Consider the following 130114-nt stretch of genomic DNA (forward strand, 5'->3'; position numbering starts at 1 on the left):
CAGAGCATTATATGGAGGTAATTTTCTTTGGACAGACACTGTTTGTGGTCAGCATTGGTTATAGAAATATTTTTTGATTGTAGTGTGTCCTGCTGAATGTAGAGTTTGATTGATCATCCCAATTAATAATATAATAGTATTATATAATATAAAATGATAATATTATTGCAAGTACTGAAGTTAATTTACTGTTACAAATATTGGTGTGTGTTTTTTTTTTTTCTCTTGATTAAAATTGTGTCTTTAACTATTTGAAAACGTTATATTGGTAATGTAATTAGTAGTTATAATTTATTTGTTGTCATTATATTATTCTTATTCTTAACCACTTAGTACAATTTCATTTTTAATTAGGCATTGATCAGCCGAAAGAAGTTTTAGTGAGTTCTCTGTTCAGATCCATGATCAGGGCCATGCTGAAAAAAGTTCTTTACAGTTTCACTCTATGCTGATTTTAAGGAAAATGAATTTTCCCGAAGAGCTCACCCTTCAACTGCTTCTGCATATTTTCTCCTCCTTGGTCCTGAGGAGTGTGTTTGGTCATCTGAAAGTTGGATCATCAATTGCTTTATCGAGTATGACTGAAATTCAACAGAATCACTCACATAACTTTTACATTGAAGAGGGTGCTTGTTTCACATCTAGAAACCTCAGGATTGGTATTTGATAGAAGAACTCAAACCAGGAGAGTCTTAGTAGCATCTTGGGAGAGAATTTGGCTCTTATACCTGCAATCCTGTGTTGACCATTTTGGCCACTTTGTATGTTGAGCTCCGAGGAAAATGCAAACATGATGAATGTCCTTGGCAACACGTGAAGGACTTCTCAAATGGAAAATATATAAGCATCAGCATGGCGATTTGATGGTGTGGTATGATTATTCCAATAAACATTCTGTTGTTTTTACTTTCGCTTTCATATAAGCTATTGCTTGTGCAGATGGTCAGGCTGGGTTAACAATACATCAACAGGATTCTTTTGGTGCTTCCAAGTGTTGCGATAATTTGACTCCACCAATATATATAGTTGGTTTAGATATATTGAAAGCGGATTCCACATATGAGTCTGTTATAGCTAGAAGACACGGACAATGCTGGCAGAAATGTTTCAGTATACCCTAGTGTTATCAACTATGTTTCAGAAGGACTTATGCAGTTCTTGCATTCCAGTGAGGACGTATTGAAGTGTGTGGGGGTTGGATAGACAATTCTCTTATTTTCAGAGTAGAGATGGCGTAATGGTTTGTGTATAACATTGTAATTAAATTCTTCATTGTTATTGCACTGTTTTTGGTTTCATTGCATTGGACATACATATTAAATAGGTTTTAATGATTTAAAAATTTCTGACATGTATATGATAATTGTTTGTATTCATTTACTCTGACTCCTCCTACATCACAAATGATAGCTGTTTTTTAGTTGTTTGGTTCACACTCTCATATGGTTTCCTTCTTGCAGGTATACCTAGAATCAACTGAAACAAGCTTGCCTATTGTCCAATCTGTGGAATGGCTCTTCTTTTCTCAATCAAGAGGCTGGCAGATTAGAGAGAGATAAGAAAGGTAACCTTGCCTGATTACATCATAACCTTTAGTATTCTAATCATGATATAATTTTTTCCTGCAATAGTCTCAAATTCTTGTATTGCAGGCCCTCATGCGTTGTCACGAGCTCTTGAGGCAGATCGATATTGAATTCTTTGGATTGTTTATCTGCTTATATCACAGCAATGCAGTGCCATATGGGAAGGAAGACATGGTCTTTCATGCGGTATGCTATCATATGAAATCTACTTTTACAAGGACAATACTAGGAAGAGTGAATCAGTTCCTGCATGCTTTTGGTGAATGCCTATAGTTGCTGTTGATATTTTGGCTACTCACTGTTTGTATACCGGTTGTGGTTGCTCCTGTAAACATGTTATATATAAACAATACAACCTCTGTGAAGTTTCCTGATTTCCCCTTGCTATGCTTTTGGCCCACATTTTGGCCAGTTAATATGGAGGGAATTTCTATATAGGTGGTTTATTTATGTTGTATCTGGTGTGAATTTCTAATGTGGCTTTCTCTCTCACACTTTTTGGAATATTATGTAAAAGTTTGGTATCAAATTTTAAATTGAAATACAAATTCTTCTATGGATACTCTTCTCCTTGGTCTTCAGGTCAACACAATGAAGGATCTTATGGACTTTGGCTTAGTACATCAACAGTAGGATACAGCTTGATGATCGGTTGGATGCGTATGATGCTGCTCTTCAGCGCTCTGCCGCCATGCATCTGCCTCTGATGGAGATGAAAGGCATGCTAGTGCATGCATCTTAGACCTATTTTTGCAGATGGTGGAGTGTTTGTGCATGTCCGGGAATATTGAGAAGGCCATCCAGAGAATCTCTGGACTCTCCCTTGCTGAAACAAGTTCTAAAGAACCTCATAGCCTGTTGCTCTCTGATATCCTCACATGTTTGACCATTTCTGACAAACTTATATTCTGGGTTCTTGTGTGTATTTAGTTATTACAGGAAACTGCCCGATGCGTGTTGTACAGCGGTTTGAATGTGAGAAAGAAAATCCTTGAATGAATGGCCTTCCATTCACTTAGTAAATGATGAGAAGCAGAGGGCTGTGAAGCTGGTTGAAATAGCAGTGGATTCTGTTGAAGCTTATTTCAATAATGAATCACCTAAGAGTGAAGCCAATCTCAGATCAGGACAACTTTTTGCTGTTTGCCATGTTAGGTGTATGGTAGCGCTTGATGACTTAGAATGCAGTTGGAATTTGCTGGACAAATACATTAAGTTACCCGTCTGCTTAGAACTTGTTCGACATCAGTGCGCTTGCAGAAACGTGATTTTGGTGATTCAAGTTTTATGGGTTTGAGGGAGCTCTTATGAAGTGGCCTAAAGAAGTCCCTGGAATCAGTGATATGGAATCAATATGCTGAGTATGCCTCCTGAATGGAAGACTGGCTTTGCAAAAGAACTTATGGACCTGGGTTTCACTCTGTTTGGAAGGTTCAATACTCTGAAGTTGACAATTGGATGCCATGGATAATGAGATCTCTATGGCTCGCCAGAATCCATTCAGCATCAAATCTAGACTTTTCAGTGTTAGTAAAAACCAAATGGATGTAATTTTTGGTTGCTCAATCTCTCTCTCCATAGGTTATTGCAGAACCATTTCAATGATGCCTGGTTAGCTATTGATAGGGCATTAAGCTTGCAGCTCCTGAGAATTTTAATCATTGTGTTAGAGAGCATGCCATGTTTTGCTTACTGATAAGTCAGGACAAAAGGAGATGCAGTTTGGCAGCTGAACCTTTTGAAGCGTTATGGACAGTGCCGCTCTTTTCCTTGCCCCAAACTGTTGCTAGAAACTTTATTAACAACATTGATAAGCAAGAGTCCGGCAGCTAGTTATAACCTGCTAAGTCCAATTCCGACTGATTCTTCTTTGGTGAATTTGGTTCTTGAGTGTGTGTATGGTCCATCTCTTTACCCCAAACGTTTTGTAAGCTAAGGATCTAGTTGCATTTGTTGAAGCCATTATGGAGATTTTACCATCCAACTACCCATTGGCGTTTTCTGTTTGTAAGTGCTCAGTGGAGGTGACAACCCTGGTGATGTTACACGGCCAGTGTTTGTTCTGGGCCTCCTCACATTGGTCAGGCGCTTTTTCAAGCCATGCCCATTGCTCCAGAGTATGTATGGGTAGAAGCTGCATATATTTTGGGCAATGTAAGCAGTATTGAGGGCATCTCGAAAGATTTTACAAGCGAGCTTTATCTGTAATCCATTCTCCATCAAGTTGTGGAAATGCTATTATAACCAACTAACACTAAAGGAGACATGCACACATTGTTGAAGCAGCAAGAGCAAAGGGTATAGAACTTGTTTTGAAGTCTTTTATTTAATATTGCACAGTTGTTAGAAAAAGCATACCAGGGGACTTAGTTCAGATCTGATGATTACTGGTTGGGGAGGCCATAGATGTAGTGATAGCATGTTACGACACGGATGTATGTATTGTGACAAGACACCGTACGGTGGATACATTTTGCTATTAGTTGTGAAACTAGGAAATAAATGAAGATAGTAATAGTTTAATAGGTTTTAGCGTTGATCAGTTAGTACTGCTTTTGTGAGGTTAGCTGAGGTTTACTCCCTCCTCTTTTAGTCTTTTGTCTTCTTTTGGTTCAGTTTGCTTATTCTTTTGGATTTTTTCCCAGTTCCCCTTATACTAAAGGATAAGCTAGTACTGTTTTCTCATGTTTCGCGTAATGTAACTACCCAGATACTTGTTCATGTAGTTGAGATGAAAAGAGTCGGAAAATTTCGCTTCACATACCCTGTCTTTTGTAATGTTACGACTTTTTGAAGGAAACAAAGACATTAATGCTTGTTTAATCTGATCTGTTAAGAAAGAATGTCACCTTCTTACTTCGTTTATCATAGACTCACCAGAAGTATGGCGCTACAGAAAATCTGCTGTTTCCAGGAAAGTGCTAAACAATGGTTTATGCATGAAATTGAATCCTCTTAAGTTCACTGGTATGATTTTTAGAAATTTGCTGCTGTCTACTCTTTAACATGGAGGTGGCTAAAGGGTTTAAATTCGTATTTTGGTTAATTTTAAAGTTGTGTCGTGAATAACAAAATGACCTTTTTTATATTACATATAAATACATATACATTCCCTTCACTTAATGATTAATTTAGGGGTTGGACATAATGAATCCCCTTTCCCACTCTGGACTTATTTAATATTAGCAAATTACAGCGATTAAAGAAAATTTCTACAACCAGGGGATTTAAAGATAGACTCACCATAATATTAAACAACAGCATCAGGAGTAAATGATATTGTTGCCAAATGTTTGTTATTTTAAAGGCATAAACACATGGTCCACCAAGGTTTAGCGCCATTGCAAATTTTCAACCTGGTTTTCTTCATTCCATTCCCACCATTAAAATAATATCGTTTCCTTAAATTTTAACTGTTCAATCTTGAGGCTCATGTTAGCACGCTAGGGGTTGGTGCTCTTTTAAGTAAAAAATGGGCTCATGTTAGCAAGAAACGACTCACGTTAACATCACCCAAGCGTCGGATTTTTGCTTTTTATGACTGATCCCAAACTATAAAAAACTTCTAAAACCACGTTTAGACTCTCCCACGATCTCCTTACAAAAACCCATACCTCATTGCCGTCATCACTCACATTTTCACAATCCCACACTTGCCACTTGTGATTTTGGGCATCTTCTCGGTCGTTGTTTTTTGATCGAGAGCAATCAACGTCATCAGACTACACCAAAATGCTCTTCTGTGTGTAGTTTGTGTGGGTAGTGTTGGCCCTTTTTACTTCTGTTCGTCGAAAATTGAAGCTCGAAGTCGCGTCTATCACCTGCTCAATAAAAGGGTAAGTCAGTTTTTCAGATCCCACCCTTAGTTGAACAGTCATTGATGGTGTTAACTAAGGGTGGGAATCTGGAATAAATGAAACTGGGGTGGGACCTTGTAGCTTTGCAAACTTGGGTGGGAACATGTCGTTTACTCGTTTTAAGTATTTACAATGGTTTATATTGAAGGGTTTCTCTAAAGGTTGACATGTGGTCACTTTTACAAATTTCACCTAGGTTACCCACTGGACGTACTCTTATCAACTTCTGATCCTTGTTTCAAAGCTTTCCTTTGGAAGCTTAAACCCTCCAAACCTAATTTTAATTATTATTACTTGGAATATTTGATAATTCATCATGAAAAATCTGAAACTCTACTCAGAGGTTTCTCTGAATCGGAGTTACACCAAAGGAAGAAACTTACTGGTCTCAGCTTTTGACATCGAGCGGAACCGATTGTTCTTCGCTTCTTCAGCCAATAACATTTACACTGCTCAGTTTCTTCTTTTCAAGTAAGCTAAGCTCTCACTTCTCTGTTTCTTCTTGTTTCAAATTATTATAGATTGTCTACGCCAAAGAGTTACTCGAAAGAAAGGTTTTTCATTATCGAAAAAACATTCATTGGATATTAATATTATGCTTCAGGAGATTAAATTAGTGCTTTTAGTGAGGCTCAAACTGTCCAGTTCCAGTAACATACCGTTTTGAATTTTGGTTACAAATGAAGATATTCGGTTTTATTTGATATATGCTTTTTGAACAGTTGTTATAAAAATTGTGACATGAACTTTCATGTTGTCTCTGGCTTGGCACTTTTACCAAATTACAGTGGTACTATACTTAAGTTAGATATAGAGTTATATCAGCTATGTTTTGGGAAGTTTATGTGTTTGTAACTTGAGGCGCTGGAGCTGTAGGACTAAAGTTCATGGCAGGTACTATTCGTCTAGGAAAATATTCCTTTTTGATTATTGGAGTTGATGTAGTACAGAATGAAAGAGGGCCGGTAAGACTTCAATTTCTGCAGAAGTTGATCAAGTTGGTTGGAGGCTGGGGACTTTACGTCTTTTGATTATCTTATGGAGAAAGAAGCGCGATAGTGGGAACTTCTGATGGACTTCTACGCTGCATGGTGTGGATGGTAATTCAACAGAAGTTGTGGTAAGGTTGAGGGTGGTGTTAGGGGCATATCACCTAGTCCAGATGGAGAGATGCTTGCTGTAATCTCTGGTTTGGGCAGTTACTAGTGATGACTATGATTGGGATTTTTATATGAGAATCCACTGGAGGATCTTCCTGAAGGTGTTGACGTACGTAAGGACCTTTTTCCATTCTTCTCTGGTATTTATTTTCTTTTTCCGTACAAATGTTGAAGCATGGTGCCATTATAGGTTTTTGGAATGTACTATCTGGCTAGTGAGGATAAGGAATCACAATTTACATTGTGTGTATATGTGATGTTCTGACAAGAAATATCTTTAACTAATTAGCTACTATGTATCCATTCTGAAACGCTCATAATTGTGTGATTGCATTTGATTGCCTATATCATCTCACCATTGGAGGCATTTGTGCGCCAAATGTCCCTTTAATACTTTCTCATAGGACAATGCATTATGCATCTTTGTGATACTTAGAAGATTAGGACAAGGCCTTGGCTTTATTTCAGGTGAACCAGATTTTCATCCACATATACGTCTGAGAGGCCCATTTCTTGGCGAGGGTGATGGGAAAACTTTGCCACTCTAAATGAGTCGAGTGATTCTACTTCCTTGCATAAGAGGCTTAAGGTCTGGAACGAGATTCTGGGACATTGCAAGGCTTCAGAACCAAAGGTATTCATGGAGCAGTTTGAAGAGATGCCCAGTGGAGCAAAAATGCAGTTGTCTATGATCGAACAGTGGAGAATAAGTGTCCTTCAATAGCTTTCTTTGAGAGGAAGGGTTAGAAGAAGTTCCTCAGCATTAATGAGCAAATAGATGCAACAGTAGAAATTTTGAAGTGGAACAGCGGCTCAGATCTTCTTGCAGCTGTTGTCAGGTGTGGGAATTATGACTTTGTTAAGATCTGGTTTTTCAGCAACAATCACTGGTACTTAAAGCATGAAATTAGATACTTGAGGCAGGATGGCATGAGGTTGATGTGGATCCAACAAAGCCATTGCAGTTGATATGTTGGACCTTGATGGGCAAATTACAATTTGTGATCATTTGGACAACAGCTGTCATGGAGAACTCAACTGCATTAGTCATTGATGGCTCCAAGATTCTTGTAACCCCCTTTCTTTATCCTTAATTCCACCTCCTATGTATTTGTTTAGCCTGAAATTTCCAGCTGCTGTCGAGAGAGGGCTTTCTATACCAGTAGTTCTAAGAATCTTGGCTGCATCTTTGTCTGATGGTGTTTGTGTGTCGCGGAGCTTCTGCTACTGGATGTGGGAAGATGGGGCAAAGAATTTTGTTGAAGCTTCCATTTCTGATATAGCATTTGGATCATTCATACATTGATATGGCTGGACTCACATGTTCTCCTTCTGTTTCTCATTATGGTTTCAGCCATAGCAATTGCTCTTCTCGAGCACAATCAAGTGAGTGCTGCACTTCTTGGTTTTATATGCAGGAGATCACAGGACAGAAACGGAAACGGAAACTTTTCCGCTAGAATTACGTTCGTGTCCTCCGGATCTCTTGTTTTTACGGATGATTTCATCCAGAGACAGGTCCAAAGAGCTGGACATTTTCGGTAAAAAAAAAAAAAAAGAAAAAAAAAAGAGAGAGAGAATATTTTCGACAGTAGGAGCTGCTAAGTTGGTAGTAGAGTTTGCAGAGGTTTTGAAGAGGGTGGTTTTTGCAGTGTGAGGAGAAACGGAAGGTTGGGGGCCTGGGGCACTGAAATTTCGTTCTACGTGACCCGACTCTTGACACGTAGAGTAATAATATGGAATGTCTCTTTTTTATAAATTATTTTTAATATTTAGAAATAGAGTAAACGACCTTTTCCCACCCAAGGTTTGCCTTAATCCCATTTTCCACTCAAAAAAGTTTCAAAACACTTATTTTCCACCCAAATACCAATTTTCATCCTAAAATTTCAAATACCACTTTTTCTTGTCAAACGGTTCTAACATCTTTGCGACTCTAAAACACCACAATTCTCTTTTCCGATCATCACTCACTAAAACTTGTCAAACTTTGCTCTCACCTATCTTGCCAATCATTGGCAATCGAGCGATTTGTGAAACGCGCAACCACCTCTCACAAGTTAGATTCCGACCAATCCCGACCACTAAAATCCAATCTGCCACCACCAAAAAACTCACCGGCATCCCCTCTTTAAAAGCTTCAATAGTCTAGACTGAGTTTGCTCTCCGTTGGTCGTCAAATCGAAAAGTCTATTCTGGATAGTAAACGGAATATAAACTTTGGGTAAGAAAGTATTCTTTTGAAACTTTTTGGGTGAGAGAGGTGATTAAGGCAAACCTTGAGTGGGTTAAAGTCGTTTACTCTTAGAAATATGATATTTTATATTGTTCTTTGACTCACTTTTCTTTATGTTTATTGATTATTATCTAATTAGTTGATTTTACAAATAAGATTGTGTAACCTTTTACCATTTATTTCTTCAATCGAATAATAATTTTTCATATTTGTCAAAATTTATTGTGGAAAAAAAATTAAAAATCATTCGTAAATAAACTAAGGAAATCATTGAACGTGGCTTATATTCTTGTCCGGGGCATCAAGCAATGAAACCTTCATGCAAAACCAACCTTTGTTGGTTCAGGATTACACATGCGCGTTTGGTGGCACTTTTAATATCAAGGATCCTGACAATTTCCTCCTCAAGGTTATAAAAACTATCAAACGCATCCAAAAATTTTACAAAGTAATAAATACGCCCACAAGATTGACAAAATTAGGTAAAATAAGTTACTTTACTATTTATGGATTTGTTTAATCATAATAGTCTTCAGCTTTTATTTCCTCATTTTTTATTTAATTATATAAATCGTAATATTTATTAACCAAGTTGATATAACAAAATATAATTAATATAGATATATGAATATTTAAATTATTATTTTATTTTATACAATAAACTAAAATCTTCATTTAGTGACTAGCGATGACGCTTGTGTATGGTCTTTTAGAGCCATAGCTATAGTGCACTGGTTGTTTTTACTTGTTAAGACAGGCCTAATGTAAGCCATTTGTGATTGTGTCCAACTCTTTCTCGTCCAAAATTAGCTTCCATAACTCTCTTTTTTTTTTTTTTTTTTTTTTTTTTGGGTAACTGGGGTGTCCGGCCAGTTTGTGCACACCTCAACTAATCATCGAGGTCTATTGAACATCCTACAAACCCAAAGGACTAAGTAAGTTATAATGTTATTGTGGTAGGTGGTTCCAAGATTTGAACCTAGTGTAACCAATCCCTCTTTGAAAGCGCATTGGGGAGGTTCGGGGCTTATAAATGGGGAAAGTCCCTCCACTTAATAGATTAGCTTTTTGGATGTAAAACTCCTAGCCCAGACAAGTGGTATCATAGTAGACCTGATCCGTCTTTTGATGTCCTGGCAAGGGCCTATGCAGAGGCATCCACGTGTGATTGTGGGTTCACACGAGAGTGAGGTGGATGGGTAGGCAAGGGGCCCCACCTATAACAAGGGTGTCATTGGATTGAGTGGGGAAGAATGTAACCAATTCCACATCAAAAGTGTATTGGAAAGGTCCTAGGCTTATAAATGGGGGGAGTCCCTCCACCTAATAAGTTAGTCTTTTGGGTATGAAACTCCCAGCTCCTGACACTAGGAACTCAAGTAAGAGAATAAACCTTCTTGATCACTAGACCAACCCCTTGGGGTTACCGTCACAATTAGTAAATACGGGTACAGCAAAAAAAGGATACAAGAATTTTACAAGTATGATACAACAAATGGTGAAACATACGTTTATAAGAATTCGGTCATAAAATTCGGATACGGGAAAAATACGGTACAGATATATACGGGTTTAATACAACACATAATCAATAATACGTTTTGAAAAATACGGCAATATCAATCATGGTTTTAACAATTTTCATGGACCATATAGTTAAAATCAATATAACATTTCAAATGCAAAGTATTCAATTAATCAATAATCATTAGAGCTAATAATATAACATAAATAGACAATATATAACTGAGATTCAAATTATAATCTCAAGACTCAAACACCAAACACCAAACACATAACAAAACCAAAATTCAAAGTCAAATTAGAACTCCAAACAAATAAAATACACAAATAATACAACCAAGATTGAAAGAGAAGAAAAGATCAAGACTCAAGAGTCAAGAGATGAAGAAAAGAGAGTTAAAGAGATGAAGAGTTGTTGAAGATTTGAAGAAGAGATGAAGAACTGTCGAAGAGAACCGGGGAGAAAATCTTTTAATTTTTTAGTCAAATCCCATCCAAAGCAATGTCGTTTTGGCTTTTCCCTTAATGATTTTTTTGCCTACAATAATTCGCAAATTATACGGTAATCTTGATAAAATACGTAAATTCGAGTTTTATACATAAATTATATGACCAGCCGTATAATTCACGTATAAAACGCGAATTTACTAACTAGGGTTACCATAACTCAATTTTCTTCATCAAACCATTTCATATAGGTTGGAAAATGAGAAGATTATTGGATATTTTATGTTTTATTTTAATTATAATTTATTATATAAAAACTAAATTAACAATTAACCCTAAAAAATAAATAACATGGGAGAGAGAAACATATAAGACAAAGGATAGTTTTTTCACGAAACAAAGTTATTCCATCATAGTTTTGGGTGTGTTTGTGACTTTCCAAAACTTTAGGATGCATTAAAGTTTTCTCAAACCATAAGGAGGAAATTGTTGTAAAAAAAAACCTTTAATATCATCATATCACACTCGTTGCTTATTGCTTGTGTGATTTGGGACCTTTTGGTCCTCGCCAATGGGTTTGCAAATTGTTTTAGTAACATTATTAAAATTAATTAACAATTATATTTCTAGCATTATTAAATTTAACATATGCTCCAAAGATACTTATAAACAGTAAATTTAATTTAACTTATAGTAATCTAGGAGATTATAATATAAGTTATAATAGCAGGTAAAATTATAGTAATAAAGTTATAGCGTGAGAGTATTTTCCAAGATAAAAAGGGTATGATTGTACTTTCCCTTTTCAACAGCAATTAGTCTCGGTCTTCTCCTCTCATCTGTAATTTTTTTTTCCTTTGGTCTCATATTCAGATTTCAGACTTTAGAGGGAGAAAACAATTTTTTTTTCTTAAAAAAAGTAATAAATATCTAGAGAGAGAAAGAAAAATAAAATATAAAAGAATTAAATGGAGGAGATGGGTGAGGGTAGAGTCAAAGCTATGGCCTCAGCTTCTGCGAATGCGAAGCCCATCAAGGAGCTCACAACTAAGACCAGAGAAGAAGGCGAGCTCTCTTCATCAGACGACGACGTATTCTTGCTTCCAAAATTCCTAATATATTTTGCTTCCGCTTCTTGATTTTGATCTTCCATTCATCCAATTTCATCCTGTACACTTTTTTTTTTTTTTTTGATTTCTTTCTTTTGTTTTTAATTACTTGTTTGCTGTTTCCTTGATGGGAAAAGAAAATAATATCATTTTGCTTCTTGAAAACTTCAACTCTGTTTGGTCAGCGAAGTATTTTTTTTTTCCATCTTTAAGTTTCAAAATCTTTGACCTAGAATTGTATTTTTGGAACTAGATTTTTGTTCTTATTTATGGAAACATTTGCATTTTTCTTTATTTGGACTTATCTAGCATCAGATCAATGCACTTTGAATGCTAGTTAGCTATTGTTAGCACTTTGATTGATCTTAGTTGATTTCGCATGATATTATTTTTTGAAAGTCTGAATTTGTGCTGTTAGTTTAATTCGGGTCAGTTGGATTTTAGTTTACTGCTTAAGAATTGTTTTAGTAAAATTGGTGTTATTTACATGTTCATAATTGAATATTTCTGAGTAAGCTATTTGTGTCCCATAGGAAAATCCTGCTAGCTCAGTTGCACCATCTATTGGTACTGTCGCCCCTCCTGGAGGGACTCTTTTTACAACTCTGACAAACAAACACACTCAAGGTACTCGGACCGGTAAGCCTTACCAGCTATAGTATGTGAGAATCAGGATTTTTTTGGATTGGGTTCTCTGATTGTATATCTTTATTTTGGGTCCAATTTCTGTAACTTTTTACGTTAGTATTGGTGTTTTTATATATATATTTGGCTTCCATTTAAACTCTTAGAATCTTATAATTATTTGTAATCTAGTCTATGGGTTTAGTAAAGTATTTGCATATGATTTTTGTACATATTGAAATGGTAATGTGTCAATATATTATAAGTGAAATTAATAACAACCATGATGGTTTTGGAAACATATAAAGTGCTTATATTCACTCTCTAGAGATGTAGTCTTTTGCTCTGTAATGATGAAGTTGGAGTTGAACCCATCGTGGTACATATGTTTTCTTTTTTAACCGCTTGTGTATTGTTTATCATTTTCATAGTTTTGCTGTGTGACCGTCTTGTTGGTTGAGATTGTGTTTTCTTGTAAACAACAAAGTGCTTGTCCTGAAATATCTTTTGATGGATTTATATCTACTTTCCAGTGAAGAATGTTTCTACCAATAATCTTTCAAGCTCCATTGATATTCAGTCCCGAACTTCCATTCAGCCAACCAATCAAAAGAGTTTTGAGAAGAATCGAGTGAAATTTAAATCAGGTAATCCTGTATGGTTTCCTACTTCAGGGTCGAACAATAACCTTGTGATAAGCTTCTCAGATGGTGACAGTGGCAGTGACTCTGATGACTACCAGCAAGAAAAAACAACTGCGACTAAATCCATCACAACTGGGTTGGATAGCTATGGACAACCACCTGCTGTGTCAGTGGTGAAAACCAGCAAACTACATCAAAATGCCAAAAATGTAAACAAAATAATACCCAAGAAGTTATCCTCAAACCGTATATTTGTCTCGTCAATGACAAAAATTCATGGAGGAGCCAATTCCAGGGCTGCTGAGCAAGGATCTCGAGTTAGGAATATTAATAACCCTAACAAAAAATTAGGAAGCCAAGAGCGTGGTTTTGACCCAGGAGTGGGTTTGAAAAACAGTAAGCTTCAGGACTTGAGGCAGCAGATAGCACTTCGGGAAAGTGAACTAAAGCTTAAGGCTGCCCAGCAAAATAAAGATTTGGCTGTTGTGCAATGCAGGGATTATCATGCTATGAATCTAGGCAAGGAAGCAGCAAGGAAATATCAATTGCCTTCTGCAGATGTTGGACAGTTGGAACGAAAAGTACCAGACAAGAAACGCTTGAAAGTAAGTGGATCTTATTCTCACCGGATAACTTCAGATAGCCATCAAGAAATTCCTGCTGCAATATCTATTATGCCAGTGAAAGAGCCTACATTGGAGAACAGTATGCGTGACAGAAATAAAGTTGATCATATACAGAAAGACATTCCTGTAAGCAGAATAGAGTCAAGCATTGTTAAGCAACACAAGCAGGATGATAAACGTATTGATGTTCTGCCAGAAAATAGACCTAGATCGGTGAAAGATGGTAACCATTTTGTTATTTCTCTATAATTGGAGTGTTATACTATAGAACATTTGAGATGCAATAACGAATAGGACTGACCTTTTCTGCAGTTGCTGATATCAATTCTAGTGGCAATCAATCTGATAGGGATAGAAGGCTGGATCCTGTTGTGTTAAACCAAATCGCAGCACCGGCAAATAAAATGTCCAGTTCTTTGCCAAAGAATTTAGTAAGTTAATGTTTGAGGAATAAATTGCTTAAGGTTTGTTAAGTTGCATTTTGTGATTGTATGGTTGACCTATAAGGATCCTGCTTCTTGTGTATCATTTTTACTGCAATTGCTCTACATTTATGTATTCAGTGACCTTTGCTTGGCCTTGCTTATATTATAGGTTTGTTACAGTCATGCTTGGTATTGTCCAGTCTATGTAATAGTAGAAATTTGGTGGCAAGGATCATGTGCATTTGCACTTTTTACAAGATAGATATGAAGCTTCATGAAGTATTGTACATTTTTTTTTTTTTTATACTAGGAGAGGAATGTTGTCTCCTACTTGTAAATGGACTTTTGTTGTTGAACTATATTGTATGGTTGTAATACCAATTTTTACTGTATAAATCTTTGTCTACCAGGAGGTTAAATTTCTCTGTTCCCAGCTTTGGAAGTTGTGGTACTAGTGTTTCAAATAGATAACTGTAGTCATTTTTTTCTTAAATTTAGTATTAAGTTCAAACAGTCACCATTGCTTGAATGGTTGCTATATCAGGATTGGTTTTGGCTTAATTATTGATATTATGTAACTTTACAGGATAAAATGTTGGTAAATCATCCAAGTAAAACTGGTGGACATCCTACACCAAATTCTTTTCCAAACAAAGCAATTGGAGAACAGAATGTAATGAAAAGCAGTGACCATTGTAAAGCTATTTCTGGTGATAAGACTGTTGATTCTTCGTTCCATGATTTATGCCAGGTGTGTTTCTAGGATTCATATAGCTGATTGGAGGTCTACAATGTCTATGGTATATCTTTCAATGATTCTTTATTTTCATTCTAAACGTGTTGAAACCTTCTACCAGGTGAATAATGCAAGTTTGTGGAACTGTCTGGGTGATGCCAATGTCTCAGGACATGGCAATATGGATGTACAATCAATACTTGACATGGAGGAATTGACGGACAAAGAGCTGGAGGAAGCACAAGAGCATCGGCGCATGTGTGAAATTGAAGAAAGAAATGCTCTTAAAGCTTATCGTAAAGCCCAAAGGGCTTTGATTGAGGCTAATATGAGATGTACTAAACTTTATCGTCAGAGAGAACTGTGTTCAGCTCGCTTTCGTTCTTTTATGATGGATGAATCCAACTTACTATGGTCTTCTGGACTGCATGAACCTGTTGGGAATGGGTTGGATTTGTCAAATCACGTATCTGAAAATATGGACTTAATCCCGACATCAAGCCATCAGGTGCAGTCTGCCTATGATGGATTTAATCGACTAGGTTATGATTCGAATATCCAATGTGTCAATGGTGCTCCCCTCATTACGTCTTATCAGCATGCAAGTGGTCAAAATTTGGGGTCTGAACCTTGCAGTGAGCCAGATGCTAGTACATCAGAGCCATTGCCACGTAAAACTAAGAATGTTGTTCATGGATTAAGCTCTCCGTCCAATGAATTAAATGTTTCAGCTGATGAAAATGAAGAGACATTCCCCTTGGACCATGAATCTGTTCAACACAACTTTGAAGATAATCAAAAGGAACAAATTTCTGAAGGAAGGCAAATGGACAAAAATAGCAATGTCAACAAAAGTTCATCTATTGATGGCTCCAAGGATTCTTTACTTCTTGAAGCTACATTAAGGTCTGAACTGTTTGCACGGCTAGGAGTGAGAACTTTGTCAAAGAATAGTGGTCCATGTTACAATGTGGAGCCTTCGGTTGAACGAGGGCCTGAAAATGACATTGGAAGTGACAAAATGCAGACAAGTAATGGCAGTGTTCCATCTTCAGAAGGAGGACAAAGCCAGCAGCATTATATTGGAGGTAATTTTCTTTGGACAGACACTGTTTGTGGTCAGCATTTGGTTTATAGAAATATTTTTTGATTGTTAGTGTGTCCTGCTGAATGTAGAGTTTGATTGATCATCCCAATTAATAATATAATAGTATTTATTAATATAAAATGATAATATTATTGCAAGTACTGAAGTTAATTTACTGTTACTATAAATATTGGCGTGTTTTTTTTTTTTTTTTTTTTCTCTTGATTAAAATTATGTGTCTTAAACTATTGGAAAACAGTTATTATTATTGGTACTGTAATTAGTAGTTATAATTATATTTGTTGTTTTTGTTGTCATTACTATTATTCTTATTCTTAACCACTTAGTACAATTTCATTTTTAATTTTAGGCATTGATCAGCCAGAAAGAAGTTTTAGTGAGTCTCCTGTTCAGATCCATGATCAGGGCCATGCTGAAAAAAGTTCTTTACAGTTTCACTCTACTGCTGATTTTAAGGAAAATGAATTTTCCCGAAGAGCTCACCCTTCAACTGCTTCTGCATTATTTTCTCCTCCTTTGGTCCTGAGGAGTGTGTTTGGTCATCTGAAAGTTGGATCATCAATTGCTTTATCGAATATGACTAAAATTCAACGGAATCACTCACATAACTTTTACATTGAAGAGGGTGCTTGTTTCAACTCTAATGAACCTCAGGATTGGTATTTGATAGAAGACTCAAACCAGGAGAGTCTTAGTAGCATCTTTGGGAGAGAATTTGGCTCTTATACCTGCAATCTTGCTGTTGACCCATTTTGGCCACTTTGTATGTATGAGCTCCGAGGAAAATGCAACAATGATGAATGTCCTTGGCAACACGTGAAGGACTTCTCAAATGGAAAAATATATAAGCATCAGCATGGCGATTCTGATGGTGCTGGTATGATTATTCCAATAAACATTTCTGTTGTTTTTTACTTTTTGCTTTCATATTTAAGCTATTGCTTGTGCAGATGGTCAGGCTGGGTTAACAATACATCAACAGGATTCTTTTGGTGCTTCCAAGTGTTGCGATAATTTGACTCCACCAATATATATAGTTGGTTTAGATATATTGAAAGCTGATTCACAATATGAGTCTGTTATAGCTAGAAGACACGGACAATGCTGGCAGAAATGTTTCAGTATTACCCTAGTGTTATCAAATATGTTTCAGAAGGACTTACCTGCAGAATTCTTGCATTCCAGTGATGGACGTATTGAAGTGTGTGGGGGTTGGAATAGACAATTCTCTTATTTTCAGAGTAGAGATGGCGTAATGGTTTGTGTATAACATTGTAATTAAATTCTTCATTGTTATTGCACTGTTTTTGGTTTCATTGCATTGGACATACATATTTAAATCAGGTTTTAATGATATTAAAAATTTCTTTGACATGTATATGATAATTGTTTGTATTCATTTACTCTGAAACTCCTCCTACATCACAAATGATAGCTGTTTTTTTTAAGTTGTTTGGTTCACACTCTCATTCATGGTTTCCTTCTTGCATGGTATACCTAGAAGCAACTGAAACAAGCTATGCCTAATAATGTCCAATCTGTGGAAATGGCTCTTCTTTTTCTCAATCAAGAGGCTGGCAGATTAGAGAGTATAAGAAAGGTAACCTTGCCTGATTACATCATTAACCTTTAGTATTCTAATCATGATTATAATCTTTTATTCCTGCAATAGTCTCAAATTCTTATGTATTGCAGGCCCTCTATGCGTTGTCACGAGCTCTTGAGGCAGATCGATCATCTGAAATTCTTTGGATTGTTTATCTGCTTATATATCACAGCAATGCAGTGCCATATGGGAAGGAAGACATGTTCTTTCATGCGGTATGCTATCATATGAAATCTACTTTTACAAGGACTAATACTAGGAAGAGTGAATCAGTTCCTGCATGCTTTTTGGTGAATGCCTATAGTTGCTGTTGATATTTTGGCTACTCACTGTTTGTATACTGCTGTTGTTGGTTGCTCCTGATAACAAATGTTGTATATATAACAATACATACACCTCTGTGAAGTTTCCTGATTTCCCCTTGCTATGCTTTTGGCCCACATTTTGGCCAGTTAATAATTGGAGGGAATTTCTACTGGCTATGCTTTTTGCCCACATTTTGGCCAGTTAATAATTGGAGGGAATTTCTATATAGGTGGTTTATTTATGTTGTATCTGTGTTGAATTTCATAATGTGGCTTTCTCTCTCACACTTTTTGTGAATATTATTATAAAAGTTTGGTATTAAAATTTAAAATTGAAATACAAATTCTTCTATGGATACTCTTCTCCTCTTGGTCTTCAGGTCAAACACAATGAAGGATCTTATGGACTTTGGCTTATGTACATCAACAGTAGGATACAGCTTGATGATCGGTTGGATGCGTATGATGCTGCTCTTTCAGCGCTCTGCCGCCATGCATCTGCCTCTGATGGAGATGAAAGGCATGCTAGTGCATGCATCTTAGACCTATTTTTGCAGATGGTGGAGTGTTTGTGCATGTCCGGGAATATTGAGAAGGCCATCCAGAGAATCTCTGGACTCTCCCTTGCTGAAACAAGTTCTAAAGAACCTCATAGCCTGTTGCTCTCTGATATCCTCACATGTTTGACCATTTCTGACAAACTTATATTCTGGGTTTCTTGTGTGTATTTAGTTATTTACAGGAAACTGCCCGATGCTGTTGTACAGCGGTTTGAATGTGAGAAAGAACTCCTTGCAATTGAATGGCCTTCCATTCACTTAGTAAATGATGAGAAGCAGAGGGCTGTGAAGCTGGCTGAAATAGCAGTGGATTCTGTTGAAGCTTATTTCAATAATGAATCACCTAAGAGTGAAGCCAATCTCAGATCAGGACAACTTTTTGCTGTTTGCCATGTTAGGTGTATGGTAGCGCTTGATGACTTAGAATGCAGTTGGAATTTGCTGGACAAATACATTAAGTTATACCCGTCTTGCTTAGAACTTGTTCTGACATCAGTGCGCTTGCAGAAACGTGATTTTGGTGATTCAAGTTTTATGGGTTTTGAGGGAGCTCTTATGAAGTGGCCTAAAGAAGTCCCTGGAATTCAGTGTATATGGAATCAATATGCTGAGTATGCCCTCCTGAATGGAAGACCTGGCTTTGCAAAAGAACTTATGGACCGTTGGTTTCACTCTGTTTGGAAGGTTCAATACTCTGAAGTTGACAATTTGGATGCCATGGATAATGAGATCTCTCATGGCTCGCCAGAATCCACTTCAGCATCAAATCTAGACTTTTCAGTGTCTAGTAAAAACCAAATGGATGTAATGTTTGGATTGCTCAATCTCTCTCTCCATAGGTTATTGCAGAACCATTTCAATGATGCCTGGTTAGCTATTGATAGGGCATTGAAGCTTGCAGCTCCTGAGAATTTTAATCATTGTGTTAGAGAGCATGCCATGTTTTTGCTTACTGATAAGTCAGGACCAAAAGGAGATGCAGTTTGGCTGCTGAACCTTTTGAAGCGTTATTTGGACACTGCCCGCTCTTTTCCTTGCCCCAAACCGTTGCCTAGACACTTTATTAACAACATTGATAAGCCAAGAGTCCGGCAGCTAGTTACTAACCTGCTAAGTCCAATTCCGACTGATTCTTCTCTGGTGAATTTGGTTCTTGAAGTGTGGTATGGTCCATCTCTTTTACCCCAAACGTTTTGTAAGCTAAAGGATCTAGTTGACTTTGTTGAAGCCATTATGGAGATTGTACCATCCAACTACCCATTGGCGTTTTCTGTTTGTAAGCTGCTCAGTGGAGGTGACAACCCTGGTGATGTTACACCGGCCAGTGTTTTGTTCTGGGCCTCCTCAACATTGGTCAGTGCGCTTTTTCAAGCCATGCCCATTGCTCCAGAGTATGTATGGGTAGAAGCTGCATATATTTTGGGCAATGTAAGCGGTATTGAGGGCATCTCTGAAAGGTTTTACAAGCGAGCTTTATCTGTATATCCATTCTCCATCAAGTTGTGGAAATGCTATTATAACCAATCTAACACTAAAGGAGACATGAACAACATTGTTGAAGCAGCAAGAGCAAAGGGTATAGAACTTTTTTGAAGTCTTTTATTTAATATTGCACAATTGTTAGAAACAGCATTTACCGGGGGAACTTTTAGTTCAGATCTGATGATTACTGGTTGGGGAGGCCATAGATGTAGATGATAGCATGTTACGACACTGGATGTATGTATTGCTGACAAGACACCCGTAGGGTGGATACAATTTTTGCTATTAGTTGTGAAACTAGGAAATAAATGAAGATAGTAGTATAGTTTAATAGGTTTTAGCGTTGATCAGTTAGGTTACTGCTTTTGTGAAGGTTAGCTGAGGTTTACTCCCTCCCTCTTTTAGTCTGTTGTTTTTTTTGGTTCAGTTTGCTTCATTTCTTTTGTATTTTTCCCAGTTCCCCTTATACTAAAGGATAAGCTTAGTACTGTTTTCTCATGTTTCGCGTAATTGTAACTACCCAGATACTTGTTCATGTAGTTGAGATGAAAAGAGTCGGAAAATTTCGCTTCACTATACCCTGTCTTTTTGATAATGTTACTGACTTTTTGAAGGAAACAAAGACATCTAATGCTTGTTTAATCTGATCTGTTAAGAAAGAATGTCACCTCTTCTTACTTCGTTTATCATAGACTCACCAGAAGTATGGCGCTACAGAAAATCTGCTTGGTTTCCAGGATAAGTGCTAAAACAATGGTTTATGCATGAAATTGAATCCTCTTAAGTTCACTGGTATGATTTTTTAGAAAATTTTGCTGCTGTCTACTCTTTTAACATGGAGGTGGCTAAAGGGTTTAAATTTCGTATTTTGGTTAATTTTAAAGTTGTGTCGTGAATAACAAAATGACCTTTTTATATATACATATACATATACATATACATATCCCTTCACTTAATGATTCTAATTTAGGGGTTGGACATAATGAATCTCCCTTCTCCACTCTGGACTTATTTAATATTAGCAAATTACAGCGATTAAATGAAAATTTCTACAACCAGGGGATTTAAATGATAGACTCACCATAATATTAAACAACAGCATCAGGAGTTTAAATGATATGTTGCCAAATGTTTGGTTATTTTTAAAGGCATAAACCACATGGTCCCACCCAAGGTTTAGCGCCATTGCAAATTTTCACCCCTGGTTTTCTTCATTCCAATTCCCACCATTAAATTAATATCGTTTCCTTAAATTTTAACTGTTCACTCTATTGAGGCTCATGTTAGCACGCTAACGGGAGTTGGTGCTCTTTTAAGTAAAAAATGGGCTCATGTTAGCAAGAAACGACTCACGTTAACATCACCCAAGCCGTCGGATTTTTGCTTTTTATGACTGATCCCAAACTATAAAATAACTTCTAAAACCACCGTTAGACTCTCCCACGATCTCCTCTACAAAACCCATACCTCCACTTGCCGTCATCACTCACATTTTCAACCACTCCCACACTTGCCACTTGTGATTTTGGGCATCTTCTCGGTCGTGTTTTGTTTGATCAGAGAGCAATCAACGTCATCAGACTACACCAAAATGCTCTTCTTGTGTTGTAGTTTGTGTGGGTAGTTGTTTGGCCCTTTTTTACTTTCTGTTCGTCGAAAATTGAAGCTCGAAGTCGCGTCTATCACCTGCTCAATAAAAGGTGTAAGTCAGTTTTTCAGATTCCCACCCTTAGTTGAACAGTCATTGATGGTGTTTAACTAAGGGTGGGAATCTGGAATAAATGAAATCTGGGGTGGGACCTTGTAGCTTTGCTAAACCTTGGGTGGGAACATGTCGTTTACTCGTTTTAAAGTATTTACAATGGTTTTATATTGAAGGGTTTCTCTAAAAGGTTGACATGTGGTCACTTTTACAAATTTCACCTAGGTTACCCACTGGACGTACTCTTTATCAACTTCTGATCCTTGTTTCAAAGCTTTCCTTTGGAAGCTTAAACCCTCCAAACCCTAATTTTAATTTATATTACTTGGAATATTTGATAATTCATCATGAAAAATCTGAAACTCTACTCAGAGGTTTCTCTGAATCTGGAGTTACCACCAAAGGAAGAAACTCTACTGTTCTCAGCTTTGGACATCGAGCGGAACCGATTGTTCTTCGCTTCTTCAGCCAATAACATTTACACTGTTCAGCTTTCTTCTTTTCAAGTAAGCTAAGCTCTCACTTTCTCTGTTTCTTCTTGTTTCAAATATATTATATGATTGTCTACGCAAAGAGTTACTCGAAAGAAAAGGTTTTTCATTATCGAAAACACATTCATTGGATATTAATATTATGCTTCAGGAGATTAAATTAGTGCTTTTAGTGAGGCTCAAACTCCGTCCAGTTCCAGTAACATTACCGTTTTGAATTTTGGTTACAAATGAAGATATTTCGGTTTTATTTGATAATGCTTTTGTAACAGTTGTTATAAAAATTGTGATCATGAACTTTCATGTTGTCTCTGGCCTGGCACCTTTACCAAATTAGTACAGTGGCACTATACTTAAGTTAGATATAGAGTTATATCAGCTTATGTTTTGGGAAGTTTTATGTGTTGTAACTTTGAGGCATGCTGGAGCTGTAGGACTAAAGTTCATGGCAGGTACTATTCGTCTTATGGAAAAATATCCTTTTTTGATTATTGGAGTTGATGTATGTACAGAATGAAAGAGTGCCGGCTAAGACTTCAATTTCTGCAGAAGTTGATCAAGTTGAGTTGGAGGCTGGGGACTTTATTACGTCTTTTGATTATCTTATGGAGAAAGAAGCGCTGATAGTGGGAACTTCTGATGGACTTCTACAGCTGCATGGTGTGGATGGTAATTCAACAGAAGTTGTTGGTAAGGTTGAGGGTGGTGTTAGGTGCATATCACCTAGTCCAGATGGAGATCTGCTTGCTGTAATCTCTGGTTTTGGGCAGTTACTAGTGATGACTCATGATTGGGATTTGTTATATGAGAATCCACTGGAGGATCTTCCTGAAGGTGTTGACGTACGTAAGGACCTTTTTCCATTCTTCTCTGGTTATTTATTTTCTTTTTCCGTACAACTGTTGAAGCATGGTGCCATTATAGGTTTTTGGAATGTACTATCTGGCTAGTGAGGATAAGGAATCACAAATTTACATTGTGTGTATATGTGATGCTTCTTAACAAGAAAATATCTTTAACTAATTAGCTACTATGTATCCATTCTGAAAAGCTCATAATTGGTTGATTGCATTTGATTGCCTATATCATCTCCACCATTGGAGGCATTTGTGTGCTCAAATGTCCCTTTATATACTTTCTCATAGGACATTGCATTATGCATCTTTGTGATACTTAGAAGATTTATGGACAAGGCCTTGGCTTTATTTCAGGTGAACCAGATTTTTCATCCACATATACATCTGAGAGTCCCATTTCTTGGCGAGGTGATGGGAAATACTTTGCCACTCTAAATGAGTCGAGTGATTCTACTTCCTTGCATAAGAGGCTTAAGGTCTGGGAACGAGATTCTGGGACATTGCAAGGTTCTTCAGAACCAAAGGTATTCATGGGAGCAGTTTTAGAATGGATGCCCAGTGGAGCAAAAATTGCAGTTGTCTATGATCGAACAGTGGAGAATAAGTGTCCTTCAATAGCTTTCTTTGAGAGGAATGGGTTAGAAAGAAGTTCCTTCAGCATTAATGAGCAAATAGATGCAACAGTAGAAATTTTGAAGTGGAACAGCGGCTCAGATCTTCTTGCAGCTGTTGTCAGGTGTGGGAATTATGACTTTGTTAAGATCTGGTTTTTCAGCAACAATCACTGGTACTTAAAGCATGAAATTAGATACTTGAGGCAGGATGGCATGAGGTTGATGTGGCATCCAACAAAGCCATTGCAGTTGATATGTTGGACTCTTGATGGGCAAATTACAATTTGTGACTTCATTTGGACAACAGCTGTCATGGAGAACTCAACTGCATTAGTCATTGATGGCTCCAAGATTCTTGTAACCCCCCTTTCTTTATCCTTAATTCCACCTCCTATGTATTTGTTTAGCCTGAAATTTCCAGCTGCTGTCCAAGAGATGGCTTTCTATACCAATAGTTCTAAGAATTGTCTGGCTGCATCTTTGTCTGATGGTTGTTTGTGTGTCGCGGAGCTTCCTGCTTCTGATATGTGGGAAGAAATGGATGGCAAAGAATTTTTTGTTGAAGCTTCCATTTCTGATATAGCATTTGGATCATTCATACATCTGATATGGCTGGACTCACATGTTCTCCTTTCTGTTTCTCATTATGGTTTCAGCCATAGCAATTGCTCTTCTCGAGCCACATCAAGTGAGGCTGCACTTCTTGGTTTCTATATGCAGGAGATCACACTTGAATGTTCTGAGGATCAAGCCCCAGGTTTAACTACGTGTTCTGGATGGCATGCTAAAATTTCCAACCAAAATTCCCTAGAAGGGTTTGTGATTGGCATTGCTCCAAATCCTGCTAAAAGATGTTCAGCATTTCTTCAGTTTGGTGGTGGAAAAATTGTTGAGTACACTTCAAAACTGGGCATAAGTAGAGATGCTGTAAAACATGATGATATAAGCTTTTCATCATCTTGCCCTTGGATGAGTGTGGTTCCGGTTGGTACCGATGGGCCATTGAGGCCTTTGCTCTTTGGACTTGATGATGTTGGTCGGCTGCAAGTTAGTGGGAAAATCATATGCAACAACTGCAGCAGTTTCTCATTTTACTCAAAGTTGGATGACAAAGTGATCTCACATTTGATCCTTGCAACTAAACAAGATTTACTCTTTATTGTTGACATTAGTCATATATTGCGCGGAGAATTAGAGTTGAAGTATGAAAACTTCATACATGTTGCTAGTAGAAGAAAAGAAGAAGAAAGCATTAGCTTTATAAATATTTGGGAAAGAGGTGCGAAAATTGTTGGTGTCCTGCATGGAGATGAAGCTGCGGTCATATTACAAACAACCCGGGGAAACCTAGAATGCATCTACCCTAGAAAATTGGTACTGTCTTCAATTGTCAATGCGTTGATCCAGCAACGCTTCGGAGATGCATTAGTTATGGTGAGGCGGCATAGGATTGACTTTAATGTTATTGTTGACTATTGTGGTTGGCAAGAATTTCTCCAATCAGCTTTGGAGTTTGTTAAGCAGGTTAAGAATTTGAGCCACATAACTGAGTTTGTTTGTGCCATAAAGAATGAAAATATTACAGAAACTTTATACAAAAAATTTGAATTTCTCTCTCTGCCTTGCCATAAGGAGTCTAAAGATGTGCAAGCCAAAGATTTCAGGGATTCTGAAGCTAACAAGGTATCTTCAGTCTTGCTGGCCATAAGGAAGGCCCTCGAGGATCAGGTACCAGAAAGTTCAGCCAGGGAACTTTGCATTTTGACTACCCTAGCTCGTAGTGATCCCCCAGCTCTTGAAGAAGCTTTAGAACGAATAAAAGTTATTCGTGAAACTGAATTATTAGGTTCTGATCACCCAAGGAGCATGTTTTACCCTTCTGCTGAAGAGGCATTGAAGCATCTTCTGTGGTTATCAGATCCTGAGGCCGTTTATGAAGCTGCTCTAGGCCTTTATGATTTGAACCTTGCAGCTATTGTGGCCTTAAATTCCCAAAGGGACCCAAAGGAGTTTCTTCCTTTTCTTCAAGAATTGGAACGCATGCCAGCTCTCTTGATGCGCTATAATATTGACCTTAGGCTGCATAAGTTTGAGAATGCTCTCAAACACCTTGTTTCCTTGGGTGATGCTTACTATGCAGATTGTTTGGACCTCATGCAAAAATATCCTCAACTCTTCCCCCTGGGGCTTCAACTGATTACAGATCCTGTCAAGAGGGGACAAGTCCTCGAGGCTTGGGCAGATCATCTTAGTGATGAGAAATGCTTTGAGGATGCTGCTACAACTTATTTATGTTGTACTAGTTTGGAAAAGGCTATGAAGGCATATCATGCTTGTGGTAACTGGAGAGGAGTACTGACAGTTGCTGGGCTTCTCAAATTGGGAAAAGAGGAGGTAGTACAACTGGCTCATGAGCTCTGTGAAGAACTCCAAGCCCTAGGTAAACCAGGGGAAGCTGCCAAAATTGCTTTGGAATATTGTCAGGATGTTAACAGTGGGATAAATTTGTTAATTAGTGCAAGAGACTGGGAGGAAGCTTTGAGGGTTGCTTTCATGCACATGAGAGAGGATTTAATCTCAGAAGTGAAGAATGCATCTCTGGAATGTGCAAACTATGTGATTGGTGAATACAAGGAAGGTTTGGAGAAAGTAGGAAAGTACTTGGCCCGCTACCTAGCTGTTCGACAAAGAAGATTACTGCTTGCAGCAAAGCTCCAAGCAGAGGATCGAACAATGAATGATCTTGATGATGATACTGTTTCAGAATCTAGTAGTACTTTCAGTGGAATGAGTGTGTACACAACAGGGTATGCCTTTTATACATTTATGTCACATGCTTCGCCTCCTTAGTTCATCTTTCTTTACTAGGCTCTTGGTTTTTGTGGCTTCTCGTTTAGCTTGATTGCAGTTTATATTGACATACACTCATACATACCCAGTTTACTCAGTGTGAGGGCCCTGTAGTAAGAAGCTTGCTGCAACATTAATGGCAACACATACCTCGAGATTTATAATTTGCAAATGATAAGTTGTGCTTACTTTAATAATAAAAAAAATGTAACTATATAATTGGTGATACAGTTTGTTAATTGATCAACTGATTTCTGATCTGGTTGTTCTGTAACTGAACCGAATTCTTGCAACTCCTTATTTTGTTCTCTTTCCTTTTAATAAACTTTTATTATCATTTACAAATCCTTGTTTCTTATATCAATTTGAGTTGCTTCAAGTGGGTTGTATTGTTTCCTTGAACAGGACAAGGAAGGTTCTGCTGCTCCACCGCCACAATTGCAGCTAGCAGGGCAAGAGATGCAAAGCGCCAGAGAATAGAGGGAAAATCCGTCCTGGCAGGTAATTTTGCCTTTGAGGCCTTCTGACATCGTATTCTTTATTGGTTGCTATATATCATCTCCAGTCACAATCTTTTGGTGAACTTGTACTTGATTCATTTTGTAGTCCTGGGGAGGAGTTGGCTCTGGTAGACCATTTGAAGGGCATGTCTCTAACGGATGGAGCAAAGATGAGCTTAGATCGTTGTTAGAATCTCTTGTGATTGTTGGGGAAGAAGAAACTGCGAGGAAGCTGCAATACACAGCGGAGAACTTTCAACTGTCTCAAACGGCAGTCAAACTAGCTGAAGATACAGTGTCTAGTGATATCGTGAATGAACATGCACATAATTTGGAGCGTTACATAAAAATATAAAAGTGACTGAAAAATTCAGAGGCCTTTTCTTGGCGAGCTAAATTATTCGTTAATCCCGAGAAGTTTAGAGAACTGGGGCATGTACGCTTCTGTGCTTATTATATGGATAGAAGTGTTGTGGTCGACGTTATATCATGCTTAATTTTGTGCTTCATTCAAATTCAAAATTGTTATGCATCGATTACTCACTTGGAGAAGCTTTTTTTGGCTCGTTCTGTAGCAGCATAAATATTTTTCTGTATTCTGGCATGATGAGAGCGAAGACTGTGTTATGGAGAGATGAAATGAGGGCAGTTTTGTCACAGAAGCAGTTGACTTAAACCTTTTTTTTTTTTTTTCTTAAAGAGTATCATTCTAGATTTTGTGTCAGATTTATGTGGTTTATTTTATTTTTCTAGTAACTTTGCTTAAATTGTTAGTTCCTGTTGAAATTGGCCAGGGCGCCGCTATAGCTCTCATGTTCACTGCTCACTGCTATGAACCTTGGCAGAGTATTATTTAACTATTAAAATAATAATTGAATATGTTTTAGGAGTGTTGTCTCAACTTATATTTTAAAATTAGTTATTTGCTTGTTTATAATTTTTTTGAGTTTATAAGTAAATTTTTTTTTTATTTTTTTTTTTTATGAACACTCGTTTTATAAGTTAGTTTGATCAAGTATATAATTACATTATCTTTATTTAATTTTAAAATTTTATAGTATACTCTTATTTAATGTATACCATTTTTAGTCATTTTATAATAAAATGTACTTATAAATTATATTTTGTCAACACGTCGATTACTTAGCAATAACTTATAAATACTTTAATTAAATACGTAATTATTTAAAATTTTAAATGCTTATAAGCTAATTTTGTAAGTTAAACAAACACCCCCTTAACCAAGAGTTGACCAAACTAGCTGAAATTGTTTTCAGGAAGAGGTCACCGATTAAAAAAAAAAAAAAAAAGACCTTGATCTGCAGTCAAATGCTCTACCACTTAGCTATGGACCCGATGATCTACAGTCAATTACAATATCTTTTTATTAAAATAACTTTTATCAAATAATATATAATACTTAAATTTATAATATTTTTATCAAATAATATCACGGTCATAATTTTGTCAAATAATTGCAGATGAAAATTTTAATAAACTTTCGAATAATACCACACTACGTAGATTTATCATAAATTTTATCAAATATACTATAGATAAAAATTTATAATAAATCTTATTGAATAATACAATTGCACGTAATTTGAAAATTGTACCAAAAATATATAAATTTATAATAAATTTCATCAAATAATATCATGTATGTAAATTTATAATAGGTTTTAATATTTTCTAAATAATACCACGAACAGTACTATAATAAATTTCATCAAATAATATCACAAATCACACAATATATAAATTATATCAAACAATACCACGGATCACACAATATGTAAATCTATAACAAATCATATCGAATAATAACACTAAAACATTAAATTTACAAAAAGATATAAAATTTTAAAAAATTATCTTTTTTAAAATTTAAATGCTATCTTGTATTATTTGAATAAATCTATTATAATTTTTTTTTAAAAGATGAACTTTTAAATTTTTGAAAGATATAAATTTTTTTTTAAATATATATATATTTTTTAATTTAAACGCTATCGTTAATTATTTGATGAAATCTATTATAATTTACAAAAAGAAAAGAGTATGAAAATATTTTTTAAAAACAAAAAGGGCCCAACCGGGTTCGAACCGGTGACCTCTTGATCTGCAGTCAAATGCTCTACCACTGAGCTATGGACCCCTTGCTGAAAGGAGGGTTATCACAAATCTTAATATATAAAGAATTTCTACAGAGCAAAATAAAAGATTACTGTATTCAACCTTGAGAGAGAATTGAAATATAAACCATACTGACAATCTTTGAATAGTATTATATACCCTCTAGATTAAAATTTACTCCAAATAAAATACACTTAATACTTTATTGATAATCATGAGTGTGTTTTAATTTTTATCTCTCAAGCACTTTTACTGAAAAGGATTAATTTAGTGTTAATATTTGGGTGAACTGATTGAAAGTTTAGATCAATTTGATGGTGTCATTTTACCAGGGCCATCATGCCAAAGCAAGTCTTCTCAGGTATGATGCTGTTAGCTTTTAAGCTATACAATGATGGTACATTTCCATTTCCAACTCTAAACAAGTACAAGATCACCAGTAATCGTTGCATGAGCAGATTCCATCCTCAAATTGATGAAAACGAGTTGTATCTCTAACAATGATTTTGCATCCAGTGATTTTCGTAATGAACTTTGTGGTTGTATGGCAATCTCTGCAAGCTCGGAGATTCTTTACTATCTGGATGGTTGATCCAGGTTCTGCATTTAGTAGAGCAAAAGTTATGGCTAGCCTCTCACTGTGATTGTAAAGGAACAATTCTTTGTCCTCTTCCTCCACATTTTGCAAAACACAGCTTGTATCAGGAACATATCCGATTTTCTCCATCTTCTCAAGTAATATGCTCCATAAAAGGCGCATTTTTTCAAACTGTGGGTGGCTCTGGTCGCCTGCGCAGAAAGCATGAATTTGATTTTTTATCTCCACCCAACTACAACCTGGAGTTTTTGTCAGCCCTCTTTCAATCATCTTTGATTTTGTGTTGCTTGCATCATCCCACCTTCCAGATTGAGCATACATACTTGTTAAGACGACATAATGAGTAGGATTTTCAGGTTCAAGCTGAACAAGATGATTCAATACAATTTCTCCCAACTGCACATTAGTATGCATTCTACATGCACTAAGTAAGGCTCCCCAAACTCCAGCATCTGTTTTTATTGGCATTTTGCTTATAAAATCCAAAGCTTCATCGAATAAACCAGCACGACCTAAGAGATCCACCATGCAAGCATAGTGTTCCAAATCAGGTGCAATGTGATGGGTTTTGCACATGGAATCAAATAATTGACGCCCTTCTTCTACTAATCCTGAATGTCTACAAGCAGACAAAACATTGAGAAATGACACAGAATCAACCTTGAAATGTCTCTCTTGCATTCGTGAAAAAAGAGCAATGGCATGACTCCCTTGCCCATGTACTGCATACCCTGCAAGCATTGCATTCCATGAAACAGTGTCTTTATTTCCCATCTCATTAAAACATTTCTCTGCATAGTTGAGCCTCCCACATTTTGCATACATATCAATGAGACTATTTCCAACAAGTGTATTAGATTGAAATCCCATTCGGATTATACAGGCATGAATTGCCATTCCTTCTTTTAGGGCTGCCAAATACGCTGTTGCAGGGAGGACACTCACAATTGTTACCACATTAGGCTGCCAGTTCTCTGATCTCATGTGATTAAAAGCAGAAATCGATTCTTTGGCATTTCCATTTTGCAAGTATCCNTCCAACAAGTGTATTAGATTGAAATCCCATTCGGATTATACAGGCATGAATTGCCATTCCTTCTCTTAGGGCTGCCAAATACGCTGTTGCAGGGAGGACACTCACAATTGTTACCACATTAGGCTGCCAGTTCTCTGATCTCATGTGATTAAAAGCAGAAATCGATTCTTTGGCATTTCCATTTTGCAAGTATCCGGCGATTATTATATTCCATGATACTTCACCCTTTGGAAAATCAGCTCTATAAAACAAGATCTTGGCTGAGGAAAGGTTTCCACATTTAGCATACATGTCTAGGAGAGCATTCATGGCATGACTGTCGGATCCAATTCCATACTTCATGATTTTCCCGTGGATGCTGGAGCCTAGGCCCTGGTCATTTAAGAGGACACAAGCTGAAAGCAAACCCACCATGGTTCCTGGGTCTGGATTTATATCAGATAATTCTAATTCATGGAATATCTCAATTGCATAGCAAGGGTCACCAATATGTGTATATCCATTTATCAAAGCATTCCACGTAACAACATCTTTAAATGGCATTCTGTTGAATATAATCAATGCTGGCCTCATAAATCCACACTTAGCATACATAGAAACAAGGGAAGTTCCTGTTGAAATGTGGGAATCAAAATTAGCCTTGACAGCATAGCAGTGTAAGCTCTTTCCTAATCTCAGATGAAATACTTCTCCACAAGCTGGAAGAATACTCATCAAAGTTATACTATTCGGTCTCACACTATTGTTTTGCATATCTCGGAATAGAGATAGTGCCTCTTCAGGATAGCCTGATTGGACAAAAGCAGCTATAATAGCAGACCAAGCAACTAAATCTCTTTCTTGAAGTTCCTCAAACAATTTCTTAGCCTCCTCCAGTTCTCCACACTTTGCATACATGCTCATTATGGAAGTAGCAACATCAATGTCAAACTTCTGCTTCATAACACAATCATGAATCTGCTTCCCTTTCTCTAAATCTCTCATCTCCCCAGCAGCCAAAAGAGCAGCTGCAGCAGAGGCCTTATTCATTATAAGATTATCTATTTTCATGCGATCAAACACTTCCATAACATCAACAAAGTATCCATTATGGGCATACCCTGCCATCATTGTTCCCCAAGAAACACTATCCTTAACCTGCATTTGATTAAAAATACATCTAGCAGCATTTGCATCTCCACATTTACTATACATATCAATCAAACCATTAGAAAAAATCTTATCCGAACCTCTCCTAATAACATAACCATGAATAGACCAACAAGAACAAAGATCACCCAACTTCGAAACAGCGGGAACTAAGTTCAACAAACTCACTAGATCAAGCTCCACACCACTAAACTGCATACTTCTAAAGAACCCCAATGCCTCATAAGGATCAGAACTTTGTGACAAGCCAGCAATTATTGCATTCCAAGCCACAACATCTCTCTCAGGCATTTTATCAAACACTTCTCTCGACAACCTTAAATTACCCATTTTACTATACATATCAACAAGACCAGTAGCTACAAACACATCATGTTCTAGTCCCTTATTAACAATCTCATTATGAAGAGAAACACCCTCTTGTAAATCTAAAAGACCAGTACAAGCTTTTAAAACAAAAATGAAAGTATATTTATTAGGCTCTAGTCCTTGTTGTATCATCAAACGGTACATTTTTAAAGCTTCTTTGTGTTGGTTTGCTCTTGTGTAAGCTCTTATAATAGAATTGAATAAAACAACACATGGGTTTGGTGTAGAATCGAAAACTAAACGAGCAAAATGGGATTTTTGAAAGAAAGAGTAAGAATTTATGAGATGGGTACTCATGGAAGTGTGTTGTAAGAGAGCTGAAACTATTAAATGGGCATGAATTTGAAGAAGAGACTTGAAGTCCTTGCATGATGAAAGTAACCGAACGTAATCTTGTGGTTTTTTGGAGGGTAAATCGCAAACGTTGTAAGTTGTTGAAAGAGCATCCAACTCTCTGCGTAGTAATTGTTTCCTAGTCATGGTTTTGACTTTTGAGGATGAGTTGATGAGAAAAACTTTGATATACAAAGTTGAAATTTGTGGACTTTATTGCAGACTCAACTGTAATTTCTGGTTTTATTAGACTCTAATGTTTCAACTTTCAATTGCAATATGTTAAAGTTAATATATCGAACAGCAAGTTATGGATGAGCTTCAAAGAACACCAAAGTTAAGATGTGAAATATGGATGTGTACTTTAGCATGTAATTTGTTTATAAAATATCCACAATTTTTAAGTCAAAATTTTTATAGGATGATGTGAAATTGTAAATTGCACCATCATAGTCTTGGAGCTGCACATTATAATATTACATCTCTGCATGCCCATTCATTTGATATGGTATCAGTCATTTCTTATTTTTATTTTTAACTTGTTTAGACTTTAGATCCCATTGAATATCAGCAATAAAAATATTTGACTTTGACACCCTAAAGCTCGGAAGTAATTGTTCTCGAGAGTCGAGTCCATTATGCACCGTTCCACAGGCCAAAATGGGATAAATTTCCCATTGAAAAAGGTCTTTTTTAACACACCAATCATCTGTATTTGATAATATACAGTCCTACAAAGGCTTTCCTATTTGCTAAGTAGGAGGGAACATTCCAAAATGGCTGATATCAAAGACGGTACAAGAGGTACTTATTTATTCAATAGAAAAATGATGAAATAGATTGCTATGATTTGTGATTTACTCACTTCATAACATCTGCCTATTTGAATTCTTCAACAAACGCTTCTTCACCTTCTTTCATTTTGAAAACATCACCTTTATTATGGCTCCTGTCTTATCACCCTACTTAATCATATAATTGTAAAAACACAACGTATGTCCATAAGACTACTAAACTACTTCTGGAAATGAAAATGGTACAAATTGGTGAATGACGATGCTTATTTAGTAAAGGGAAATATGCATAAATAACCAAGCATATAATTTATGTACAGTATAGCACACAATAGAACACCAAGACAGAGGCAAGCAATAAAAGCTAAATTGAGATCTGTACCCCCACAAAACATCGTATATTAGTCTGTAAATATCACACCAATGGGGATACCCACCCCATTAATCCACAGATTTAACAAATGAAGAAAAGACTTCAAAATTATAACTCCAACAACCACCCAATATTAAACCTTTTTTTAAAAGTCTCCAAAGATATAGACATTACATTAACTGAACCATGTAGTATTGGCGTTTCCCATTGCACCACCTCACGCAATTAATCTACATTCAATTAGAACGGCTTCTAATGACATCAAGACCCATCTCAGTAGGATCAGTAGCCTGCAGCTCTATCTGAATACCATCCAATTCTCTCTTGAACCTGTCCTTGGAGCTTGCATAAATCATCTTGCTTCTCACTTTTGATGTGTCAGGGGACCTTAATATGTTTAATAATTGCGAATGAGTGCGATGATGAAGCACAAATTTAGAATGAACTCAATTAAGAAAAATTAAAATGGAAGATGAACTGTATCACATAATTATTACCATGCAATGAAAACAATCTTGCTCTTCTGGCAGTTTTCTTCTGTGACAAAATCAAAGTCATAGACAGCATATCGACACTCATCAGCAGGAAGGCTGGCAGTAAAATTTTCATAACTATCAGTGGGTTCACCAAGCTTCTCCACAATAACTTGCTTCTGCTTCTCCTCAATCTTGTACACTATGAAGCGGTAAGTCCTTTTCGCCTTCAATTCTAAGAATTTCAGCTTGCAATCATCATGCACAGCCATCCCTGATGCTGCGTTTGCCTGACAATATGACAAAAAAAGACTTTATCAAACAAGAACTCAAATATTCATACCACTAACAGGTAGAAAATTACAAATTCTCCCAAACCCAATTAAAACCCCTTGCTTAATCATGGAACTAGTCCAAGAAATACAAATAACAATTAATTGAACGTTGCTGCATATCCACAGGTATCACATAAAGATAGTAATATTACAAAGTATTTGATAAAATGAACTGATTGTACTAGATAAATTTACCATGCAAAATGGAAGAAAAAATTCTCACCCACCTTACATCCAAATTTGCATACAGATAACTCATATCACTAAACAATTCACCAAGCATACCAAACAAAAATATAAAAACCTAGAATCACCATGTAATCCCAAACAGAATGAAACTTTTATTCCCATTTCCCTATCTACGCCACGAGACCATCAAATCTCATGCAAAAAATTTCTATATTATTTATCCTGAATGCCCTACAGTGAAATCATCCCTAACTATTTCAACACACATTTCTTTCCACTGCCAAATTATCCTTCAACTTCCACAATGCACCTAGTTGCTTAACACAAACTCAACCAAAAAGACCTAATCTCTTAATTCGGCAAACAACTCTAACCATCTTTACCACTAAGGCAACCAAAAACAAAGAAAACCCTAATACCAAATCACTCACGGCAGACCCTAAAATTAACCATCTGCCTAAAATTTATATCAGAATAGAGATGCTTGTTTCAAGGAACAAAAAAGACTACCGCTAAACCCAGCATCACACCAACACATGCACACACTAACAAATATTCTCCAAATAATAACTTAAAGAAAAATTCAGAAAACTTACAAGTTCATCACATTATATATATACCAAAATCAGCAAGAATTTTTTTATCAAATCACACACAAGAGTAAAGTATCAAACGATCACAAAAAATCAAGCTTCATTATCAAGATATCGAAGCAAAAAACCATCCAGATCGACGAAACGACACGTCACACAAAACCTAAACAATATTCGGACCATTATTTAACAACAGATACAAATATCAAATTTACAATAAATCAAAAATCGATTCCACAGATCAAGCACCAAAGCAAAATAATTTTTACAACAGACTTGAACAGAAAAAAAATAATCATTAAAAACAAACTGTGATAAACATCAAACAGTAGAGTGAAGTGGTGGACTTAGCAGAAGGGCTTACCATTTTTTCCAGGAAATAAAGGAAGACAAAATGAGGGAAAGTGAGAGAAAATTTAGGGCTCAATCGAGAGATGTGGTTGATAAAGATAGACTTTTTTTTTTTAATTTTAATTCCTTTTTTCCTTTTTTCTTTGCGCTTGTTTGTGCTCTGTGGTGGCTTGCTTGCGTGGTGTGAATGTACTATTGTTAATGTGACGGTAACGGTCACAGGGGATCTCAGTGAACGAAGAGGATTTTCCAATGATGTTTCGCCACGTAACTTGTATGGCGAAAAGTACCGCCACGTCATGGCGGTGGGGAAGTAATATGAATCACGCAATGACTAACAAATAATGAAATTGATACGACGCCGTAGGAGTAATTATCTTCTCCCTTTTAAAAAAAAAAAAAAAAAAAAAAAAATTAAGGTGTCATTATTCAATTATAATTTATATATCTCAACTTGTCTTAATTAATATTTACTTTTAAGATTATAAATTGATTATTAAAGAAGTCACTTTGACAGAAGAAAAGGTGAATGTTTTGATCTAAATTGATTTTAATTGACAAAAATTTCCAATTGGTCGGGTAAAAACTCCAATGGTCATCTTTATTAGCAACTAAAAAGGGATTTGAACTCAAGACCTCTTGAGTGATAACTTAAAAGTAACCACTCGACCACTCAGGAGCTGGTTAATTTAATTAATCATGTTGAGATAATTAAATCAGTCTTATATGGGTTTTGTTTTAATAATATATAATTTTTCTGGATGCACAGAAAATATAAATAAATAGCAATATACAACAGAATAAAAAACTATGAACCATCATAGTATCAATTGAACATATCATTTTGTTATAAAGAAGACAGATTATCTTCAATGGCTACTTTGCTGTCATAAGATATAAAAATTGAGCAGAAACAAAATGGTATTTGGGTTATGCGGTCAAGGTGGGTGTAAATGGTGCTAAAAGTTTTTAATTTCTTGATATATTGTGAGGATCAACCAGATCTTCCTTTGTTACTTTCTGTGTATATGATGTTGGAACCAAACAAAGCCCTCTGCTTCTCAGGTCTATCTCTTCCTCTGTTATTTCCTGTTAAACAATTATCAAATTATGCACAAAAGAAATTAGAGACTCCATAGTCAATGCAGTAAATCCTGCATGTAAAGCTTTATATGCAAAATAATACCTGTGAATGAAGAACTCTGGCACTGCTGTATGAGCTACTGAGCATCTGAAACAAATTCTGTTAATTAAACAAGAGGGCCAAAAGAATTCTTAAGAATATGAATAACTATTTTTAAAGCTGAGGAAGGTTGATTAATTTGTTTTGTAAATTTACAAACCTGAATTTGCTCTTGCAAGAGTTTGATGTAAAGAGAAGCCTCTTGGAGAACTGAAGCTGTATCAGTCTGCAAAAAGTTAAGAACTCAAATTAATGTCACACCAAAAATTTATGTATTCCTTAAGATCAAATGTACTGACCTTGCCATATGGGGAAACCAGTTTTTGAAGAGCTGTGATTTTGTCACTTAGTTTTTGGCTTCTCCTTACTGGCACCTGCAACTGCAGGAAAAGAAGAAGAGCTGTAAACCTGTAAACCTGAAGACCAACAATTTAACTGTTACGAATTATATATATATATATATATATACCTTTTGCTCAGTTGATGCGTTGATGACTTGATGATGATGCCATTGTTCTTCACAGGATGTGTTCCCTTTCTTCTTCTTATTAATCTTCTTGCACACGTTTAAAGATGTGTTGTCGCTAACAAGATCACTGATTCCTTCTTGTGGCAGTAGGCCATTTTGCAGGGACTGAAAATCCTGAGGAAAAGTACCACATTCGATCATTGAAGCCTTCATTTTATTAGTGTTTAATTTCAGAAGTCTAAATTTGGAGCAATATAACCAGTATCTACACACCACTTCAAATTGTGGAAGTGAACGCTTTCGAGTAAGCATCGGTGAGTGCTGAGAAATGTTGTCAAAGCTGGCGGAAATAGACTGAAAACCTGCAACCAAAAATGGTCATTCATAAGCCCATAACATAATGAGCAGATGAACCAAATTAGGCAAGAGTGAGAAGAAGAAACCTTGTTGATAGTCTATGAGGGGTTGACAAGAAACAGAAAAACCGCCATCTCTCAGCTGGTTGTCATCTTTGTATGATCTGGAATCCACGGAAAAGCCATTTCTGTGGATATTTGTTCTGAGACAGTGCAGAAAACGAGCTTTAGTTTAAAATCAATACTTTTTTGACGCTTTAATTTGCATCCATTAATTTTTTTTCCCATCAAGTGGAAACATTTGACTCATTAACACAGATTATACCAATTCAAGATTCCTCCCAACAGGGCATCTGGTGCTAAATTGTTAATGAAATATCAGGACAAAAAAAGAGGTCGCATTCAAATACTTTTTAAGTCTTGAGTGACTCTTGACCTTAATTGATTAATTGAATTTGAACCAAATATTGATTCCTTGAACGCTGCGACAAAATTTATATGCCAAACCTTTCTATACACTGAATCTGTAAAGTACTTTTATCTAAAGTTTTAAAGGCAGTGTCCAGAGCCGCCCAAATATGACCCCGCGTGATACATATTACCGACAAATGTAGTTTGTAAGTGCTTTTATGAAAAGCTGCTTTTCTCATTATCCCTTTTGATAAAAAAACACTTTGTTATCTGGAAGTGCTTTGAACATTAACAAGGCTATAAATAAAGCATGGCTGTCTTAGAGATTTCTGTAGTTATTTGATGTAAAATATGAAAGGAGAGCAAGAAGACATACACGATACTATCAACCTGCAACATGGAGACGTCCCAATTTGGCATCTGAACTTCGTTGTTTCCTGAAGTTTAAGTTTAACCAGCATACTGTTAAATTACATAAAAGCAATAACAATATTTTTTGGCTTTACAGAAACCATTACAATGTTCAAATAAAGAGTAAAAAGTTTACCAAAGTTGTAAGGCTGTGAAGAGACGGTTGAATAAAGGGCGTTCCTCATTTTATTCAACTATCAATTCTCCAGAAAATTTCTGCAATAACATTACAGAAACAAAGATAACTCGTGAATCTTAACTGAGATGAAAAGAGGCAGTTTTGTTAAAAGAAATGAAGAAAGAAAAGACCAATCGATCATATTGCATGACTTGCCTGCAATAATTGAAGTAAACCCTTTAGTTTTCCAGTAAATAAAGAACTGAAAAGGATTCGAGTTTGATAATTAATGAGATAGGACCTTGAAGGGTTTCTTGCAGGTTATTACAAAGAAAGATTGTGATCATAGTAGAGGTTATTTATTGCATGAAAAGAATACGAAACGTCCAGGTGAGTCATCATCAGAAGATATATAAAACCACCTTTATAAAAATGGTAGGATGGGCGGCTCTCTCTCTCTTTCTCTAACAGGTTATCTGTTTGATTTCGCTTTCATTTAGCTTTGACTTGATTTGATTAGTGAATAGTAATTAATTATATCAGAGATTAATTAATACATATCCAGCTAGTCAAAACTTAAACGTGTGGTAACCACCATCTGACTCCATTTTTGCGATGACTCAGACGGCAATCAAACTCAGTATGTTACAACTCATGATACACCAAGATGGTAAAGTTAAACAAATTAATTTAAAATTTCTGCAAATTAGTAAGTTCTTAAATCTTTCATTAGCGAAGGCACAACTCTTCATTGCTTCATAAACTGGGTTAATCATAGGTTTATATTTGGTATTTAGATCATTCTGAAGCTTATGATGGGACAACTTCTGCAGCTATAAGTGTAAATGAAATGCTATAATTGGCTACAAACAAAAGGGTTAATTGACACCTAACTGATGGGATTTTATATTCAAATTTGCATTACTTCAATTAAGAAGGTAGAGTAGTAATAAAGGTTTTGGTACGTACGTATCAACATTTATCAGCAAGAGCTGTTGAAAATTTTGATAAAACAAGAAGAAAATGTCCAGAAAAGAGATTGTAAACCAAACAGATATAGCATAGAATTTTTTTTTTTTTTTTTTTCTGTTGTATAGAAAATGATTTCGATAATTTGTATAAATCTGGTAAAGTCGGCCATGCCACAGATATGTGAATTTGATATACTCTTAAATGGTGATATATTTACTCTTAAATTTGTCTTTCCTTGCTGGGTTCTTGTGGCTTGTCCTCGTTTGTGCCATGACTCCTGTTTCTTAAACAAATATAATTGTTGACCTCTTCTCTTTGCGTTGTTTTTACCATATCCATTTTGCATTAGTTTTAGAAAGAGTTAATTATATGGCTACCTCTGAGGTGTGGTAAAAAACTTTTCTCTCTCAAATTTTGGGAAAATTAATGCTGACACCCCCCGAATAGTGTTTTTTCATTTAAATGTAACAGTGTAAGAGGTATAAAAGATATTTTAATTAAATAGTTGACGGTTTTAGTAAAAGGATTAACCATTTTTATATTTGAGAATCGTAATAGTACTAAAATGGCCAATCGTTTAGCCAAAACTTTTAACCTTTTTGTCAAAAACTATTAGTTGTTGACAAAAAAATCAACGATTTATTGAAAATATTATTTTTACCCTCTTGAACCGTTACATTTAACTAAAAAAAATATAGATTCGAGAGTGTCAATATTAGCTTTACAAAATTGGGGTTAATGTTTTTTTCAATGTTCTGAAACCCGACCTATGGTGTCACCCAACCAAGGGGTCGGGTCTCAGGTTGACCAATCCAACTAACAATCTTACCGGTGATCCAACAAGTTTGAAATCTAACAAGCATACCCCTAATAAGTCCCGATAGGTTTAAAATTCAGTAAACACACCCCTATGATTTGGCCAAATGCAAATTGACGGTCGACTGGTTGGGCAACAGTGACACACCAGAGAGAGCGGGGTTGAGACATTGGGCTTGGGCTGGGAGGGTGTGCGGCTGGCATCGTGCAACTGCGATTGCTCGGTTGTTATCACGACTGCGATCACGCGACACTACCTGTTGTTGCGCAATCATGCGATGGAGGTTCAAGTGAGGGTGGGCAATGAACAGGTTGGAGATTTTTAAACAATGGACAGGGGTAACCCAACTCGGAGAGTGCCTCGGGTGCCAGTCCGATTGGGTTTTAGAAAAATGGTTTTTTTATCATACCTCAAGTAGGACACCGTAATAAATCATTTCTAAAAATATTGATTGGTATTGTTAAAATCCCTAAAAGGGTATATTGAGTTTAAGAGTTTTTTATTAACTTCGACAGTAACACAATGGAATAAAACCTGTTTGCATATACTATATAGTACATAAGTTTGTAAAATAATGCTGGTATCATATGGTATTTTATTGAATGAAATATAATATAATATAGTTTGACTAAGCTAAGACTTAAAAAGGTAAATGAGCAAGTTTTCTCTTTGTCTGCTATCTGAATATTCTACTACATGTTAATTGTTTTATGCAGAAATCTCCGAAGATGAACACATGTAACAATACCGATTAAACCATGACTTAATTATGTGATTATCAAACTAATTTCATACAAATTAGAACTGTTGTTATCCTAAAATCACTATTACGTCGTCTTAAATTCTTATGTAATCATCTCCTAATTTAATAATTTCTATTAAAAGTCAGCGATCATTCTGTCTTATGTTTTAGTTAGCATTAATCCTAAATGTTCCATTGCGACGACACGTGGAATTCGTACAATATGGGACTTTCCTACCAAACCGCCATGCTAATTATCAAATGGACCCTCAAAGTTTCAAAATTATATCATGTATACTGCTTTGCCCTAACTTTGTTATGTTATCATTTGTAATAGATGAGTGAAATGGTAACGTTGATCTTATAAGATAGTGTTCGGGTAAAATGATAACTTTGATATTTTGAGAAAGTGATTTGCAAATGTAACAACGATGTGACGGGGTTAGGGCAAAGGAGTATCTATTATAAAGTTTTTAAATTCTAACTACTATTGAGTGGCTGAGTAGTCAATTAGGACTCTTAGGTGTATTACTTAAGAAGTTTTGAGTTAGATTTACCTCGATTGATAATAAGGATGGCCATTACAACTTTTATTAGGCCGATAGTTTCAGAGTCCTAAGAGATTAATTGAGGTGCACGCGAGTTCGTCTGGACACCCTTGATCATATAAAAAATAAATAAATAAATAAATAAGAGTTTTTAAATTTTGAGCAGTGTTCTGAAAACCAGACTGGACCGTTTGGTCGGACCGGTTCGACCAGTAACCGGTGGCGTGTCCGGTCTGGAATTATGTAAAAACCGCTATTTACGTTTAAACCGGATTGGGCAGCCGAAATAGTGCCGAATCGCGGCTAAATCCCACCGGATTCTGGCACCGATCGAGGGAGAAAACACTGCCATTAGACTTGACGGCATCTCTACGACGAAATCCAACCATTTTCAGTGGCTGTCGTCCAGCCTTCGTTGCTCGCCGTCCACCCGAACTTCACGCGACCGTTGGACTTCTTTTGTTGATTCCGACGATTTCCGGCGCCGATGGAACTCTCTAACACCACCATCAGATTCGTCAGCATGTATAAATCAAAAGCCCCATGATTCCAAACCTTGATTGGTCGTCAATCATCGTTGCCGCCACCATCAGCAGTCTCTTCGTGCGATAAGGGTGTTTTGGATAGATTTCAAACTTTAAGAGAGTATTATATGGGTGTTTTTGATAAATTTCAAACATTCGGAGACTAAAAATTTTTTACAGAATACGGTCCAACCGATCGATCCAAACCGATCAAACCAAAAACTGGACCCTTAAACGGGTCATGGTCCGGTCTGGTTTTTGGAACATTAATTTTGAGGGTTCGTTTGATAATGCAAAGGGGTATCCATGAAACGGTTTTTTTTAACTTTGAGGGTTCATGATAAAGTGCGAAAAAGAATTTGGAAACCTTAAGGATAGACTTAATACTCTCCCATTTATTTAACGATTTTTTTCAATTTAAATTTTGTATATTAAATAAAAAAAATTGATCTAATCATTAAATCATACATTTTAAATATCAAAATTAAACAGGCCCAGTCAACTTTTTCTTCATTTAATCTTGGAAATAACATAGAGATTAAATATGATCCATGATCTATTGAAATAAAATTCTAAATTGAATTCAAACAACAGCAAAACGACTTCGTTCAAATGATATTGTATAAATCAAATCAATAACTATAAAACTTGGGAATAAATAGGGAGAAAAGCAAAGACCGGCCACGCAATCATATTATTACTCCAGTTATAATAAAAAAATATAAATAATTATCGGTTATATGTTTGTAATTAGGAAACAAACCACAAGTTTTTGGATCTATTAAGGAACACAATCCTAATCAGCTAGCAACAGCTGTTGTGGATTAACGTTGGATTTTTTTAATTTAAGATTATGTTTCAGTAATGCGTGGTTGACGAATTTGATAAACATTAAAATGTCAATGGAGTTTGTCAATTAGGTCTTGTTTATATTCTGCTAAATTCAAGTTAAATTTATTGTTACTTATTAATTATTATATTCCCATGCAAAAAAATGTTTAATTAATTATTTGCAGGCCAATTTAGTGATTTACATGGTTATAGTCAACTTAATAACTTATCCATTGATTTTTTATTATGAATATTCACTTGTCTTTTTTTTGTTAACGATACTATTAATATTAAGATTTTTTTTGTTCAAATTACATAATAAAAATTAGGGGTGTTTAAAAGCGGTTAACCGAACCGGTTAACCGCTTTTTCAAACCGAACCGGTTGTTCGGTTTGGGAAAATTTTCGAACCGGTTTGGGGGAAAACTAGTTTTCCTCTTTTTTATTGGATAAAACTTTTTATTTTTTTATTTTTTCCTAAATTAAATTGTAAACATAAACAATACATATCCAAATAAAAATTAAACATTCATACATATCCATTGACACGTACTAACAATTTTTTTAGGAATTTGTTTAAATTATTATTATTTTATTAATATAAATATATAATTTTTATTTTTATTTTATTTATATATAATAAACCGGTTCAAAAAACCGTTTTGATTTTTCCCGACCGAAATTTGGTTTTTTGAATTTCTGAATCGTAACCAACTTTTTTTTGGCTCGATTATCGGTTCAGTTTGGTTTTTTGCATTTTTTTGAACACCTCTATAAAAATTTTAATGTGGTACAGCTGAGCTAGCTGTGATACTCTGTGAGTGAGCAGTGTGCAGCAATTCAATTTAGGACTGCATATTTCAATCAAGCCATAAATGTGAAGCCATAGAGGAAGATTATAAATTTATAATATGCTTAACATGCAACAATTAGAGAGACATAGGAACAAGGTTATTGTTATTATTTTTTTAAATGATTAGGGCTGTCCACACTAGTTTACGCGTACTTCAAATCCTCAACTAATCTCCATAACTCTAGAATTATCGGCCTGATAAGAGCTCTAGTGACTACCCTTATTAGCACCCGAAAGATTATTGTCTTGTTGATATATTTCCACTAACTTATAATTAATCACATCATCATATCAAACAATGGTCTAATTAGCATGATTCTTTAAGACAGTTTTTTTTATCTTTAACATACGATGAGATTTAAGAAAATATTAGAAAGAACCCTAAGGTACGAGAAATTGTCTAACTTCTCCTTAGGTTTGAAAAAAATCATGACTTACCTCCCTTTGACGGAGAATTCTAACGGTCAAAATCATTATGATCATCAAGGGAGGTAAGTGATGAGTTTATCAAACCTCAGGGGAGGTAGTAATAGTTCAAAAATCTAGATCAAACTTAAAAGCGGGCCTTATTTGACCTAGTTTTGACCGGTCAGGCCCGAATGACAATCATTCTTATTTGGAGTACAATCAAGCCCACATAAGCCCAATAACATAACAACTTACAAACCCAAGAACAAGGGCATTACAGTAATTCCGCGTGTTCCTTCACTAACCAGATATATAAACAATATGGTTTCGCGTTTTCTTCTTTCACTCTCCCAAAAACCCTAGTTTTTGTGCTTACACACTCTTTCAGAGGCGGCTCTCCCTGCTCTGATTTGCGAACGGTACGTACAGTTCTATCCTGAGGTCCACGTTTAGGAATACGAGTCTTACTTTTCCTTCGTTGCCTGATATATCGGATTCGATCTTCGCAGTTTACAAAAATCTGTTTGTTTTCATTAATTTTTCTACTCATGATTTTAAAGACGATTTAGTGTCATCTTGTATTGTTATTTTCTTAATATCTGATTGGTTGATAGTAATTTTAAAATGAGATCGTTAGCTCTTCAGTTTAGCATTCTGTTCTTAAAATTATTGTAAATGTTATGCGTTGCAAGATTATAAAGTTTGTGATGGTTGTATCGTTTGTCCAGTACCATTACTGGGATTAAGCTTTTCGGTAACCCACAACCTACTGGAACGTAAGATCAATGAAATATAAACTGTATGTTTTATTAATAACCGTTTATGCTTTGCAACTTGCCTGATAATGTTACTGGAATGTTACATGGCTTGGAGCAAACTAGATTCATAGGGAGTGTAGGGAAAATCAATAGTTTTTTTGTTTTTTTTTTTTAGTTTCCTCGTTAATTTTAATTGTTGTTTGGTGAGAACTATAATCTATATGTGGGCAATGTGGTTCTCATTTTGAGGCCGAGCAAATATTTTAGGAGCTTCTTTTTCTGTCCTTTTCCCTTTGTTTCTGCAAGATGTTTTACTTGTGGGCTAAAGTTTTGTTGTGGGCTCTGAGATCTTTTCTTTTATAATGTGCAGCAATAATGGTGAGAGTTAGTGTTCTGAATGATGCTCTCAAGAGCATGTATAATGCTGAGAAAAGGGGAAAGCGTCAGGTCATGATCAGACCATCCTCCAAAGTTATCATTAAGTTTCTTCTGGTTATGCAGAAGCATGGTATGAAACCAAGATTTACACTAGAGGATTGTCTTAAAATTTTGCTTCTTTTATGAATTCTTGAAATTTGTATAATTATTTTTATTTCCTGTTCTGTATAGGTTACATTGGAGAATTTGAGTATGTTGATGACCATAGATCTGGCAAGATTGTTGTTGAACTGAACGGAAGGCTGAACAAGTGTGGCGTTATCAGTCCTCGTTTTGATGTTGGTGTCAAAGAGATTGAAGGTTGGACTGCCAGGTTGCTTCCATCAAGACAGGTTAGTTCAAGAAGTGTTAAACTTGTCTGTTTTGATACTATGAATACAGTACTGTGCATTTGTACGGTTTCAATTTGGCACTCTATCATTATCTCCTTCCTGGAATTTCAGGGGTATGAAAACTTGTGCACAGTTTGTATATCACAATCTTCACTTTTTAGGGTGCATCTAGAATCCAATTTTAGTTGCCAAAACCTTTACTGCTCATTGCTCATCTGTGGGGGAAGAATTAGGCAACCTTCATATCTCTGCTTATGTGTATTATTGTTTATTTCTCTTAGCCTCATGGTAATGGTTTTTGTGCAGTTTGGTTACATTGTGCTGACAACTTCTGCTGGCATCATGGACCATGAAGAGGCAAGAAGGAAGAATGTTGGTGGTAAAGTGCTTGGTTTCTTTTACTAGGCTGAGTTTACATCAAGGATGGGATTGGAGTTTTGCTTTTGAGATTTTGATGTGTACTTTGGAAGAACTTGTTTACAATTGGATTAGCTCTTTCGTTTCCTTGATTTAATTATGAATTTTAAAATGAGAATAGTAGTTATTGTCTTTGTTAGTTGAAGACGAATGATGTTATGTATTCATACATTTATCTATTATTGGTTGATGTGGTTATCAATTTTCATAAAGTTTGTCAAAATTGCGAAATCTTAGTATGGAATTCAAATTTAAGTCTTTGATGGGGCGAAAGTTTGTCTTTTTTCACCTTTTGGGTGTTATTCCCGAGGTGGCGGGTCAACAGTACACCGCTAACACTTCTGTTCTTAAAAATGATGGTGGCACAGTGAATATCTGTACCAATTTCTAAAGATTCAAATGTTTCATCGTTTTGTTGTTTTCTTTTGAGTAGTGAGCATTATATTCTAAATGTTCTAAAATTTTCCTCTATTCAAACTCGGATTATTATAGAACTAGAATGTATGGAGTAAGTGGAAGATGCATTAAATTGTCGAATCATAAGCTTCCATTTGTTTGTGCTTCTGAATTTTATTTCATAGTGCCATAACAGTAATGTGAAATGATGTGATATGCATTGTGCATGTCAGAACAGGGAAGAGAAACACATCCACTGGTCGAGAAACACTATCTAAAAGCGTGGTAAAATGTTGAATGTGATGTGCTTCCAATGAGACTATGAGAGTAGTCAATAATCCTTTAGCTCTTACAATTTCAATAAAATCTAACCCTATTTAATGAATGTTACTGTTTAAATTAATATCTTATACGTCAACAGACTTGTTCTTCTAGCTCTTACCAACTGAAGCTATCATAAATTACATAAAAATTTTACGCTTGAGCTTTGAGTAATTACAAAATATCCATAAATTTTTTTGTGATTTCATGGATAAAATGATTCCTTTGCAAAACAAACATTTGTTCTTGTATTCAATCAAGAATCAAACCCAATATTTCCCTCACTTCCTAATTGATCTTATTACTCTTTGGCTGCCAATCAACTTTATTGAATTAATTGCAATCATTTCACTATTATTTTTTATCCTTCATCAACATAAACCATGAATATACATCCACCAACGACAATTTTATTTTATTTTATTTTTAAATATTTTGTGCCCCACTGAACACAGAAAATACAACAGTGAACTGTAAATTTGAAGTAGCTATAAATAAGAACAGTTAAACAGGGAGCAAGACAAAAGAGGATCTGTATATCATTTAAGACTGTCTTGATAATATGAAGCGCCTATAAGCATGAGTCGTTACATTTTGCCAAAGATCATAGTTGCCCTGATGGTGTAAAACAACCATCATGACTTAACTTTCAACATAATCTTCTTCAAACTTCTCATCATCACTGCTCTCGGTGGCACCATTGCCACCACCAGCGGATTCGAAACTCATCTGAAAGAGCAGAGAGGAGAGACCTGTACAAGAACAGGGAAGAATATATAGATCAAAAAGCTTCAAGTTTAAGTGGGCGAAAAATGGTGTCATTTAGAGGGGTTTTATAGGTATTAAAATGGTGGGGACTAGAAAAAAGGACATTCTCAGCATATACTTTGAAGCATAAAAACTTGCTTTTGTTTGCATTTTATGCTAATTTTTTAATGATTCATAAACCACATAATGTCGAATCTGCCTAAGATATTCTGCCTATAGTGGATTTTCTGTTCTCATCTTTTGTTTTCGTCACCAACTTCAGTGGAAGTACCCAGTTGCTGACAAGTAACACTTTCCTCCATCGTCAAACTATAAAGGATTGCTTATTGCTAAGGTAATATTATCATAAACAACATTATTTCTTAATGTTTAACCACAAAATTGGTAATGCATGACATATTGAAAATTTAGCAAAAACATAAACCACGATCAAATATTTTATTCTTCACATATGCATAAAAATGATAAAATGGCATAAACTCGTATCAGGGGTGTAATTGTGATGCTAGATGAGTGAATTATTAAATCATAAAATATATTAGTATTGAATTTGTGAATAGTAGCATGAGAAGCTTACTATCCTCTACCCATGAGACCAAAAGAGTTGGGGTGAGCATGGGTAAAAGGTAGAATTGGAACTAGCTCCATTAGGGTTAGGTTCTAGTTCTGAAAAATTTGAACTAGGAATTCTCGGATCCGGTTCTGGTTCCTATAGTGTTGGAACCAGGAACCAGAACTGAGATTTAGGTACTCAGGTAGGAATCAGGACTTAATTATAAATTTTGTAAATTATTGGGGGTGTATTGTAATCTTTTGGGGTTTATTTGTCATTTTAAAAAAAGATAGGGTGTAATAACTTAACTTGAGTACCCAAAACCGAAATTGGAACCTATTTTTCAGGTTCTGGTTCCAGGTTTCTATGAATTGGAACCAGCCGGTTTTGGTTCGAAATCTTAGGAACTAGCCAGTTTTGGTTCCTTCAAAAAATGCAGAGTATTCTGAACCGATCATCCCAACAAAAGAGTGTGGAACTTAATGGACTAACTTGCAAAATATTTGACGATAGTTACATCAAATTGGGTTTTCTTGTATAGATAGTAGATTGACATTGTCAATCTACTAAATGTGAGAAATGAAAAACGACATAATCTCATAGTTGTAACATTACTAAAGAAGTAGTAGCTAAATATAAAAAGGGTTTATTGGTTGTAATATAACAAACAAATGATGTGATGCCTAATTTGTGAGGCAAAAATCTCCATTGTTACATGTTGGTGGAAGTGATGGAATTGAAGAACAAAAAAAAAAAATATATGACTTTAAACTCCAAGGGGTTTGCCGGGAGATTAAGAAAGTTTATTTCTTTTATTGACTTTTTAGATTCGAATATTGAGATTATTTATCATATTTGTGACTTACTTTGTTTTATTTAGTAATTTAGTTCAAATACTCCAATAAAAAAATAATAATAATAATAATAATAATGAGATACAATGCAATGGGCCTACTTTGTTTTTAATATATGTCTCTTTGTCTGTTAGATTTTATGCTTGATGTGACAATTCATTTAATATTTGTACTTATTTAATCAAAAATATCAATTTAAAGTCAAATGAATGATAATTCTCTTAATTTATTTATTAAATTACAAAAAAATTATTTTAAATGTAATTAGACATTTTCATGATTAGTTATTTAGTTTTCATGTTGAATATTTGAAAATTTATGAAAAGATTATGGAAGTGATATCTTAATAAAATTTTTATCTAAATATTTTCAAAATATTATTCGTTTCTATACTCCATTATACAATAAGATTAAAAGTAATCCTATGTAGCCTAGTGTACATTTGCAACATAGATTGTCCAATCCAATAGCGGGGTGGAGGCATAGAAAATTGCCACGTATCAAAACGCGGAGAGACACAGACGAAGTCCGAAACTCAAAAGTCTCTGATATCATCCCATGTTACTGAAGACTCATTGAACTTTTATTATTACGCTTCAAGGTAATCTCTGTCTCGCGCTTTTCATTTCTGGCTTCTGATCTTCGTATTTATTCGTATAATTTTATTGTTGTTGTTATTATTTAGAATTGTTTTGACTATACGTTGCGCGTAGAAAGAGAGAAAGAGCTAGAGAAAATCGATGGCTGCACCACCAGTGAGGGCTCGTGCTGATTATGATTTTCTTATCAAGCTTCTTTTGATTGGTGACAGCGGTTAGTTTCCTTTTGTTTTATTTATTTCATTTTTTTATTTATCATTCTAATTTTTGTTGATTTGTTGTTCATTTGGGAATTTGGAGATATGGGAATAATGTGTGTGATCTTGCTGTGTTGATTCGTTGTTTGTAAAAGGAAACCATATGGGTTATCAATTTCAGATTCATGCAGTTGTTTTTACTTAGCATTTGCATTTCCCTTCCAAGTTGAGAAATATTGGAAATTTATTTATATTTAATGTGCTTAGGAGTTAGGGGTTAACCCTTTATGTGAAGATGATTTTTTTTTTGGTTCTAGTTGTAGAAAATCTCTGGTTGATTATACAACTTAAGGTGACATATGTGAAGAAATAGTTTTGCATGCGGGCTTCTTGCTGTGCCTGCATATCACCTTTCATTTGTGTCACATCATTTAAGATCTTTTGGTTGGTTTTATTACCTTCTCTGGCTAGAAATTCTTGTTAGCTTTTTGTTTCTTTTTCAATTTTAAAAGGCTAGGGACTTTTATAGTGTGAAAAAGTGAATAGTTAGGGAATCATGTTTTTCATTCTTGCCGATTGGGTTGGTTGACGTTTTATGTTTTAATCGTTCAAGTTTTTTTCTTCTGATTATTGAAATCATTTCAGGTGTGGGGAAGAGTTGTTTACTTCTGCGGTTTTCTGATGGTTCTTTCACAACAAGTTTTATTACTACTATTGGGTTTGTAGCCTTTGGAGCTCCGCCATTGTTATATTTTGATTTTTTTTTTTTTTTTAACATTATCTGCATGGTGTCATTTGGATATCAAGAAATGGAATCAAGAGTGACTATTGCACAGACCTGCTTTTGAGATCTACATTGAATATTTAGGATGAATGAATGATTATTGGCCATCTAGTTTCACTATTATTGTATGCTGGTTAGAAACTTGCACAATACTTTTCGGAAAAAAAATTAAGAAACTAATGCTATATAGTTTTTCATGCTCACAGCTCCCTCAAACAACCTCCCTTGGTTTTTGTGTCTAGAATGGCCCTCTCTTACAGTTGTTGATTGAGGAACTTCTAATATCAAGGGTTACATCATTTTTATTTTATTTTTGAAAATTTCTAACTTTTCAAATATCTTATGAAGAGGACCTGTACTTTTCTGTTGCTGAAACATTATAAGCGTAAGAACGCTTCTTCAAATCTTACTTTCAAGCTTTTTTCAACAGCATTGATTTTAAGATAAGGACCATTGAGCTTGATGGCAAAAGGATTAAATTGCAAATCTGGGATACTGCTGGTCAGGAGCGATTTCGAACCATCACAACAGGTTTGTCTTTTGTGAATCTTTATTTAGAAGGTAGGTAGACAGCCAGTTGATGCTGCCCTCCTATTTGCATTGGAGTTACTAGATAGGGAGGGGAAGTGCCGTTTCATTGTTTATCCATATTCAAGCTGTGAGACTGCCAACTTAACCAGCTGTTTACTAGTACTCTCATTAATTAAGTCATGTTATTTTCTCTCCAAAGAAACTTTGAAGCAGATACTGTAGAGCTTAGATGGTTTGGAATATACCGTAATGTTTATAGTTTACCTTGGTGGTTCTATGTGCTCCATGTGGTGGTTGTTATTGGAACATTTACTTGGTGACATACAAAGTAAGAGGTCTGTGGTTTTGCTTGCATAGGTGGTCTTGTTTAACAATCTTACTGTCATTTTATCCTGAAATGTATCTTGCGAATTTCAGATAGTCCTGGAGTTCACTTGTGTTCTTTATAATCTTTGCAGCTTACTACCGTGGGGCCATGGGGATTCTGCTGGTGTATGATGTTACTGATGAGTCATCTTTCAATAGTAATTCTTCTTGCCTTACTCTCAGTTTTTGAATTGTTCATAGCAATTTCTGTTTTCATAAATTGCAAAATGTTGCTGGATTCATGCACCCACCTTGTTGGATATTCTTTCATCGTATACATGGTTTTGCATCCTCCATTTCAGTGTTGACAACTATTGAAATAGGTTTTATGCAATTTTCTTATCTTCTTTAGTTGAGTGGATGGTCGAAGATCTGCCTCTGTTGTTGAAACTTTGTCCATCCTGGTAGAGTTAGAATTAAGTCTCCATCTCTTGCAATTCGTATTAATCTGGGTTTTCCTTCTGTCCAGATATAAGGAACTGGATTCGCAATATTGAACAGCATGCTTCTGACAATGTCAATAAGATACTGGTTGGGAACAAGGCTGACATGGATGAAAGCAAAAGGGTAAGTATTCTTTAATTATTCATTGATGGGTTCAAAAAATATATTCTTCGACATGGTGGTTTGGGTTGTAAGTTCACCAATTGGACATGCAACCCCTTTTCGGTTGGATGACTTGTGTAACTTACTACTTTCTGAGACCATGTCTAGTTGTCCTGCTTCTGTTGCAGACTTTGGTGCTAGATTGGGCTTCCATATTTTGTGTCCTTGTCCTGAGTTTTTGTGCATTTGCATTTGTGTGTATGTGCTGACTATTAGCTACAAAGGATCTCTTATTTTTATTCTCTTCCAAGGCTGTGCCTACCTCCTATGGTTGAGATATTTCTTCAACACAGTGGGTTGGTGTGGGTTCACTAAATGACAGGAAATCCTCTTCGAGTGTATGACTTAATTCACTAACCATCAAACTCCATGTGTAACCGTTCTGGAAGTTTGAGAAAAGGATGACTTGTGGAGGAGTTGATGACTCTGCTTCTTCTGAAGACTAAGTTGTGGGATTGGAGCTTTTTATTCTGTGTATGTATATGCTTGCTTGTATGCTATCTTGATTTTAAAGACAATGGATATTCTTTCTATTTCATGTAGGCTGTGCCTACGTCTAAGGGTCAAGCTCTTGCTGACGAGTATGGCATCAAGTTCTTCGAAACTGTAAGTGGCAATGTGCTGTTGGGTTTAAATCTTTGAAATTCTGTTCTGTTTCTTTCTCTAATGGAATAATTTATTTCTCCAGAGTGCAAAGACTAATTTGAATGTGGAGGAGGTTTTCTTTTCAATTGCGAAGGATATTAAGCAAAGGCTTGCAGAATCTGATTCGAAGGCTGAGGTTTTTACTCTTTATTATTTTCTTCATTTCTTGTCAATTTTATCTTTTCTCTACATTTGTTTATGTTTGCTGGTGGTTGCAGCCTCAGACAATTAAAATAAACCAACCTGATCCGGGGGCAAGTGGTAGTCAAGCTGCACCGAAGTCAGCTTGCTGTGGTTCATAAAGGAACCCAAATATATGACTTGAGGGGAAACATTCTGCCTGTGGCAGCCATTGCAGGGTAGAACTAATTGTGATGACACTGTGGTTGGTGCATGTATTTATCCCTCTGCTATTATTTTCTGTTACCAGCATTATTATGTTAAAGGTAGTGCTCTTCGCAATCAGTCTGTGGAATTTACAAAATTGCTGTCTTTCTTCTTCTTCTTCTTCTTTTCTGCATCTTTTCTATTTCGGAGGTAGAACTCAATTGACACTTTTATGTATTACTTTTTCTTTGTGTAGATAGATAATGAAAACCTTGGATCATTTCTCTTGCAAGAAATTGTCTGTGCTTTCTGTTGCACTGTTTAATGGAATGTCCCCTATGCCATTGTTAGTCTTTAACACAGAATTAGAGATGTACTTACATTTATTCCTTGAGGTTGAGTCTACTATCTTTCGTTATAGATCCTCCAATTCTAATAACGTTAAACTATGTAAGAGTAATAATATAGTTTTAGTAAAGTTAGATTAATGTCACCTTTTTGGGAATATTTGTCTCTGTAAAAAGATGATGTTTTAGAGTTAGATTTTAACACGAAAAACTCTGCTGGATTAAGTCTTTTTCTCCAAGAATTAATACTTTTTTTTGAATGTTACCAATTTATGGAACAATTCTCTTAGAACTTGATTGATGGTGGTAGCTGCTTATCTCATCACTTTTTGTGCTTTGCCACTTTCAGCGTTCCTTGTATTTTTCAATTAAAATTAATATAAAAAGTAATATCTCCTTTTATAAAATGACTAATTTCAACATGAGTGGTCGAAGGCCACGTATGTATTTATTCTTCTTCCTGGCATGATTTTGGACAATTTGTCAAATTTGGAGTAATTGACCTTCTTAAATAATAAAAATTCATCAAATTCGTTGATTAGCTCATAAAATTAAGATCAACACTATTAACCTCTTTCTAAAAGTGACCACCTTTACAGTGTTTTAGCAAAATAACCTTCAAAATAAGCAAAGTGAGAGGAAAGAAATTCGGGTTCAATTGGTTTTCCAATAAAATGTGGTTAGTTTCCAGTTTCCAGTTTTTTGGTTAATTTTGTACAATGTGAAAGTGCCATTATTAAGAAATTTCAAAAACGAAAGAACGAAAAAAATAATTTGACCAAAAATTTAATACGAGAAGATGTTAGAAATATAAAAAAAAAAAAAAAGAAACCATAAAAATACACAAAAGTGCGGTTTCAACTTTCAACGCGGACGGAGTGACCGTCACCGTCACGTTCCAGAACGACTAGGGTTCCTCTCTAATTCTCTTTCATCTCGAGCTTTGTAGGTACGCCTCTTATTCAAACCATTCATTTTTAAATCTGTTTTAAAGGATTTCTGGAAATGAATATCACTGCTGTCTTAGTTCTTGATTTATGCGTTGAATTTGTGGAACGTCTATTGATTTGTGTAAGACGAAATTATGATCCGTTTATCTATTTTTAATAAATAATTTTTTTTTGGTGGTCAATTTTCGTTAGTCATTTCTTTAGTTTCTGATCTTGGTTGTTTTTTTTGTTTGTTTGGTGTTCGATGAATTGCTTGTTTTTTATAGAGTTGAGGATTGAGGTTGATTGCTATGGGTGGTTTAGGAGCTGGTTCACATGGCAAGCTTGCCATTAGGAGGACTTTAGCTCAAGGTGGTTCATATGCAACGAGGACACGTGTGGTACCGGCACAGTCCCGGTATTTTCACACCACTGTGTTAAGTCAAGGCACAATCTGCACCTTGCCTCGCCCTGTTCCTTATCTAGGTTAACTGATAGCTTCTTAGATGGAACTAGTAGTGTCTATTGGGAGGAGTTGCAGAGGGCTTGGGAAGCTGACCCTAATAGTTGGGGATGATTCGGGATAATTTCTTTAGGAATTTTGTGTCAGCTGCTACATCTCCTGGGATTTCAGGTCAAACGATTCAGGAGAGTATGCGTTTGTTGTTGCTTGTGAGGGCATACCAGGTTAATGGTCACATGAAAGCAAAGTTGGATCCATTGGGATTGGAAGAAAGAGAAATCCCGGATGATTTGGACCTAGCTCTTTATGGGTTCAGTGAAGCTGATCTTGATAGGGAGTTCTTTTTAGGAGTGTGGAGAATGGCTGGTTTTTTGTCTGAGAATCGTCCTGTGCAGACCCTTAGATCCATTTTAACCCGGCTTGAGCAGGCTTACTGTGGGAGCATTGGTATAGTACATGCATATGTGCTGATCGGAGCAATGTAATTGTTTGAGAGACAAGATTGAAACCCACACCGATGCAATACAACAGGCAACGGCGAGAGGTTATTCTTGATAGGCTTATATGGAGTACACATTTGAACTCTTGGCCACTAAGTGGACTACGGCTAAGAGGTTTGGGCTTGAGGTGGGGAACATTGATTCCTGGCATGAGAGATTTTTGATAGGGCCTGATCTGGGGTTGAGAACATAGTTATTGGAATGCCCCACAGAGGAAGACTGAATGTGCTGGGTAATGTTGTACGAAACCCCTTCGCCAAATATTTAGTGAGTTTATGGGTGGTACAAAGCCTGTAGATGAGTTGGTCTCTATACAGGAACTGGTGATGTTAAGTATCACCTGGGAACTTCTTATGATCGGCCAACTAGAGGTGGTAAAGAGAATTCATTTGTCTTTGTTGCTAATCCTAGTCACTTGGAAGCTGTAGACCCTGTTGTTGTTGGAAAAACTAGAGCAAACAATATCACTCAATGATGTGGACAGGACCAAGAATATGGCGGTTTTGATTCATGGAGATGGTAGCTTTGCTGGACAGGTGTTGTCTATAGACTTTGCATCTTAGGCCTTCCAAACAACACTCTGTTACTATACACATGTAGTGAACAACCAAGTGGCCTTTACCACTGATCCAAGAGCAGGCAGATCCTCACGTATTGTACTGATGTTTGCCAAGGCTTTGAATGCCCCCATTTTCCATGTAAATGCTGATGATATGGAGGCAGTTGTTCATGTATGTGAACTTGCAGCAGATGGCGGCAGAAGTTCCATTCAGATGTTGTGGTTGATTTAGTTTTGCTATCGTCGATTTGGGCACAACGAAATTGATGAGCCATCTTTCACACAGCCCAAAATGTACAAGGTTAGTCCTGTTATAGTTAGCTCTACCTTTCTTGTTAGATTTGTGGCTAAAATGTGTTTGATTTTCTTCTGTTTTCCTTCCTTTTTTATTTATTGTTTTTTTTCACCCTGATCCATATTTTTCTTGTAGTGGCGTATGTTTCCTTGTTTTAATGAGCATCTAAAACCTGCTGCTCTTTAGCAAGTCATAAAACTAGACTTTCTGATTGGTTGAATATAACAGGTCATTCGGAATCATCCATCAACTCTAGAGATCTACAAAAAGAAACTTTTAGAATCTGGACAGGTGACCCGAGAAGACATTGATAAGATACAAGAGAAGGTCTACACAATCCTCATGAAGAATTCTTGGCCAGCAAAGATTATGTTCCTAAAAGAAGGACTGGCTCTCGGCTTATTGGTCTGGGTTCAAGTCACCTGAACAACTTTCACGTATTCGAAACACTGGTTATGGTGGTGTTTTTTTCAGTTAAAATTTTATTGTAGCTTTCTCTGGCTTCGTAGTTTAGCTTAATGAATTTGTTACGGTTTTGTACAGGTAAAACCAGAAATCTTGAAAAATGTTGGCAAAGCAATCACAACCCTTCCTGAAACTTTCAAGCCCACAGGGGAGTGAAGAAAGTTTATGAACAACGTGCACAGATGATAGAATCTGGAGAAGCATTGACTGGGCAGTTGGGGAGCCATTGCCTTTGCTACATTGCTTATAGAGGGTAACCATGTTCGGTTGAGTGGTCAGGATTGAGAGAGGTACATTTAGTCCCGGCATGCTGTGCTACATATCAAGAGACAGGGGCAGTATTGCCTCTGGACAATGTTATGATGAACCAGATGAAGAAATGTTCACTGTGAGCAACAGGTAATGCATTACTTTTCCATGTTTGTCTTTAATCTGTTCTACACTTTCTCTATGTATCTTGTAATGCTCATGTATGATTATCTTCTTCTTGTGTACAATAAGACACCAATTGTAATGGTTGTAATAATGTGGCTTCAAAAGGAAAGAAGAATGTGTTAGGATCCCACATTGAAGGGAAAAGGTGGGCATGTGGGTTATAAAGACTTGGGCACCCTCCCTTGGCAAGCCGGTTTTCCAAGGAGAGTTCTAACCCGCCCATGAAAGACCCATGCCCCACCCAAATTGTTGAGTATTGGAGTGGTTTTCTATCAATAGCTTAGAGTTTAGCAAACATGCATTAGTGTGCATGCTAGTATTATGTACCTAATGTCATCATAAAGAAGGTTCCTTACTTTTCTCAAGCACATGTCCCTGGTATGTTGACTTCTGAAAATGCATATGAGATTAATGCAGTAAGTAACCATCTTCTCCAATTGCATACACATACCCAGAATGTTTTTATTTTCCCCTTGTTCAAATTGATGGCAGGCATGGATGAGGTGTAATTTCTGCATCCTAAGAATTTCTTATTGAAAATCTATGCTATTCTAGTTACGATAAGAAAACCCATTGTTACTGATGCTGGGTAACAGTCTTTCTACTTGAGGCAGTTAAAAGTGCACCAGTATCTCCTGAGACACTTTATAATTCTTGAATTATTGCTTCTATTTTGGTTTTTACATTCAAACTATTTATTTTTCTGAACAGTTCTCTTTCGGAGTTTGGTGTTCTTGGATTTGAATTGGGTTATTCAATGGAAAACCCAAACTCTTTGGTAATGTGGGAAGCACAATTTGGTGATTTTGCTAATGGAGCACAAGTGATATTTGATCAGTTTCTAAGTAGTGGTGAGTCAAAGTGGCTGCGTCAAACAGGACTTGTTGTGTTGCTTCCTCATGGTTATGATGGTCAGGGTCCTGAACATTCAAGTGCACGATTGGAGCGTTTCCTTCAGGTATGCCCCACAAGTGCATTTGTATTGTCCTTTATGTACTAGTTAGGCTGTACATCATGTCTCTTTTATTTGGTTTACTTTGTTGGACCATGTTTTTCATGTGGACGGTTGGGAAAAGGCATGCAATGGACTTGTATCTCTTCAAAATATTTGCCTGGCACACTGTATTGTATTTCTCAGTGTGTCTTTTTTCTGCATGGTTCCTAGTTGGGTTTATTGAACCCTGTCAAGGGGAATGTGGATGATAGGATTTGACTCTGTTGCTAACTGATATAGATGTTTATAAATTCTTTGGTAGATGAGTGACGACAATCCATTCGTTATACCTGAGATGGATCCAACTCTTCGAAAACAAATTCAAGAATGCAACTGGCAGGTTGTGAATGTTACGACTCCTGCTAATTACTTCCATGTTTTGCGCCGTCAGGTGAGTACAACTTATTGAATTATGAATTACTTACCAGTTTTTAGCTATGTCTCGTCATTTTATTATTTTTGCTATTTCATCTTGCAGATACACAGGGAATTCCGTAAGCCTCTGATTGTGATGTCTCCCAAAAACCTACTCCGTCACAAGGAGTGTAAATCAAATCTTTCTGAGTTTGATGATGTCCAAGGCCACCCTGGTTTTGACAAACAAGGGACCAGATTCAAGAGGCTTATAAAGGATCAGAATGATCACTCTAATCTTGAGAAGGGTATTAGACGCCTGGTTCTTTGCTCTGGGAAGGTGTGTCATTCTCTTAGTGCCGCTTTTTATGTCTGAAATTTTATTAAATGCTGGATGATCTTGGATATCCTTGTTATTTTCCATATTATATGTTACATGGCCAAGAAAGCAAACAATTTGTTTGTGCTTGACATGATAATTAACCCCACAAGAAAAAATGGTTTATTAGATGGAAAATGGTTACAGTTGATACATAGTTCATATGCATTCTTGCTTGCAGGTTTATTATGAGCTTGATGAAGAGCGAAAGAAGAAGAATGCAAGTGACGTTGCAATATGTAGGGTGGAACAGCTTTGTCCATTTCCATATGATCTCATTCAGCGAGAACTTAAGAGATACCCAAGTATGTATTCTAACTACTCACCAGAGGTGATGGTGTGCATTATTTATAATGGAGAAGCCACATCTCTCTTTTTAGATGTTTTCATTGATTACGTGGATTACTTGCATAATTATTTATGTTTGTAGTTATCATCAGTGTGTTTTTACGTGGTGCATTCAGTTGTGTTCTCCTGCATTATTATCTGGCATGATCAATGCTTGCACGTTGTAGTCTTGAAATAATATTATTGACAGAAAATTTGTGAGACGATGAAATGTGTCTGCTCCCAGTAATATAGATTAATACTTAAAAGCTTCTAATAGAATAATGCTAGATAAGAGACGAAGCAGATCTAAACTAAGTTATTGAAATGAACTTGTGAAATCCTTTGGAATCTAGCTAGCGTTTCTTATTGTAGGACAGGATCTACTTGCTAAAAATTGAATACATTTTCGTAGGGTTGAATTTATCAGAGAGCCTGCATGTTTTTCTGTTCAGTTTATTTGATCAGTCGGATTTCTTCATTTCTCATATTCTTTACACAAATTTCTATTGACATAGCGAGACTGTTTTGTTTCGACTTTGATCCTTTTAGATGCCGAGATAGTTTGGTGCCAGGAAGAGCCAATGAACATGGGTGCATACAGCTATATTGCACCTCGTCTTGGCACTGCCATGAAATCACTGAGCAGAGGAACTGTAGAGGACATCAAATATGTCGGCCGTGCTCCTTCAGCTGCCACAGCCACTGGTTTCTATCAAGTTCATGTGAAAGAACAGACCGAGCTTGTGCAGAAGGCCATTCAACCTGAACCAATCAACCAGCCTCTCTAAAGTTCTAAACCCTTGAAACCAGTATAAGAAGATTAATGATTTGCTCCAAGAATAACTCATGGAATCTGAAAATTTTTATTTCCATTTCTTCTATTGTTTGATGTTTGTCGTTAATTCTGTTATCTTCAAAAACACCAGGGAAATCATACAAAAACTGAATTTCAATACCAATATGATATTTATGCACTACTTTTGTAGTGTTTTTGACTGTAATAATGTTGTCTTCCTTTGAGTACTGGATGGATAGACTTGTAATTAAATTTCAGTTTCTTTTTCTCTCACTCTTATCTCTTTCAAGTATTTTTAATTTTTCCCGTCAATTTTAATTGTGATAATGATGAAGAGAAACGGGGGGAGGGGGGGATGATGAAACGTAAAGAACCGGATTTGTACAAATTTATTTGTGGCTGGAGCATTTTTTATTACTTGTAATAAAAAAATAAAATATTGATAAAATTTCATATACATATATATTAGTGTATTAATATTACACATTTTAAAATATATTTAGTGATGACTTTTTGCATGTGTTCTTGCTTGTAAATAATAAGCCAATAAGGTGACACTATAGAAGATATTCTATATAATTTCATAATACCTATCTTTCCTATATCCATTATTAATAACAATATAACAAAGTTAGGATAAAGGGATACTTTTGATAAATTTCTAAAATTTTGGCAGTCCATTTGATAAAACAAAGGGATATCAGTGACACATTTTTTAAACTTTTAGGGTCTATTTGAAATAAAAGCAAAAATTAAGATACTCCAAATGTCATAACACCTATCTTTCTCATCCATCATTACCAAGAATAGGCGGGATTGCCTTACTGGAATCGACAAGACGTGCAGATTTCTTTACAAATTTGTGGGATATTTTCATTTTATACTTAACACAAATATATTCAACAAAACATGTATATTTCTTTATGATCCAGAACTCTTCATTAATTAATTTGTTATATTGTCGCCATTTTTTCCCTGCAACTATTTCTGGGTTCCTGAGATTCGTGATTGCTTAGAAGCACTTCTTAAATCAAGGAAACTGAAAACGATCACCTGATTTTGATTGCAATCATAATACAAATTCAACTCTTACACAGAAAAGTAACACCCAAAAAAAAAAAAAAAAAAAAAAAAAATTACAAATAATATATATATATAGGTATAGGTTTTTACTATAAATGTGGTTAAAAAATGCAATAAAAGGCAACCAAATGCAGATTCAACACAGACGGAGGCTAGGTTTCTCTCTTCCTCTCCAGCTTTGTGGTACGCCTCTTACTCTTAGCCATTCTGAAATTGAAAATCACTGTAGTCTCTTCCCTTGATTTATTACGCACTTGAAATTACTTGGATGTGCTAATTCGTTTTTTTTTTTTTTTTTTTTTTTTAATCTCGTATAAATTATGGTTTCACTCACTTTTATCTCATTTCCCAACAACGTAATTTTATCAGTTGATATTTACTGCTCAGATTGTTTATTTATTTTCTGTCTCTTTTATTTACGATTATTATTAAATCAATTACAATAGTAGTTTGATTTGGTGCTACCCCATAGTAACTGATATCATTTTATTATGTCAATTTCTTGTGCAACACGGTAACTATATTGATTTGTATAAGACGAGCATTATGATCTGTTTGATCTATTTTCATGAATAACATGTTTCTTTTTTCGTTTTATTATTTCTTTAGTTTCTGATCGTGTCGTTGATTTTTGTTTGTTTGGTGTTCTATAATTTGCTTGTTTTTAACAGAGTTGAGGATTGAGGTTGATTGCTATGGGGTGGTTTAGAGCTGGTTCAAGTGTGACAAAGCTTGCCATTAGGAGGACTTTAGCTCAGGGTGGTTCATATGCAACGAGGACACATGTTGTACGGATGCACGCCCTGTATTTTCACACCAGCGTGTTCAAGGCAAAGGAACAATCGACACCTATGCCTAGCACTGTACCTTTATCTAGGTTAACTGATACTTTCTTGGATGGAACTAGTAGTATCTATTTGGAGGAGTTACAGAGGGCTTGGGAAGCTGACCCTAACAGTGTGGATGAATCGTGGGATAATTTCTTTAGGAATTTTGTTGGTCAGGATGCTACATCTCCTGGAATTTCGGGTCAAACAATTCATGAGAGTATGCGTTTGCTGTTGCTTGTGAAGTCTTACCAGGTTAATGGTCATATGAAAACGAAGTTGGACCCACTGGGGTTGGAAGAAAGAGAAATCCCGGATGATTTGGACCTAGCTCTTTATGGGTTCAGTGAAGCTGATCTTGATAGGGAGTTCTTTTTAGGAGTGTGGAGAATGGCTGGTTTTTTGGCTGAGAATCGTCCTGTGCAGACACTTAGATCCATTTTAACCCGGCTTGAGCAGGCTTACTGTAGGAGCATTGGATATGAGTACATGCACATAGCAGATCATGAGAAATGTAACTGGTTGAGAGACAAGATTGAAACACCAACACCGACGCAATACAATAGACAACGGCGAGAGGTTATTCTGGATAGGCTTATATGGAGTAGCCAATTTGAGAACTTCTTGGCCACTAAGTGGACTACAGCAAAGAGGTTTGGGCTTGAAGGTGGGGAGACATTGATTCCTGGCATGAAGGAGATGTTTGATAGGGCAGCTGATCTTGGGGTTGAGAACATAGTTATTGGAATGCCTCACAGAGGAAGACTGAATGTGCTGGGTAATGTTGTACGAAAACCACTTCGCCAAATATTTAGTGAGTTTAGTGGTGGTACAAAGCCTGTAGATGAAGTTGGTCTCTATACAGGAACTGGTGATGTTAAGTATCACCTGGGAACTTCTTATGATCGGCCAACTAGAGGTGGTAAGAGAATTCATTTGTCTTTGGTTGCTAATCCTAGTCACTTGGAAGCTGTAGACCCTGTTGTTGTTGGAAAAACTAGAGCAAAACAATATTACTCCAATGATGTGGACAGGACCAAGAATATGGCTGTTTTGATTCATGGAGATGGTAGCTTTGCTGGACAAGGTGTTGTCTATGAGACTTTTCATCTTAGTGCGCTTCCAAACTACACTACTGGTGGTACTATACACATTGTAGTAAACAACCAAGTGGCCTTTACTACTGATCCAAGAGCAGGCAGATCCTCACAGTATTGTACTGATGTTGCCAAGGCTTTGAATGTGCCAATTTTCCATGTAAATGGTGATGATATGGAGGCAGTTGTTCTTGTATGTGAACTTGCAGCAGAATGGCGGCAGACATTCCATTCAGATGTTGTGGTTGATTTAGTGTGTTATCGTCGATTTGGGCATAATGAAATTGACGAGCCTTCTTTCACACAGCCCAAAATGTACAAGGTTAGTCCTGTTATCGTCATCTCTGCCTTTCTTGTCAGATTTCAGGTTCAATTGTGCTTGATTTCTTCTCTTTTCATTTCTTTTTCTATTTTTTTTTTGTTTCTTTTTTTTTTTGGGTTTTCACCTTGATCCATATTTTTCTTATAGTAGTTTCCTTGCTTCTAATGATGGTCTAAATATATGCTGCTCTTTAGACAAGTCAATAAAACTAGACTTTCTGATTGGTTGAATATAAACAGGTCATTCGGAACCATATGTCACCTCTAGAGATCTACAAAAAGAAACTCTTAGAATCTGGACAGGTGACCCAAGAAGACATTAATAAGATACAAGAGAAGGCCAACACGATCCTCAATGAAGAATTCTTGGCCAGCAAAGATTATGTTCCTAAAAGAAGCGACTGGCTCTCAGCTTATTGGGCTGGATTCAAGTCACCTGAGCGGCTTTCACGTATCCGAAACACTGGGTATGGTGTTGTTTTATCAATTAATTTTTGTTCTTTGCTGGCTCTGGCTTCGGAGATTTAACTTATTGAATTTATTATGATGTTGTGCAGGGTAAAACCAGAGATCTTGAAAACTGTTGGCAAAGCAATAACAACTCTTCCCGAAACTTTTAAGCCTCACAGGGCAGTGAAGAAAATTTATGAACAACGCGCGAAAATGATAGAAACTGGAGAAGGCATTGACTGGGCACTTGGGGAGGCACTTGCCTTTGCTACATTGCTTGTGGAAGGTAACCATGTCCGATTGAGTGGTCAGGATGTCGAGAGAGGTACATTTAGTCACCGGCATGCTGTGCTACATGATCAAGAGACGGAGGAGCAGTATTGTCCTCTGGATCATGTTTTGATGAACCAAGACGAAGAAATGTTCACTGTGAGCAACAGGTAATGCACATTACTTTTCCATGTGTGTCCTTAATCTATTCTACACTATCTCTATGATTATCGTTGTTAAATGCTCCTGTATTGTTATCTATCTCTGAGATTATCATTATTAGTGTAACTATAAGACGCCAATTGTAATGGTATTGTAATAATGTTGCTTCAAAAGGAAAAGACTAATAGCTTAGAGTTTAGCTAACATGCTAGTTTTATGCGTTTCATTGTCATCATGAAGAAGGTTCCTTACTTCTCTCAAGCATATGTCCCATGGTATGTTGACTTCTGAANGCTGTGCTACATGATCAAGAGACGGAGGAGCAGTATTGTCCTCTGGATCATGTTTTGATGAACCAAGACGAAGAAATGTTCACTGTGAGCAACAGGTAATGCACATTACTTTTTTATGCGTGTCCTTAATCTATTCTACAGTATCTCTATGATTATCGTTGTTAAATGCTCCTGTATCATTATCTATCTCTGAGATTATCATTATTAGTGTAACTATAAGACGCCAATTGTAATGGTATTGTAATAATGTTGCTTCAAAAGGAATAGACTAATAGCTTAGAGTTTAGCTAACATGCTTGTTTTATGCGTTTCATTGTCATCATGAAGAAGGTTCCTTACTTCTCTCAAGCATATGTCCCATGGTATGTTGACTTCTGAATATGCATTTGGAAACTAAGGCATTAAGTAACCATCATCTCCAATTGTTTACACCTACCTAGACTGTTTATTTTTATCCCTCAAAATAGGCAGGCATGGGACGAGGTTTACACGATGCTAATGAGTGCAATTTTTGCATCCTATGAATTTCTTAAGAAAAAATCTACACTATTCTAGTGAAGATGAGAAACCACGTTTTTACTGATGCTGAGCAGAGTATGTTTTGGTAGAAAATAGTCTCTCTGCTTGAGGCTGTTAAAAATGCACCTATATCACCTTAAACATGTGATAACTCTTGAAATTTTTGCTTCAATTTTGGTTGCTTATATTCAAACTATTTATTTTTCTGAACAGTTCTCTTTCAGAGTTTGCTGTTCTTGGGTATGAATTGGGTTATTCAATGGAAAACCCGAACTCATTGGTAATGTGGGAAGCTCAATTTGGTGACTTTGCTAATGGAGCACAAGTGATATTTGACCAGTTTCTAAGTAGTGGTGAGTCAAAGTGGTTGCGTCAGACAGGACTTGTTCTGATGCTTCCTCATGGTTATGATGGTCAGGGTCCTGAGCATTCAAGTGCAAGATTGGAGCGTTTACTCCAGGTATGCCGCACAAGCGGATTTGTATTGTCCTTTATGTACTAGTTAGGCATGCAATGGACATAGTAATATCTCTTCAAAATATTTGCCTGGCACACTGTATTTTCTCAGTGTGTCTTTTTTTCTGGGTGGTTCCTAGTTGGGTTTATTGAATCCTGTCAAGGGGAATGTGGATAATAGGATTTGACTCTGCTGCTAACTAATATAGATGTTTATAAATTCTCTGGTAGATGAGTGACGACAATCCCTTCGTTATACCTGAGATGGATCAAACTCTTAGAAAACAAATTCAAGAATGCAACTGGCAGGTTGTGAATGTTACGACTCCTGCTAATTACTTCCATGTTTTGCGCCGTCAGGTTAGTACAACTTTTTGAATTATGAATACTTCCCAGCTTTCAGGCATGCCTCTTTATTTTTATTATTTTTTCCCATTCCGTCGTGCAGATACACAGGGGATTTCGTAAGCCTCTGATTGTGATGTCTCCCAAAAACCTACTCCGTTACAAGGATTGCAAATCAAATCTTTCCGAGTTTGATGATGTCCAAGGTCACCCTGGTTTTGACAAACAAGGGACCAGATTTAAGAGGCTTATAAAGGATCAGAATGATCACTCTGATCTTGAGAAGGGTATTAGACGTCTGGTTCTTTGCTCTGGGAAGGTGTGTCATGCTATTAGTGCCCCTCTTTATCTTTCCCTGAAATTTCTAGTTAGTTAATGCTGGATGATCTTCCATATCTTTGTTAGTTTCTAGTTTATATGTTACATGGCCAAGAGAACAAACTATTTACTTGTGTTGGACATGATAATTAACGCCCAAAAAAATGGTTTATCAGATGGGAAATGATCATGGTCTATTGTGGCATATGCTATTTATACTTAGCTCTCTGCATTCGTGCTTGTAGGTTTATTATGAGCTTGATGAAGAGCGAAAGAAGAAGAATGCAAGTGACATTGCAATTTGTAGGGTGGAACAGCTTTGTCCATTTCCATATGATCTCATTCAGCGAGAACTTAAGAGATACCCAAGTATGTCTTTTCAACTAGTGAAAAGAGATGATGGTGTGCATTATATATGTTTGTATTTATCATCAATGTGTTTTGACTGGTGCATCAAATTCTGCTTTCATGCAATATTATCTGGCATGATCAATCCATTCTCATTGTCGCCCTGAAATTAATGTTATTGGCATAAAATTTGTGAGATGATGAAGTGTGTCTGTTTACAGTAACATAGGTTAATATTGAAAGGTTCTATTTAGAATTATGCTTGATAAGAGACTAAAGCGGATCTAAGCTAAGTTATTGAAATGAAGAATTATTGAAATCCTTTTGGAATTCAGCTTGTGTTTCTCATTGTAGGAGTATCGCCTGGCTAAATAATTGTATGAATTTTAGTAGGGTTTATTTTGTTGGTAAGCCTGCGTATTTTATAGCTTGGATTTCTTCTATTACATAACGAGGTTGATTTGTTTTGACTTTGATCCTTTTAGATGCCGAGATAGTTTGGTGCCAGGAAGAGCCAATGAACATGGGTGCATACAGCTATATCGCACCCCGCCTTGGCACTGCCATGAAAGAATTGAGCAGAGGATCCGTAGAGGACATCAAATATGTCGGGCGTGATCCTTCAGCTTCCATAGCCACTGGTTTCTATCAAGTTCATGGGAAGGAACAGACCGAGCTTGTGCAGAAGGCCATTCAACCTGAACCAATCAACTACCCTTTCTAAAGTTCCTCTACTAAACCCTTGAAACCAGTACAATAGAATCAATTGAAACCAGTATAATAGAATCAATGTTTTGCTCCAGGAATAACTTGTGTTGCTACCTGAAATTTTCTTCAAAAGTGCCTGGGATATAATAGAAAAACTGAGAATTTCATTACCAATTTGATATTCATGCACTATAGTGATTGTTTTCTTTCAGTTTTATACCATTTTTAATTAATATTTCAAAAAAATTTATAGTGATATTAAATGATATGAATAACACATAAAATAATTAATCATTTAAAATGAAAATTGGGATGTATATAATATTTCCTCTATACAATTTAATAAATAAATTTCCTTCCTAGAATTTTATTTTTTGGATTGATCAGAGTGTTCGGGTCAGTTTGTATGTATTTCAACTAGTCTTCTAAAGCCCTGAAGTTAACGACAAGGTAAGTCTTTAGTGGTCATCTCTATTAAGAATTAAGGTGAATCGAACTCAAAACTTCTTAAGTAATATGTTCAAGAATCTTAGTTGACTATACGGTTAACTAATGGTGGTTCCTCTTGGAAGTTTCACATATAAGATCAACAAAACGTGGAGAATATTTTTCACACTTTTGTGGGATATTTTGATTATGTACTCATCACAAATATAATCAAATCAACAAAACGTGTAGATTTCCTTACAAGTTTGTGGGATGTTTTCATTAAATACTCTTGGAATCGTCAGCTGAGGTCCGATTGCTTCTGAACTGAGTATGAGCATTTTGCATTATATAAATGTCATCTTTAACATAATTACGTGATGGAACTCTTCACCTAATAATTTGTTATATTGTCGGTAGGAATTGCTTGCTCAGTTACACATTGATTTAATCACTGCAACTTAAATTAAGAAAACTGAAAACATCAGCTCATCATACTCACAAGAAAGCCACAGAAAAATAACGTCTGGAATCCCTCTAATAAGCACGAATAATAAACAACAGAAGTCTAATTCCAAAGACGAATTTCTCTAATCAAACTGGAGAAACCTTTAGTTTTTTTCTTGAAATGAACCAGTTTCAGCTCCTCACGGAAAGGTGTTTATGTCATTTGTCTGAGCAGCTGAAGATAGTTTACGATTAATTATATAGTCTTTGGTTTGACTCAAGAAATTAAAACAAGATTATTTCTTAGAATAAGAGAACTCCAAAAGGGCTTTCGTCTTCTTCCTCTTTGGTTTGAGTTCCATATGTTTGTATATAAAATATCGGTTCCTAATATTTGGTGCTGTGTTCATGATCCATCCTATATTTATACATATAAACGGCAAAAGCAAATCACAAGATCACGAATCATGACATGAACTTAGAAATTAAGGAGTGATTTCGATTACATTTTTGTTGGCAGATGGAATAACTTAACACGTACGACATGCTTATCACCCTGAACCTGGAAGAAAAAGGTGATGATAGAGTCAAACTGGGTTTAAGATAGAGATTAGAGGCACTGATTTTATCCAAAAAAAAAAAAAAAAATTCACTTTTACAAAGTAATATTTGTGAGCTGTATATTATGTGTTCAAGAAGCTTAGTTTCACAATGCTGAGGTGTTTAAGTTATGAATATATATCCATGAAAACCACTTGCTTTATTTGAGAAGCCTGCGCAGCCATGCATATTATGACTACGTCCATGTGTTCATCAAGAGGGTTAGATCAGATTAAACTTACAGCCTTATCGATTAGGGTGGATTTCACGATATATGCTAAAAAGTGGTATCTGGGGAAACATATATTATGGGTCAGTTAATTGTGGAATTAATGCATTTAGTTCTTCCTCAAAATCCAATCAGCATATATGGAAAGGTAACACTTATCCAATAAAGAAATGTTTTTGGGGGAGAAATCCAGCAGCTAAAGCAAAAATTAATGGAAACTCAAGTGGCATGACATGGAGTCATTAGCCTTTTAATTAATTAAATGTTTTTGGTAGAAGAAAAAGCTATAGAGTGGTGGAATTTTTAACTCTATTTCTCTCCTAACCGTGGGCAAGAACACATGGAATTTTTAGCTGCATTACTACAGTTATAACATTGATAAAAGAAGAAATAATGTGTATCCTTAACCAATATCCTTAGGGCTGAATAATTCGATAGAGACTCTTGGGTGCATTACTGAAGGGATATTGAGTTCGCGTTCCTCCTTGGTTGTTAATAGGGGTGGCTAATAGAGCTCTTACCCGATCGGTAGTTTCAGGATTTTAGAAGATTAGTTGAAGTATGCATATGCTGACTCAAACACCCCCAGTTATATATATATATATATACACGCACACACACACACACACACACACACACACACATATGGCATCCATGATCCGAAATTGTGGATTATACAATAATATTAATAATGATAAGAATGTAAGAAGACCTACACACACACACACACACAGGTCTTCTTACATTCTTATCATTATTAATACTAATGTATAATCCACAATTTCGGATCATGGATACCAAGTGTGTGTGTGTGTATATATATACTTGGTATCCATGATCCGAAATTGTGGATTATACATTAATACTAATAATGATAAGAATGTAAGAAGACCAATGTATATTAAAAGCACATGTTAATATTTAAGGTCGCAAAATACAAATTTTTGATGATACATAAAATAATTGGTTTCCTTGTCTTCACTTGTTGACAAATCCCTATGATATATACTGAAGTCATGCATTTTGATCAATATAATAAACTACAATATATAGTCTCTAAACAAAAATAATCTCACAACAACAACTATATATACATAGAGAGAGAGAGAGAGAGAGAGAGAGAGAGAGAGAGAGAGAGAGAGAGAAATCCAAGGGGGTACACAGTTCGACCAAATTAATTTATTAAAGAAAATGGCAAGCAAGTGGAAGTGCATGAAAGAGTACAAGAATTTCCTTTTTCTTCTTAACCCATTAACAATATGGGGAAACTAGGAATCGATTTGGACAATACATGGGATTTTTTTTTTTGGATAAAGTTATTTATACAAAGAGAGTTTATATAAAGTGACGTGGCACATCATGTGAGTGCCACGTGATATGAAGGTCCACATAATATTAATGTGGCATTAAGTTACGTAAATCCTAATGATATATGACATGCTTTATAACAAGTCACGTCAATTTGTACAAACTTTCTTTGTACAAGAGTTTATACAAATAGTATTACCCTTATTTCTTTGGGTAAAGGGTAAGCATTCCTTGATGACGCCGATTACTGCATGAGCCCTGTCCAGCACGTAGTACATGGGAATATTCAGGTGCTTGTAAAGGATATATTGGTGGTTTCCTAATAAGAAATTGAGTTAATGCTTCAACGTAAGAGAAGTGCAAATTAAATAAAAGATAAAGCATTATATGAATTAATGAGGTTATGAAGTATGAGATGGATAGCATTTTTGTTAGTGCTTTAATTTAATATCACCAACATAATCCACATTTGAGGCTAGCTGTAAACGAATCCTCTTTTGGCCTATATATTGACTTTTGATTCTCATTGGCAAGATTTATATTAATTTGAGAAAGCAGAAGTCAATATCAGGATTAAATTAATAGTCAACTGATTAGTTTTTTTACACCATAATGTCAAGGAATTGAGTACCAATATATATTATTATGAAAGAACTCGAAGATTGAATTAGGCTGCATTATCAAGTAATTCATATGATGTGGATACAAAAAAGGTCTAATTGTTTAGACCTCTTTTTAGTTTTTACGGCAAAACTAACCAAAAAGTTTAGGGATCAAATTATCTTAATTATTTAAGTATTTTACAACTATTGTCAACTAAATACAATAATTATTTATATATTTCACCGGAACCAAATACAATAATAATTAATCTCAAGGTTGTCAATGTCACTGATAATCCAATGTTTTTTGTAATAAAACATTATCGGAATCAAATTGTCCCTTATATGCAATATGGAAATCCACCAACTCTAGCTAAGAAAATAATGTGTAATATTTAATGAAATTACATCTTTTTTTTATTTGCAACTCAAACTATTGATGAAGTCGAGTCATATTAAGTTATATATGTAGCAACTGGAAGGTTTGCTTGGTACCCATAAATTTTACACCTATTTTAGAACAAAACAGAAGAAATGAGATATGTTATGGGTATCAAATGATTTGATAATTATTTTAAGTTAATGTAAGACTATAATTTATAATTAATTATATAGTTTAGCAACATACTTTCTATGATATGCACTAAAACTGAGCTATTGTAGAAAACACATTTTATATGTTCATTAAAGGCACCGACCCATACATGCACTAATCAATTATAAAATAAAAAACGAAAAACAAACTATGTTATATTAATACTATTATTTTCCTAAAACACTTTCATCGTTCGGCTCAATAATATATATATGTTGTCATTTTCAAGCAAACCCTGCTTTTTATATTTAATAAAAATTGACTCACAATCTAATTTTATAAACTTTTTTTTCACAATCCCGACGTATTAGCTCATAATTAGGCAGACAAGACTCATAGTAATCAAACATGACTTATTTACAAGCTGTCACGTCAGGATTGTGGAAGAAAATTGGTGAGATTGAGTTATAAGTGTTACCCTTTTATATTTTATAAACAATGGTAATTAGGTGGCCGATTAATCAGCAAACTAAAATGGTGTTTGATATATATAAATATGTGTGGAAAAGATTGCTTGCTGGCTAGCTAGCTTTATGATACTTTGAGTGAAATGAATGCTGCATTAAGATATGCTGTTGGTTTCATGATTTTACGTAGTGGAGTCCCTAGACTTCAAAAAGAGAAGACGTGTTAAGTTTGTAAATGTCCATGAAAATTAAACAGCTGCCCTTATTGTCTCTATATAAACAAGTTTACTCCTACTCCATTTTGCTCATCATAAACTTGTTTGACTTCACTATTTAGCTCGAGATAGAAAGAAAAATTGTTAAATGGGGTCATCTGGTGTCATGTGTAGTAGAGCTAGGCCATATCTGGCTGTGATTTTGCTGCAATTTGGATATGCAGGGATGAACATAATTTCTAAGTTTGCCCTAAATAAGGGCATGAGCCCACATGTATTGGCAGTCTATCGCCACGCTGTTGCCACTATTGTTATTGCTCCTTTTGCCATTTTTCTTGACAGGTATTGTATCTTTCTTTTCTCTCAATATGTGAGCTTCTTTGACGCTATATTGTTTCTCTTTCTCTTGTCGTTTTTAGAAAGCAGTTGAAATATTCTTTATTTAATTGTTTGTGTTAAAGTCTTTCTCAACATGGGTTTTTGGAATATAATTAATTTAAGACCTATATAAATATTATAATTAAGCTTTAAGAACTAATCATTTTCTACCATAATGTCGAACAGGAAAGTGAGGCCAAAGATGACCTTCTCCACCTTCATCAAGATATCATTGCTCGGCCTACTGGAGTGAGTCCTGACCATTAAGCAATATTATTTTATTCACCATCCTATAATCTTCAAATATTATATATATATATTAATAATTAAATCTGTCTATGTGCAGGCCCACAATCGACCAAAATTTGTACTACACAGGCATGAAATATACCACAGCCATATTCACATCTGCCATGAGCAATATTCTCCCTGCCTTCGTATTTTTGATGGCTTGGATCTTGAGGTAAAGTCAAATCTGTCCACATTAGAGAATGACTATATATGTATACACACTCGATGGTTCATGCATGATTAATTTTGCGAATGGTTTTTGGTAGACTTGAGAGGGTTAATATTCGGAAACTGCATAGCCAGGCAAAGATAATAGGAACCGTAGTCACAGTTGGAGGAGCAATGCTTATGACTTTAGTTAAAGGACCTATGATTGATTTGCCATGGATAAAAGTAAGTGACAATCAACAATCTTCAGCCACTTCCACAATGCAACATCCAATTGAAGGTGCAATTTTGATTGCAGTGGGCTGCTTCACCTGGGCTGCTTTCATCATTCTTCAAGTAAATATTATATAATTTATATACCAAAGCAATCAATAATATATTAATAATATTAACTAAACCACATATTTTAATTATCAATTTAAGTTGTGCAAGTAAATTAATAAATGAGTTGCTTGTTTGACTTGTACAGGCAATTACACTGAAATCGTATCCTACTGAGCTCTCCCTCACGGCTTTGATTTGCTTGATGGGCACCATTGAAGGCACGGTAGTGGCCTTGGTAATGGAAAGAGGCAACCCTTCAGTCTGGTCTATACATTTTGATTGTAAACTCTTAGCTTCTCTTTACAGTGTAAGAATTTTCTGTTCTTCCATCTCTAACGGATCCATTTATTCAATTGATACTGACATACAAATATTTTAATATATAATTCAATATTGCAGGGAGTCATATGTTCAGGATTGGCTTACTATATTCAAGGTGTGATAATGAAGAAGAAGGGACCAGTTTTTGTCACTACTTTTAGTCCTCTAAGCATGGTGATAGTGGCTATCATGGGGTCATTTCTATTAGCTGAGATTATGTATTTAGGAAGGTGCTTGTCATTTTCTCTCTACAACTTCCCCCACAATAATTAATTAAATATATAAATACCAAGACTAATTTTACTAAAAAAATTTGCATAAGTTTCGCAGGATTATTGGAGCACTTGTGATTGTGTTTGGCCTTTACTCGGTTGTGTGGGGCAAGAGCAAGGATGATGAAGCCCTATCAAGTTCAGGCATCAATAAGGCTGAATTAACGATTGATCTCCATCATCAACAACAACCAATGGCTAAAATGAGTGGGATAGTGGGGAGTCTGAATGAAGATATTGAAGATTCAATTGGCTTCGATCTTGATTTGACGTCCTCCACAAAACGAGCTGATGAATCTGTTTGATGCTGAAAAACCAAGAATTAAAAAAAAAAAAAAAAAAATTACATGCATGGGACGTTTTATGATCTTGGAATTAAATAATTCCAAGAATTAGTTCCATGCAACTTTGAATGAATTGAAGATGTGTAATGTGTGTGTTCTTGATTTGTTTTTAGATTTCCATAAGTTAATGAGACGGCATTAATTCAATTACAAAGCATAATCGTGCTTCTTCTTGCTACTTCAAACTTTTTATTTTTGTAATTATTATTAATTAAGAGTGTTTATGTTTCACGTTCTTCTTCTGAAATTAATATATTATTTAAAAGTTACTGACAACAGTAAATAAAGACAACATGAAACTATTCTTGGTCATGGTAGAAATTGCGGTAATTGAGGCCCTTAGACCAAGTCAACATTAGAAGAACATTGATTCAACAAAGTTAAAATGCCCGATTTGACGTAGAATTCAACATCATGTGGACTCGTGTTTCAAACATTCAATGGTTTCTCATGGTATGCACGTTCTACCAAATTTTGAACAAACGGGAGGTATAATTTTTTACATATTTTCTTTGAAACTAAAGCCAAAACCGCAAAAAACACCCAACCTTGGGCATTCCCAAAGTGACATGGCTAAGAGGAGCCAAAACAAACTTAATGTTTCTTTTTCTTTGAAATTATGTACTAAAGAGTGTCTGATAATTAGTATGTATAAGTAAAATATACTATTCTTTTAGCATTATTGGGTTTGCTCTCTATAGAACTAGTTAGGATTTTCTTTATTTAAATAGTATTATTATTATTATTATTTTGTCACCTTGGTTAATTTGTACACAAAAAATGTATATATGGCAATGTCTTTATATCTAGTAGTACTATACATTATATTTATTAACTGAAAAAGGAAATAGAAAAGTGTAGTGTGGTTGTGAAAGTAGTAATTAATCTCAAAGTTAAAATTATGTCATTAATTATTAATAATATATAATTAGTAATAGTCACTAATAACTGCCATAGACAGATGTTGAATGACTCATTCACGAAGCTTAATTGGTAGCTCTTGAAGTTGATATTATCTGTAACACTTAATTACATTAATTTAATACAACACAAATGAACTCATGTGGAATCATGTTTTATATAAATATATTTACAATAAAGATCGACTCATAATCTAATCCTACAAACTTTCTTTCACAACTCCGATATGACAGTTTGTAATTTGATAGATGAGATCCAATGAAATCTATCATTGGATAGACGGGATCCATTGTGAATTGATCAATTACGAATTGTCACGTCGAAGTTGTAAGAGAAAGTTTATAAGTTTGGGTTTTATAACAGTGACGGTTATATATGATATTTCGTGTGGGGCTAGATTAATAGATAACTTTATATTCTATGTATATTAGAAAAGAGGAACAAACATGTTGGTTGTCAAGTCTTGTGGAATATGATTTCTGCTTTTCCAGGGCCTAATTAATGACCCTCAATCTCGAAAGTTTTGAAGAAGACGTTAAGTCTTTGTAAAAAGTCTTTTGCTTGTACTGTTGTTGCTTCGATCACCCTTTGCTTGCCATGCTATAAATGAAGACGTCTTAGGCAAAACGTTTAATATCCGTGAAAAATATATATCATATATACACTAAAAAACTCTTGAGTAGATTATAAAGAAATGAGGTTTTTCAACAAATCAAAGCCATATTTGGCTGTGATTTTTATGCAGATTACCTATGCATTTATGTCCATAATTGCAAAGCGTGCTATGACCGATGGGTTGAGCCCACTTGTTCTGGTAGCACTCAGGATGCTCGTTGCTGCAATTCTCATTTCTCCTTTCGCCATTGTATTAGAAAGGTATGTATCTCTAACTCTTTAACTTTCTTTCTGTGTGAATTTTGATCAAATTTTAGAATGTTAATCATATTATATCTTACAGAAACACCAGGCCGAAGATGACATTCCCCATTTTTGCAAAGATCGTGTTGCTTAGTTTATTCGAGTAAGAATTTTACCTACCAAGCTACATTATTTTTTACCATAATTAAGAACACTTGAGAGTATTCAATCTATATATGTACACAGGCCTGTGCTTAGCCAGAATTTGTATTATACTGGGATGAAGTACACTACTGCAACTTATACAGTTGCCATGTGCAACATTCTTCCTGCCATGGCATTTATAATGGCTTGGATTTTCGGGTAACTATTCTCATCTCTTGTGTCTTTAGCTTGTCAAAAATAAAAATAAATAAATAATTAATAATTAATTAGTACCATTATGAATAAAGGGATGAAATAAAGAAAAAGAACGAAGAGTTCACAAAAAGTTTAGGAAAAAAGAAATGGAAGAACAAAAAAATCAAAATTAATTGGACAATTGTATCATCAAAAGTTCAAAAATCCTCATATAATAATCCAAAAATTGAAATAGAAAGAAAAAGTGGAGGTTTGTGATGATTTTTCAATCTAAGTTTCAATTTTTTGTGAATTTTTTTGCAGGCTTGAGATCGTGAAAATTAGTAAGGTCCATAGCCAGGCAAAGATACTGGGAACCATAGTGGCAGTCGGGGGAGCGATGATTATGACATTTGTGAAAGGAAGTCTTCTGGAGTTGCCATGGACGAATGGAAGAACTGGTGTTCATAATAAATCAGGAAGTGATATGCAAGATACAGATCTAATAAAGGGAGCTGTAATGATCATAGCTGGTTGTTTTTTCTGGTCTTGTTTCATCATTTTGCAAGTAAGAAAATATTCCTATCTGTATTGTTTTCACATTACAGATAAGAGTACTATTTACTAATCAACATCTTTTACTAAAACCATTCAGATTTAACTATAAAAACCAATTAAATGGGTTGTTTTTACAGGCATTTATATTAAAATCCTACCCTTCAGAGCTCACTCTGACCGCTTTGGTGTGCACACTAAGTTCCATGGAAGGCGTCATACTGGCGTTTGCAGTTGAACGAGGAAACACAAAAATCTGGTCAATATTCAACCCAGATGTCAAACTTCTAGCTGTGATTTATGGGGCAAGAACAAATCCTCAACTCCTAAAGAAAATCAAAATACTATATGATAATATTGAACCTAACAGTGATGTTTAATTTTATAATATATATATATATATATATATGCAGGGAATGGTGTCCTGCACAGCTTATTTCATGATGGGATGGTTAATGAAGAAAAGGGGTCCTGTTTTTGTGAGTTCTTTTAACCCTCTCGGCATGGTTATCATCGCAGTTTTGAGCTCATTTCTTCTAGCTGAGAAACTCTTCCTAGGAAGGTATGCATCAAATATGCGAAAACAAATTTTGTGATTAATAAAATTGTAGAGAAAATGTGAAAACAAAATTGATCCAACGTTTTGTTGTTATTATGAGTAGGGTTATTGGGGCAACTGTGATTGTCATTGGACTGTACATGATCTTGTGGGGTAAAAGCAAGGAGTATCGTCGCTCAAAATCACAAAACTGTGAAGATGCCGGGGCACAAAATGGTCAACAAATGGGTATAATGAATGGTGACACAGAAACTCCAAGTCATGAGTCCGCTGTGACAGTCGATAATAGACAGAGACCTGAAGAAGATTCCATTTAGATTTAACAAAAATTATGGTCCCCAATAAATGCTAAGATCTTAAAAGTTTTCCGAGTCAAACTGGTGGCTGCTGCCAACCTAAAATTTTTGTAGGGCCACCATAGTATAAATGCAGATCAGTTTCTGTTGTTGTGAAGAACAATTTATAGTTGTTCTTCATATTTCATTTTCTTAAAACAAATAATGTTACGAAATGAACCCATTGCTCATATCTCAAGTATTTGTTTGTATGAATGTGAGTTTAGAGATTAGATAGGTTCTACTTGAAGTAAAACGGGGAAACATAAGCTTTTTTGGTATGGGCAATACTAACTTAATCGTACAAATTTTCTCTCACAATTCCGATGTTACATTACATCTTGTAAACTTTGTAAGCTTAGATTAACTTTGTAAGCTTAGATTATGAGTGTTAGTTTTTAGGCCTAACTTCTCACCCAAAAGACTTAATTGAATGGGAGGATCGTCTACTCTTATAAACCCATTAGCTTGAGCGTACTTAGTAAATATAGGATTTTCAACAGTCCTTCTTACTGTGAAGCCTATATGGTCTACTTCTTTATGAATAGAGGTTGTTTGACAGCCCACCGCTGGTCTATCACTCAGCTCAAATGAGACTAACTCTGATTCTATTTGTTGATTTTTGGGTCTAACTCCTCACCCAAAGGATCTTATTGAGTGGAAGGATTATCCACTCTTATAAACGTATTGACTGAAGTGTACTTAGTCGATATGAGATTTTCCAACCGTAAGCCATTCTTCTGGGTATAAGAGGAAAAAAATCTAGAATGCCACGGGCAGCACGTCACTTGTATCACTCATCAATGCATTTACACTACCTATAAATATTTTCTTCTAAATCTTTATCATTAAAGTAATTGGTAGTTGTCAAAAATGTTTTGAGACTCGACTTCTGTATTGACCCGGTCAAGAGCTTGAGTCTCAGGTTGACCGGTCCAACTGATCCGATCGATGGGTTGAACTAATGACATCATTATGTTGACGTCGACAAACTGATGTCATAAAAAAATTTAAACCCTAAAAATTAATAGGAGCTTAAAAACTATTTTAGAAAAGACAAAAAGTCAAAAACTAATTTAAACTTTGAATTAAGTTGTTAATGAACAAGCCAATAAATAGATTAAGGACAAATGAATTAATTAAATTAAATTGAATTGAATAAGAAAACAAAAAGAGGATTCAAACTTCTGGAACTTGAATGGAAAAAAAAAATGATATTAAACAATAACCGAAATTTGATAATTTTAATAAATATATTAAAATGGAATTCTAATAAAAATAAATATAAAACAAATAATCCAACCATCCATTACAAGCTTTCTTCAAAATTTTCCTTCACTTTCTGTCACTATTACAAGCTTTTGAGTTTCACGTTGCTTTCTCTTGGCTTCGAATTGAATTGTATTTTGAAAATTGAAGTTGATCTCTCATTGTGCATCAAGATCTCGTAGTAACACAAACGTTGTATGTTAGATCCGGCAGAGGAGAGAGCGAGGATCTGAGAGTGGTTGGGAACCGAAGAGAGAGAGAGAGAGAGAGATTGTGTTCTCTTTCTCTTAGTTTTGTTAGGGCTTGTGAATCTGAGACGAGATGGCTTTGTCAGGCATGAGAGGACTCTCTGTTTTCATAAGCGACATTCGTAATTGCCAGAACAAAGAGGCGGAGAGACTTTAATCGTTGTGGTGGATGTGTTGCCGAAGGTGGTAGTTAGGATTAGTATTGCATCAGGGTCTGATTTTAATCGTTGAATGGGGTATGATTTAGCAAGGTTTATACGATACATAATACTATATACATCATTTTTATACAAAATTTTTCATATAATATTACGTGGCAAGATATGATCCGATGAAAATTTAATTTTAACTTTACATTACCCAATCATATTTTACCACATAATGTTATATGAGAAATGTTGTATGACAAGATATGAGTGGATAAAAGTTTAATTTTAATCTTATATTAGTCAATCATATTTTATCACATAATGTTGTATGACAATGATATATATGTAGTATTACTCTTATATGATTGTTAAAGATGTAATGGTAGAGTGTAGAGAGAGGTTATAATTGCATTAACTCGGTTTTGCCACAAAATCGGTTGGACCTACGGCTCGTTACAACAAACCCAGTCCAACCGTAGGTCAAAACGGGTTAATTGCACTCACCAGTCACCAATTTTCAGCCTTGACTGGCCCGGTTAAGCCCTCGGTTGCCAGTCTAATCGGTTGAATCGATCGGGTTGGATCCGATTTTAAAACATTGGTACATAGATAATGGAATACTCTCAAGTGCTCTTAAATATGATAAACATAAATATAGCTTGGTTGCAAAATTCTTACTCGAGTGAACTAAGCAACATGATGTTAGCAAAAACAGAGAATGTCATCTTTGGCTTTGTGTTCCTGGGGAAATAACACGATTAAAATTCACACAAAGGGAAAGAGAGTAAGAGATACATTTCTTAGACAATGCCAAAAGGAGCCACGAGAATTACTGCAACGAGCATCCTAAATGCCACTCGAACAAATGGACTCATCTCTGGTAGTAACGAACATCCTAGCTAGGTTCTTCAACAATGCAAAAGCCATACTTGGATGTCATTTTCATGTAGTTTAGCTATTCATTTATGTCCATAGTGCATTTATAGACGTAAATGAATAGCTAAACTATATAAAATTCATAGTCAAGCATGGCTTTGCAATGTTGAATGATAAAACTCAACAAAAAATGGAAAGATTAACTCACAATCTTATTTCTTATGTGCCATGTACAATAGAATTTATATACAGAGACTTGAGTTCAAGAAAAGAAAGAACAAAATATTGCTACGCATAAGGAGAAAAAGAAAAGAAAATAAGATAAACGGGAGCAATATATGCACAAAGCCGTTATCATCAACAAACTCCTTAAATTACTCCATGTATCACTTTCAGTTTGTCTGCACAATAAGTTCCACAGATTACTCCTTCAATTCTGCTCCATAATATCAGTTTCTCTGTATAATAAGTTCCACAGATTGCTTTTCAATTCTGCTCCATAGTATTGAAAAACCTAGTTAAGGATCTCATATCTTTTATAATCTGAGGAGATTATTGTGTTAATATATGAGTGTAGGTGGGGGGTTAGGTGGTGGTGGTTGATGGTAGGAAAGAAAGAAAGAAAGAAAGAAAGAAAGAAAGAAAGGTGAAAAAATGAAGGAGTGGGGGAGGGAGGGAGAAAATAGAAAAAATCAAGGGGCCTGAGAAGTATTAGGATTTTTGGGAACTTCTGAGCGGAACGTGATTAAGTGACGTCCTTAATTACTTACTAGTTACTACTCATCTCTTAACTTTCCCAAATTGGTTCAGTTGAAGATATCAAAATACCCCATTGCTAGGATTCCAACTTCTACATTCAAGGGTCCAAAGTGATATAATCTTACAAATTTCAAAACTACAGTACTATATTTCAAGAGTGATATTTATCTACCATTTATGAGCATGAGCATTAGGTTGAGGCTAGGAATTACTAACCTTTCGTAATTCCAATATTTCTAATTAACCCCAGCGTATTATACATTATTCATCGAAAGAACATGTTAGATGAGCATCGCCAGTTCACTCCGACCTGTATCAAAGAAAAATGCATTTTGTATTCCGCAACTAACATAGAGAAGGCACCTCTGGTGCTTCAAACTCACACTTTCATAAAAAGTTCCCTTTTAACAGATGATACAATTGTCCTGAACCAAAAACATAATTAAAAAGTCTTACTTGATTAAAAATAGATAGCCTGTGGCTACCCATCTGCTGAAATTATTAAATAATAAAAACCCAGTTTGTAACTACTTTGCTGAAGTTCACGGTTATTGGCTTATTGCTGCTACTATGAACAAATTACACAGCTTAACCCAACTCAATGACCCTCTGATACCAGAGTCTTCACCTTTAAGAGGAGGTGATGATATCATCCTTCCCATAAATACGCTGAAGTTCACGGGTGGCAGCTTGATATGAAGCTGAGAAGAAAAGCGAATTTGATTCAGAGAATAAATTTTTATTTTATTTAAAAGTAATGCCAGTCACTTTAATTCATCTACAATTGAATTACTTGAACCCCAAGAATGGTATCTGCTTTACCTTTCCAGATGCGGAAATTTTTCTGATTAACTTGTGATCCAGTCACAGTTTGAATTGCTTCAAACAGCATCTCCTGAGGAGAACTCTTCAGCTCTTGCACAACTGCATATATGGTCTTTCCATTCTCGAAGTATATGTGATTGTTGGGGTGTTTGGTCTTGCAATTAGCATGACGCTCAAACTCATAAGCATTCAAAGCCTGCGTAATACAATTTTAATGAACTGTTGAAGTAATGAAACTTAAATTGAATATGTATTGGTTAACTTAAATGAAGCTGAAATGTACAGAGTTGCTTACCTTGGTGAAGTTGCAGTCTTTGCAGCCACATAGATACCCAGTTCCTTTAATGGTTCCTTTAAGATTTTTCTACCCAGACAGTAAGTCAAACAATGTCAAAAAGAGTTACAGGGATATTCACATTCTTTAAATACGAAACAAAAATTTAGCATAGGAAATAAAATGCACCTCTCTTGACCAGGAGACGTACTTGACAGGAACACCATCAAGCATACCAGTTGATAGCAAACTTTTGACATTTGAGGGGAAGCTGTTTGCAGGAACCTTCCTAGCAGTCTTCGGCTCTTTGGTTTTAGGTACCATATCAGTTTTAGTATTTGAATTGGAAGAGCTAATGCCAACTGAATCCACATTTGGCTCAACCAAATCCTTCTGGCCTGGTTCTTCTGAAGCTTGAGCTGAGCTCCGAGTACCCATCAACGAATCATAGCTGCTAATGATATTCCCAGAGGGATTTGTCTCGGTTTCATCTTGAAAAACTCCAAAACATAATGTATTTGTCTCACCCTTATCGTAGTTGTGGCCAATAGAGAGAACTCCAGAATCCCCTTTGTTTTGAGAAGAATCCACAGATGTGATGTTGGAATCTGGCTTGTCATATGTAGTAGCGATTGCCACGATATTATCAGTTCCCTTACTGTAGGAAGAATTCATTGAAATGAAATTCTCATTTGCGTTATCATAGGTGTGGCCCATTGAAATAAAATTCTCATGCTCTTTGTTATAGGAGGAACCCATTGATATGACATGGCCAACACCCTTTTCAGAAGACTGGCCAATTGATATAAAATTGCCATCCCCTTTGTCAAAGGACTGACCCATTGATAGTATGTTCTCATTTCTCTTGCTATAATTGTAACCCATCGATATGAAATTCTCATCTCCCTTGTTTAAGCTGTGGCCCATTGAAGTGAAACTGGTGTTGGCCTTACTAAAGGTGTGGCCAATCGATATAGTATTCTCATCTGAATTATTGTTATTTGGACCCAATGATATAGTGCTGCTATCACTCTTATGATAGGTAGTACCCATTGAAATTGTGCCATCATCTCCCCTACTATATGAGTGCCCCATGGGTGCTGATATTCCATTGCCAGAGTCCTTAACTTGATTGACTTTGACCTTTCTAATTCCACCAACATTGAAACCTGAAGGATCTTCAACAAAATGAGAAGTAGACAAACCCATTGACGAATCATTATAGTGATCCTGGAAATCCTTTCTTCCTATATTTGAACTTCCACCATCAACAGGAATGTTCCTATCAACCAGATTGACAGTCCGTACAGGCTCAGATCCAAATAGGCGGTCAGGGAATTGCCCTGAGACTGTCTGAAAACCAGAAGTGTTATGCCATGGAGAAACATTCCAATGTGGAATTCCCGAAATTGTTCTGCTGTTAACAGCTTCTACTGCTTGCTTCTTGTTACTGAACATTTCTGGTGTGGTAGCATCCATGAACCACTGATGACCACGCTTGGGTTCAATTCTTGAGGAATTATCATAACCCATCTCTGCATCAGTTAGACACCCAGCATCTCTTGGCATCCAAAAGCTTTTGTGCTGGAAAGACTGCCACAAAAAAAAAATGGTAGGAACACCATTAACTGGAAGTTATAACTTTAAGACAACAACAGTAGCTTAAAAACAAATGAGAAGCTGGTCATACTGCAAAATTATGATTAAAAGAATAATATAAACTAAGAAGGAAAGGAGGAAACAGAAAGGAAAAAAGAAGAAATATTGCACATTAAGAGAAGAAGAAACACACCATATAAATTTGAGAAATACCAATGAAACTTATTCTATTTAACATAAGGTATTAATCTGTTCAATATATCTTTCTTTTTTTATTTTTCCCCTCTTGCACATTCCTTTTATACATTCTACATTTGATACAACCCTCGGTAAACTCTATGAGCTTACAAACATATATATTACAACAATATGAAAGTAAACTGTAAATATATCTTACTTAAGTTAAAAATTCACATAAAGAATATCTCTTCATAAATGGAAAGATGATAATTCACCGGATTTTTACAACTATTCATCTCCAAAATCTCGCCCGTCTAGACATTTGGCAGCATTATCATACCCATAGTACCAGATAACTCACTACATTATTCCTCCCAACATGTTATACAAAAATGGAATTATACTGACAAATAACAATTACCTAATACAAATGCAATGAAATGTAATAATCATCCACCAATCTAGTAGCTTATAGTCACGTGTTAAAACTCGCTCAAAACTATTCATCTCCAAAATCTCGAGTGTCTAGACATTTGGCAGCCCATTGTCAGTCAGACCCACATTACCTTATCACTCACTATATTATTTCTCCCAACTTGTTATACCAAAAAGGAACTACACTGACAACAATTACCAAATACAAATGCAATGAAACTTAATAATCATCCACCAATCTAGCAGCTTATACCCACGTGCTAAACCTCGTGTCTGCAATTCTGTAGTAATTAACTTACAAAATCATTAAACAACTCCGATCACCATAATTAAATGTTTTAGATTAAACATCACCGTCATTAACTTATTTAAACATTCATATCCACACACAATCTCAGATTAAATCTGAAAACTTCAACCAGTACAGATAACAATTATGAATTACCTAATACAAATGCGATGAAACTTAATAATCATCCACCACTCTAGCAGGTTATAGACACGTGTTAAACCTCGTGCCAGCAATTCTGTAGTAATTAACTTACAATATAATTGAAACAACTCCGATCACCATAATTACATGTTTTAGATTAAACATAACCCTCATTAACTTAGCTAAACATTCATATCCACAACACAATCTCAGATCAAATCCAAAAACTTCGACCAGTCAGAACACTGTTATTAAAACTACTTGTAATAGTTACTTATCACTTAAAATGCCACACAACAGCAAAACCTCAAACATAGCAAACACATTAAACAACAAACAAACAGAACACAATAGATAATGTCATAATCATTCAAAATTTTATTAAAGAAATGGAAACTTTCAATTCTGGATATAGCATTTTCATGCAAAAGCTTTCAAAGCCTACCATTTTCGCTGCTCCAACTCAACTACTCAACTGCTTCAAAACCTGTACCACCTTAATCCTTATACTATGCCGTTTTGTCTACTCATCAGCTTCTAACAAAATCTGACCAAAAAAAAACAATTAAGAAAAAAAAAAATAAACATGGAAGAAAACCTAACAGTTTATTTAAATCAACAAAATTACAAACAATCAAAACTCGATTCAAACGACATGCAATTTATGATCCAAAGAGAGAAACTATACACGGTTATAGAGACATAGACATTGACTATAATTCAAAAATCTACCTACATAAACATGCACAAACACACATTTATATACACACGCGCCTCAAAACAGTGATCAATGAGAGAATTTTATCTTGTCTAAAGAGAAACTACCTTCAGTAAGATTTTCCAGATTAATCACCGGAGATGATCTCCGGCTCCGGAAGGTTTTTTTTAATTTTAATTTTGGTTTTTTTGGACAGGGGAGTGACTTCAGTAAGCAGAAGAAGAAGCTCAGGTCAGTCTGAGTTTTTAAAAATGAGGAGAGAAAGATAGTGTACAGCTTTTTCTATGAACACTATTTATCCCAGGTTCATCGGGATCGTTCAAATTGAATCGATTGTGATTTTGAGGGAATCGTGACCGTTGAAAGTGGTTACTGGATTTCAAGGAATTTTTTATGGCATTTCAGTGAAGTCAAGTTTGGCAATGATCATTGATACTATTCAAGGTAATGATTCCACGTGGATTAATCCTATAGGTTTACACGTGTAATGTACTAGGTTGCTTCACTTGTTATTACCCCGTGAAAGTGATACCATGGGAAGGAAAAAATGTTAGTTGCATACTAGCCAACCAACGATCGCCACGTCATTATTCATGGGGCTACAAAAACTATTATTCTACTACTCTTCGTACGTGATCATAACCCTGTAATTATTTTAAATTTAACCAAAAAGTCTGAAAATGTTTTATCATAGAAATAACGATATGCTTTCACTAATATTATTTCAAATTTATCATTATCAATTTCAATAATTAAAACAGAAATTTATTAAAAAAATTAATTAATATAAATTATGGTTAATTTTTTATTATTATTATTATTGTGAATGTCATTATTGTAAATTTAAAGCTTTTATGGTTGTCTGAGTTGGAAACTTGAGTGTGACAACAAATGACTCCACATTTTGTAAACAAAATACCAATTTTAATCACTCTTAATATATGGTAAGTTGGTGAGGGACATTATGGTAATATAATAATGAAATGTCATTTGTTACTTCACACAATTCATCAAGTTTAATGGACCAATATTCAATCTTGGCCATTAATTTCACTTCCATCCCCATAATGTCATGCATCATGCTTATATGATACTTATTACCTCCTTGAATTCAATTGCAAGTGATTAGCTTATGAATAAATCAATGTATTAGACAATAGTATAACTATAATATAAGCGATAATGTTATCTGATCGATATAACCTAACTCAAAATAATTTTTATAAAGGAATGTATAATTTTTTTTATTTTAATTTGAATTATTTAATTGGGGGACTCAAATAAGAACTAATACCAAATTAAGTTTGTTTTTAAATTTTAACAGGGTAAACTTCCAAATTGGAGCTCTAGGATATATTTGGAAAATAATACTTTGCATTTTATTAGTTTATTAAATTTCCATAGATGTAGATTATGTTACCTTCTTTAATATTTGTTACTGAAGATAAGAAAAAACATGCAATTCATGCTTGTAGAGTTGTAGTACTTAGATTCTCTGTTAAATTGTTCAATAATTGTGGTACCAAAACCAAAGTTGTTCCACATTAAATGCTTCTTGTTCTTAATTAAAAGCCCTCGTAATAAATATAAGCTAATTTTAGACCAACTCCAACTTAAAAGAAGAACAATAATCTAAAGCCTTTGGGTTCAAATTTTGGGCTCTTTCTAACTTTTGGCCCATGGTCTTATAATTTCGTTAATTTTGTGCAATGTAAAGTGGGCACTAATAGGGAAAAGATTGAATTATAATACAATCTTACAAATTTTTTTTTATAACTCTAACATGATAGCTCACAATTGGGCAGATAAGACCCACAATTGGATAGACAAGACTTATTATGAGCTGGCCAATTGTGAGCTGCCACGTCGGGATTGTGAGAAAAAATTTGTGAGATTGGGTTGTAAGTAAAATATTGTTCTATCTAATAAAAGTAATACCTCTATGACATTAACTCAAATGAGTTGGTTTGTTGGTCAAAAAAGTTTGCTCTCTTCATTGACTTCCTCGGTTCAAACCTTAGACTACCTATCACATTTGTTATTTACTTTAGAACATTGTGTTTGTAAAGTATTCAATGGTCATTTGTGACTTATCTTAGAATATTGAGTTTGTAGGGCATTCAATGGGGCCTCCCAAGGATTAGCGGAGATTATCGAGACATCCTAGTCATAAAAAAAAAGAGTAAACGACATTTTCCCACCTAAGGTTTGGCGAATCTACAAGTTCCCATCCTTAGTTTCCTAAATGTAGATTTCCACCCTTAAATTAATTGAAAATTGTTTAATCTAACAATTAAAAGGGTAAAATGGTCATTTCAAAGATGAAAATTTCAAAATAACCCTTCATTTCTCAAATTTACCCCATCGAAAAATTTCAAAATAACCCTTGACTTCTCAAATTTACCCCATTGGTGATTTTAGGCCATTCCGGCCTGTTCTCGGTGCAGTCGACCTCTCTTGACACCACCATTACAATCCCCTCAACCTCCACATCAAAACCCCTAACCTCCTCGCCTGATTGAACCCCCCAATCGCTAGCTACAGCTCTTAGTTTCAGTCAGCGTTTCATCCAAATTTCGGCAAGTCCCGACACTAGAAACCACCCCTAACACCACCAATAGCATCACCGGCTTCTCCCCATCGAAACCCCCAACGTCGCCAACTGCAATTGTTTGTCGATTGCCGCCGCCTTTCCCTTAGGTTTTTGCGCTTTGTCGCACCTTTCCAGCCAAATTCTAGCACCTCGCCAAGGTGTAATCGGGTGGAAAAGTTAGGGGTTTTGGTGAGGAGGATAAGGGAATGCTGATGATGGTGTCGGAATCAGGCCAGATTTTTGGCTTGGCCGGGATCCTCTAAAGGTTATTTGAGAGAAATTTGAGATGTATGAGTTATTTTGAGAGAAAAGCAACGGTGTTAATTTAAGTGTCAAAATTTGCAATTTATGAAACCATGGGTGGGAACTTGCAGATTCGCCAAACCTTGGGTGGGAAAATGTTGTTTACTCTAAAAAAAAATGTCTATGACATTTTCCCTAATTATCATAATAGGAATGACTTAATAAGAAAGTGATTAGTTCTTAATGATAGTTTCTTATCTCTAATATCAGATATGTCATTGCATTAATTTATTTCTTTATTTATATTTCAATAAACAAATTGATACCATTCATAAATGCAATGGCCTAATTTCTTCAAACTGTATATAATTGTTGTACTTAATTTCAACTGATACATGCGTGTTCCCCTTTTTAAACATGACTTGACTAAAAAAACTAGTCATGAAATGTCATTATTGAACATTGATTAATGGAGTTCCTTTACAAGTCTTTTACCAAAANCTTCATTGACTTCCTCGGTTCAAACCTTAGAGCCATCTATCACATTTGTGATTTATTTTAGAACATTGTGTTTGTAGAGTATTCAATGGTCATTTGTGACTTATTTTAGAACATTGAGATTGTAGGGTATTCAATGGGTCCCTCAGGGATTAGCAGAGATTATCGAGATATCCTGGTCATAAAAAAAAAAAAAAAAGAGTAAATGACAGTTTCCCACCTAAGGTTTGGCAAATCTACAAGTTCTCATCCCTAGTTTCATAAATTGTAGATTCCCACCCCTAAATTAGCAGAAAATTGTTTAATCTAACATTTAAAAGGGTAAAATGATCATTTCAAAAATGAAAATTTCAAAATAACCCTTGACTTCTCAAATTCACCCCACCAGTGATTTCAGGTCATTCCAGCCTGTTCTCGGTGCAGTCAACCTCTCTTGACACCACCATTACAATCCCCTCAACCCCCACATCAAAACCCCTAACCTCTTCGCCTGATTGAACCCCTCGATCGCTAGTCGTCGCTCTTAGTTTCAGTTGGCGTTTCATCCAAATTTCGGCAAGTCCCGACACTAGAAACCACCCCCAACACCACCAATAGCATCACCGGCTTCCTCCCATCAAAACCCCCAACATCGCCAACCGTAATTGCTCGTCGATCGTCGCCGCCTCTCCCTTAGGTTTTCGCGCTTTGTTGCACCTTTCCAGCCAAATTCCAACACCTCGTCAAGGTGTAATCGAGTGGAAAAGTTAGGGGTTTTGGTGAGGAGGATAAGGGATTGCTGATGGTGGTGTCAGGGGGGGGGGGGGTCCAATGGTGTCGAAATCAGACCAGATTTTGGGCTTGGCCGGGATCCTTTGAGGGTTATTTGAGAGAAATTTGAGATGTATGGGTTTATTTGAAAGAAAAGCAACGATGTTAATTTAAGTGTCAGAATTTGCAATTTATGAAACCTAGGGTGGGAACTTGCAAATTCGCCAAACCTTGGGTGGGAAAATGTTGTTTACTCTATGACATTTTCCCTAATTATCAAAATACGAATGACTTAATAAGAAAGTGATTAGTTCTTAATGATAGTTTCTTATCTCTAATATCAGATATGTCATTGCATTAATTTATTTCTTTATTTATATTTCAATAAACAAATTGATACCATTCATAAATGCAATGGCCTAATTTCTTCAAANTAGATGTAGATTATGTTACCTTCTTTAATATTTGTTACTAAAGATAAGAAAAAACATTGCAATTCATGCTTGTAGAGTTGTAGTACTTAGATTCTCTGTTAAATTGTTCAATAATTGTGGTACCAAAACCAAAGTTGTTCCACATTAAATGCTTCTTGTTCTTAATTAAAAGCCCTCGTAATAAATATAAGCTAATTTTAGACCAACTCCAACTTAAAAGAAGAACAATAATCTAAAGCCTTTGGGTTCAAAATTTGGGCTCTTTCTAACTTTTGGCCCATGGTCTTATAATTTCGTTAATTTTGTGCAATGTAAAGTGGGCACTAATAGGGAAAAGATTGAATTATAATACAATCTTACAAATTTTTTTTTATAACTCTAACATGATAGCTCACAATTGGGCAGATAAGACCCACAATTGGATAGACAAGACTTATTATGAGCTGGCCAATTGTGAGCTGCCACGTCGGGATTGTGAGAAAAAATTTGTGAGATTGGGTTGTAAGTAAAATATTGTTCTATCTAATAAAAGTAATACCTCTATGACATTAACTCAAATGAGTTGGTTTGTTGGTCAAAAAAGTTTGCTCTCTTCATTGACTTCCTCGGTTCAAACCTTAGACTACCTATCACATTTGTTATTTACTTTAGAACATTGTGTTTGTAAAGTATTCAATGGTCATTTGTGACTTATCTTAGAATATTGAGTTTGTAGGGCATTCAATGGGGCCTCCCAAGGATTAGCGGAGATTATCGAGACATCCTAGTCATAAAAAAAAAGAGTAAACGACATTTTCCCACCTAAGGTTTGGCGAATCTACAAGTTCCCATCCTTAGTTTCCTAAATGTAGATTTCCACCCTTAAATTAATTGAAAATTGTTTAATCTAACAATTAAAAGGGTAAAATGGTCATTTCAAAGATGAAAATTTCAAAATAACCCTTCATTTCTCAAATTTACCCCATCGAAAAATTTCAAAATAACCCTTGACTTCTCAAATTTACCCCATTGGTGATTTTAGGCCATTCCGGCCTGTTCTCGGTGCAGTCGACCTCTCTTGACACCACCATTACAATCCCCTCAACCTCCACATCAAAACCCCTAACCTCCTCGCCTGATTGAACCCCCCAATCGCTAGCTACAGCTCTTAGTTTCAGTCAGCGTTTCATCCAAATTTCGGCAAGTCCCGACACTAGAAACCACCCCTAACACCACCAATAGCATCACCGGCTTCTCCCCATCGAAACCCCCAACGTCGCCAACTGCAATTGTTTGTCGATTGCCGCCGCCTTTCCCTTAGGTTTTTGCGCTTTGTCGCACCTTTCCAGCCAAATTCTAGCACCTCGCCAAGGTGTAATCGGGTGGAAAAGTTAGGGGTTTTGGTGAGGAGGATAAGGGAATGCTGATGATGGTGTCGGAATCAGGCCAGATTTTTGGCTTGGCCGGGATCCTCTAAAGGTTATTTGAGAGAAATTTGAGATGTATGAGTTATTTTGAGAGAAAAGCAACGGTGTTAATTTAAGTGTCAAAATTTGCAATTTATGAAACCATGGGTGGGAACTTGCAGATTCGCCAAACCTTGGGTGGGAAAATGTTGTTTACTCTAAAAAAAAATGTCTATGACATTTTCCCTAATTATCATAATAGGAATGACTTAATAAGAAAGTGATTAGTTCTTAATGATAGTTTCTTATCTCTAATATCAGATATGTCATTGCATTAATTTATTTCTTTATTTATATTTCAATAAACAAATTGATACCATTCATAAATGCAATGGCCTAATTTCTTCAAACTGTATATAATTGTTGTACTTAATTTCAACTGATACATGCGTGTTCCCCTTTTTAAACATGACTTGACTAAAAAAACTAGTCATGAAATGTCATTATTGAACATTGATTAATGGAGTTCCTTTACAAGTCTTTTACCAAAAAAAAAAAAAGGTTCCTTTACAAGTCATTACTCATTAATACTGATAAGGAAGTTTTCCTTTTTTTCTCCTTCTTCACCAAGTCTAGCTACCATTTTATAGAGTGGCATTTAGTAATAAAACTATAGGTTCCTTCGTATTAAATGTAAGAACATTATATTTCTTGTTTCACAAACAACAACTAAGATTATTCATGAAAATTTGCGTATTTAATTGGGAAAATATTTGATGAATTGAGTTCTAGTTTTTGTTCTTCAAAACCATAATTAATAGGAAGACGTATCCCACTTCTCGTAAACTCTTCCTTTTGACCTCATCCTTCCCTCACCGTGATATAATAAATCAAACCATAAATATCATCATGTTTTCTATTGATGTTTCTGTAAAAATATTATCAATGAACAAATATATATCAACACCAAAGGTAACCCAGAAAATTTGTAAAAACAAAACAAAAGAAAGTGGGAAAACAAAAAAAAAAAAAAAAATCCTATATTGTAATAACTAATAAGGCTAATGAACAATTTACAAGAAGCAATCAACCATGGGAGCTGATTTGTTACCGAGTTTAAACAACTCCAAATCATTCTCATGTGGAGTCAAGTTCAAATCCAAACACAAAACCCTTCTGCTATTACCTTTCTTCAGGACTCCCACATCGCCATGGCCATCAGAAACTTCACCACTGAAATTCAAAGCCGGCTGGAGATTCTCATTATTCAACCCGCCGGCTCTATGTCTCCTCATGTGACCGCCCAAGGCTTGGCCGATGGCGAACTCGAGGCCGCATATTGAGCACTCGTGCGTTTTGGGTTTAACCGGCGACTGGCTCTCGAGGTTTCCCTCCATCAACCGCGGCTTCTTGTGACTCGCCCGGTGGCCTCCCAGGGCTTGAAACGACGGGAACTGCCGGTTACAGGTCTTGCACTCGAAGACGCGGCTTGTGGTTGAAGGCATGCTGTTAACCATGGCTTCCAGGTCTCGTCCATGTGAAAGTAACATCAAGCAGTTGGCCATGGTTAAGCTATCGAGCTCCGTTGCTTCTCGAAAACCTCTCTTCATGGTGTGAAACGAACTGTGGTTTAGCGTGGAATTCAAGTGAAATGAATCGGTTTATGAGCATGCAGGGTTTGTATTTATAGGTTGGTTTAAGTTTTAAGACGAGGCGGCATTGACTTTTTCAGTTGACTATTCAGAATGACGGTAATGCCCTTATCTTTCTTCCCACATAAGTTATTAAAATATCAGTTAACGAGCTTGGGTGTGAAAAAAGATCATATAAAAACAACACGTCAGCGTGACCTAGTCTCTGAACCAACAGACGCGTAGAAGGGGAGTTCATATCCTCCTAGAATTAGAATTATAAAAAATTTCTAGAAGATTTTCTAATTGAAATAAATAAAAATATAATCAATTATTTTGATCGAAATAATATTGGTGAATTGAGTTTTCACGTGTCCATATAATAATTAATTAATTTTAAAATAACAATTGGACTAAAGAGACCATGAAGCTTCGTATCGTGGGATGATTGAATTTGAGTGTTCAATGTGTAAAGGGGTATCTTAACGTGACTGACAATCCAGCGGGATTTATACAAGGCCGCTGGGTTTTGAGTCTTGTTGAAATGTGACAATTTAGAGTGGCTTGAATGATGTGTCAAATGATAGACCATAGATTTATTTCCTAAATTTGAGCTTATCTGTTTATCGAAAATGGAGTTGTTGAGGGGGTTGGTACATTTTATTTCTACAATTTCTATGAACTTGCAAAGTAGAAGAAAAAAAAATTGCCAGTCCAACACGATCAATTTATTATTGATCTAGTGTTATTGACTGTTGAGTATCATCATTCTTGATGATGTTGGTTTGGTTTATTAAGAGATGACAGATTAAGGAATAATAGTTTATTTTAAATCATGATTTCTTTGAAAGATTATTTGTAATGATGCAAATATCAACATGACCTAATTAATTCCTTTTTCAGAGCCCACTCTTCATAATTTCTCAAAACAATAATAAATATTCAATTATTTTTATGTTAATTATCAAATAATTATAAACTTTAATTACTATTTTGGCATGAGTTTTTTTTTTTTTTTTTTTTTTTTTTTTTTTTTTATGACCAAATTAATTTACGCACACTTCAGCTAATTCTTCAGAACTGTGAAACTACCGACCGTGTAAAAGCTCAAGTGACTATCTCTATTAACAACCGATGAGGGACTAAAACTCAAAACCTCTTGAGTAATACACCCAAGAGTCTTTATCGAATCACTCGATCGTCCATGAGTGGTTTTTTGGCATGAAAGTCGAAGTCACTTTAATGGGGTTTCTCTTTTTAGAATTTTATGAAATATAATTATATAGATCTTTCATTTTTATTTATCAAAAATATGAAAGATTTTAAGTGGATTTCCAACTCTAGCTCTACTGTCCTAAGAATATAATAGTTGTATTTTTCAGATTTTATTTTTAAAATACAATACTAAACACGTTGTTTAACATATTTTTTTTTTAATTCATGAAATATAAATTATTTTAAGGAAACATTAAATTATTAATGGAAAAAAAATGACCAAACTTAAACAAAAGTATATGAGAGAACAACTTGATTAACGTGGTTTAAGTACCAATCTCAATCTCAATCCTATCAAAATTAATTACTTAATTAGTTAAGTAAAACCAAATTTAATTTTCTCTAGTTGTAGCATCACTCTATACCAATTAATTAAACATCAAAGTCAGACTCATTTTGTCGTCGTTTGCGAACTTGAGAAGAAAACTGAGGGAGTTAGTTTCAAAATCACAGTGCCGTGCAGTTCAATACATTCGAATCACTACTTTCATTTAATATATGGTTCCTTAATATGTATCTTCATTATAATATAATTATATACATTCGTCACATTAAAAAAATTTTATTTATTATTTTATTTTATTTTTCTTAATGATTATCGAAGGATTAGAGCAAGTAATATAGGTAGTTGGAGACTAAGTAGTCGGTTTAATTAATTTAATTTAATTAGATTTTAACTTATTAAATAGGATTTAGTTTACTCTAATTATAATATAATTCTTGCGTTTCACAAGTTGCTTGTTTGGACCAATAAGAACTCGAAGAAAATTCTTAGAATATATTTTTTGTTTTTATTAGTAATTTCGGTATGTTAAAGGAGTGTTTTTGACCAACTATTGTAATAATATTTAACTAACTTATAATATTATTTTTATTTATAATATATTTGTATTGTAATTAAAAATAGTAAGTATTGTTGTACACTTTACCTGTGGAATATAATATGAATTAATCCATACCGTACGATCTTATGACGATTATAGTGAGAAAATTTGGAAGGTTTGATGTGGATTAAGCTTATTGTCGTTTATGTGTGATCAAAGAAGTAGAAATTTTAATTCTATGGTTGATTGTTTCACAAGTGAACTTGTCATTCTTTTTGTTGTACTAGATATTATTTTATAGACGTTTCTTACAATTTCACCCCTAAGATTTCGGACGATAATTTTTCCTTTTCAATTTCAAGAAACTAACATTCTCACCCCTGAACACTGTTTCTATTAGTTAAATGCTACGATTTAAGGGGTAAAAAATATATTTTAAATAAATCACTACCAATTTTGACCAAACAGTTAAGACAAACGGTTTGAAGTTTTGGCCAAACGATTGATTGGTTTAGTATTGTTGATGCAGTAATTTGCACCAACGAGATGTACGTAAATTCTGTGATGAAATTTACGTAAGGGATTTGTATGGAATCTGCTATATGATGCAGGATCAATGAATGATTAAATGAAAAACATAAACAATAAATTTTTTTTTTAAGTAGTTTGGATGTTAGGCGCAAATCATACACCCACTGTTTCTGTATTGTTTTCTATGGTTTTTTTTTTTTTTTTTTTCATGTAAAAGTGTGGCTTGCATAATAGAAATCCTCTAATTTAGGTGAAAAGTAAACTTATATACTGTTAAAATGACAAACTTGTAAATAAAATTAACCTAAAATAAAATGACACGTGACATGAATCTATGTTCCAAGAATTAACTGCATAACAAATATAACTACAATTCTAAAATATAGAAAAAATTAACCGTTGGGTTAAAATTGTAAACTGTTTCCTTAAAATGTCTTTTTTACTCTTTGCATCGTTGCATTTTGCTGACAAAACCTGTATTTAGGGGTGTCAAAGTTATTTTTTTTTGAAAATTTCACATAGAAAATTTGTAGCAAAGTTTGGGGTGACAACTGATTAAGTCTTATTTTATAGTCAACATCAATGGGTATGACATGAATGTGTACGAAAGATTAATGAATTGATGCGTATATGTGTAGTTGTTTAATTAATTGTCAAGAATTGAAATGTAACTACTACTACTACTACTACTTTTTTTTGTCACTACAACAAAGCTAAATTGAGCTTACTTGGGACAAAAGATATTAATTGAGAAAATCATAATCAATAGTTATTGACTTTATTGGTGACCATATAATAAAAATTTCTAATTTATAATAAAGAGCTATTGTTATCATCAATGTCATCATCATCAACAACATTAATATTAATATTGTCACGTCAAGCAACTAGTACTGAATTTAGCCTCGGTTTAGTTAGCTTTGCTCAATTTTCGACTCTTTAAAATCTAAACTCAAAGTCGTTAGCTTTATTGGCAAGCAATTTCTAATTCTAGACAAATTTGGCACACTTAATTATTGTATACTTTTCGCAACGATTTTTTATTTTTTATTTTTACTAATAGAATTTAGTTTCTTCTACCAAAAAAGTCAATATCTTAAGGGTCCGTTTGTTTTAATATTTTATATCCTATTCCCAATCATATTCTCAAAGTAACTGTTTGTTTCATTATCTTCAAAAAAACTATTATATTTTTTCCAACTATATTTTAAATCACTTAAGTTTATTAATTTAACTAAACACCCTCAGAAAAAAGTTTAAAAATTAACAAAAATACCTCCATCCACCCACATTTGTCAGATTTCAGAATCTAGTATAATGACATACTACCGACTGAACCTGGCTGGTAGTGTGTCGATCTATCATTTTCTGGCCAGATCCACCGTGGATCTAGTCGTAGCTGGTCGTCAACGACGGCCAAGATATGGCCGCCGCTGAATCTGGCCTTTTCTAGCCAGATCCGAGGTGGATTTGGCTGGAAATGGCCATATCGGCACACGAACGGCTAGATTCAATAGGTTGTGCATCGTAACGCTAGATTCTGGCAGTGGTGGCTGAAATCTAGCAACTGTGAGTGGGGGTGTTTTTATTATTTTACAAAATTTTTATATATTGGGGTGTTTCGTATATTAGCAAACCTAGAGGGGTGTTTTTATTATTTTTTAAATCTTACCTCGTTATTTTCACCCAACTCTAAAAATATCAAAAATTTCTCAAGTTTTACTTTTTGAGTTTATTAAAATTCCCCCCATTGAGGTATCATTATTTTGGTCTAACTATACATTTTACACTTAATTCGTTAAATTAGACCATAAAACTTCAAACCATTTTGACAAGAAATTGAATGGAAGATTGAATACAAAAAGTCAAATTCATCATATTCACATTTCCATTTATTTTCTATCACATCAGTTTGTATAGAAATTTTTGTAAGATTTGTTTTTACGTATAGTATTACTCATAAAAACTTTAATGGAACACTAATGATAGAGGGGTAAATTGTTATATTATGATACCCAAGGGGGGGAATTAATGAACTATTTTTATTTTCCAACGCAAACTTGCGTGTAATTTGGTTAGAATTAGTGAAATTTGACCAATCTCTCCCAGCCTTGTTCAAAAGTTAGTTAAAATTGACTGCAATCGCTGTGGTCCATGCATGAGAAGTTGAAGGAGGAGAAGGTAGTGAATTGGTAAAGAGGGCAGCCGAAGCGAAGCTAATTAAGCCAAACTAAGGTTGACGACATATTTGTTTAACTTTCTACAACATCAACACGTCAAAAACTCTTCGCTGGCTGTTCGACCCAAGAATGGAATAAACTAGTTCAATTTCTAACATGGGAATATCTTTATCCAAATCATATTCTTTTCTTGCTATTTTTGCCAAACTTTTCCTAACACAAACAACCATCGACCATCTCCGACTTTTAAAAATTAATCTTTTTATATGCCATTTTATAATTCTCTTCTTTATTTCGAGTCATTTCTTGATTGCTAATGGGGTGATTACTAGAACTCATATCCGATCGATAGTTTTAGGGTCTCGAAAAATTAATTGAAGTGCACATAAGCCGGTTTGGACACCCTCGATCAATAATTTAATGCTAAATCTGAGTCAATATATATATATATATGATCCCACAAGTTTAATTATAACTTAAATGATAGAAATTTGGCAACGATTTCGTTGCAAAACAACAAGTTTTTTCTGGCATTTATTAGGTTTTTTTTTTTTGTTTTTCTATATATATATATATATATGATCCCACAAGTTTAATTATAACTTAAATGATAGAAATTTGGCAACGATTTCATTGCAAAACAACAAGTTTTTTCTGGCATAGATTAGGGGTTTTTTTTTTTTTTTTTCTTTTTTTCTATTCTAACTTTTGAAAATAAATAAATCTCACTATCAAGATCAGCATGAATATGAAAGGATCATTAGATTTTTGACTCCTGTTGAGACACTGCCAATATTGCTCTAGTCAGTTTGAAAACCTAATAAACATAAATTATTCAGAAGAATATATGGCAGGTATGTATTTCTCTGCATTATTGATCCAAATAATACAACCTTTTTTTTTTTTTTTTTTTTTTTTGTATAATAATTAAGTAAATGTCAAGAGTGTGAATATTGAGAAAAATGGCAGCAAATAATAGTATATAGAAATGTGTGGTACACGTGTATATAGATATAGATATACATTACTGTTATCAGATAAGCTGAAGAGTCAAACTTTTATAATTTTCTTTAAATAATATTGAGTCATTGATCACCAACCCAAGAAAGCAAAATTTTAGATAAAGTAAGCTAAGATGAAGAAAGATAAATGGTGGGTGACGTTTGAGTCAGTTGGCAAATAGAAGAAGTTATCCAAGTGTATTGTATTTTATACAGTCTACATTTCTGCAGGTTGTTTGAATTACGTATACAATCCAATAATTTAATGTGTAACTTTACTTGATTATTATTTAGCTATACATAAAATGAATTGACTTGATTGAGGTATGTTCTGAGTAGTCAAAGAAAAAGCTTTAAAGTCAGTAATATATTCAACTTGAGTGTTGCCGGGACTTCTGGTGTAGCCAGTTACCAGTTTCATACTTTGCTGGTTATCAGGAGTCTTTGACTTACTCATTTGAACACAAATTAATACTGTAGACGATTGTATGGTAAAAGTTAGGTAAATTGAGGCTAGGAGACGATCCTGATTCTAACGGATATATATGAAAAAAGTTTTGTATATTTTTAAAGTCAAAGACCAAGATATTGAACCATGTTATATTTCCATTTTTTTCAGCTTTGTATGGCAGTTCACCAACCCAGCAGCAGAAAGAATTTGGTTTTTGGTTTTGATTTTAGAACAGATGAATGTTCCTGGAAATGTATAATGCATGTTCAAGTTTAACAAAAGACCTGACAAATTTTCTTGACGGTAGCATGTATCAGACTCCATTAATAAGTGCGTTCCTACTAGGCGACCAACTTTACCAGTAAGGGCCGCTAAAAACTCAGTCCAGGTCTACCAGAGACTCAGAGTCATTCTCTGAGTAACACAGACTTCACCCAATGCCATAAAACTTCTGTTCAAAACCTCGGAAATTTCTCGTATATTTCAGTGCTCACTAGTCAAGAGTCATCATCATTGAATAAAAGTGGCCCTATTGTTATCAACTTCAACAGCAAATCGGCATCCTAGAAGCCCCTCATTCATTAAATTATAACATTAAATGAGAGAAAGGGCAGTCTCTAAAGTAAACTTTGGTGGGGTTCTTTCTTTTTCTGGAGGCCATGGCCCATGGCATAGAAAGCTACAGGATATTAATAGGATTCTTTCTTCATTTTTCAAACTTCTTCACCGTCCACTTATTAATGTATGCACTGAGGTGGGTTTCAAGTTAACAGTTCACACATTTGACATTCCAGAAGCAGTAACAGTAAAATGTCGAATTGAGTATTTGAATATTTGATTACGCAACCTTGCTCTCATCCTGATGACTTTTCTTTTGAATGCTGCATAGCTTTTCATAATCAACAGAGCAGACTGCAGTTTTCATTTCTCCAGATACATGGTGGCTTAATTAAGAAATCAAACGTTAAAAAATTTGATAAATTTCCTATTCTTATGATGTTTGAGTACTAGTTTTCAAAACAGTTCAGTCAAATATTAGCGCAGGCATTTAGTATTCTTATTATGATTATAGTTATTTTATTATTCTTGATGTTCCATGAGGTATTTTTAATTTTGCTGTATATTATTGATTATTACATCAATACAACCACCCTTACACTCAAAAGTCGACAGATTTTGTAGGGGGCCGCCTTAAAATTATTTGCTACAAAGGAATCAAAGATTTCTAGAATTTGACTTTCTTAGTACTCAAAAACTATTCAACCCAAGCTCATAATTCATGAAAAAGTAAGAGAGATGATGACAGATTTGGAAGAATTTGAATTATGATCATTCTTTAATATTGGATATGCAGTTCCTTAGTATAAATAAACACCAAACCACAACAATAAAGTTTTCACTTAAGTCAACCTAAAGAAAAACTACTGTGAAGATAATTTGGTAGTGTGAATTCCACCTTTAAGGTTCCCCCCATTGCTATTTACTACTTCTTCCATAGGTCGGCTGATAACATATTTGAGGTTAGAGCTGCAACACGCGGTAGCTTGTAGCTCCTTCTCAATGCAGCTACTTCAAGTCTTCAATCGTGCACAAAATAGATCCACATCCCATTAAAGAGTGAGTGCCAATCCAGTTGAATGTCACTTTGAGGAGTCAAACTCGTGCTTTCTGACATTTCGGTTCATTGCACCTATAGAAAACAATCAACAATTTTCATTTCAAACAATAATAATTACATAGATGTAAACCCACCCAAAGGATGAGGGCCAAATGTATTTCAACACAAATTACATAGAAAGATGTAAACCTAATGAAAGGATGAGGGCCAGAGGAGATAACGGCCAAAAATATTTCAATACAGGCTTCATCTTTTCATCTTCACAATCACATTAATGCATGAACAACATCATCTAAAATCTATACTTACCTTGCACATCTAGACTTCTCCAGCCTTCCACAGTTATCAACCAATAAATAATGACCTAAAATCAACTAACCTCTTAATCATAAACATCCCCCCTTCTCTGAACAAATCAAAGCTATGTATTTGATTGTAGCATACAACCAGGGTAAGATATTAAGCACATGTGCATTCAACAAAATCTTCAACCAAAATTTAGTTCTGGAATGAGATTCTTTAATGCCACTGTCAATGAAGCCTTATACTACTCGTTCTACGTCAAGTTGTTGCCTATGTGTTTCGAATTTGCAAGTTCTGCTAAAAAAAACATAGATTAATCAGCAAAATATAGATTGCTATTTACAAATAGCAAGTTCTGATGTCATGACAAACAGAAAAATATGCAGAAAAGTCTCTTTTCCATGTAAACGAAAAATCAAAGACTTCTTAGCCTAACAATTTGGCAAGAAAACTAACAAAAAATAATTAACAGAACACTTAAAGAGCTTCAATTAACTCTAAAATAAACTCCAGCATCAGAAAATTAACACCTCTTAGCCTAACAATTCAAATAATTTGGCAAGAAAACTAACTAAGATTATTAAAATGGCAGTAGACAAACTTCAATAAACTCAAAATACAAATACATTGAAGCAACAATGTATTTCATAAGTCTCAAAACTTGCAATTTATTAGAATGTCATCACGTTTCAGTAAATCTAATCAAACCTCAAATTACAAAGTAAAACCAGTGTTATTATTATTTATTAGAAACAATACAAACAAACCCACCAAGTAAAAATTGAAACTTTAGCAAATTTTCATTTCTCTGTTTCTATAGATACAAAATTTAATTCTTCCACTAACATTCTTTATCTGGGTCATGCCTCTTCTTCATTATCATTGCCTTGACTAACTGTACTAAACTTTTCCTGGAATGAATCTTGCTTCTGTAACCACATTATATGCCCCTGGAAAAGAAGACTCAAAAGATTAAAAATCAAATTTTGGAAAGTTTGTGTTAAGGGTTTGTTGATATGAAGAAAAGGGTTACCTGGAGAGCAGCAGCCCAAGCAATGAGAAAAGAAGCGAACCAGAACTTCTTGTCTTTGAGGAGCTGTTTGGCATCAAAATTTCCCATTTAAAACCCTAATCCAAGATTTTGCAGTTCTATCGGGGTTTTTGATTTCTCTACAGTGAAGTAAAAGGAGTTTTCTTTTGTGAATGAGCTTCTCTGTAGTATTTTCTCCTCCGATTCACCACGATTCAAGTGGGTTAATGCCACGTCACTATTCAGTAAGAAGTTTAAATAGAGTTAGTTCATAGTTGGAACTTGGAAGGCTTTTTTATGAATAAATTAATTTTCTGAATAAATGTATTTATGTGAAAAATCCCTCAATATTCATTGTGTTATATTGATTCTTAGTATTATACACATTTCACTCGTATACAAAGGCTTATGTTCTAATTTCATAAATCAATTTTTTATCAATCCTTCAAATAATTGAATACCATCCACCAATATACTTGATTTAAGCGAAGTGTATAAGATTAAATCTTGACATTTAACTCCGAATAATACTATGTGCACTAGCCAAAAACCATACAATCCAAGTACTAATTGACGTGACAGACTTCTTTTATTGTCATGTCAGTTCTCCCAAAAACTAAAAAAAATAAAATTTCAAATTTTCAATTGTTAGTATTTGGATTAGTACAATTTGATTAGTGCACATAAAATTACTCTTTAACTCCTGTGAATTGGATATCCTGAAACTTGAGAGAGTTCCATCTTTTGAACTAGATACTGGAAGTTTCTTAGTTGCTTTGGAAAATGACTTCTTATTTGATGTGTGTTCATGTCATGGATGCACTGAATTTCAAATATCATAATATCCCAATTCAACTAAAAGGGGACATCTAATAATAGCATTCATGTTATATGAAGTTGCTACAGTTCTCTGTAAAGACAAAATAGCTTGACTAGTAAAAACCTTCCAAAGCAACTGATATTAGTGTATATCATCAGTATGCTTATTTTAATGAAGGAAGAAAGATCATTTCAAGGCGGTAATTTTCCAGGTAAGTAGAGAGAAAGTTTCTCTCTCACAATCGAGGCAGTCTTGTCGACGGATTCACAATTCTGTTGCCGGTATCCTGAGTCGTGATGATATGATAATGGCATCTCATCTAGGACCTCATCCTCCATATCTATGATAATATTGTGCAGCAAGCAGCAAACAAGAATAATCCTCGGCAACCTGTTCTTATCAGGCATCCACATCACTCCATGAATTATCCTCCACACCTCCTTCAGCCTTACCAATGCCATCTGTGCCACCATTCGTGTTGCAGAATGTCGTTTATTGAATGTCACTTGAAGTTCTGAGAGGCCTTTTCCTTGATAAGGAGTAATAAGCCATGGCAACAGGGGAAAACCTGTGTCTCCTATGATATATTCCCTTACATCTGTTCCATCTGGAAGCTGTAATTTCTTTCCATTTAGTCTCTTTCCTTCTTCAGCAAGTTTAAAGAAGCCAGAGCTTCGGAGCACAAGGGAATCACCTAAACTTCCTGGCCAGCCAACAATGATGTCTCGGAATCTCATTTCAGGGTCCACGATTGCCTGTAGAATCATGCTGTAGTTCTTCTCACGATCAAACCAAACATTATTGGCAGGGTCCACTGCCGGTATATTCATGATGATGTGTGTAATATCGATTGCACCACAGCAATTGTGAAGGCCACGGATTTTCTCAAACTTGGACTTTACCCCATCCATTTCTGCTTCTGTTGAGGGCCACTGGAGATGATGGAGCCCTCTTTCCTCCATTGATTCCACAAATCGCCAGGTTATTTGGGAAACAGTTGATTGGTTCAGCCCAAATGAATCACCAATGCTTGATAATGATTCACCAGAGCTGAGCCTCCTAAGGGCAACAGCTACCATATCATTTAGAGAAAGAGGCTCGCCATTTGAAAAGGCAAAGCTTGATAGCCGAGCTGTCATATCTTCCTTCACAAGTGAGCATATGTAGTCGAATGTCTTTCTTGAAATTTTGAATACAGATTCAAATTTCTTCAAATTTTTTGATTCAGATAAAGGGCCTAACAGGTGGAAAAATACAACATAATCATTCTCGCATGCGAACATTGACATTCATGTCAAGTTTCATATTTAAAATGGAACATTAACCTAACATTAGTTTGTAAGAAAAATTGAATCCAACTATCATAAAATTAAAGTATAAGGAAGATGTGGATTGTTCAGTCTACATTGAGGCAAGCAAAATCAACGTAAGATAGCAAAACCTACAAACTTGATTCCAGAAACAAAGAGGGGAAATACTATATATCTGAAAATAGAAGACTGAGTGTAATGATTTTTACTTATCCATGTGGAAATGAAAGTTCCTTTCTGACAGTCAATTAAATGTTTATTAAAAGCAATCATTTAAACCACTGAAATCAACTACTTTGTCATATGTCAGGCAACCATTTCACCGCCATATACCTGATCCTATACTATGGATTTTTCTAGGTACAAGCACATCGAATTGTCAGCTATTAGACATCAAGGCTTAAACTGACCAATGAAAACCTCACTAGGGCACGTGGTTGAGGTCAACACTGGCAATGTTATAGTGTCATGTAGACCATAAAAAGTACCATGATACATTCACTGGAAGATGTATGTAGCAGCCAGGTACACTGGCAATTTCTGCTACAGACTTGCAAATTTGTTACAGGAAATTATTAAGGATAAACAGGTACTAGAAAAATACCTTAAGTCCTGATACAAATAGCAAGTGAACTATAATGGAAACTACCTATTCAACCAGTTAAAGACCAAAACAGAAAGAGATCTTGCCGAGTATCTACAGACCCTGATTCATGGGGCAGCTTATGACCCTGGAGTACTTCAGCACATGCGACAGCATTAAGTATTTTGTGAAGGTTTGCTAGAAATTATGTAATTATGTTATTTCTGTTCGTATGAAAACATACTTTTTGTCTTGAAAGAGTTCTTCAATAGCATGAGCAAGCTGTGTGGTATAAGATTTCAAGGTCATATGGAGATGAAGGGCATCTTGGACCAGGATATCATCTCAACTTTATACTCACTGTGTTAAAGAATATAATACCAATTAATCTTAACTACTCAAACTTTGTAAGTCAAGTCAGATGATGACAAACACCAATCAAGAATTTGATTACTCTGGTGATATTTTTTTTTTCCTTTCATTAGAGAAGCAACATGGAAACCCTTGAGTTCCTAAAGTAAATCCTTGATGGTTACAGCTCATTTTCCATTTTCAACTAAGTACACCTTCATCTTCTATTGTTCTAAAAGTACTTTCAAATTAAGGAATTTAAGTTATGCATGTATGGTTTTGGATGGTTCTTCAGCTGAAATCTAACCAAGTTGGGGAAAAGAAAAAAAGAAAAAAGGAACTTACATGTGCACTTGCTAAGTAATTTTCACAAAACAGAACATATGTTTAACCAAAAAGACTATTTCTTCATCACAAAATTAATTGTTCAATTTAGGTCTCAACTTTCAATGGAAAGAGATTGTAAGTGAACACTACACAGTGTAGCTTCTATAAACTTATGTCAGGGAATTGAAAAGGGCTCATTGGCCTTCCGGCAAGCACAGAGTAACAACCCAGGATGGGAAAAATCTTACAAATCGGATCACATTATATGCAACTGAAAATGGAACTGTATAAGTGTGGAAAGGATTCAGTCTTTCAAAATATACAGTAATTCAAAATGAAACAGCGTAACCTAACTTTGTAACAGAATGCCACACAACCAAGGCATTATACATTTTTATCCCAAACTTCTGAAGTTACACAAGGAGAACTGTAGCTAAGGTGCTAAAGTTCACAGTAATCTGTTCTAGGACAGATCCGAGGTTTAATCGTTAACAAGCCAATAAACAAATAAATATACAATTCCGTAATCTAATTGTAGAATCTAGATTTCATCAATACTCTCACATCCCCTTAAATCCAGAAAACAATCACAAAGAAACTATATACCTGGCAAGGTACTAAAACTACTTTTAGTATATCGAGTATCAAAAGAAGGTCAATAACACAAAGAACAAAAGCAAAGCAAGTAGTGCATACTTAAACATTTTATCCAGAGCCCTCACAAGGATATCTAAATGAGCAAACACCAAGTAATAAGAATGTACACAATCAGCCAAAGAAGTGAAAGCGTTTAACCTACTATGAATTCATACAGAATATTATTGCAATGATGGAATACAAAAGAAGATCAAACAAATTACAACAAACTGAATTCGACCCATGTCATAAAATTTCACCAAATATATACTGTAACAAACATACCCAACGAGAAACAAACGAATGCATACCACCAACAAAAAATAAACTTCAACACAATAAAATCAATCAACAATATAACGAAGCAGAAAAGAAAAGAATGTAGAACATAAAGAAAGTGTAGTAAGTAAAATGTTTAATACCGGAAATTCTCTTAGAGAAGTCGTCCCACCAATCCAAGGGCTCAGGTTGAGACAACAAAGAAGAAGCAGCAGAAGCGAAGACATTTTGGTCAACTTTCTTCTCAGCTTTCTTTCTCTTCTTTAATCCTCTAATGGGTCCCATAAAAGATGAATAAAATCAAAGAATTCTTCAGTAATAAGATGATGAAGACGGTTTGGTTTGTGGCAAGTGTGTTGGTGTTATATGTTACAGTGGTTTCGTATTGGGTTTGAAAGCATGCAGTAATAAAAGAAAAGAAAGAAACAAGTTGAAGAAGAGAGAGAGTTAGAAAGATGGATTGTTGAAGAAAAGAGAGAAGGGTTTACAGAGAATAACGTGAGATGATTTTTGTTAAAGCCAAAGACAATGTAGCAAAGCAAAGCAAAGCAAGGCCAGAGAAGTGAGAACAAACAAATTCATAAATCGTTTTGTAGTCTTATAGGCATGCTGTTCCTTCTTTTTTTTCTTCATTTATTTTATTATTATATCCTTTGGTTAGATGCTATCAAAATCGCAGATTTCATATAAGTTATTTTATAATAGAGTTCTCGAATTAAAAAGTGTACAAAAAAGGTAACAAAAATATTTCAGGTTTTACTGAGTTGAAATTCCTAGAGGAAAGGCTGAGGCATGGTCAATCTACAGTAGTAACATTTGGTCAAGTTTTTGTAAATGGGAAAAGTATTTAATTGTTTTAAGAATTTAATTCAAGGCATAAAGTGGAACGCATACGTTTTTCTTTGTAAGCAAATAATAAAAGAATCTTATCTCTTTATCTTTTTTACCTTTCCTTCTAAACCTGCTGTTCATCAGACTTTTTTTTAGTTTTTTGCATTTTATGCTGAAATTCCTGCAATTACTTGCAGGATTCAGGAGTTTGATTAAGTGGGTACAAACTAAAAAGGGCAAATTATCTAAAATCATCCTGGTGTACTTGTTTTTCGGCTAGTGCTGGTCGTGGTCCTTGCATAATACCTCGTCGTGTTATTGAAATGGAAGACCTTACGCAATGAAAAGTTGCTCGGGAATAAGTTTTGCCCTTGCCAACTCCATGAATTTACCTTAAACGTCAATAGAACCAAGATAAAAGGAGCCAATTCTAAAACTATAAAACTGAGGTTCCTATAATAACCATGAAAGATACAACACTTTTGTCTGCTTAATCAATTTGAAAGAACGAAAATTTCAAATTTCTATCAACTGGTAATGGAGTTTGTAGGATCAGCAGTTTTGTTGGGGCAGGCTGAAGAAAGATGGCCTTTTTCTCCACACTCGTAGCATGTTCTTCTCCTGATCTTACCGCTAACAATAGCTGCGCCAGCATTATCAGTACCATTGCTAGTTGCCACATTACTTGCTGTGTTATCGGTAATATTACTAGTCACCACATTACTTGCTTTGTTATCAGTAATCTCACTAGTTGTCACATTACTTGTCGGCACAGAGCTGGATAGAGTGTTTACTCCTTTCTTAGGAGGAACAGCACAACTTATCTTGACAGGTCTTCCACAAACAATCTCCTGATCCAACTTCAGTGCCATTGACAAAGATAGACTGTCATCGAAATCCACGTGGGCATAGCCTCGGAATTCCCCTGTTTCTTTGTCCATCCCAAAACGTATGGATGATATTTTGCAATCCGAAAGAAATTTTCTTAGGTCATCCTCGGTTATATCCCATGATAAATTCCCAACATATGTCCTGTTATAGCCTTCCATTATTTTTGGGGCAAAATCAGGTGTTTTATTGGCTCTAGTGACTCTAGTCGTCTTGTAGGGTTGGATTTTCAGAAAGAGTCCATCCCTGAGACATTGGAAATTCCATAAACTTGATGAGAACTGGGAAAGAACAATGAATGTGCTAGTTGAAGAACACATAATTTACATGTCACTCACATCTCAGATCCATCAAGAGCCAAGGCTCGTTTGGCAGCACCTTCAGTCTGTAGAGGGAATAATTTAGAAAGATAAAAAGAGCCAAAAAATGAAAATTATCAAAGGAAAATTCCTAACTTTTGAAAACCTATTTTAATGATAGCAATTCCAAAGTTTTGATTAATTTCGAAATTGAACTTCATTGCCTTTTTGCAAAATTTCAGTATTTCTCCTTGAAGAATCAAACATGATTATTACCATCCACCCACTATCTGACATTTTGTCTCAAGGCATTAAAATGTCATAGTATTAACCACAAACTGAAGCAAGTTTAGGAGGAGATGTAGGTAGAATACGACAAGACTAACTTATGGCATAATACAGTAGCAGATCAGATACCATGCCAATGCTCTCCGAAGTATTATACACTGAAAGAGCAGTTATTTTATGTACTAGCAACAAATATGTCACAAAAAAAAAGATGAAAGCAGTTAAAAATTTAGCTCAAATTTAAGATTGCCTAAAATTTTCAAACAGTCACAAGCAAGCTTAATCAAAATGCAGACAGCAATACACAAAGAAACTTACCCTGAAACTAATAATGGCAATTCCTCTAAACTTCCCAGTATCAGGAAATGTCATGTAATCAATTTCTGTTATTGAGCCACAGCCTTCAAAGTAAGTTCTAATATCATGCTCACTTGCGTTATATGGAATCCCTCCAACGTAAACTTTTGTAGCAACATCATCGTTCACTTGACTGCATAGCAATACAATGAATCGAATTGAGTGCAAGAAACATTTTGCAATAATCAAAATATAACGAGGCCCCTTCTATTAACTAAAACATCCTCCTAAAGCCACTAGCCAAGTAGACTTATGCACAAAACTAAAAACATGATTAAAACAAACATAACCAGGACGCTCTTTCTCAATGTTAAGGGTACTAAAAGAGGAAAAAAAAAAAGACACAATAGCATGAGCAAGCTGTGTGGTATAAGATTTCAAGGTCATATGGAGATGAAGGGCATCTTGGACCAGGATATCATCTCAACTTTATACTCACTGTGTTAAAGAATATAATACCAATTAATCTTAACTACTCAAACTTTGTAAGTCAAGTCAGATGATGACAAACACCAATCAAGAATTTGATTACTCTGGTGATATTTTTTTTTTCCTTTCATTAGAGAAGCAACATGGAAACCCTTGAGTTCCTAAAGTAAATCCTTGATGGTTACAGCTCATTTTCCATTTTCAACTAAGTACACCTTCATCTTCTATTGTTCTAAAAGTACTTTCAAATTAAGGAATTTAAGTTATGCATGTATGGTTTTGGATGGTTCTTCAGCTGAAATCTAACCAAGTTGGGGAAAAGAAAAAAAGAAAAAAGGAACTTACATGTGCACTTGCTAAGTAATTTTCACAAAACAGAACATATGTTTAACCAAAAAGACTATTTCTTCATCACAAAATTAATTGTTCAATTTAGGTCTCAACTTTCAATGGAAAGAGATTGTAAGTGAACACTACACAGTGTAGCTTCTATAAACTTATGTCAGGGAATTGAAAAGGGCTCATTGGCCTTCCGGCAAGCACAGAGTAACAACCCAGGATGGGAAAAATCTTACAAATCGGATCACATTATATGCAACTGAAAATGGAACTGTATAAGTGTGGAAAGGATTCAGTCTTTCAAAATATACAGTAATTCAAAATGAAACAGCGTAACCTAACTTTGTAACAGAATGCCACACAACCAAGGCATTATACATTTTTATCCCAAACTTCTGAAGTTACACAAGGAGAACTGTAGCTAAGGTGCTAAAGTTCACAGTAATCTGTTCTAGGACAGATCCGAGGTTTAATCGTTAACAAGCCAATAAACAAATAAATATACAATTCCGTAATCTAATTGTAGAATCTAGATTTCATCAATACTCTCACATCCCCTTAAATCCAGAAAACAATCACAAAGAAACTATATACCTGGCAAGGTACTAAAACTACTTTTAGTATATCGAGTATCAAAAGAAGGTCAATAACACAAAGAACAAAAGCAAAGCAAGTAGTGCATACTTAAACATTTTATCCAGAGCCCTCACAAGGATATCTAAATGAGCAAACACCAAGTAATAAGAATGTACACAATCAGCCAAAGAAGTGAAAGCGTTTAACCTACTATGAATTCATACAGAATATTATTGCAATGATGGAATACAAAAGAAGATCAAACAAATTACAACAAACTGAATTCGACCCATGTCATAAAATTTCACCAAATATATACTGTAACAAACATACCCAACGAGAAACAAACGAATGCATACCACCAACAAAAAATAAACTTCAACACAATAAAATCAATCAACAATATAACGAAGCAGAAAAGAAAAGAATGTAGAACATAAAGAAAGTGTAGTAAGTAAAATGTTTAATACCGGAAATTCTCTTAGAGAAGTCGTCCCACCAATCCAAGGGCTCAGGTTGAGACAACAAAGAAGAAGCAGCAGAAGCGAAGACATTTTGGTCAACTTTCTTCTCAGCTTTCTTTCTCTTCTTTAATCCTCTAATGGGTCCCATAAAAGATGAATAAAATCAAAGAATTCTTCAGTAATAAGATGATGAAGACGGTTTGGTTTGTGGCAAGTGTGTTGGTGTTATATGTTACAGTGGTTTCGTATTGGGTTTGAAAGCATGCAGTAATAAAAGAAAAGAAAGAAACAAGTTGAAGAAGAGAGAGAGTTAGAAAGATGGATTGTTGAAGAAAAGAGAGAAGGGTTTACAGAGAATAACGTGAGATGATTTTTGTTAAAGCCAAAGACAATGTAGCAAAGCAAAGCAAAGCAAGGCCAGAGAAGTGAGAACAAACAAATTCATAAATCGTTTTGTAGTCTTATAGGCATGCTGTTCCTTCTTTTTTTTCTTCATTTATTTTATTATTATATCCTTTGGTTAGATGCTATCAAAATCGCAGATTTCATATAAGTTATTTTATAATAGAGTTCTCGAATTAAAAAGTGTACAAAAAAGGTAACAAAAATATTTCAGGTTTTACTGAGTTGAAATTCCTAGAGGAAAGGCTGAGGCATGGTCAATCTACAGTAGTAACATTTGGTCAAGTTTTTGTAAATGGGAAAAGTATTTAATTGTTTTAAGAATTTAATTCAAGGCATAAAGTGGAACGCATACGTTTTTCTTTGTAAGCAAATAATAAAAGAATCTTATCTCTTTATCTTTTTTACCTTTCCTTCTAAACCTGCTGTTCATCAGACTTTTTTTTAGTTTTTTGCATTTTATGCTGAAATTCCTGCAATTACTTGCAGGATTCAGGAGTTTGATTAAGTGGGTACAAACTAAAAAGGGCAAATTATCTAAAATCATCCTGGTGTACTTGTTTTTCGGCTAGTGCTGGTCGTGGTCCTTGCATAATACCTCGTCGTGTTATTGAAATGGAAGACCTTACGCAATGAAAAGTTGCTCGGGAATAAGTTTTGCCCTTGCCAACTCCATGAATTTACCTTAAACGTCAATAGAACCAAGATAAAAGGAGCCAATTCTAAAACTATAAAACTGAGGTTCCTATAATAACCATGAAAGATACAACACTTTTGTCTGCTTAATCAATTTGAAAGAACGAAAATTTCAAATTTCTATCAACTGGTAATGGAGTTTGTAGGATCAGCAGTTTTGTTGGGGCAGGCTGAAGAAAGATGGCCTTTTTCTCCACACTCGTAGCATGTCCTTCTCCTGATCTTACCGCTAACAATATCTGCGCCAGCATTATCAGTACCATTGCTAGTTGCCACATTACTTGCTGTGTTATCGGTAATATTACTAGTCACCACATTACTTGCTCTGTTATCAGTAATCTCACTAGTTGTCACATTACTTGTCGGCACAGAGCTGGATAGAGTGTTTACTCCTTTCTTAGGAGGAACAGCACAACTTATCTTGACAGGTCTTCCACAAACAATCTCCTGATCCAACTTCAGTGCCATTGACAAAGATAGACTGTCATCGAAATCCACGTGGGCATAGCCTCGGAATTCCCCTGTTTCTTTGTCCATCCCAAAACGTATGGATGATATTTTGCAATCCGAAAGAAATTTTCTTAGGTCATCCTCGGTTATATCCCATGATAAATTCCCAACATATGTCCTGTTATAGCCTTCCATTATTTTTGGGGCAAAATCAGGTGTTTTATTGGCTCTAGTGACTCTAGTCGTCTTGTAGGGTTGGATTTTCAGAAAGAGTCCATCCCTGAGACATTGGAAATTCCATAAACTTGATGAGAACTGGGAAAGAACAATGAATGTGCTAGTTGAAGAACACATAATTTACATGTCACTCACATCTCAGATCCATCAAGAGCCAAGGCTCGTTTGGCAGCACCTTCAGTCTGTAGAGGGAATAATTTAGAAAGATAAAAAGAGCCAAAAAATGAAAATTATCAAAGGAAAATTCCTAACTTTTGAAAACCTATTTTAATGATAGCAATTCCAAAGTTTTGATTAATTTCGAAATTGAACTTCATTGCCTTTTTGCAAAATTTCAGTATTTCTCCTTGAAGAATCAAACATGATTATTACCATCCACCCACTATCTGACATTTTGTCTCAAGGCATTAAAATGTCATAGTATTAACCACAAACTGAAGCAAGTTTAGGAGGAGATGTAGGTAGAATACGACAAGACTAACTTATGGCATAATACAGTAGCAGATCAGATACCATGCCAATGCTCTCCGAAGTATTATACACTGAAAGAGCAGTTATTTTATGTACTAGCAACAAATATGTCACAAAAAAAAAGATGAAAGCAGTTAAAAATTTAGCTCAAATTTAAGATTGCCTAAAATTTTCAAACAGTCACAAGCAAGCTTAATCAAAATGCAGACAGCAATACACAAAGAAACTTACCCTGAAACTAATAATGGCAATTCCTCTAAACTTCCCAGTATCAGGAAATGTCATGTAATCAATTTCTGTTATTGAGCCACAGCCTTCAAAGTAAGTTCTAATATCATGCTCACTTGCGTTATATGGAATCCCTCCAACGTAAACTTTTGTAGCAACATCATCGTTCACTTGACTGCATAGCAATACAATGAATCGAATTGAGTGCAAGAAACATTTTGCAATAATCAAAATATAACGAGGCCCCTTCTATTAACTAAAACATCCTCCTAAAGCCACTAGCCAAGTAGACTTATGCACAAAACTAAAAACATGATTAAAACAAACATAACCAGGACGCTCTTTCTCAATGTTAAGGGTACTAAAAGAGGAAAAAAAAAAACCCAACTTATTGCTTACATAGCTCATCCTTTTGCACATTATAAATGCCAAAACTTTTGACTGTAATATTAAGAATGACACCACTATATCCACAATCTATATACAGACCAAGATGCCTTCACCAAAATTCTTCTTACACCATAGGGTGGATGCAGCATATATTATTTTATTTTCTTTCTTCCATTTTCCTAGGTATTAAACTAAGACCAATTCCAAAATCTTAATAGTACACAAAGGCTTCTCGAGACGACTGAATTATATAAACATCTCAGTTAAAACTAAGAAAATTCTATTCTGCTGTAATGAACAAAATAGAAAAGAAATGTAGCTCCAATTACCAATCAAATCATTTGTGAAAACTGTAAAAACACTTCAATTTAAGCATAAATCTCAACTGGGTAAACTCTACATTACCTATCATTCTCCTTGTTTGGCTCTTCATTTCCGACAAGTCCATCACTACCCTTGTTCTCTTCCTCATTCTTCACCTTCGCTTTTGCCTTCTTCTGTTTTTTTTTCTTCTTATTCTTCTTTAACTTCTTTGCTTGCTTCACAACACCACTCTCTTCTTCACCATCATCAAGTTTCTTTCTCTCTTCATCATTCGTCTTCCTCTTCTTCTTCTTCTTGTTATCACCACTATCATCTTTGTTCTCTTCTTCAAATTTATTGCTCTCTTCATCAACTCTCTTGTCATTTTCATTTTTGCCACACCCATTTTCGCTATTTACACTCTCTGTACCTGGCAAATAATCGAGGGTTTTTCTGCGTTTCTTTTCTCTTTTTGACAATCTGGGTTTCTGGGTAACGGAGTCCAGAAGCTGTTTCAGTGAGTGCGGCTTCGAATTCGGATCCAGATCGTGTCCCGTCGATTCATTATTGCTACCATTGGAATCAGGTATTGCGGTTGATGATGTTAGATTTTCTGCTATTGCAGCCCTCAGCTTTTGCTTAAGCTTCTTGTTTGACAATACCATCTCTCTTGTGGCTTCTCTTTAGCAAGACTTTGGCAAACAAATTTCAAGCCAGACATAAACCCTAATCATGGGGTTTTTCTGAGGAAAATAATTACAAATTACTTAAATTTTTGGAAGGACAAAAATACCCGTAATCCAACACAATATTTTGCACTGTAATTTGCTTTATAGATACGCATTACGCTCTACCTACTAGTGCTTTTCTCACGCGCGTTTATATCGTCGAAGCCTGGCCATCAAGCAAAAAATATTCATAAAATGATAAAAATAAAGCATAATAATTTGTTTATTAAATAACGTTGATAAATATAAATTATATACGTCAATTTTTTTAACCAGAATATATTAGATGAGATATTAAAGTTTTAATAAAAAGTGCATACGACCGCGTTAGAATGAGAGTGGGATTGATACATGAGCCAGTCGTAACATTACCCCCTTTAAAGCTTTTTCGTCTGTTTCAGTCTTTTAAATTTCTCTCATGGATGACAATGGTAATACTGTATGCACAACGAACTGTACAGAGATTTTTTATACAAAGCGACGTGATGACAATATTCTCTTAAGCCTTTTTTTTTTTTTTTTTTTTTTGTTTTTTATTGGTAAAATTATTTCTACACTGACATATCATGTGACGTATCACATCAGTTTAATAAACTCCCTTATACACGAGAGTTATATAAATCGTTTCACTCATTTTTTTTTTTTTTTTTTTTTTTTTTATGGTGATTGAGGTTGTGTGAACTAGTTTCTACGGACATCAACTAATCTTTTAAGGCTCTAAAGTGAACGATCAGATAAATCTTCTTAATGACTATCTCTATTAGTGTTTGGAGATATTCAAACTCAAAAACCTATATTAAACTCAAAATGATTAAACTTTTCATCTCCCTACCACCACCACCTACCATTACTTTGCTCAGAAATTAGTCTACCGAAAGAGTTATATACTTGGTCAATCTATTCTTTTCCATTATCTTTTCACCAAATCCTTGCGGCTAATTAATTAAAAATGTTTCAGGGTTGCTTTCTTTTCATATCTTCCTGGCGTTTCAAAGAAAATTAAATTATATCTTCTTGGTTTCATGGGTAGAATTTCCTAAAAAATGACCTTGTTTTTATTGGGAGCATTTCGTGATGACTAAGCTTTATCTATATCTATATAATATTAAGGTCTTTATCAATAGGCCTAAAAATCTTCCTCATTTATTATATAATAGGAAAATCTGTAGCTTTACCAATTCATTCAGAGTTCTGAATCAAACATGGGAAAGAAAGAGAAAAGGAAAAATAAGAATCGAACTTCTCATCCAAGCTGTAGCACAAGCACAACTCCTGAGGATACAACCAAGTAAGAACTATTGCTTCCTTTACAAAGCTAATCTATAGTTACGAGTCTTTTGAATTACTTAAACTGATATATTTTTTTTGTGAACAGTTTGATACCTGAAGGTGAAACGCCTGATCTAATCAGCTGTTTGCCGGATGAAATTCTTTGCTTCATCACTTCCTTGCTCCATTTCAAATCTGCTGTTAAAACCAGTTTACTTTCGTCCCGATGGAAAGACCTCTGGAAGATGGGTTTGGTAGGAGAAGGAACAATAGCTGATGCTATTGTTGCTGTTTCTAAATTTCTGAATGATTTTGATAGGCTACATCGAAAAAGGAATATCCGAGGCCTTCAATTAAGCTTTGACAAAACCAATATCCTCTTAGCTTCTGTTTCACCTGATAATAATAAGCTTCATCTTGATTTCTCAACTGGCAAACAAGAATTTCCTAGGCAATTTGGATGGCAGTTGGACCTGAATGGCCTAAACGCTACTCGCCAACCATCTCCCTCTAATTTCTTTGTCAAAACTCTTTATCTGCTCTCAGTAAATCACCACACCAGTGAGGCAGTGTCGTATCTAGTTTCAGATTTTCCTTTTCTTGAAAGTTTAACCATTGCAAAATGCAAAGGCTTACGATCTTTATGCATTGATGCTAGTTCAAGGCTTCGAAACTTGGCTGTCTTTGATTGTCCACAATTAAAGTCTTTTTACATTTGTGAAGCTTCCAAGCTTAAATCTTTTCGGTATCGAGGACTACTCCCTTGGTTTCATTTCGATCTTAATTTGGACTTGGTAGATGCCATGCTTGATTTCAGAAAAGGTCCTGGATATAGCTTCAAGAGTGGTTTCTTTAACTCAATCCTACATGGCATAGAATGTGTTGAAACTCTTACAATATGTAGATGGACCTTTGAGGTATGGCCACTCGAACATTTATCTCTTTTCAATGTTGATTTTGAACACTAAAAAAGTTTATTGTTTCAGAAATTGATTCATCCATTAATCGTATCAACAACGGGTTACCTTGATTTCTATATCTTTGAATTTGAAGACTTGAAAGAGTTATGGTGGATTGATTACGAGGAGGACGAAAGATTCAACAGTGATGTCTTGATCTCTGTCCTGAAACTTTGTCCTGTTTTACAGACACTCTCTGTAACTGTAAGATTTTGTTGCATCTTTGTGTTTAACAATCTAAAAGAGAGATCATTCTTGGTTTCTCCATGCCCCCTCCCTTCCTGACCAAAATGTCCACACACATTGACGTTTTCATTTGTATGAATCTGCAGATTGATTCTAAAAGTGATAATGTGCCAAGCACAGCTAAAATCTCAACTAAAGCCATTGGACATGAAAAACTGGAACATCTCAAGGCTGTTAAATTGGAGGGGTTCACTAATCAAGAACACGAGATCTCACTGGCAAAGAAGTTGAAAGAGGAATTCTCTGTGGAGCCAAAAGTTGTAGCAAAATCACAGGGTGAGAACTGCTGGCGAAGTTTAACCAAAGTATTCGACTTGCAGGAAAATAGTTTTTCTTACGAGTTTGCGGAAAAAAGGAGTCACATTAATTGGTTATGCCCAATGCATCCCCATATGAGTTTATAGCTATGAAACTTGATGAATCTCAGTTTTGTAAGTTCGATATAAAAAATTTGTCACAAAACTCAAATAATCTCAGTTTCGTAATTTATGCTTGAACAGAAGGGTTTGATTTATGAAAAGTTAAAAAGAGTTTGTTTATGTGGGCAAGTCAATTGGGAATTTTTGCTCACTAAACTTCTTGTTTACAGATTTTCTCTGTTTGTTTGTTCTTAATATTCATAAAAATCCATAGAGTAGTATGGAAAAGTTAGAACAATTTTTTTTCGTGGGAAAGTTAATTGGAATTTTATTCATATATAATATAATCCAGGTCTTTATAACAAAGTCAAAGGCCAAATATTATTATATGGTGAATAAATTACAACTATAACTTTGACATGGTTGTGTTTGGTTGGGGAGAATGTCACCTAACTTCAATAACGTCATCTTATATTACTAACATTACTAGTAAAAGTAATGTTATCTTACATTACTAATATTATCATGTTTGGCTATGAAATAATATAAGATTCTGATAATTTTTCAAAACCAATAGTGATTACTATTGATTATATAGGTGGTTATCTGAATACCATCATTTTCTTAAGTATTCTAAGATTACTCAGTAATCTTAATTTTGTTATAATTTTACCCCTAATTAGACATTATTACCCTTGTTCTTAAAACAATTTAACCAAAACACCTTAGCCACTCACTACCACTGCCACCGACTGGCCGTCAACAGTCGACAATAGTCGAATGCCGATTTGACTGTTAATGATGGCCAAATCAATGCACGATTCACCAGATTTGGTCGGTCGTACGCCGTTCTAGAGATTGTTGGTTGTCGGCCGGTCGTACACCATTCTGGAGATTGTCAATCGTCGGCCGGTGGCCGATAGTCCTCATGAGTGATTGAGATGTTTTTGTTAATTTTTAAACTTTTATTGTGGAGATGTTTTAGCTAAATTCTCAAATGTATGGATTAAAAAAAACAATCTAAATAATAATATTAAAAAGAAGAGCAATTCAATAATCTATATAACATAGCGACCAATTTATTCAAATCTAATCAAACATATTTAATATAACATTCCTAGTGATCTTTAAGGCAATCTATCTTCGCATTAATATAACATTCCTAATAATACAATATTTTATGAATAGTTTCACCTATACCTTTGTAGACGAAGAAAAATAAGTACAAATAATTAAACTTTGTGGAAGGACAAAAATACCCCTAATTCAATCTCCTTCAACCCTATAGGTTTTCCTTCGCTTTTTCTTCATTTTCTAATTCTTTTTCAACACACTATTTTGTATTTGGAATTTGTTTTATCCATACGCGCTTACTACAAGTGTCTCTCTCACGCGTGTTTATATAGTCTAAACCTTGTTAATGGTTAATAAAAATGATAAATTTGAAGCATATTGATTTTAATTCAGTCAAGTTAATATATATATGAATTATATATATATTTCAATGAGATTAATTGAATATTATCACTAAATTACTCAATTTTTCACATTCAAACAATTTTTAAGTAGTTTTTTTTCATTGATTAGTTCCTTTATTTTCTTTTTTATAATTAGAAATTTAAATCAGTCATCTTGTATGAAAATTAAGCAAATATTCCATCATTTAAATTAGTTGGCATCAAACAAAAATTTTACCAATAATAATTATCTTAATTTTTTTTTTTTGGGTCTAAAAAGCAAATAATAAAATACTTGCTAAACGTGAGATAAATAACAACTGTTTTTCACAGACAGCGATATGAGATATTAACGTTTCAATGAAATGTGCATACCACCGCGTTTGAAGGAGAGTGGGATTCATACATGAACCAGCTGTTAAATTACCCTGAAGTCCACTTTCAGAAACTTCATCTCAGTTACTCTAATGTATTACAAGAAACTCTTCTTGCCAATGGATTCCTTTATGGTTTTATATTTTACCTCTTGATTTTTGTGGTGGGTATCAGTTGTTCTTGATCTTCCAGTAAGGTTTTGATTTGAACTCGATCTCACAATTTGTGCTATTTCCAACTTCTTGTTGCAGGTATAAATTTTTCGTTTTGGATTCTGTGGTAAATCATATCGGAGCTAAAGGGCTCAGTGTTCTACAAGTTAAGGTGGATTGAAAGTTGAGTTGAAAATCACAAGAAGATAGATTTTTAAGGTAATAGCTACTGTTCTCTGTGTTCCTCTTTTTATGTTCTTATTCAAGTTTCCCATTTGCAGTTTTGCACTTTGGGTTGCGGCAGCCATTAGGACTTGTGCTAAATTTGTTATACTCTTGACCTGGCTTCAAGCTCTCTCTCATCCTTATACCTTCATTATAACCTTTTGGGCATAATCATATTTGCAATAATTAAAAGTGTTTTAAAACCCAGTCCGGCCGATTGAATTGATTCAACTAGGACTAGAGGCCTTCACCGGGTCGGGTTACAAATTTTTCTATTCATCGAAAACCATAGAAATTAGGACATCAATTCGTGAACAGTTGATTGTTGGAATGTTAGGGCTTTTGAAGAGGAATGGTTGGTGAGTCCAATGGTGGTGACGACAGTGATTTCTGGTGAGTGAACTGGAAATCGCAAAACTATGTCACCGGAAAAAGCCTGCTGTTGTCAATTGGGGAGGTGAACGGGGCAGAGGTGAGATGGGTTTTGGTCAGGAGGCCGAGGGGAGTGTTTTCATCGTCGGATTAGACCATATTTGCTGACCCCGACAATGGTGTTTGGGGTGTTTTTGCAAGATTTCAAACTTATGGGGACTTACAATAATTTTTGTTAGATTTTAAATCTTTAGACACCGAGGGTCAAACCGGTTAAACTAGTCAACCCGGACCCAACCACTTTGCCAGGTTTCACCCTGGCTGGGTTTTAAAACACTTGCATCTTATTCAAAAGAGAAATCATTAGTCTTCGGGTGCATCTTTCTTGGTCAATGATATTTCTAAGACATACACGGGCTTAAAAAAAAAAAAAACTCTAGCTTGGTTGTTTATTATCTGCCGCCCAGAAGACATGGTTTGTTCTAGGTTTAACACACATAAAACAAAGTTCATGCTTATGAATTTATTTTTTGACTTAATTAAGTGTTTTTCACCAAAAACACATATACCTTATTGAGGAAGTTCAAGATGTAACCTAGGAGTATGGACCAAAAGATTTAGGGTGTGTTTGTTTTAGTATTTTAGATAGTATTTTTGAAAAAGTAAGAGTTGGGTAATTATTACGAGATAGGATTTAAAAAATAACAAAAACACCCCTTAAGTTTGTTAATTTACTAAACACCCCCGTAATAAAACATTAAAAATTAACAAAAACACCCCCACTCACCCATTTAATTACCTGTAGCCGACCACCACCGCCGGAGGGTAGCCAGAGTCATCGTATCGGTGCACGATCGGTTGACTTTGGCATGACTTTGGCCGGTCATCCACTGATATGACTTTTTCTAGCTAGATCCACTGTGGATCTGGCTGGAAAATGTCAGATCTACGGCTAGATATGACCGTGTTTGGATGTCAACGATGACCATATCTTGGCTATCATTGACGACTAGCTACGGCCAAAGATCTGGTCGTCAACGGCTAGATCTTTCATCTTGGGCGGTGGATCTAGCCTTTTTCAACCAGATCTACAGTGGATCTGGTCAGAAAATACTAGATCGATGCATACCGACCAGATCTAGTTGGTAGTACGTCATTATATCATATTCTAGCCACCTTCTAGTGGTGGTGGCCGGAATCTGGTAAATGTGGGTAGATGGGGGTGTTTTTATCAATTTCTAAACTTTTTTTGAGGTATTTAGTTAAATTAACAAACTTAAGGAGATTAAAAAAATTGAATAAAATATAATAGTATTTTCATAATAGAGAAACAAATATGTATTTTGAGAATAATAGAAATAGGGTAGGGCAAAAGACACCCTTATCTATTTTGTCTCTACGCTCAACTTATCCGATGTTTTTGCAAGAAGTATTCCTTTAATTCAGAGTCAACACAAAATGCAGTGAGAGTTAGAGGTGGAACAAATGGGTCGGGTTAGGCGGGTCAACCTTAACCCGACCCGCAATGAAGAGGGTTCAACGGTTGAACCCAACCCGCCAGCAACCCCCGGGCGTGCCGGGTTGCTATATGGCAACCCGGCGGGTTGCTTTTTTTTTGCAATAGCCAGCCCTTGCCAACTCGCCGGGTTGGCCAAAAAAAAATTAAAAAAATTAAAAAATTAATTATTTTTTTCAAGTTTCTCCCATTTTTTTAGTTCTTTTAATTAAACGATTATGATTGAACTCTTACAAATAATTTTACACAATAATATTAAACTATACTTCTAAATCATAAATATTAAAATGTATAAAATTTCGTAATATTTGACACATTGTTATTATTATTTTTTATGGTACGTAAAATATAAAAAAATTAAATACTAAAGTCTTATTCTCAAATTTTCATGTCTTGTATAAAATATAATTCATTCTTATGCTAAAATTTCATCAATTGAATGAATAATTGTCAATGAGGGAGGTCCTAGTGAACCACCCCCAAATTAGTTGTTTTGTAAAATGTAATTTGTAAATTAGTTGTCAATTATTGCATTCTTTTTTCTTTACTAAGTTTTTCTCCCATTGGGTTTTTCTTGGTGAGGTTTTTAACGAAGCAATAGTTGTTGTAATTTCTTATTTTATTTTTTGATAAATGAATAAGTCTAATTTTTCTTATATTACAATTTTATTGTATTAAAATTGAATTAATATTTGAAATGTTAANATTTCGGCCACCTTCTAGCAATGGTGGCCAGAATCTTGTAAATGTGGGTAAATGGGGGTGTTTTTGTTAAAATTTAAACTTTTTTGAGGTGTTATAAATTAATAAACTTAAAGAGTGTAAAAGTAATTGAATAAAATATAATAGTATTTTTATAATAGAGAAACAATCGCATATTTTAGAAATGATAGGAATATGATTGGACAAAAATATGGAGAAAAACGCACCTTATCTATTTTGTCTCTACGCTCAACTTATACGATGTTTTTGCAAGAAGTATTCCTTTAATTGAGAGTCAACACAAAATGCAGTGAGACAGACCTCTAATTTGGATGATATCGAAAAGGAAACAGGTGGAAGTTTCTTTCAACATTGGACAAGATTCATAACAAGGCACATTACTCTTTTAAAAAAAAAATTATTTAAATAAAGATTCAGAGGAATACAGCTTACCCTGAAGGTACGTATAGCCCTATTATGAACATGGTGAAAACATTGTCAGTTTGTCTTTAAACATTCTCTGTTACTATCTGCAGATGAAGATGACAAGCAATATAAAACATTTTCTGAAAATGACAAAACAATTACATATGCTGGGATGGTTGAGTTCTGATAAAATGTGCAAGAGCCGGCTTCTATACATATTTGTATATAGGGTATATTACAGTAAATCCCACCCCGGTAATTTTTAAAACTAACTATATCACCCTTTTATTTGTTCCTTTTTAAAATATTCTCATACATAGCCACCTTAATAATTTTAATTCCTACAATGTTAAGGGTTTGTTTAAAGGACATTTTAGCCATGAAAAATAACAAGGGCAAAAATAATTGGAACGCTGTAGACTATCAAGTCTATCAAGTCTACCATAGTCTTGTGCTATGTATTGGTAATATAGTATTTATTGTTTTATTAAGGGTATAATTAGTAAGTTATCAGATTTTATGGTTGGATTTGTGATTATTAAGTTGGCTATATACATTCCTTTTTTGCTTGACTTTGAAAATTGAGGGTGATAATGTTAGTTTTTGAAATCAATGGAGTGAAGTGTAAATCAAGATTTCACCTCATTAATTTAATAAATACCACAATTTTCAAAATCAGAAATTAGAGCCAACAATGGAAGGGATGATGATGTCAGTTTTGAAACCAAGGGGATAACAGTCGATAAGTCAAATTTGGGGGTAACAATGTAAGTTCACCTTTTGTATATAAAAGTTGAGTAAACGACTTTTTCCCACCCAAAGTTTGCCTTAGAACCATTTTCCCACCCAAAAAGTTTCAAAATACCACTTTTTCACCCAAAGTTAATATTCCGTTACTACCCAAAGCTGATTCTGGAGGTACAAATTCTCTCCATCACCACCATTTGAACATCTGATTTCCTCTCTAAAAAACTCCTTTCACTCCGACACCTTATTTCTTGCTGATTGTCGACCACCATAAAAGTTAGAGTTTGTTGTTCTTTGCTGATTTCTGACTAATTCTGATAGCGAAAATTCAATCAGTCACCACCATTCAATTCACCGACCTCTACTCTACAAAACTCTTCTTACCCTAACTCCTGGTAACTCGCCGAACACCAACTAAGAAAGTGAAATGTATTTTGGGTAGTAACGGAGTATAAACTTTGGATGGGAAAGTGGTGTTTTGAAACATTTTGCGTGGGAAGGTGTCATTAAGGAAAACCTTGGGTGGGAAAAAGTCGTTTACTCTATAAAAGTTTCTTCAACAGAGACACACAAACTTTTGTATACATACATTAAGTCAATTGCAGTAGCAGACATATCAACTAACAATTCTTTACTCAATGTGTCCCCATTGGATATTTGGAGTAAAAATAAAGAAATTAATCTTAAGTTGAGATTCTTAGAACAAACGAATTCATTGCTTCCTTAACTTGGCCCTAAGGGAAATAAAAATAATACATAGTTGGTCTTACTTGACAATGTCAAACAATATTTCTTGCCTTCTTGCCTCAATAAGTGACCAAAAAATAGACTAATCCATTCAAAACTTCCTGCCATATCTGGATTTTGACCTCTGCAATATATAAACAACATCCCTGAAGATCAAAGAGAGTAAGAAGTTTCTTTTTTATTTTTTTTTTTATTTTTTGTTTATATTGAGATTGTTCTGAATATTGAGAAGGCTAACAAGATATTGGTGCAGGAATCCAGTTATGGAAGGTGATATGATCAGCAGGATGCCTGATGAAATCCTTTTTCATATAATTTCTTTACTCCCTTTTGAGTCTGCAATTCAAACCATTTTTCTGTCAAACCGGTGGAGGCTTCTGTGGAATTTGGCTTTGGTTCAACATGGAACCAAAGAAGAGGTTGCCAGTGCAGTTTCAGGATTTCTTACAAATTTCAATGAGCAGAATCCTACAAAGAATACCAGGAAGCTTCGGTTTCATTTTGGGAAAGATGGTATCCTCTCAGCTATTATTGCGCCGAATAATAAACTTCATTTAGATTTCTCTACTGAGAGACAGGATCTGGTAACGCAGTTTGGTTTCGAATTGGAGTTGAATTGTGAAAACCTTGTCCACCAGCCAACTACCCCTTCCTTCTTTGTCAAAACTCTTAATCTAATCTCAGTTAACCATCTTTCTAATGAGGCGGTTTCGTCTACAGTTTCGAGTTTTCAGTTTCTTGAGAATTTGAAGATCACTGACTGCAATGGGCTGACATCTTTATGCATAAACTCCAATACAAAGCTTCAGCATTTGACCGTCTTTGATTGCCCACAACTGACATACATCCATATCAAGTCTCCAAAACTCAAAACTTTCCGATATAGAGGACTACTTCCTTCAGTTTGGCCTGAATTTCATTATAACCTGGCAGATGCCATGTTTGATTCCAGGCAAGGCCCTGGATTTAGTAGCTTCAAGAGATGTGATTTTGACCCAGTTTTATTAACAATAAAGAATGCCAAACTTCTGACGCTATGCAAATGGACTTTTGAGGTACGTCCAAGAATATAAACTCTATCTGATGACATTAATTTTGAAATTTTGTCCTGCAACTTATGCAAAATTTCCCTGCAGGCACTGATATGTCCTTGCTTGTCCTCTTTAAGGGCGGAATTCCAGTTCTATAATCTAAAAGAGTTGTGGTGGATTGACGATTCGAACGAAGGATACAACAGTGACTCCTTAATCTCTTTCCTCAAGCTCTGTCCTTCTCTAGAGCGACTCTTCATAACTGTAAGTGATCTCTCAGTCCTCATTTCAACTAAAACTTGCAGCAGAAAGTTAAATGTACAGGCACTTTTAAATGTGCAGATTGATCCTGAAAGCTACTGCGCGACGAGCGCAGCCACATGCTCAATAAAAGTTGGTATGCACACAAAATTGAGATATCTCAAAGTGGTCAAATTTGAGGGATTCACAAATCAGGAGGAGGAGATCACATTAGCTGAGCGTTTACAAGAGATAGTTACTGTGGATCCCGTGATCCTGGCAACATCTGATGGGAACAGGTGGTGGAGTTTGGTAAATGATGCTGAAAACAAGTCAAAGCTACAGAAAATGGGCAAATTGGAAACATTGGCTTCCCGATCAAGCGAAACAAAATGTTCATATAAGTTAGTCGAAGAAGTAAAACACAAGAAAGAGTTACTTCTTGAGCATACTCATATGGGTCTGTGATGGAAAATTTCCATAAAATCCTGAGAGTCCATGAAAGGCTTTCTATTATTCATTGTAAATAAGGCAAGCTGTATGTAACTGCCACAATATTACTGGAAGTAAGAGCTTTGTTGCCCATAAGAAAACGATCTAAGAATTAAAATTTGCAGCTATGTTGAGGCCCTCCAAGAAGCTTATTCTTTCTTATGAAAGTCAACCAGGGGAAACCTCTTTGCAGGCATTGAATTTAATTTACGTCCTATACTGAAAATGATTTTTTTTTTTTAATTACTGTAAAAGTATACTTCTTCAAACAGAGCATGAATATTATATTATGATGATATATCAATTGAAAAATAAGCAGGTGGACTATCAATATTTCAAGAAAATCAAATATCAAACCAGCAAGTAAGGTCCTGAAAATGATGGTGTTTTTAACATATTAATAAATTATTGAAGTCTAATCACGGAAGGGAATTTTTCATCTGTTCAATCTTCAAAGAGGAAAAAGAAAAAAAAATACTTCTCTCTTCTCTGGTTCCAGTTGCTAGCTCGCTTGTTTAGACTGATTGCTTAGAGTTGAATAGTCGATGGATTTCTATATATATATATTTTGTATTACACTGGGGTTCATCTGAGTGCCTGAAGTTAACTTCAGTTATAACTAGAATTGGGATTCAAGAAATACTCTCGTATTATAAATACTTAAATTAAATAGCTATCAGCTTTTCTGCAAGTCCGTTTTTCATTAGATAAGTAGGCAAAATTCCGGAAATTGGAACCCGCAAACATGTTGATAAGATGAATCCTCTCGGATTAGTCTTTCCTTGATCTTAGCTGATTGTATACTGTATTATCTTAACTTTCCAGTATTTTCTTTTATAGGATAATCTCAATTGCATATTTTTGTTATAGGACTTTCCTATGGTAAATACACTTTTATAATGAAACAGATTGCCTCAATATTCATTGAGGATTTCAGTCACTTTACACGTTTTTGAACCTCTTTATGGTATCAGAGCTTTCTTCTATTTTTTTTTTTTTTTTTCTCTTCTCTCCTCTCGATCCTTTTCATGGCTGCTTCGTCCTCATCATCTTCGCTTCCGCTAAACACGATGGTGCATATGCTCACCTCAAACTGACCTCCACCAATTATTTGCTCTGGCGAATCAGTTCTTACCTCTGTTGACCAGCCAAGGTCTCTTTGGATATCTGGATGGTAGTGTTCAGGCTCCTTCTCCAAAGATTACTGATCTGACGGCACTACGCAGGAAAATCCAGCCTACACTTCTTGGCTGAATACAGATCAGACTCTCCTAAGTCTTCTATATTCTTCTCTCACGGAGGAGTCTATGGGTGAAGTACTTGTTTGAGTCATGCACATGAGGCCTGGACCATCTTGAAGCCTCATTCTCTCACAAATCCAAGACTCGAGAACTCTAACTCAAGGACGAGCTTCAACTCATGCAGCGAGGCTCCAAATCCGTGGCAGAATTTTCTCGCCTCTTCAAAGGCATCTGTGATCAACTAACGGCTATTGTCGCCCCATTGACGACTGGATAAATCCACTGGTTCTTGAGAGCCTTGGGACCAGACTACAAAATTTCTCTACACAATGCTCTCTCAGCTTCCGTTACCTTCTTTTGCAGATATTGTTCCAAAAGCTTTGAGCATGAGATTTTTGAACGCTCAGTCTCCCAACAATCTGCCACCTTGACATTCTATGCTTAGCAGAATTCCTCCTCCAGACCGAGACACACCAAGAAAGGGAAGCCGAAACCTCCCTCTACTTCTGCCTCCAAGTCGTTCACCTCCTCTCCTCTCCTCGTTTTACTGTCAACTCTGTGACAAGGAGGACACTTGGCTAAACGCTGCTGACCTTTCTTAATCTCAAGAAAAAGCAGTCTGCCAATCTTGCTGAAGCCTTCGCTGCATGTTCGATTCTGGACTCAAATGACTCTGCCTGGTATCCGGACTCTGGTGCAACGTCTCACATGACACATGATGCTGAGGGTGTGGATGTTCCTGCCGTCTACTCTGGTAATGAAAGGGTGATGGTTGGTAATGGTCAGTCTCTACCTATTTCTCACATTGGTTCCGTCTCTACTCTTATTCCTAAAAGCTCACTCCTTTTATCCAATGTTTTAGTTGTTCCTGGCATCAAGAAAAATCTTATTTCCATCAGTCAACTTACAAAAGATAATAATTGTTGTGTAACTTTTTTTTCTTTTGGTTTTACCATACAGGATCCGGTCACAAGAGTAGTGCGGGGGGTCGGCAAATGTGAGAATGGCCTGTACGTGCTCGATCAAAATCATCATGCCTTTGCTTCAGTTGTTTCTTCCAATAAGCCGCGTGCCTCTGTCCACTTGTGGCATGCACGTCTAGGCCACCCAAGTTTTCGTACTGTTGACTCTCTTTCTAGGTCTGGTATTATTTCCTGTAATAATAAATTGTTGGGTTTAGATTCCAGTTTATGTGTTGGTTGTAACCTTGGCAAAAGCCATCGTTTACCCTTTTCACTTACTAATAAACGTTGTCTTTTACCCTTTGATCGCTTACATTGTGATTTATGGTGTCCTTCACCTACTTGCTCCACTACTAGTTTTCGATATTATGCTGTGTTAATTGATGATTGTACCCGTTTTACTTGGTTTTTTCCATTAAAACACAAATCTGATTTTTTTGATACATTTGTCAATTTTCAACGTTATATTGAGACTCAATTTTCTTCCAAAATTAAGTCTTTTCAATGTGATGGTGGACTGAATTTACAAATAATAAATTTCGTTCACACCTCACATCTTGCGGTATTGTGTTGCACATTGCTTGCCCATATACACCGAGTCAAAATGGGATTGTTGAACGTAAACACCAACATGTTACTGAAACGGGTCTCACCATTATGTTTCATGCTCGTGTTCCGTTGCCTCTTTTGGTTGAGGCTTTCTCAACGGCTGTTTATCTCATCAACCGACTCCCCTCGCAAACTCTTGATGGCAAAACTCCCTACGAGCTCCTGTTTGGTAAACAACCTGACTACTCTATGCTTCGCACTTTTGGATGTTTATGCTTTCCTTATTTGCGAGATTATGCTCCTAACAAATTATCTCCCAGATCATCTCCTTGTGTCTTTTTAGGTTATAGCCCCCTTCACAAGGGTTTTCGCTGTTTTGACCGCAAGACACAACGTTTACATGTCTCTCGACATGTCCAATTTTATGAAACTATTTTTCCTTATGCGGGTGCTGATACACAACAACTTCCCAACTCAACACCTTATATTACTTTCTCTGATTTTTTGGAGTCTAGTAATAATGTGTCTCCGGCTTCATCAGATTTGTTGTTATCTTCACCTCTGTTAGATTCTGTTTGTTTACCATGCAGTGATGGTCTTGGTGAGTCTTTCTCTTGCACGTCTCCTGAAGTGTCTCCTGTCCCTTCTCCAAGTCCGCCCACATAGTCTGTTTCCATACCGACGACCACTACCAACACCCACTCAATGGTTACTAGAGGGAAAGCTGGTATATTTAAACCTAAAGCTTATCATGCATTAGAGATCTCACATTCCTCTAAGTTTTTTTAGGCTTTGCTTGCTCTCCAAGAGCCTCGGGGTTTCAAGTCTGCTGCCAAACACCCTGAATGGCTCTCGGCTATGGATGATGAAATACAAGCTTTGAAGAAAAATGATACTTGGGCTCTTGTACCTCGCCCTCGTACTCACAATGTGGTTGGTTGTCGTTGGATCTTTAAGACCAAACTTCATGTTGATGGTTCTATTGAACGTCATAAGGCTCGCC

General features: G+C 35.2%; 18 protein-coding genes, 1 non-coding gene and 1 pseudogene across 30 annotated transcripts; 10 read left to right on the forward strand and 10 right to left on the reverse strand.

Moving 5' to 3' along the window:
• The first annotated feature begins 11778 nt into the window (after positions 1–11778).
• LOC116128886 lies at positions 11779–20608 on the forward strand. The gene is made up of 11 exons (XM_031414653.1): positions 11779–11901; positions 12453–12558; positions 13077–14036; positions 14126–14244; positions 14825–14989; positions 15096–16062; positions 16432–16959; positions 17033–17340; positions 17584–17682; positions 17778–17903; positions 18374–20608. Exons 1-11 carry the CDS (start codon positions 11779–11781, stop codon positions 20144–20146), a joined length of 5274 nt encoding a protein of 1757 aa, XP_031270513.1. The 3' UTR covers positions 20147–20608.
• A 1295-nt stretch (positions 20609–21903) lies between these two features.
• LOC116128808 (elongator complex protein 1-like) lies at positions 21904–27888 on the forward strand. Of its 3 annotated transcripts, none has more exons than XM_031414565.1 (5): positions 21904–22243; positions 22741–23074; positions 23440–26506; positions 26955–27050; positions 27156–27888. In XM_031414565.1, the coding sequence occupies exons 1-4, from the start codon at positions 22085–22087 to the stop codon at positions 26995–26997; spliced, it is 3603 nt and encodes a 1200-aa protein (XP_031270425.1). In that variant the 5' UTR covers positions 21904–22084; the 3' UTR covers positions 26998–27050; positions 27156–27888. The 3 variants fall into 3 exon arrangements, with proteins under 3 accessions (XP_031270425.1, XP_031270426.1, XP_031270427.1); XM_031414566.1 differs by lacking the exon at positions 21904–22243 and adding an exon at positions 22645–22680 and having other exon boundaries at positions 22778–23074; XM_031414567.1 differs by lacking the exon at positions 21904–22243 and having other exon boundaries at positions 22941–23070.
• A 1247-nt stretch (positions 27889–29135) lies between these two features.
• On the reverse strand, positions 29136–29207 carry TRNAC-GCA. Its single transcript has one exon. It is a non-coding gene; the product is annotated as a tRNA-Cys (tRNA).
• A 327-nt stretch (positions 29208–29534) lies between these two features.
• LOC116128888 (pentatricopeptide repeat-containing protein At2g39620) lies at positions 29535–32817 on the reverse strand. The gene is made up of 2 exons (XM_031414654.1): positions 31024–32817; positions 29535–30827 (listed from the first exon to the last, which is right to left on the reverse strand). The coding sequence occupies exons 1-2, from the start codon at positions 32815–32817 to the stop codon at positions 29619–29621; spliced, it is 3003 nt and encodes a 1000-aa protein (XP_031270514.1). The 3' UTR covers positions 29535–29618.
• Positions 32818–33811: 994 nt separating this feature from the next.
• On the reverse strand, positions 33812–35945 carry LOC116128813 (actin-depolymerizing factor 2-like). The gene is made up of 3 exons (XM_031414575.1): positions 35792–35945; positions 34335–34600; positions 33812–34224 (listed from the first exon to the last, which is right to left on the reverse strand). The coding sequence occupies exons 1-3, from the start codon at positions 35792–35794 to the stop codon at positions 34074–34076; spliced, it is 420 nt and encodes a 139-aa protein (XP_031270435.1). The 5' UTR covers positions 35795–35945; the 3' UTR covers positions 33812–34073.
• Positions 35946–36579: 634 nt separating this feature from the next.
• Positions 36580–39097, reverse strand: LOC116128811 (transcription factor bHLH113-like). 2 transcript variants are annotated; one of them, XM_031414574.1, is made up of 10 exons: positions 38943–39097; positions 38745–38824; positions 38574–38634; positions 37874–37989; positions 37704–37792; positions 37431–37604; positions 37261–37341; positions 37122–37187; positions 36965–37009; positions 36580–36867 (listed from the first exon to the last, which is right to left on the reverse strand). In XM_031414574.1, the coding sequence occupies exons 2-10, from the start codon at positions 38791–38793 to the stop codon at positions 36748–36750; spliced, it is 801 nt and encodes a 266-aa protein (XP_031270434.1). In that variant the 5' UTR covers positions 38794–38824; positions 38943–39097; the 3' UTR covers positions 36580–36747. The 2 variants fall into 2 exon arrangements, with proteins under 2 accessions (XP_031270434.1, XP_031270433.1); XM_031414573.1 differs by having other exon boundaries at positions 36965–37021.
• A 5639-nt stretch (positions 39098–44736) lies between these two features.
• On the forward strand, positions 44737–46578 carry LOC116128820 (40S ribosomal protein S15a-1). The gene is made up of 4 exons (XM_031414583.1): positions 44737–44840; positions 45550–45687; positions 45789–45949; positions 46256–46578. Exons 2-4 carry the CDS (start codon positions 45555–45557, stop codon positions 46352–46354), a joined length of 393 nt encoding a protein of 130 aa, XP_031270443.1. The 5' UTR covers positions 44737–44840; positions 45550–45554; the 3' UTR covers positions 46355–46578.
• A 3165-nt stretch (positions 46579–49743) lies between these two features.
• LOC116128799 (ras-related protein RABE1a-like) lies at positions 49744–53671 on the forward strand. Of its 2 annotated transcripts, none has more exons than XM_031414554.1 (9): positions 49744–49859; positions 49944–50071; positions 50700–50772; positions 51269–51369; positions 51828–51893; positions 52205–52302; positions 52885–52947; positions 53030–53122; positions 53205–53671. In XM_031414554.1, exons 2-9 carry the CDS (start codon positions 49999–50001, stop codon positions 53286–53288), a joined length of 651 nt encoding a protein of 216 aa, XP_031270414.1. In that variant the 5' UTR covers positions 49744–49859; positions 49944–49998; the 3' UTR covers positions 53289–53671. The 2 variants fall into 2 exon arrangements, with proteins under 2 accessions (XP_031270414.1, XP_031270415.1); XM_031414555.1 differs by having other exon boundaries at positions 49764–49859; positions 49972–50071.
• A 798-nt stretch (positions 53672–54469) lies between these two features.
• LOC116128801 (2-oxoglutarate dehydrogenase, mitochondrial-like) lies at positions 54470–67409 on the forward strand. Of its 3 annotated transcripts, none has more exons than XM_031414557.1 (10): positions 54470–54609; positions 61914–63488; positions 63728–63954; positions 64045–64292; positions 64673–64757; positions 65395–65641; positions 65869–65997; positions 66086–66301; positions 66546–66669; positions 67134–67409. In XM_031414557.1, exons 2-10 carry the CDS (start codon positions 61938–61940, stop codon positions 67370–67372), a joined length of 3066 nt encoding a protein of 1021 aa, XP_031270417.1. In that variant the 5' UTR covers positions 54470–54609; positions 61914–61937; the 3' UTR covers positions 67373–67409. The 3 variants fall into 3 exon arrangements, with proteins under 3 accessions (XP_031270417.1, XP_031270419.1, XP_031270418.1); XM_031414559.1 differs by lacking the exon at positions 54470–54609 and adding an exon at positions 54634–54731; XM_031414558.1 differs by lacking the exon at positions 54470–54609 and adding an exon at positions 61343–61424 and having other exon boundaries at positions 61912–63488.
• On the forward strand, positions 54870–60395 carry LOC116128803 (annotated as a pseudogene).
• Positions 67410–72333: 4924 nt separating the features above from the next.
• On the forward strand, positions 72334–74244 carry LOC116128889 (WAT1-related protein At2g39510-like). Its single transcript, XM_031414655.1, has 7 exons — positions 72334–72527; positions 72750–72812; positions 72910–73026; positions 73121–73358; positions 73492–73653; positions 73746–73897; positions 73998–74244. The coding sequence occupies exons 1-7, from the start codon at positions 72334–72336 to the stop codon at positions 74242–74244; spliced, it is 1173 nt and encodes a 390-aa protein (XP_031270515.1).
• A 1654-nt stretch (positions 74245–75898) lies between these two features.
• On the forward strand, positions 75899–77832 carry LOC116128890 (WAT1-related protein At5g13670-like). Its single transcript, XM_031414656.1, has 7 exons — positions 75899–76080; positions 76163–76225; positions 76309–76425; positions 76726–76969; positions 77097–77261; positions 77370–77518; positions 77619–77832. The coding sequence occupies exons 1-7, from the start codon at positions 75899–75901 to the stop codon at positions 77830–77832; spliced, it is 1134 nt and encodes a 377-aa protein (XP_031270516.1).
• Positions 77833–81466: 3634 nt separating this feature from the next.
• Positions 81467–85851, reverse strand: LOC116128860. The gene is made up of 6 exons (XM_031414631.1): positions 85723–85851; positions 85343–85444; positions 82440–83843; positions 82272–82340; positions 81974–82172; positions 81467–81852 (listed from the first exon to the last, which is right to left on the reverse strand). The coding sequence occupies exons 2-6, from the start codon at positions 85343–85345 to the stop codon at positions 81782–81784; spliced, it is 1746 nt and encodes a 581-aa protein (XP_031270491.1). The 5' UTR covers positions 85346–85444; positions 85723–85851; the 3' UTR covers positions 81467–81781.
• Positions 85852–92472: 6621 nt separating this feature from the next.
• LOC116128835 (zinc finger protein ZAT11-like) lies at positions 92473–93174 on the reverse strand. Its single transcript, XM_031414601.1, has one exon. It carries the CDS (start codon positions 93126–93128, stop codon positions 92592–92594), a length of 537 nt encoding a protein of 178 aa, XP_031270461.1. The 5' UTR covers positions 93129–93174; the 3' UTR covers positions 92473–92591.
• A 7551-nt stretch (positions 93175–100725) lies between these two features.
• On the reverse strand, positions 100726–102576 carry LOC116128854. Of its 4 annotated transcripts, XM_031414626.1 has the most exons (4): positions 102366–102576; positions 102104–102282; positions 101409–101626; positions 100726–101101 (listed from the first exon to the last, which is right to left on the reverse strand). In XM_031414626.1, exons 1-2 carry the CDS (start codon positions 102450–102452, stop codon positions 102193–102195), a joined length of 177 nt encoding a protein of 58 aa, XP_031270486.1. In that variant the 5' UTR covers positions 102453–102576; the 3' UTR covers positions 100726–101101; positions 101409–101626; positions 102104–102192. The 4 variants fall into 4 exon arrangements, with proteins under 4 accessions (XP_031270486.1, XP_031270487.1, XP_031270482.1 ...); XM_031414627.1 differs by lacking the exon at positions 101409–101626; XM_031414622.1 differs by having other exon boundaries at positions 100726–101626.
• A 564-nt stretch (positions 102577–103140) lies between these two features.
• LOC116128815 (protein ALP1-like) lies at positions 103141–107205 on the reverse strand. The gene is made up of 2 exons (XM_031414577.1): positions 106812–107205; positions 103141–104419 (listed from the first exon to the last, which is right to left on the reverse strand). The coding sequence occupies exons 1-2, from the start codon at positions 106951–106953 to the stop codon at positions 103374–103376; spliced, it is 1188 nt and encodes a 395-aa protein (XP_031270437.1). The 5' UTR covers positions 106954–107205; the 3' UTR covers positions 103141–103373.
• Positions 107206–108026: 821 nt separating this feature from the next.
• LOC116128891 (RNA-binding protein CP31B, chloroplastic-like) lies at positions 108027–111287 on the reverse strand. Its single transcript, XM_031414658.1, has 4 exons — positions 111175–111287; positions 109293–109464; positions 108726–108772; positions 108027–108633 (listed from the first exon to the last, which is right to left on the reverse strand). Exons 1-4 carry the CDS (start codon positions 111285–111287, stop codon positions 108027–108029), a joined length of 939 nt encoding a protein of 312 aa, XP_031270518.1.
• Positions 111288–112187: 900 nt separating this feature from the next.
• LOC116128814 (protein gar2-like) lies at positions 112188–115103 on the reverse strand. The gene is made up of 4 exons (XM_031414576.1): positions 114419–115103; positions 113627–113798; positions 113060–113106; positions 112188–112967 (listed from the first exon to the last, which is right to left on the reverse strand). Exons 1-4 carry the CDS (start codon positions 114979–114981, stop codon positions 112361–112363), a joined length of 1389 nt encoding a protein of 462 aa, XP_031270436.1. The 5' UTR covers positions 114982–115103; the 3' UTR covers positions 112188–112360.
• Positions 115104–116238: 1135 nt separating this feature from the next.
• On the forward strand, positions 116239–118080 carry LOC116128836 (F-box protein At2g39490-like). Its single transcript, XM_031414602.1, has 4 exons — positions 116239–116332; positions 116420–117230; positions 117300–117476; positions 117605–118080. The coding sequence occupies exons 1-4, from the start codon at positions 116247–116249 to the stop codon at positions 117920–117922; spliced, it is 1392 nt and encodes a 463-aa protein (XP_031270462.1). The 5' UTR covers positions 116239–116246; the 3' UTR covers positions 117923–118080.
• Positions 118081–119974: 1894 nt separating this feature from the next.
• Positions 119975–126548, forward strand: LOC116128849 (F-box protein At2g39490-like). 3 transcript variants are annotated; one of them, XM_031414617.1, is made up of 4 exons: positions 119975–120080; positions 124850–125651; positions 125733–125891; positions 125970–126548. In XM_031414617.1, exons 2-4 carry the CDS (start codon positions 124860–124862, stop codon positions 126333–126335), a joined length of 1317 nt encoding a protein of 438 aa, XP_031270477.1. In that variant the 5' UTR covers positions 119975–120080; positions 124850–124859; the 3' UTR covers positions 126336–126548. The 3 variants fall into 3 exon arrangements, with proteins under 3 accessions (XP_031270477.1, XP_031270476.1, XP_031270478.1); XM_031414616.1 differs by lacking the exon at positions 119975–120080 and adding an exon at positions 124634–124758; XM_031414618.1 differs by lacking the exon at positions 119975–120080 and adding an exon at positions 124737–124758 and having other exon boundaries at positions 124858–125651.
• The last annotated feature ends 3566 nt before the right edge of the window (positions 126549–130114 follow it).

Source organism: Pistacia vera, unplaced genomic scaffold (assembly GCF_008641045.1).
Source record: "Pistacia vera cultivar Batoury unplaced genomic scaffold, PisVer_v2 Contig204, whole genome shotgun sequence".
Classification (NCBI taxonomy): Eukaryota; Viridiplantae; Streptophyta; class Magnoliopsida; order Sapindales; family Anacardiaceae; genus Pistacia; species Pistacia vera.

Coding starts and splice junctions, on each gene's coding strand:
- LOC116128886 (XM_031414653.1), top strand. CDS start 11,779: ATGGAGGAGATGGGTGAGGGTAGAGTCAAAGCTATGGCCTCAGCTTCT. Junction 12,559..13,076: donor CACTCAAGGTACTCGGACCG/GTAAGCCTTACC, acceptor TCTACTTTCCAG/TGAAGAATGTTTCTACCAAT. Junction 14,990..15,095: donor CGTTCCATGATTTATGCCAG/GTGTGTTTCTAG, acceptor ACCTTCTACCAG/GTGAATAATGCAAGTTTGTG.
- LOC116128808 (XM_031414565.1), top strand. CDS start 22,085: ATGAAAAATCTGAAACTCTACTCAGAGGTTTCTCTGAATCTGGAGTTA. Junction 23,075..23,439: donor TCCTGAAGGTGTTGACGTAC/GTAAGGACCTTT, acceptor GCTTTATTTCAG/GTGAACCAGATTTTTCATCC. Junction 26,507..26,954: donor ATGAGTGTGTACACAACAGG/GTATGCCTTTTA, acceptor TTCCTTGAACAG/GACAAGGAAGGTTCTGCTGC.
- LOC116128813 (XM_031414575.1), bottom strand. Junction 34,225..34,334: donor AAGATTGTTTTCATTGCATG/GTAATAATTATG, acceptor AAACATATTAAG/GTCCCCTGACACATCAAAAG.
- LOC116128811 (XM_031414573.1), bottom strand. CDS start 38,793: ATGAGGAACGCCCTTTATTCAACCGTCTCTTCACAGCCTTACAACTTT. Junction 37,605..37,703: donor CACTTCCACAATTTGAAGTG/GTGTGTAGATAC, acceptor ACTTTTCCTCAG/GATTTTCAGTCCCTGCAAAA. Junction 37,342..37,430: donor ACGCATCAACTGAGCAAAAG/GTATATATATAT, acceptor CTTTTCCTGCAG/TTGCAGGTGCCAGTAAGGAG.
- LOC116128820 (XM_031414583.1), top strand. CDS start 45,555: ATGGTGAGAGTTAGTGTTCTGAATGATGCTCTCAAGAGCATGTATAAT. Junction 45,688..45,788: donor TCTGGTTATGCAGAAGCATG/GTATGAAACCAA, acceptor TGTTCTGTATAG/GTTACATTGGAGAATTTGAG. Junction 45,950..46,255: donor GGTTGCTTCCATCAAGACAG/GTTAGTTCAAGA, acceptor GTTTTTGTGCAG/TTTGGTTACATTGTGCTGAC.
- LOC116128799 (XM_031414554.1), top strand. CDS start 49,999: ATGGCTGCACCACCAGTGAGGGCTCGTGCTGATTATGATTTTCTTATC. Junction 50,072..50,699: donor TCTTTTGATTGGTGACAGCG/GTTAGTTTCCTT, acceptor AAATCATTTCAG/GTGTGGGGAAGAGTTGTTTA. Junction 53,123..53,204: donor AATCTGATTCGAAGGCTGAG/GTTTTTACTCTT, acceptor TGGTGGTTGCAG/CCTCAGACAATTAAAATAAA.
- LOC116128801 (XM_031414557.1), top strand. CDS start 61,938: ATGGGGTGGTTTAGAGCTGGTTCAAGTGTGACAAAGCTTGCCATTAGG. Junction 63,955..64,044: donor TCACGTATCCGAAACACTGG/GTATGGTGTTGT, acceptor GATGTTGTGCAG/GGTAAAACCAGAGATCTTGA. Junction 65,642..65,868: donor GATTGGAGCGTTTACTCCAG/GTATGCCGCACA, acceptor ATTCTCTGGTAG/ATGAGTGACGACAATCCCTT.
- LOC116128889 (XM_031414655.1), top strand. CDS start 72,334: ATGGGGTCATCTGGTGTCATGTGTAGTAGAGCTAGGCCATATCTGGCT. Junction 73,027..73,120: donor TTGATGGCTTGGATCTTGAG/GTAAAGTCAAAT, acceptor GGTTTTTGGTAG/ACTTGAGAGGGTTAATATTC. Junction 73,654..73,745: donor TCTTAGCTTCTCTTTACAGT/GTAAGAATTTTC, acceptor TCAATATTGCAG/GGAGTCATATGTTCAGGATT.
- LOC116128890 (XM_031414656.1), top strand. CDS start 75,899: ATGAGGTTTTTCAACAAATCAAAGCCATATTTGGCTGTGATTTTTATG. Junction 76,426..76,725: donor ATAATGGCTTGGATTTTCGG/GTAACTATTCTC, acceptor ATTTTTTTGCAG/GCTTGAGATCGTGAAAATTA. Junction 77,519..77,618: donor GAGAAACTCTTCCTAGGAAG/GTATGCATCAAA, acceptor TATTATGAGTAG/GGTTATTGGGGCAACTGTGA.
- LOC116128860 (XM_031414631.1), bottom strand. Junction 82,341..82,439: donor ACGTCTCCTGGTCAAGAGAG/GTGCATTTTATT, acceptor CTGTCTGGGTAG/AAAAATCTTAAAGGAACCAT. Junction 81,853..81,973: donor AAATTTCCGCATCTGGAAAG/GTAAAGCAGATA, acceptor TTTTCTTCTCAG/CTTCATATCAAGCTGCCACC.
- LOC116128835 (XM_031414601.1), bottom strand. CDS start 93,128: ATGAAGAGAGGTTTTCGAGAAGCAACGGAGCTCGATAGCTTAACCATG.
- LOC116128854 (XM_031414627.1), bottom strand. CDS start 102,452: ATGGGAAATTTTGATGCCAAACAGCTCCTCAAAGACAAGAAGTTCTGG. Junction 102,283..102,365: donor CTTGGGCTGCTGCTCTCCAG/GTAACCCTTTTC, acceptor CTTCTTTTCCAG/GGGCATATAATGTGGTTACA.
- LOC116128815 (XM_031414577.1), bottom strand. CDS start 106,953: ATGGGACCCATTAGAGGATTAAAGAAGAGAAAGAAAGCTGAGAAGAAA. Junction 104,420..106,811: donor CTTCTCTAAGAGAATTTCCG/GTATTAAACATT, acceptor TCCACCTGTTAG/GCCCTTTATCTGAATCAAAA.
- LOC116128891 (XM_031414658.1), bottom strand. CDS start 111,287: ATGGGACCCATTAGAGGATTAAAGAAGAGAAAGAAAGCTGAGAAGAAA. Junction 109,465..111,174: donor CAACCTGAGCCCTTGGATTG/GTGGGACGACTT, acceptor ATTGCTATGCAG/TCAAGTGAACGATGATGTTG. Junction 108,634..108,725: donor GCTCTTGATGGATCTGAGAT/GTGAGTGACATG, acceptor CCAATGTCTCAG/GGATGGACTCTTTCTGAAAA.
- LOC116128814 (XM_031414576.1), bottom strand. CDS start 114,981: ATGGTATTGTCAAACAAGAAGCTTAAGCAAAAGCTGAGGGCTGCAATA. Junction 113,107..113,626: donor TTGCCATTATTAGTTTCAGG/GTAAGTTTCTTT, acceptor TTCCCTCTACAG/ACTGAAGGTGCTGCCAAACG. Junction 112,968..113,059: donor GCTCTTGATGGATCTGAGAT/GTGAGTGACATG, acceptor CCAATGTCTCAG/GGATGGACTCTTTCTGAAAA.
- LOC116128836 (XM_031414602.1), top strand. CDS start 116,247: ATGGGAAAGAAAGAGAAAAGGAAAAATAAGAATCGAACTTCTCATCCA. Junction 117,231..117,299: donor TATGTAGATGGACCTTTGAG/GTATGGCCACTC, acceptor TTATTGTTTCAG/AAATTGATTCATCCATTAAT. Junction 117,477..117,604: donor TACAGACACTCTCTGTAACT/GTAAGATTTTGT, acceptor ATGAATCTGCAG/ATTGATTCTAAAAGTGATAA.
- LOC116128849 (XM_031414617.1), top strand. CDS start 124,860: ATGGAAGGTGATATGATCAGCAGGATGCCTGATGAAATCCTTTTTCAT. Junction 125,652..125,732: donor TATGCAAATGGACTTTTGAG/GTACGTCCAAGA, acceptor ATTTCCCTGCAG/GCACTGATATGTCCTTGCTT. Junction 125,892..125,969: donor TAGAGCGACTCTTCATAACT/GTAAGTGATCTC, acceptor TTAAATGTGCAG/ATTGATCCTGAAAGCTACTG.